Source organism: Erinaceus europaeus, chromosome 3 (assembly GCF_950295315.1).
Source record: "Erinaceus europaeus chromosome 3, mEriEur2.1, whole genome shotgun sequence".
NCBI lineage: Eukaryota > Metazoa > Chordata > Mammalia > Eulipotyphla > Erinaceidae > Erinaceus > Erinaceus europaeus.
The window spans coordinates 135,184,743-135,328,921 of record NC_080164.1 but is presented as its reverse complement, the minus strand read 5'-3'; the positions used below and the strand labels follow the sequence as shown (position 1 = coordinate 135,328,921).

The following is a 144,179-nucleotide window of genomic DNA, read 5'->3' as shown; positions in this document are numbered from 1 at the left end:
CTAGGAAAAGGGGGTGGAGAAAGGAAAAAGGCATGCTGGGAGCTTCCTTAGCAACTGTTGCAATGGTTTTAACTTGTGGGATTAATGTTACCCTGCAGGCAGGGTGGGTCTCAGGTAGAAAGAAGATAGATCAAAGGAATGGGTGGGGTATCTTTCAGGCAAAACAATGATTATGTAAATAGGCCATAGTGTCAACAATGGAGGAAGGAGCAGAGCAGGGGGTGGGGGGGCTGGCTTAATGCCTAACAATATGTGAAAATATGATTATTGATTACATCTCATGGCTTTAGTCATACTTTTTAAATATAGATAAATATATTTATGTTGATTATTAAATATCGAATGGCAAACACTAGAAGAAGAAGAAAATATTGAATTACAAAATTATGAGATAACAGGAGTACAATTCCACACAGATCCCACCACCAGAGAGTTCTGTGCCTCCCTTCCCTCCCTTGATATGGGATGACTATTATTTCTGTAACTATTATTATATTACTTTGCACATTTTTCTATAGTCCTTCTTTCCTTCCCTTTCTAAGTCATATCTATACCTGTTATTACTTTCATATATCCTTCCTTTTTTTTCTTCTCTCTTTGAGTCTGGTTAGAGTAGAAGTTCAGAGCCATATGGTCATCTTCCCCTTTGGGGGTATGGACAAAAATTCTTCATGGGGTGCAGAGGTAGGGGTTCTGGCTTCTGTAATTGCTTCTCCACTGGACATGAGCATTGGCAGGTGGATTCATACCCCCACTCTGTTTCTATCTTTTCCAAGTGGGGCAGGGCTCTGGAGAGGTGAGGTTCTGGGACACACTGGTGAGGTTGTCTGCTTGGGGAAGTCAGGATGGCTTCATGGTAACATTTACAACTTGGTGGCTGAGAGGCAGTAAGATATAAAGCATAGTTTTCACTTTGGTGCCCTACTCGCCATTTAGTCAGACCCTGCTTTTAGTTTCCCTTTCTGTTCTTCTTTCTCAACTTCTGTTGATGAGTGGGATCATCCCATACTCATCTTTATCTTTGACTTAACTCACTTAACATAATTCCTTCTAGCTCCATTCAAGATGGGTCAGAGAAGGTGGGTTCATTGTTCTAAATAGCTGCATACTATTCCATTGTGTATATACACCACAGCTTTCTCAGCCACTCATCTATTGTTGGGCATCTGGGTTGCTCCCAGGTTTTAGCTATTATAGATTGTGCTGCTATGAACATAGGTGTACACATATCTTTTTGATTGGGCATTATGGAGTCCTTGGGGTATAACCCCAGGAGAGGAATTACTGGATCATATGGAAGGTCCATGTCTAGCCTTCTGAGAGTTTTCCAGACTGTTCTCCACAGAGGCTGGACCAATTTACATTCCTACCAGCAGTGCATAAGTGTTCTTCTGTCCCCACAGCCTCTCCAGCATTTGTTGCTGCTATCCTTTTTGATGTATGCCATTCTCAAAGGAGTGAGGTGGTATCTCAATGTTGTGTTTATTTGCATTTCTCTGACAATCAGCGACCTGGAACAATTTTTCATGTTTGTTAGTCTTTTGGATCTCCTCTGAAGTGAATGTTTTGTTCATATCCTCTGTCCATTTTTGGATTCTGCAACCCACAACGACCCTGGGTTCACACTCCCAGAAGGATAGAGAATGGGAAAGCTATCAGGAGGCGGGGGGGAATGGGATATGGAGATGGGGTGGTATGAGTTGTGTGGAATTGTACCCCTCCTATCCTATGGTTTTGTTAATGTCTTCTTTCTTAAATAATTAAATAATATAAAAGATATATAAAGTAGAACAAAATAATATAATAAACAGGAACCAAAACTAAGCTCCAAATGGATCAAGAATTTAGATATTAGGCCAGAAACCACCAAATACGTAGAGAAAACCAGTGGCAGAACTCTTTTCAATGTAAATAATCTTCAATGACTCAAGTTCTACTGCAAAGAAAACAAAACCAAAAATAAACCAATGGGAGTACATCAAACTGAGAAACTTCTTCACCACAAAAGATATCATTGCTAAAAGATACTTCTTAAAGAATACAAAATATCTTTACATGCCACACATCACATAAAGGACTAATAATAAAAATACATAACTCACCATATAGCAATAAATACAACCACCCTACTGAAAAGTTATGAGACAAAATGTGCAAAATTTTCACCAAAGAAAAGTCCAAAGAGCCAATAGTCATGAAAAATTTCTCAAAATAACTGTTGATCAGAGAAATGTAAATCACAACAATAATCTATCATATTATACCTGTGAGAATGTCATACATTGAAAATGAACAGAAACACCAACTTTTAGAGCAGCTGTTGGGGAAAAGGAACTCTTTTTACGTTGTTGACGGGAATGTGATTTGGTCCATATTCTGAAGAAAATAGTCTGGAAACTCATAAGAATGCTAGGTGGAGATATATCCTTTGACCTGGCAATTCCTCTCCTGGTGATATACCCAAAGGAAGCAAAGATGCCTTTCTAAACAGACCTGTGTACATCTATTGGCATAGTAACATAACTCATAATAGTTTAAATTTGGAAGCAACTCAGATACCCAACAACAGGTGAATGGCTAAAAAAATTATGGTATGTATACACAACGAAATACAAAGCAACTTTTAGAAATGATGAAATGATCTCCTTTGCCAAGTCTTGGATGGAACTTGGAGGTATTATTCTAACTGAGATAATCTAGAAAGAGAAGAATGATTACCAAATGATCTCACTCATAGGAGAAACATAACAAAATAAATAAATAAATAAAAATAATAAAACAGTAAGTGAAAACACAGTGAAACCTTGGAGCGAGTGTGACATATTACAACAAAGCACAGGATTGTATGGAAGGAGAGAAAGGTATGGAATGGAAGGGCATTAGGGTCCTTGATCATGATAAGTGGAGAAGGACCCAGGTTGGGGAAGAGAGTGATTTGTAGATACCTATCAGTGGGATATGAAAAGTTGTAATCATGTGTCAAGAACTGAGCTGTGAACCATTAACCCCAAAATAAAGTGGAAATAAAAGAGAGAAGGGTAATGAATGGAATTCACAAAATAAGTACAAAGAGTGAGACAGGAACTTTTTATGCTCATTTCTGGAGGATGAGGAGTTGGAGAGAGAATCAGAATATGACTATGGCACATGCAATGCCAGAAATTTAATTTGGGATCTAATGTCTATGCCGGACACTTTACTAAGCATGTCACCTTTGGGGTTGCCTCCCAAACATTTCTGACTAACTTTTATATCTACTGACAATGACTTTGTCATACATAAAAGCATTTTACATACTTCTCTTTTATAATACTCTCTTTTATAACTTCTCTTTGCATACTCTCTTATTGCTTTTTGTTTTTCCTCCAGGATACTGGTTCTCTTTGATATTAATAAATATTGGTTACTTTTCCCCTGACTCACTACCGTATGTTCTAGAGATAAGGAATGAACATTCTTTACTCCTCATTCTACTTTCGCATTAGGGGAGAAATAATACAAGTAATTTAAATTACATAAATTTAGAGTATGATTGTAATGTAGAAAATAACAATTGTATATCTGATGTCAATTACTATTACACAAAATCAGTAACAGAATAACTCATATATGATCAAATGCTAATTTTTTCTTAGCAGAAATTCCTAAATATAATAACTAAGATTATTATATGAATATTCTCTACTATGTCTATATCTGTCTACAAAGTCTATTGGATGAAAATTGTTCATAAATTCTATTTGCTTCCTTTATGGAGTCAAGGATTGTTTTTGAAATTAATCATTATGTAGTATAATAAGGTTTTTTCTATGGATAATAAAAATGTTTGAATGACCTGGTGCTTCACCAGAAATGTCATGGAATTTGAAGTTGTCATTTTATGGTCTAAATATTCAAAGGTCTTCAACAAGGAACCAATTTAAAATGTGTAGGCCTCTTGAAAATTTTAGTAGCAAGTTTCATAAAGTACAGAATGTGAATTGTGAATTGAAAAAGCAAATAAGATTTATGTGCCTGTAAAGCTCATTATAGAAATATAGTTGCAGTGTTCCATTAAGAAACAACACCTGCATTTGTTTAAGTTCTGGTTTGCAAGAGAGTAAATTTAATCTCTTGAGCAACTAATCCAGTAACATGCATTTGTATGAAATATAATACATAAAAAGCAATTATGGAAAATGTTGACTCTGAAATATGCATGCCTTCTTAAAGCTTTGTATTTCATTTTGAAACTAATATCTTCTTGGTACAATGCTTATCAGAAAACATGATTTTATACTTAAAAGAAGCTTTATAGCTACTATCTTTTATCATTTTTCTTTTGGAAAGTCTTTCTAGAAATGATGTGATATTTTCTGAAGAAAATTTAAAGGAGTGTGCACTATTCTAAAAACAGAGCCAAGGATTACTCAATAAAGTAACTTGACTTTCTGGATAGTTCCTGAATAATAACAAGCTTTTCTAACCACCTAAAAATAACTTTTAGACATGACCCAACCCTATGGAGAAATCTGAGTCCTTAAAATAGAGAAGTGCAGGCCACTCTGGGTTCCTTACCCCCCTGGTCACAAGGGACAAGGGTCAGAGTAGCTCTCCAGGGGGTAACTCTGCTTGTAGGGGGCAATGTGCATGGAGAGAATCTCAGACTCATTTAACTCCAGGAGCAACCCATTTATAGAAAGAAAAAGTGGGAAGATATATCCCTAACTTGGGGGCAAGGTTGAGGTAACCATTAACCCAAACACAGAGCAACACAATGCATAGTCACATTTTGACCAACAGATTGATCATAAGTAAAAAGTTACTATACGAGGTTTGGTCACAAGCTTTACAATGTTCAAATAGATTGCAGGCACTTTAGGGCAGCAGGGGGAAAAATAAGGCAGCTGAGCAATCAGAATGTTTGCTGGCAGTTTTAAGGATAACCACACACGTAATCCATGGCTTTTAATTAAAGAAGGAAGAAAGGAGGTGACATCTGTAGAAAGGTGCCCATGTCCTAGGGTTCAGCCATCATAAATTCCAGAGATGGGGGGGACCTGCCTTGTCTCCACATGAAGGAAGAGTTGGGGGTCAACCCACTTGGACCTCATGGGAACAATGGCCTGGGCTTTCCCTGACTGTAGGCCCATTCCCCAACAGAGAAGCATGGTAACTGATGACATTTTGAGAACTAAACATGATACACTGTTTAAGTGAATATATTAATTGATTATATTTTGATTAAATATAAGATATTTGTGTGACTTGGGACATTTTTAGATGTTAAATCATTTTTTGCTCTATATCCTGTATTTCAAGTTCAGTAAGGTTGCATTCTCTCTTCTACTGCTCTGTTGGGTCAGGAATCTTGCTGTTAAGGCTCTACAAAGCAGAGGTAGAATTTCTAAAGTCTGTGGGTACTTCTGCCCCAATACATAACTTTTAGTGGAAGCCATCTGTCTTCTCTAAAAGTAAGAGCTGGGAGTCGGGCAGTAGTGCAGCAGTGGGTTAAGCTCAAGTGGCACAAAGCGTAAGGGCCAGCATAAGGATCCTGTTTGAATCCCTGGCTTCCCACCTGCAGGGTAGTCACTTCACAGGCAGTGAAGCGGGTTTGCAGGTATCTATCTTCTCTCCCCGTCTCTGTCTTCCCCTCCTCTGTCTTCCCCTCTTCTCTCCATTTATCTCTGTCCTATCTAACAACAATGACATCAGTAACAATAACAATAATAGCAACAACAATATAAAACAAGGGCAACATTAATGAATGTACTTCTGTTTTCTTCTACTCTCTCTGGGTCCTGATGAAGTTAGAATTTAGCGCCCCCTGGTCATTTTCCCCTATCATTTCTACCCTGCTGGGAATATGGACCAAAATTATTTGGGTGTGAAGAAGGTAGGAATTCTGGCTTCTGTAATTGCTTCTCTGCTGGACATAGGGGTTGGGATGTCAATCTATCCCCCCTAGACTCTTTCTATCTTTCCCTAGTGGGTTAGGGCTCTGGAGAGGGAAGGTTCTAGGGCACATTGATGAGGTTTGCCCAGGGAAGTCAGGATGGAATCAGGATAACGTCTGCAACTTGGTATCTGAAAGGTAGAAGGATATAAAGCAGGACAAAATGATTAATGAACAGGAACCAAAAAAAGTAGAAATAGAAGAGAGAATGGAGTTCTTAGGGTGGAAAGAAGCTGGGAAGTGTATTTTAGATATGTTCCTAGGGGCCCAAGACTTACATAGGTTTTGCTTGCATTTGATAGCTAATAGAAAGGTAGACAAGAAATGTTGTCTGGGAAGATGACTTCAGAGTTGAGAATATATTGAGAAAGCTAGATTAGGGAAGAGTAGTTGCCAAACTTGAAGAAAATCTATGAATAAAATGAATTGTTTACCCCATCAACCTGACCCAGTGCCCATCTATACTTTCTTAAACATATCACTCATTATGGGGTCAGGGGACATAAAAATAAGTAAGAAAATATCCCTGTTTTTGAATGGCTTAGAAGCAATAAGGATATTCAGACATTGGTATTTCTAATGAAATATAATATAGAAAGTGAAAAATAGAAAAATGGCTTAACATTGTGATGGATTTAGGCTTGTGTTGCATCAATGAGCAATTAATTTAATTGAACCAAGTAGGATAACACTATGTGGCTTCTTATTATTCCCTAAATATCTCTCCTGAGCCAGAAAATCTCATTTAATAATATAAATATGCATGTGAAGGGACAATTTTCTCTGTCCAGTGCCATGTTTCTTAATATAGAACTTTCAAATAAATATGAGGTATGACAGAATATTGCAGAGCACAGATAAAAAGTGATTGATTGACAGTCACTGAATTTTAATGCAAATATTTTATTTTCAATCATCTGAAATTTCATCAAAAGCTTAAGCTGATGTATGCACTAAAACACTAATGCTTGAAACCTACTCCAAATATTAGACAGACATGGTTTAACCTGTCATTAATATAGGTTCTTGAGTAAAATATTTGTTTAAAATGTAAATGTAAGATTTTGATAATATTTTGGAGACACCAGAAAACTGGAGAACTAAGAAGCTGCAATGTTGAGAAAATATTCTGAGAACAACAAATACTAAATGAATTGTTAGTATAGTAATCATTTTACTATTCACATACATCATCTCTAATATTTAATAAGATCTTTTGAGTCAGGGTTAATCAGTTCATTTGTAGATAACAAAATCTAAGGTTTAGAAGGTTTATATTATTGTCTAAGTGGGAAGTAGGAGCTCTGCCTTAAACTCTGTCTCTTCCATAGTATATTCACTAAAATACTATGCCTTGGCTCAGGAAAAATAACTCAACCTTAAGTATAAGATGGATAGTTTGGAAGAAGAAGGAATAGGAGGACTTACATAAAAGGAAAATACTGGGTTTGGCAGTTGCACATCTGGTTAAGCATGTATGTTACCATGCACAGGGACCTGAGTTTGGCAATTCTGCTTTCCACCTGCTGGAGGGAAGCTTCAAAAGTGGTGAAGCAAGTACTGCAGAGATCTCTGTCTCTCTTCCTCTTTATCTTACCCTCTTCTCTCAATTTCTCTCAGTCCTGTTAAATAAGTAGATGAATAATGAATGGATGAAAAATACTGAGTGCTCTCTTCCATATGAGATATATAAAGACAAAGTGGGCCAGTAAGATAGCTCACTATCTATACCCAACAACATAAATGGATAATGCACTTGATTTATCACAGGCACAACCCAGGTTCTAGCCCAGCCTCCACTTAATTGAAGCAAGCCGTGGTGCTGTGGTGTCTTTATCTATTTTTCCCTGTTGGTTGATGATATGAAAATAAATCTTAAAACCAGGGAATAAAAACTTTGCAACAAAAGAACTTGACTGAAGTTCTATTTTTTTAAATTTTTTTAAATATTTATTTATTCCCTTTTGTTGTCCTTGTAGTTTTTATTGTTGTTGTTATTGATGCCATTGTTATTAGATAGGACAGAGGGGGAGAGAAAGACAGACACCCGCAGACCTGCTTCACCACCTGTGAAGCGACTCTCTGCAAGTGGGGAGCCAGAACCAGAATCCTTATGCTGGTCCTTGCGCTTTGCGCCATATGCGCTTAACCCACTGCACTACCACCCGACTCCCTGAAGTTCTATTTTTATGGAACAAATCCTATTATTGAGCATCTTGGCTTAAGGCAGTTACAAATAAAATATCACTACCTTCTTAAGACAGAAAAAATTATAAAACTTAATTATTTTTCTACATGAAAACTTTTTTTTTCTACCAGACCACTACTCAGCTTTGGTTTACAGTGATGCAGTGATGCAGGGGATTGAACCTGGTATTTTGGAACTTCAGGCATGAGAGTCTCTCTGCATGTCTGTTAAGCTACCTACCTCTGCCTTCTACATGAAAACTTGATACAAGTAGATAAAATAAATTACTTCTTCATTAGATTTTAATGGCCAGCCATCATTATCTTAACTGCAAATTTTAAATGAAGCACATTTAATGTATGCAAAAAGAAAAATAAACAGACTTGGTAAGGAAATGTGCGTGCACTGTGACTCCCATGCTACATTCTTTTACTATCTAAATTTAAGCAGCAATAGAAACTTTTAAGAAATTGAAAGTACTTAATATTGTGGCAGAGGAAGTGGATCAACAGGTAGAGAATAAGACTTCTGTGCCTAAAATACTGATTCAGTACCAGATGGTGCATGTACAAGAGTAATGCTCTGGCTTGTCTCTTTCTCATGTGAAAGATTCATACTTAAAAAACTGAAGTAAATATTTAAATAAACAAAGCTTTGTTAATATTTAAAGTATAAAAAAATCTTACTTAGCAATAGTCTATTTCATTAAAAATAATACCCTTTATTTCCATTTATGTTGTTGCAAGTATTATATATATATCTAGAAATATATATATATATATATATATATATATATATATGTCTATACACATATTCTTTAAATTAAAAAAATCAGACTATAAGAGTAAGATTTCAGAAGAGAAAGAAGAAGATAGAATTGTAATTCAAGTAAAAATGCCAGTGTCTGGTGAAGAATGGAATTGGAGATTTGCTTACCAGTAAAACAATGTATTACATGCATGTCGATTTTTTTTTAATTTTTATTTGTAAAAAGGAAACACTGACAAATACCATAGGAAAGAGGGGGTACAACTCCAGATAATTCCTACCACTAGAAACCTATATCCCATCCCCTCCCCTGATAACTTTCCTATTCTTATCTCCTAGGGGTATGGACCAAGGGACTTTATGGGGTACAGAAGTTGAAAGGTCTGGATTCTATAATAATTTCCTCTCTGAACATGGGTGTTTACAGGTCAAGCCATACTCCCAGTCTGTTTCTCTCTTTCCCTAGTGGGGCGGGTTCTAGGGAAGTAGGATTCCAGGACACATTGGTGGGGTCATTGCCCAGGGAAGTCAGGTTGGCATAATGGTAGAATCTGGAACCTGGTGGCTGAAAGAAGAGTTAACATATTAAGCCAAACAAATTGTTGACTAATCATGAACCTAAAGGCTAGAATATTGCAGATGAAGATTTGGTGGTCTCCATTTTGTAGATAGTTAGTAGGCCTATTTTAGATATTCCAAAGGGCCCATGATTATACTAGTTTTATTTATTTTTTCTTCCTGAGCCTGCCATCTGATATGCAGGTGGATTCAATTTATTGTCTGGGGAGATGGTGTTGTGGCTGAAATAAGCACAGAAAGCTGAATAAGGGAAGAGAGTAGCTTCCTAATATAAGAAAGGTGTATAAATATTGTTGACTGTAAACCCCATCAATTTGATCTGATCTGGGGCCCATATTTAGCTTAGGAGCATATGTGACCTCTGCATCCCTGTAGATGTGAGCTCACATTCTGTGGTCATGAGTAGGAATGTTCCAAACTGTCCCAATTTCAGGACTCATCTTCCTCAGGTGGAAGATAGAGTATGTTGTCCAGCCTCCCTTCAGAGGATGGAACATACTCTACCATTGTTGATCCAAGTTAAGGGCAAGGTCCAATGGGGGCCAATGTTGTTCCTGATAGAGATGACCTGTAACAATGGAAAGAATGATTTATTTGAGGTCTAGGACCATATCATGTCTGTTTGGGAATCTCAGGACACCCCAGCTGATGGGGTGGCCTGATAATGACTAAAGATTCATCATTAAAGTATGCCAATCTCTTGACCTTATTCAGCTTTTGTAGTCCTTACTTTGATAAGATTATCTTTGGAGTGACTGAGGAAAGTGTAATAGGAAGTAGGTGAAGAGGGTATCTAAGACTAAGTAGACACTATTTCATTAGGAACTTTATGGTGTCTTTCAGGTGTTTCTACTTGCTTGCTGCATATACAAACTCAATGGAGACTATTGTGTACTTTTACTTTTAGGTATATATTTTGCTCTAATTTATTGATACATGTGAACATATGCCCTATCTCATGGGACCTGGTCTATATCTAGGTTTTGGGATTTTGTTAGGAAGTGGACCACCTGAAGAGGAATTAAAGAATCCTATGAAAGGAAAGGTCTCATACGAGTAATGAGGCTGAAGGGTTGACATTCCATGCCTGATGATTCTGGTCACAGTCTGAAGTAAAGCATGTCAAGGTAGTACTCATTGCATTGATTAGGTTAGGATCAGGAGATGCATTATCATTTCATATGAATTGAGAGAAGCATGCAGGAAAGTGAGACCCACCCTAGTGGTTCCAGGACTGGGGGAAATATAGGCTCTACAGAGGAAGCAGGAGGTTCTTGCTGTCCTAGGGTTTAAGAAGGCAATAGATAATTATTGCCATAAACAAATTATTTGGCAATTGGGTTAACTTTGAAAATCCCATTGTTAAGATTTGCTGTATCACACACAACATCACAATAATTTATGTCCTTTGACATTATTTATATATAGCTGTGTCTTATAAAGCCAGCAGTCTTTTCTCCCTGGTCTGAGCTTTTAGAAGAGTTAACATTTCAAAACCTAAGCCTATGGTCTATGCACTAAAAAGTTTGAGACATTCAATCAATTTTTCTCCTCTCATATTAATTAAACAGTGATTTCTATGACTATAAGTTAATAACAGTGTACATAAACAGCATTCCCACTACCAGAAGACCATGCACCCCCCACCATGAAGCCAAATATCTACCCTCACCCTCAACCCAGGATTTTTACTTTGGTGCCCTATTACTTGGTGCCAAATTTAGTTAAATCCTGTTTTGAGTTTCCCTTTCTGTTCTTCTTCCTCAACTTCTGTTTATGAGTGGGATCATCCCATACTCTATCTTTTTGACTTAGCTCACTTAACATAATTCCTTCTAGCTCTATCCAAGATGAGTCAGAGAAGGTGGGTTCATTGTTCTTCATAGCTGTGTAGTCGTCCATTATGTATACCACAGCTTTCTCAGTCATTCATCTTTTCTTGGGTACCTGGGTTACTTCCAGGTTTTAGCTATTGTGAATTGTGCTGCTATGAAGATAGGTGTGCACTTGTATTTTTTGTTGGGTGTTATGGAGTTCTTGGGGTACATCCCTCGGAGAAGAATTACTGGGTAATATGGAGGTCTATTTCTAGCTTTATGAGAGTTCTCCAGGATGCTCTCCACAGAGGTTGGACAAATTTACATTCCCATCAGCAGTGCAGAAGTGTTCTTCTGTCCCCAAAGCCTCTCCAGCATTTGTTGCTGCTGTCCTTTTTTGTATGCCATTCTCATAGGGTGAGGTGGTATTTCAATGTTGTCTTTATTTGCATTTTTCTGACAATCAGTGACCTGGAACAATTTTTAACTTGTTTGTTAGCCTTTTGAATATCTTCTAGGACTATGAAGAGAAGAAAGGAAAGTAGAAAAGATAGAGAGAAAGCTACACACACAGAGAGAAAATCCACTCCAAGTCAGATTTCTTCCACAAAATAATTCACAAAGCAGTGTTAGTGAATTCAGAAAACAAAATAAGGAAAAAGGAAGAAAAGAAAAGAAGAAGAGAAAATAAAAAGAGCAGTGAAGGGAAAGAGATTTTTTTATTTTTTAATCAGCTAGGAGGAGAGAAAAAGGAGGGTGGAGGGAAGAGGGAGAAACAAGTTCCTCCCACAATGGATAGCATACCCAGTCACCTATCAATGGAAAAAGCAACAACAGTTAATTTTGGTCAACCTAAAGAGGAGGGGAAAGGGATGTCCATATATAATAATATTAATAACAAAAAAAAAAAAAAATAGAGTAAAAAAATCCTAACAGTCAGTCTGCAGCTTGGACCTCTCCATATTGGCTGCTCACAGCCTGGTCCCCTTCCTAAACCAAAGACAATCAGTTATAAGAAGTATGTATAAAAACATTCTCCAGTTAGTCTTTCCCAGGCAGGGCTGAAGCCCTGATTGGTCATGTATTCTGTCACTCCAATAGAGCTCCAGCTCCCTTCAAAAAGAAAAGAGAGGGGGAAAAAAAAAGCTTGGAATGACACCCCTGCTTAGCCAGAATTTTGGTAAAGAAAATAGCTCCACAGGAAGCCTGCTTGGAGCAGCTGGCCAGCCTGTGGGGACTGGTTATGGGATTAAGGGGAAGGGTGAGTCAGAAATAGTCAAGCCAAAGACTTTCTTTTCTTTTTTCCTTTTGGCCTCTGTTAGCCAGCCCAAGCTTGTGTTATAGTGTTGTTAAAATTCGGAAGCTCCAGCTGGCCGGGCTAGCTTCACGGGCGGGTAACAGAGACGACCAGAGACATACGGCTGGGCAGGGAAGCTGTATTTCTTTATTCAGGAGCTCACACAGGGTATTGTCTCCAAGTTACCATCTTGGCTCCGCTTCACATGTTGATTTTCAATGATGCACATCTAAAACCTACATAGTATAAAACTTAGATAATATTAAAGTGTGATGTGACTTCAATAAAAACAACTGGACAAAATTTTATAAGCCTAATCTATAGAGGCATGTAAATTATATATTTATAATTGATAAAAAGGCATGCATTCAATAATATATATTTATATGATGGTGAAAATGAGATTTTATCCTTATTTTCAGATTTACAAAGCCATACTGATTTTACTGTAAACTAGAACATGATAGATTCACATTTTCCAAGGATATGACTTTAGTTAATGTTATTTGTTTAGTTTGCTATTAGTACTTTGTAATTGCAAAGGTTTCTGTTACTTTAAAAACAAATAGCATCATTTATTTATTTCTATTACCTTAAAATCTACTATCCAAGGATATTAATGAAAAAAGGATATAAAACAAAAATGACTTATAACTTGTATTAATATTGTATTCAAGCATATATTCAAGCATGAAGAATAGTAGATGAGAAGGAAAAGTCATAAAGTTCCATCACTGAGAAAGAACACAATAAAAAAAAAAATCCTCCTTATCTATTCATAAATAATGTCGAAGCTGTTGTATTCTAAGTTCCTGATAAAGGAGAGGTCATTTTTGTACATGTTTTCTGACAGAATGAGGACGCTCATGTTATCCCTGATTAGTTGAATAATGTCCTATGGCATTTTCTTCATTGATGTAACTTAGCAATGACAGCCTCATTTGCTGTTCATCCTGACCTTCCTTTTTTCCTTTTACTATGCTTCTTTATTTTAACAAACAGACTTATCACTATGTTCCAAGATCTAAAAATAAATATCCTTTTTTTTCTGACTTAATGAAAAAATGAGAGCATTCTCATTAATAGTCCCACTTATATATTGCTTTAAAAAAAAAACATGCTTTCTATCAGGAAAAGTTAATTTTCCCTAAAGAGTAATTAGTTAAGTAAGATTTTTTAATATAATCTATTTGAATTTTAGCTACTTTTTTAGATTAAATTTTGTATATCTGAACTGCATCTCTATTATTTGTATTCTGTTTATATTTACTCAACCTTTAAACAAGATAGGGAAGGGGAGGATGGCCATTAGGCTTCCTGGCAGGGCAGGGTGGTAGGGGAACAGGGGTGGGTGGTGGGGATGGGACACAGTCTTATGGTGGTGGGAATGGTTTTTATGTAATATATATATATATATATATATATATATATATATATATATATATATGTTTTTAAATACATCTTTAAGAAAAGGTTATGAAATTAAGTTATCATTTTCATATCAGTAAGCTAAATAACCTACCACATTGCTATGTACTATCCTCTAGATCAAAAATTCTTTTATATACTGGAAAATCGATAAAATTGGATAATATGGATGTAATTAATGTAGTATAATGCACTTTCCAATTCATATTCTATGGTGCCTCTGATGTATTGGATATTTTAAATATGGAACCACAGGTTGTTTTTATTTATTTGTCAGTGTAATGAGTACCACACAAAATGAATGTTTAGTGGTCCAGTGGATAAGCACTGGACTCTCAAACATGAGGTCCTTAGTTCAATACCCAGTAGCACCTGGGGACCGGGAGCTTGAACCTGGGTACTTGTGCACTGTAACGTGCACTCAAAAAAAAAAAAAAAAAAACCTTATTCCACTGGGAATAAGTTTTATAAACACAAATACACAAGTCTTAGAGACAGTTTGCTTGCTTTTGTTTTCAAGTTCATATGTATTAAATATCTGTATTTCATATTATACACGAGTCTCTTCACATAACTATTATGCTATCTATCTTCCCCTCTCTGCCATCCTACTACACTACTTCCTTCTTTTTTTTTATTCTTCTTTTTTTGCAAAGTTCTACTCAGCTCTAGTTTATGGTGGTGCTTGGGATTGAATTTGCTACCTCAGACACTCTGGCTTAAGTCTTTTTGCATAATCACTGTGCTATCTCCCTGTCCCATATTTCATAACTTAATCTGTGCAATAGTTAAAATATTTTTCCAAACAAGATCAGAAAAGAAAACACAAGTAGAACCTGAACTGGAATTGGTGTATTGCACCAAAGTAAAATACTCTGGGGTGGGTGGGTGGGGAGAATACAGATCCAAGAAGGATGACAGAAGACCTAGTGGGGGTTGTATTGTTATATGGAAAACTGGGAAATGTTATGCATGGACAAATATTGTATTTACTGTTGAATGTAAAACATTAATTCCCCAATAAAGAAATTAAAAATAAAATAAAATATTTCCACTGTAAAGATTTATTAAATTCCAGATAAATACAAATTAAAACCACGTTAAGGTAACACCTTACACCTATTAGAATGGCCTTCATCAACAAAACAGAAGAAGTTAATTGTTGGAAAGGATATGGAGTGAGAGTAACTCTATAACAGTGCTGGTGTGAATGTAAACTGGTACAACCACTATGGAGAACAGTATGGAGAATCTTTAGACAAATACAAATGGAAATACCTTATTATCCAGCAATTACACACCTTGGCATTTATCCAAAGGAGATAATGAAACTAATTTGAAGGGGTATATTCATTCATCCCTATGTTTACAGCTCCATTATTCATCATAGCCAAAATATGGAAGCAAGCAAAGTGCCCTTCAACAGATGACTGGATAAAAAAGTTATGGGACATTTACTTAATGGAGTATTATTTTGTAATAAAAATGGATGATATTGTGTCCTTTGAGATAAAATAGATGGAACTCAAGAAGATAGTGCTTAGTGAAGTAAGTAAGGAGGTAATGCACAACTACAGTATGGTTTCATTCATTTGTGGAATCTAGAGAACTAAACACATGAACATGATATAGACGGAAAGCCAATCTATAGTCATCTTATAGAATACTATAGTGATTACCTGTGAGGGCAGGGGAGGCACCATCCTTTGGGGTGGGAAAGGTGTGAAATTATAATCCAAAAAATCACTATTAATGTATCATGTCAAAGGGGAAACAGATTTAATACTTCAAGTTCTTTAAGTGCCTAAACCACAGCTCTAAGTATAATTTTTTTCTTTAGCCTAAATATTTAAGGTATCAGATTAATCTAACTCTGACACTGGTCTCAAATTGTTCAAGATACTCTAAAAATCTACCTGTATATATAGTTTTTTTTAATTTCTTAATTGGGGGATTAATAGTTTATAGTCAACAGTAAAATAAAATACAATAGTTTGTACATGTGTAACATTTCTTAGTTTTCCACATAACAGTTGAAAATCCACTCTGTCTTCCAGGACCTGAACTCTCCTCCACCCCAGAGTCTTTTACTTTGGTGCAGTACACCAACTCCAGTGCAAGTTCTTCTTTGTATTTTTCCTTATGTTCTTATTTTTCAACTTCTGCCTATAAGTCAGATCATCCCATATTCTTTCTTCTCATTCTGGCTGATCTCAATCAATGATTCATTTATGTTCCATCCAAGATGGGGTGATGAAGGTGAATTTATCATTTTTAATAGCTGAGTAGTATTCCGTTGTGTATATATACCACAACAAACTCAAATACTCATCTGTTGTTGGACACCTGGATTGCTTCCAGGTTCTGGCTATTACAAATTGTGCTGCTATGAACATAAGTATACACATGTCTTCTTGGATGGTTGTGTTTGGTTCGTTGGGATATATCCCTAGGAGAGTAATTGCAGGGTCATAGGAAAGGTCAATGTATAGCCTTCTGAGAATTCTCCAGATATCTCTCCACAGGGTTTGGACCAATTTACATTCCCACCAGCAGTGCAGGAGGGTTCCTTTCTCCCCACAGTCTCTGCAGCATTTGTTGCTGCTACCCTTTCTGATGCATGACAATCTCACAAGAGTGAAGTGGTATCTCATTGTTGTCTTTATTTGGATTTTTCTGACAATCAATGACTTGGAGCATTTTCTCATATGTTTCTTGGCCTTTTGGATCTCTTCTTTGGTGAATATTCTTTTCATATCTTCTCCCCGTTTTGAAGAGGGTCATTTGATTTTATTTGTTGCTGAGTTTGATGAGTTCTTTATATACTTTGGTTTTTAGCCTCTTGTCTGATGGATGACATACAAAGAGATTCTCCCATTCTTTAATGGGTCTCTTTGGATAGTGGTTTCTTTTGCTGTGCAGAAGCTTTTTAATTTGATATAGTTACATTACTTAATTTTTGTTTTAGTCTTCTTTGTAATTGGATTTGTATCATTGAAGACACCTTAAAATCTATAAAGAAGAATTCTGCCAATATTTTCCTATAAGTATTTGATATTTTTTAATACTTTAAAGCTAACTACAACTTTTAAATTAACTAAAACTTTAGGATAGATAGATCAAAAACATTTGACCTTGTAAATATCTAAGATATACTGACTTCCAGACACCGCTAAAGGGCACAGTGAGGTCAAATATACTACTGTAGATGATAACCATTATATTTTCATAGAAACTAACCCCCCCTACTAACTTTGTTATAATAATAATTTACCATTGCTATTTTAAACTTTTTCTAAGACTATAAGAAACCTTTCTCTTCAAGATTCTTATTTCTCCTAGTCCTGGAATCTCTAGGACTATACCCATATTTCTTGATATTTCTTCTCTCTGATTCCTTATCATCATACTACTTCTGTTTAACTCAACCAAATCAATGCTACTATGTTATGCTGCTATGAATTCTTACTTCAGACTGTAGCCAGATATACTGAGCCTGGGATGTCAACCTCACAACTCCTCAAATCTAGTGAGATCTTTCCTAACACATGAGACTACATACTTCCATGTTATATGGCACAACATCTGACAAAGTTACAGATACTAGATATAGGCAAAATTTTAGGGTACTGAGTACAGGTGTACAGTTATCCATAGGCAAAGGACAATTATATAACTCAAAGTCAAAGTGCTTAGTCAAAGTCAATAATCTTTGGTGATTACATTTAGACATAATAAACCTGGAATCCCAGTAGAAGTAACTAAAGAGGCATCATAAATTTTCTAATCAATGCAACTTTGACAAAATTATCTTGGAAGTCTAGAAAGGTCCAAAAAAGACATATTCTAACAGCCTAACTCTGACTGGATAAACAAATGACACTCAATGCTTAAACAGCTAGGAGAAGGCCTAAAGTTGTCAGATAAAGAGAGGATATAAGAGTTGGATAAGAGCAAGAGACTGGCTCACTTAATAATTGCCTTTTTGATAAATATCATAGCATCTCATCATCTGAGACCCTATCCAGGGAATTCCCACACAAATATGATGGGCCTAGACCTCTAGTGGATCCCTTTATACACCACCAATACTCACTTTCATCAGAAACATCATCATAAGCTCTCTTGAGGGCCTTCCCAGGACCTTGTCCTCACCATAAAGCAGTGTTGATAGGGACTGCTCCAGTCTTCAAATGGAGGCTAGGATCCTGCCCGCCACTCAAGGAAGACTGGTTTTGAAATGAGGGAAGTCTGCAATGTTCCCAGCTGTGACTATGAACCCTGAACTCAGACCAACAGAGAATCAGAGGTTACACAGGCTTCTGTGCTATATATATATTCCTGAGTTGGGTGGATGGAGTAAACAGTTAATTTTTTTCATAGATTTTTTTTCTTTCTTTTTTTAAATTTATTTAAGAAAGGATAAATTAATAAAACCGTAAGGTAGGAGGGGTACAACTCCACACAATTCCCACCACCCAATCTTCATATACCATCCACTCCCCTGATAGCTTCCCTTCTCTCTATCCCTCTGGGAGCATGGACCCAGGGTCATTGTGGGTTGTAGAAGGTTAAAGGTCTGGCTTCTGTAATTACTTCCCCGCTGAACATGGGCATTGACTGGTTGGTCCATACTCCCAGTCTGCCTCTCTCTTTCCCTAGTAGGGTGGGTCTCTGGGGAAGCAGAGCTCCAGGACACATGGGTGGGGTCTTCAGTCCAGGGAAGCCTGGCCGGCATCTTGATGGCATCTGGAACCTGGTGGCTGAAAAGAGAGTTAATATATAAAACCAAACAAATTGTTGAGTAATCATGGACCCAAAGGTTGGAATAGTGGACAGGAAGTGTTGGGGGGATACTTACTGCAAACACTAGTGTACTTCTGCTTTCAGATATATATTTTGCAGTAGTTTATGGATATGTGTGAACAAATGCTCTCTCTCACAGAAACTGGTGTATATCTATGTTTTGGGACTTTGTTAGAAACTGAACCACCGGAGATGGAATTAGAGTATACTATGAAAGGAAAATCTCACCGGAGTAATGAAGCTGAAGGGTTGTCATTCCACACGTGATGTCTCTGGACACAGTCTCAAGTGAAGCATGTTGAGGTGGCAATCGTGTTAATTAGGTTGCAATCGGCAGATGCAATATTATTTGATATGGATTGGGAGAGGCATATGGGAAAGTGGGCCCTATCCAATGGTTCCAGAACTGGGGGAAGTAGAGGCTCTATAGTGGAGATGTGAGGTCCCTGCTGGCTTAGGGTTCAAAAAGACAATCAATAGTTAATGTTATCATCACATTATTTGTTAATTGGGTTAACTTTGAAAAGTCCTTTTGTTAGAGTTTGCTGTACAGTACCCAGTATCTTGTATATAGCTGTGCTATTGATTGAGTCTGATCTACTTGGTCTAGGCTTTTGAGAGAGTCTGCATATCAATTACACAGCCTATATATTGAAAAGATTCAGTTTGTGTTTTGAAAAACTTCGAGACATACAATTAATTTTACCCCTCTCATATTAATTAGTGATTTATATGATTACATTTTACTAAGAGTGTACATAAACACCATTCCCACCACCAAAAGACTGTGACCCATCCCTCCCACCCACTCCCACCACCCACTGGCCCAGGTAGCTACATGTCTACCCCTCACCACAGGGTTTTTAATTTGGTGCCCTACTTACAATTTGGTCAGGTCCTGCTTTTAGTTTCCCTTTCAGATCTACTTACTCAACTTCTGTTGATGAGTGGGATCATCCCATAGTCATCTTTATCTTTCTGACTTAGCTCACTTAACATAATTCCTTCTAGCTCTGTCCAAGATGGGTCAGAGAAGGTGGGTTCATTGTTCTTCACTGATAGCTGCAAAGTATTCCATTGTGTATATATACCACAGCTTTCTCAGCCACACATCTGGTGTTGGGCACCTGGGTTGCTTCCAGGTTTTGGCTATTATGAATTGTGCTGCTATGAACATAGGAGTACATACCTCTTTTTGGTTGGGTGTTATGGAGTCCTTGGGGTATAATCCCAGGAGAGGAATTATTGGATCATATGGAAGATCCATGTCTAGCCTTCTGAGATTTTTTCAGACTGCTCTCCACAGAGACTGTACCAATTTACATTCCCACCAGCAATATAAAAGAATGTAAAAGGGTTCCTCTGTCCCCACAACCTCTCCAGCATTTGTTGCTGCTGTCCTTTTTGATGTATGCCATTCTTACAGGAGTGAGGTGGTATCTTAGTGTTGTCTTAATTTGCATTTCTCTGGCAATCAGTGACCTAGAGCAGTTTTTCATATGTTTGTTAGCCTTTTGGATCTCCTCTGTAGTAAATGTTTTGTTCATATCCTCTGCCCATTTTTTGATGGGGTCATTTGTTTTTTTGGTGCTAAGTTTGCTGAGCTCTTTATATATGTTGGTGATTAGTTTTTTGTCTGATGTATGGCATGTGAAGATCTTCTCCCATTCTGTGAGGGGTCTCTTTGTTTGTTTAATAGTTTCTTTGGATGTACAGAAGCTTTTCAATTTGATGTAGTCCCATTGGTTTGTTTCTCTTTTAGTCTTCCTTGCAATTGGGTTTGATTCATCAAAGATGTCCTTGAGGTGTAGGTGGGAAAGTTAGTGGGAGACTTTAATACCCCATTCTCACACTTAGACAGATCAAAAGCAGAGAACCAACAAAGATACAAGAGAACTGAATGAAGAGATTGACAGACTAGACCTCTTGGACATTTTTAGAGTCCTTCACCCCCCAAAACTGGAATATGCCTTCTTTTCAAATCCTCATAACACATACTCAAGGATAGACCACATGTTAGGCCACAAAGACAGCATCAATAAATTCAAGAGCATCGAAATCATCCCAAGTATCTTCTCAGAACACAGTGGAGTAAAACTAACATTTAACAACAAACAGAAAATTATTAAAAGTCACAGAATTTGGAAACTAAACAACATACTTCTTAAGAACCACTAGGTCAGAGATTCACTCAAGCAGGAAATTCAAATGTTCCTGGAAACAAATGAAAATGAAGACACAACCTATCAAAATATTTGGGACACAGCTGAAGCAGTACTGAGAGGGAAAATTATAGCCATACAATCACATATTAAACACCAAGAAGAAGCTCAAATGAATGACCTTACTGCACACCTCGAGGACTTAGAGGAAGAGGAACAAAGGAACCCTAAAGCAACCAGAAGGACAGAAATCACTAAAGTTAGAGCAGAAATAAACAACTTCGAAAATAAAAGAACCATACAAAAGATCAATGAAGCCAAATGTTGGTTCTTTGAAAGATTAAACAAAATTGACAAACCCCTAGCCAGACTCACCAAACAAAAAAGAGAGAAGACTCAAATTAATAGAATTGTAAACGATGGAGGAGATATGATAACTGACACCACAGAAATCCAGAGAATCATGCGAAACTTCTATGAAGAACTATACACCACCAAGCTAGAGAATCTGGGAGAAATGGAACAATTCCTAGAAGCATATGCCATTCCAAAACTGAACCAAGGAGAACTACAAAATCTAAATGCACCAATCACAGACAAAGAAATTGAAAACATTATTAAGAATCTCCCCAACAACAAAAGTCCTGGACCAGATGGCTTCACAAACGAATTCTACAAAACTTTCAGGAAACAGTACCCATACTTCTTAAGCTTTTCCATAAGGTTGAAGAAACAGGAATACTCCCTTAAAGCTTCTATTAAGCTCACATCACCCTGATACCAAAAGCTGATAGGGACAGAACAAAAAAGGAAAACTATAGACCAATATCTCTGATGAACATAGATGCCAAAATATTAAACAAGATCTTGGCCAACTGGATACAGCAGCATATCAAAAAGATTGTTCATCATGACCAAGTGGGATCATCCCAGGAATGCAAGGCTGGTTCAATATCCGTAAGTTAATCAGTGTCATTCACCACATTAATAAAAGCAAAGTCATAGATTTTTTTTTAAAGAATATGATCTATTCTCTGCCCTAATCCAACTTTCTTGCCCTTTTCTGTACTCTGACACCATCTTTTCAGACAGTATTTTTATCCAGCTATCAAACTCAAGCAAAAACAATGATATTCATAGGCCTCTAGGAATATGCCTAAAACAGACTTCCTAACTTCCTTCCACCTAAGATCCCCATTCTCATCTATTGTTTCTACTTTTTGGTTCCTGTTCACTAAACACTTTCTCCTGCTTTATATCTTGCCACTTTTCAGCCACCAAGTTTTAGATGCTATCATGATTCCATCCTAACTTATCTGGGAAGGTGACCTCACCAATGTGTCTTGGAAGCTCACATCTCCAGATCACTACCCCACTAGGGAAACATAATAATAAGACAGGGGTATAGATTGACCTGTCAATGCTCATGTCCAGCAGAGAAGCAATTACAGAAGCTATAACTCCTGCCTTCTGTACCCCTCAAAAAGTCTGATCCATACTCCCAGTGGGGGAGAAGTGATAGGGGAAAATGTTTAGAAGTCTCAGAACTCCAACTTCATCAGGACCCAGAGAGTGAAGAGGAAATAGAAAAGGACATTTGGATGTAGTAATACGTTTGTGTGTGATTTGAAATGGAGGAGAAGATGGACCTTAAAAAGGAGGGTGAGGGAATTATATACAAATACAGACAGATAGTTGTAAGAGTAATAGTTAACCCATGTCTTCAACATTTGGAGAACTATTGTGTCCTGCAATGTAGGGACTGGGGACTCAGAACTCTGGGTGGGAATGGTGTGGAGATTCATTGAATGTATACTAATGTTCTATTCAATTTTCTATCACTATGTAGTGCCTAAATTGTTCACTTAAAAATAAATTCATGAGATATAAATTTATCAGAATTTAAGTAAAACAACTTGATATAAATTTAGTAGAATACAATGAAGACTGTGAGGCAGTATAATGGGTATGTAGATGGAAAATAGATGATACCGTTTTTGCAGTGCTAAGGATTGATCACCATTTTTTATGGTAATCAGATATCAGAGACAAGTCTGTTTTCCATCTACACCATGCCTCGGCCTCGCGTGAGCTTAATGTGCAACTTGACAATACGAGAATCCGGCATGAAGCCCAGCCAGTCTATCTTGGCGTTACTCTCAATTGCACTCTGTCATTTCACAAACATCTCATAAAAACTGCAGCAAAGGTGGGCACGAGGAATAACATCATTGCAAGACTGGCCAGCTCCTCATGGGGTGCGAGCGCTTCCACACTACGATCATCATCTCTGGCAATATGCTATTCCACTGCAGATTATTGTGCCCCAGTATGGTTCCGTAGCCCTCATGTCCACTTGGTCGATTCCTAATTATATTCCTCCATGAGGATAATTTCTGGAACTATCCATTCCACCCCGGTTCCATGGCTGCCAGTTCTTAGCAACATCGGCCCGCCAGATATTCGTCGGGATGCGGCATCATCTAAGTTCATTTCCCACGTCTACGCTCGACCGGACCTGCCAATATACGCGGATATCTCGCCCACCCTGTCCAATGCTTGACGTCTAGTCATCCAACTTCTCAATTTCCTATAAAATACTCTCATTCCTAGGTCTCCTCCAACATTGTGCCCCAGGACCTGAATGGCCCTCAGAGTACTTTACTTTGGTGCAATACACCAGATCCAGTCCCAAGTTCTATTTTATATTTCCCCTTCCTGTTCTTGTTTCTTAAATTCTGCCCATATTCATCTCTCTTTTTCTGACTTATCTCATTTACCATGATTCTCTCTAACTCTATCCAAGATGAGGTGAAGATGAATTTATCATTCCTAATAGTAGTAGTCTATTCTATTCCTAGTAGTAGTGTTCCACAGCTTTCTTACCACTCATCTGCTATGAGACACCTATGTTGCTTCCAGGCTCTGGCTATTACAAATTGTGTTTCTCTGAATATAAACACGTGCAAAAGAATTTTATGAGTTATCATTTAAAAGAGGTACTTTCACAGCAAAAATAAAGAACTTAAATACAGCAAACTTGGTGATTTGTTTTTGTTGAAGGACACAATGGAGTTAATGAACAGATTGAAAGACAATGATAATGTATGAAAATGACAAGGTGTATGATAATAACAAGTGACATGAAGACAACACAATGAAGTCAAATACATAATGGATCTGAAGCATTTACAAAACAAAGTAAATAAGAAAGTTAAAAATAATCTGAATCCATACTGAAACTAATTATTAAGAAAAATGTGAGAATGAGATCACTTATCACACGGAAAAAAAAAATGAAAGGGCAATTAATGCCAACTGAGAACATGCAGTACAAATTACATTTCTTATAGCAGTTTCTAAAGGTGCATTTTATAAATAAGGAATACAATTTCTTAAAGATAATTTACAAAGTAAAAAGCAATAAAGAAAAATTAAACAGCATACATATAAATTTATTTCAATGATACACTGCATATAAAGTTACTAGGAAATTTTTCAGATTGTGAGTTTTAAGAAATGAACTATTGGGGAGATGTAAAACTGTACCCATGTCACAATGACATTTTCTCAATAAAATATTTTAAGGGGGTCAAATAACAAGAGGAAAGGGGGAAAATATGTTTCAAGGATATTGAAGTATTCACAACAGGAATTAATTGATATTTATGTTGATATTATTTATTTCTAAAACACCAGGTAATATTTTTCTTGTCTAGACTCTTTTTTTTTTTAATGAAAAGGTAACAATGAAAAAACCATAGGATAAGAGGGGTACAACTCCACACAATTCCCATCACCAGAACTCCATATCCCATCCCCTCTCTGATAGCTTTCCTATTCTTTTTTTTTAATTTTATTTATTTATTCCCTTTTGTTGCCCTTGTTGTTTTATTGTTGTAGTTATTATTGTTGTTGTAGTTGTTGGATAGGACAGAGAGAAATGGAGAGAGTTGGGGAAAATAGAGAGAAAGATAGACACCTGCAGACCTGTTTCACCGCTTGTGAAGCAACTCCCCTGCAGGTGGGAGTCAGGGCTTGAACCAGGATCCTTATGCTGGTCCTTGTGCTTTGCGCCACCTGCGCTTAACCTGCTGTGCTACAACCTGAATCCCTAGCTTTCCTATTCTTTAACCCTCTGGGAGTATGGACCCAAGGTCATTGTGGGATGCAGAAGGTGGAAGGTCTGGCTTCTGTAATTGCTTCCCCACTGAACGTAGGTATTGACAGGTCGATCCATACTCCCAGACTGCCTCTCTCTTTCCCTAGTGGGGTGGGGCTCTGGGGAAGTGGACTTTCTAGCTTCTTCCCACACTAAGACCCCCTAGTTTCGTCTGTTCTATTCCTACCTTTAGGTTCCTATTTATTAAATAATTTGTCCTGTTTATATCTTACTGCCTTTCAGCCACCAAGTTGCAGATGTTACCATGATGCCATCCTGACTTCTTGGAGCAGATGACCTCACCAATGTGTCCTAGAACCTCACCTATATAGAACCCTACCCCACTAGGGAATGATGGAAACAGGTTAGGGGTACGGATTGACCTACCAATGACCATGTTCAGCAGAAAAGCAATTACAGAAGCCAGACCTCTCACCTTCTGCACCCTATAAAGATCTTTGGTCCATACTCTCAGAGGGGTAGAGAATAGGGTAGCTTCCAATGGAGGGGATGGGATGTGGAACTCTAGTGGTGGGAACTGTGAGGTATTGTACCCATCATCTTACAATCTTGTTAATCAATATTAAATAACTAATAAAAATTAAATATCATGTTCAACAATTTGTTTGGCTTTGTATATTAACTCTTTTCAGCCACCAGGTTCCAGATGCCAGCATGACTCCGACCAGACTTCCCTGGACTGACGAACCCACCAGTGTGTCCTGGAGCCCTGCTTACCCAGAGACCCAACCGAAAGAGAGAGGTAGACTGGGAGTATGGATAGACTAGTCAACGCCCATGATCAGTGGGGAAGCAATTACAGAAGCCAGACCTTCTACCTTCTGCAACCCACAACGACCCTGGGTTCATACACCCAGAGAGATAGAGAATGGGAAAGCTATCAGGGGAAGGAGTGGGATATGGAGATCGTGTGGTTGGAATTGTGTGGAGTTGTGCCTCTCCTATCCTACGGTTTTGTTAATGTCTCCTTTCTTAAATAAGTAATAATAAAAAATTAAATAACAACCTTAAACAGGCAGTGAGATATGCTTTTCTTTCCTTATTTTTTGCAGATGTACTTTTAGATGATATTATCTCCTGGTCTTCAAGCAACAAATGAAAATACCATGTGGAACAGAGAATACTCTTTGGTGCTTTTTCATTTATAAATTCTGGGTTCACAAAATTCTTAATGGTTTCACTTTGATAACCATATAATAATAACTTGTAGGAACTGTTCAAATTTGCACAAAAACTCCAATGATGCAAGTATTTTCTTTCACCAGACACTAATTTTTATAGTAAATATTTGGCCCTGTAAAATTTTTACTAGCTCTGTTCCAACTTAATTCTAATTCATACTGCTAGGAACTTACAACTTAGTATATTCAATTTTATGACAAGTCTAAACTTGTTTTAGTTCTTTATTTTATATCAGATGTTACATTATTAGGTAAGAGGTCTTTAATATGAGAAATATGCAGGCTAAGCAACATAGTGTTAGCCTTCTATGATTCTCATATATCTAAAATAGGCTTAAAAAGTCAGATAATAAATATTTTAGAATTTATGGTAAGCTTGATAGTCTCTGTTACAAGTATTCAGTTGTGCAGATGCAGAGCTAAATCAACCTAGACGAAACATTAATAAATGATAATGAGGGGGCTGGGTTAAGCGCACATAGTAGGAAGTACGCGGAACTGCTCAGGGATCCCAGTTTGAGCCACTGGTTCACTACATTTGGGGGTTCTCTTCACTAGTGAAGAAGCAGGTCTGAAAGTGTTTATTTTTCTCCCTCTCTAGCTTCCCTTCCCCTCTCAATTTCTCTTTGCTTTATCCAATAAAATGGAAAGAATGACTGCCAGGAGTAGTGAATTTGTTGTGCTGGCGCCAAGCCCCAGCGATAACCCTGGAGGCAATAAAAGTAAAAATAAAATGATAAAGACTGTGTACCAATAATGCTTTCACAACTACAAAAATACCTGTTTGTAGACTACAATTTCTCTAGGGACCATATTTTGCTGAACCATGGTCTTCAAGACTCATATTGAAACAAATGAAAAGGCAAGAACTTGAGAATCTGTTCCACTTAGTTTCTAATCAATTTTAAATTAGAAAACTACTATGTATAAAATGCTTTATTAAATATTGCCTTAATCATTTACTACTTCCTAATTTCTATTGTACATACATTTTCCTTATGACACACTAAGTAACTCAGATATTACACTTATGCTTTTGAAATGGTCCCATTTCTAATTAAAGTCTAATTCCATATATCAGTAGACAAATTACTATGACTTAAGTTCTCACAATCTCCTGAGCATCAACTCATTATATGCTCCAAATATCCTCCCATATTTGTATGGAAACTTGGTAAATATGTGAGATCCCCTTTTGGTAAAATGTCAAGGGAAATAATGGTACATGAAATTCAAATTGATGAGGCCTCACAGTACTGAACTTTAGCTTGTCAAACAAACGGGAGGATTTATTCCCTCTGCTCAGTGCTAATAATATGGCACTTAAGAAGTGAAAAGTAGAACGAATAAATGAAACCAGTGTTTAAAGTGCCTGAAGAATTTCTTAACATTCACATCTGTGGACTTTACCTCTTTTAGGCAATGAAATCTAAGATTTATTTGGTTACTCTTAGAATAAAACAAATCACCATGCCATTCCTGAGACATTTGTAATTCTATCCACAGGCAGCTTTAGAACCTCTCCTTCATTAAGACTGCACTTTGTAGCTGCTGTTGTCAGTTAAAGTCACAGTTAACACTGCTGACAACCAGCTGTTCATTTCTTAGACCATAACCACAACCACTTGAAGTGCAACATTAGTTGGTTTAAACTCATACACTTTATTTGTGCCTCTCAAACAATAAAAATATTCATCTTAGCATAGTTCTAATTTGATTTTTGAGTAATATGACATACTTCTCTGAAAGAAAAATTACATTTCAAGTTACAAATTCCATTCTTAATTATGCATAAGAGTTAAAATACTATAGAATATCTCTTTGACTTTGATTAGATAGTTAAGAGGATTTGTTGCTTCTTCCTTGTGATATGACATTATTAAATATTTTAAAGTACTATCAGTCAACTACAGCTGTTGATTGTTCAGTTACACTGGGCTTAAATATTCAATATTTAAAGAGAATATCATCCATCTTTCTAAATAGAGATTTTAATTTTGAGTTTAGTTCCGATAGATATTTTTAATCTAAATTTTACTGGATATATGGAGAAATTTTAGTAGCCTTACATCCACTAGAGTTGTATGTACAGGTTTGTTGTTGTTTTACTAGAAAAGGAAGTCTGGGTGTTGGCTGGTCGATCTATACCCCCAGCCTGTTTCTAATGCCCATGTCTAGCAGAGAAGCAGTTATAGAAGCCAGACATCCTACCTTCTGCACCCTGTGAAGATCTTTGGTCCATACTCCCAGCAGGATAAAAAATAGGGAACCTTTCAGTGGAGGGGATGGGATACAGAATAGTGCTCTTATCCTAAAATGTAGTTAAAATTATTAAATCACTAATAAAACATACTGAAAGAAAAAAAATAACGTTGTCAATATGCTGTTATACCATAAAGTTTCCATGACTTTACTATGTAATTTATATTTAAGCCAAAAAGCCACTTGAGCCTGAAGAATTTCCTAGACGAGCATGCTTTTTAATTTTTCCTTTTAAACGGTCTGAAAATATCTGTAAACCTTGCTCAATAATTATCCAGGTCTCTATAAGAGACATTTCTTTTCAAAACTTTATGTGATTCATATGTGACTCTCTGGAATTTAAAAATTGACGTTTCTAAGGAAGTCAGGCAGTAGTGCAGCAGGTTAAGTGCACATGGCACAAAGCACAAGGACCGGTGTAAGCATCCTGGTTTGAAACCCCGACTTCCCACCTGCAGGGGAGCTGCTTCACAAGCGGTGAAGCAGGTCTGCAAGTGTCTATCTAGAAAGAGGGAGAACCCTCCATCTGTCTTACCCTCCTCTCTCCATTTCTCTCTGTCCTATCCAAAAACAATGACATCAATAACAACAACAATAATAACTACAACAATAAAACAACTAGGCCAACAAAAAGGAATAAATAATATATAAATAAAATAAAGATTAAAAATTGAGTGTTCTGATTACCAGAGAAATGCAAATAAAAACAATGATGAGATATCACTCTAAAAAGAAAAAAGTAAAGCAAGTCCATTGGTATAAGTAGAGTAAAAAGTGAAGAATATGGTGGCTAGAAGGTGGTGCAGTGGACAAAGCATTGGACTCTCAAGCACAAAGTCCCGACTTCAGCCCCTAGCATCTCATATGCCAAAGTGATGTTCTAGTTCCTTCTATCTTTCTCATAAAGAAGCTTTTTAAAAATGAGATGTTTGTCAAAATTAGTATTGGTAAAGAAACTATAACTGTAATTAGTACTATAGGATGACACTTGTTCCAGTGGTCTTCAAATAATGAGACACTTGGAGGTCAGGCGGTAGCACAGCTGGTTAAGCATACGTGGCACGAAGCCCAAGGACTGGCAAGGATCCTGGTTCTAGCCTCCGGCTCCTCACCTGCAGGGAAGTCGCTTCACAAGCGGTGAAGCAGGTCTACAATTGTCTATCTTTCTCTTCCCTTCTCTGTCTTCCCCTTCTCTCTCCATTTCTTTCTGTCCTATCCAACAATGACGGCATCAATAACAGCAAAAATAATAACTACAACAACAATAAAAAACAAGAGCAACAATAGGGAAAATAAATTTAACAAATAAAATAATAATAAAAAACTAGAGGGGACTGAGCAGTAGCACATCTGGTTAAGCAACCACACTATCATTCATTCGCAAGGTCCCATGTTCAGTCCCCCTTCCCACCTGTAGGGGGGATGCTTTAGTAGCTGTGAAACATATATGTAGGTGCCTATCTGTCTCTCTCCCTCTCTATCTCACCTTTCTCTCTCTATTTCTGTCTGTCTTATCCATTAAGATTGCGAAGGTAGAAATAAAGGAAAAAAAATGGCTGACAGGAGTGGAGCAATGGATTTATACTACCAGTACAGAGTCTCAGTGAGAAAACTGGTGGCAAAAGTAATGATAAATATATTTTTAAAATGTATATCCTAAAGAATTCTGTCTCTTGACTAACAGTTTTTAAAGGATTTAAATGTATAAAGACATTTTATGTTATGTACAGAAAGCTATTAAATACCATTTAAAATAAATGTCAGACAAGTAATTCTTTTTTGCTGAAATAAATACCACTAAAGGATAAATAATATATTGTAAACCAAAATTACTGTCCTTTTTTTTTTTTGCCTCCAGGGTTATTTCTGGGGCTTGGTGCCTGCACCACAAATCCATTGCTCCTGGAGGCATATATATCTTTTTCTCTTTTGTTGTCCTGATTTTTATCATTGTTGTAGTTATTGTTGTTATTGATGTTGTTGTTGTTGGATAGGACAGAAAGAAATGGAGAGAGGAAGGGAAGACAGAGAGGGAGATAGAAAGACACCTGCAGAACTACTTCACTGCCTGTGAAGCGAACCCCTTTGCAGGTGGGGAGCTGGGGGCTTGAGCCCAGATTCTGATGCCAGTCCTTGCACTTTGCACCATGTGCACTTAAGCTGTTGTGCTACCACCCAACCCCCTGTCTTTTTTTTTTTTTTTGAAGAAGGATCTTGATTTACAATAATTGATTAAGGGGCATTTCTGAGGCTCTTAGGAGTGCAGGGCCCACTACTTGTCCAGGGGACCATGGCTGGGTATATATTTGACTCCACAGCTGTCTGGGATAAGGTGCTTTTCAGCCACTATGTCTTCAGATTCATCTGCAGTAAACTTGGTGAAGCCCCCATTCTTGGAGATGTGGATCTTTTGGCATCCAGGGAACCTGAACTTGGCCCGGACTAGGACTTCGATCACATGCTCCTTGTTCTGCAGCTTATTGCGATTATACAGGATGACCTGGGAGATGTGGACCCTGGCCACAGTGCCCTAAGGCTTCCCAAAGGTACCCCCACATCCCTGTCTGGAGCCCAAGATTAGGTACAGAAGAGGGTCAGGCATAAAATGAATACAGAGAAGGAAGGGCTGTCTCCAGAATCCCTTAGGGCAGCCTGTACAAGAAACAGGCTGTATACACTACCCAGGAGGCTGCTGTTTACCACCATTGCAAACCTGGTGTCACGGGGAGGGCAGCACAGTCAGCTTAATTGGCTGCAGAAAATTATTGTCTTTCTTTCTTTTTTCCTTCTCTTTATGCTTTTAGCAGATATCATAAGACACCTGTAAGACCTTTTCAGAGTTGTGATGTAATGAAGCTTTCAAAGGCCTACCATGTACCAGCTTATTTTCCTTCCCTCTTCATACTTTCTCTCTCTCTCTCTCTCTCCCCTCTCCCTTCTCTTTTCCCTCCCCTTTCCTTCCTTCTTTCCTTCCTTCCTTCCTTCCTTCCTTTCTCTCTCCTTTTCCTCTTTACAGTATACCATTAGTAAAAACCCATACAAGATTTTGTTGACTCCTTCATTGACTTGATTTTTTGTTTGTTTCTTTTTTATTTTATTTTATTAGCTATTTAATATTGATTTAAAAGATTGTAAGATATCAGGAGTGCTCCAGCCTGTTTCTGTCTTTCACTAATGGGATTGGGCTCTGAAAAGGTGGAATTCCAGGACACATTTGGTGGGGTCATCTTCCCAGGGAAGTCAAGTTGGCATCATGGCAACACATGCAATTTGGTGGATAAAAAGCATTAAGAAATAAGACAGAAAAAATTATTTAATAATCAGGAACCTGAAGGTAAGAATATAGCAGATAGATTCAGGGCTTTCATGTAGTAAGTGGCAAGAAAATCTATTTTAGGTGTAGGCCAAAGGGCCATGACTTCAGTAATTTTCCTGAGCCCGATAGCTAGCATGCAGGTGGGCTAAAAGTATTGTCTGGGAAGATGGTGTCAGAGTTGGGAATAGGACTATAAAGCTGGATTAGAGAAGAGAGTGGCTCCCAAATATGAGGAAAGTATATAAATATCATTAACTATAAACCCCATCCATCTGACTTTGGGCCCATGTCTGCTCCCGCTCAGCACAGTAGCCAGTGAAACCTCTATATCCCTGTCAGTCTGAGCTCACATTCCATAGTCATAGTTAGGAACATTCTAGGCTGCACTCATTTCAGGACCAGTCTTTCTCGAGTGGCAGAATATGTTGACCCAGCCTCCCTTCAAAGAGTGGCACAGTTTCTACCATTGTTGTTCTATATTGAAGGCAAAGTCCTGTAGAAGCCCATAAGAGGGTTTATGATGTTGTTCCTGATGAAGATGATCTTTGATGGTGGAAAGAGGGATCTGTTAGAGATATAGACCCATCATATCTATGTGGCTACTTAGATGGCATTCTCCTTCAATGTATTTAAAACTGCAAAGCAGAGGGTGGAGCCAAGATGACGACTTGGAGGCAGCTGCTGGCATGAGCTCCCACAACAACTGCTGGAAAGGGTAGGATATCTGGCCATCAGCAGAACGGTGAATAAGGGGTCCTAGGTGTGACACCAAGGAGGTGACTATAGCTCAATTTGAGTTAGAAAACAGAGAAAAAAGAAAGGAAATTTTGTGATTATTTCTGAAGCACACTACTCTCCTCTACCCTATAACCAGACCCTGGGGTGCTGGAAAGCTGCTACTAGCAGGATCCTCACTGAGCTTTTTTCTTTACCAAGATTCCTGGCTCACCAGGGGTGTGATTCCAATCTTTTTCCTTTCTGATTCCCTCTGCTCTTTTTTTTTTTTTTTTTTTCCTTCTAAGTGGTTTTAGCTCAATTGGAATGACAAATATCTGACCAATCAGAGCCTCACCCTGCCTGGGAAAGACTACCTTGAGGGTTTTTTTTTTTCTTTTTTTGAAAATACTACTGACTTTTATTTTTGTGCAATAAAAATAGCTAAGTAAGCAGTTCTTGCATTTGTTTTCAGCCTTCACAACAGAATTTCTGTTGCTTCCTAAAGTGATGTTCAAAATGGGCAGTACAGCATAAATATTTCCAAGAGCAACACCTTTCCCATCAGACAGCTAATTACGATGGTCATTATTTGAGCGTCTGTGCCCAGAGTTGATGCTTTGCTACTGCTGCTGTTGCTGCTGCTACTTCCGCTGCTGCCGCCACCAGAGACAGCTTGTGCTGGTAGACTGAAGGGCCTGGATTCTGCCTGAACACCACTTTCCAGTATAAATTCAATCTTAAAGTTTTTTCCTGTTCTAAGAAAAGTGAGGTCAGTGTAGTTGGCCCAACAGCTGCTAAATGTAATGGTTGTATTTCCACCAAGACCACTGATTTGGTTATTACTGGGGTCATTTAATATGGCTTTCAAAGTCAATGAAGTAACACCAACTGATACACAATTACCGTCAGAATCTACTGCCTTTACTGAAGGCTGATGAGAAAATGGCTGTCCTAGCTGTGCTGCTACTGGCTGGGTGATCACAGAGAGCGAGGACACAAGGGCCACGTGATGAACAGGAAATGCAGACCTTTCAACAGGTTGGGAAGTCTCCTTAATCCAGCCAGAATCACTTGGGTGGGGGAATAGGATTAGTAATAGACATTGAAGAGATATTAAATCCAAAGATACTACTAGATTTTCCTAGAATTACAGCTTGTCCAAGAGAGCCAGCAATTTCTTGGAGTTCAGATATCTTCATCTGACCTGCAGTGTCATTGCTTCGGAACTGAGGCGGAGGGTCACTGATCTCCAGTTCAACCAGGAGTCCCAGGGATCTCTTCCTCCGCAGATTTTTCCTCTGCATTATTTTGCTGATGCGGATTTTTTCAGTAGGTGTTTGATGTATTTAGATGGTCCCTCATTGGGTGCATAGAAGTTAATAAATGTTAAGCCTTCTTGGCTGATTGACACCAATACACATCATAGTTACAATGAAAAGAAGTTAGGTAAATAAAGGATCTTAAAGGTTGCAAGAGAAAAACAAAAAGTCATATACAGGGGGAAACCCATAATACTATCAGCAGACTTCCCCACTCAAACTCCGAAAGCCAGAAGAGAATGGCAAGATATTTATCAATCCCTGAATGAAAAAGGGTTTTAATCAAGGATAATATATCCTGCTAGACTTTCATTCAAACTAGATGGAGGGATCAAAGACTTCTCAGACAGACAACAGTTAAAGGAGGCAACCATCATCAAGCCTTCCCTGAAAGAGGTTCTAAAAGACCTCTGGTAAATAAAAACATCACTATAATTCTTGCAATATATCAGAGCAAATAAATATTATTGAATAATGGAATTACAATACATTAAATCCATAATATCAATAGATGTAAATGGTTTAAACTCACCCATCAAAAGGCACAGACTGTGAGGATGGATCAGAAAACATAACTCAGCCATATGTTGCTTGCAAGAATCCCATCTGACCCAAAAAGATAAACACAGATTTAAAGTGAAAGGAGGGAAAACTATCAGACAGACTAATGGACCACAAAAAAAGGCAGGGACAGCCATGCTCATCTCCAACACAATAGATTTTAAATTAAATAAAGTGATAAAAGATAGGCAAAGCCATTACATAATAATTAGAGGATAAATCAGCCAAGAAGGCTTAACATTTATTAACTTCTATGCACCCAATGAGGGACCATCTAAATACATCAAACACCTACTAAAAGAACTACAAAAATACATCAATAGTAATACAATAACAGTGGGAGACACCTCACTATCACACATAGACAGATCAACAAAGCAGAGAATCAACAAAGAAACAAGAGAATTAAATGAAGAGATGGACAGACTAGATCTCCTGGACATTTTCAGAGTTCTTCACCCCAAAAAACTTGAATACATGTTCTTTTCAAACCCACAAAACACATACTCAAGGATAGACCACATGTTAAGCCATAAAGACAGCATCAACAAATTCAAGAGCATTGAAATCATCCCAAGTATCTTCTCAGACCATAGTGGAGTAAAGCTAACATAGAACAACAAACAGAAAATAACTAAAAAATACAGAATTTGGAAACTAAACAGCATACTGCTTAAGAACCACTGGGTCAGAGAGACACTCAAGCAAGAAAGGTTATGGAGATGGGGTGGTGGGAATTGTGTAGAGTTCTACCCCTCCTATGCTATGGTTTTGTTAATGTCTACTTTTTTATATGAAAAAAAAAAAAACTGCAAAGCAAATATTGGACCATGGTCATCTAACAAATAGGTGGAAGAGAACTAATAGGGAAAATTTCTAATTAACAACATAATATTCAATTTGCAAGTGAAATTTAATTCAGTTTCAGAAGTTTATATCAAATAAGATACTTAATCCTTCTTTCTATATTATTCTTGTGAAATAAAGTTTATTGAATTGACCTTATTTTGAATTATAATTCTGGACTAATCCATTTGTCATTGCCATTAAATAAGAGGAAAATTGACATGCATGAATTTTCTGAATTGAAATAAATATGTGAATGCTTTCAATACTTGGTTTACTAAAAAAAAATAACTAAAAAAATACAACTTTACTTTTGAATAACTTGACCATGTATTTAATATTGAAATGTGTGGGTTTTTGGTTATGAAAGTTCATTTTTCTTTTGTTAACATGCTTCATATCAGAAATCCCACTCCTCCATTTTGGTGAAATGATACAACTGTTTGCTCATATTTAGAAGCATAATATGTGACTATAATCATCAACATTTATTTTGCCTCCAGAGCTATTTATGGGTCTCCTGGTGTCCATTGTTCTTTTTTCATTTTATTGGGATATGACAGAGAGAAATTGAGAGGAGAGGGGCAGATAGATAGGGGGAGATAAGTAAAGATATCTGCAGACTTTCTTCATCACTTGTGAAGCAACTACCTGCTGGTGGGGAACTGGGGGATTGAAGCAGGACCCTTGCACAGGTCCTTGTGCTTGGTACTATGTGTGCTTAATTAATCCCCATAATTGTCAACATTTTTTAAACTAAGGTTAAGGGCATTATTGAAATTCCCCTTGATGTTGTTCATTAAGTTCTTATATGGGGGGTCAGGTGGTAGCACTCCAGGTTGAGTGCACATGTTAACTATGTACAAGGACACAGGGTCGAGTCCCCAGTCCTCACAAGCAGAAAGAAAGCTTTGTGAGCGGTGAAACTGTGCTGCCTGTGTCTCTCTGTCTCTTTCCCTTTCTATGAACCCCTTCCCTCTTGATTTCTGACTATCCCTATCCAAAAAATAAAGATAAAAAAATTTCTCTTGTGGTGGCAGGTTTTTTCTTTCTTTTTTATATAATATATATATATATTAGAGACCACAGACCCAAAGCTTCCTTCAGTGCAGTGAGGATGTGCTAGAACTTGATTTGGACATGTGGCAAAGCAGCTCACTATCCAAGAGAACTCTTGATATTCCTTTGCTGGAGTTTCTTTTTATATATATATAATTTTTTTGTATTTATTTATTCCTTTTTTTGCCCTTGTTTTTGTTATTGTGTCATCATTGTTGGATCTGACAGAGAGAAATGGAAAGAGGAGGGGAAGACAGAGAGAGGGAGAGAAAGATAGATGCCTGTGAAGTAACTCCCCTGCAGGTGGGGAGCTGGGGGCTTGAACCAGGATCCTTATGCTGGTCCTTGTGCTTCACACCATGTGGGCTTAACCCTCTGCACTACCTCCTGACTCCCTGCTGGAGTTTCTAACTCAGGTCTTCTAGCATGGTAAAGTATGCTGTCTACCAGGTGAGTGCTCTCCCAGAACTTTCCAAGTTTTTTATCTGCCAACAGAATTTTTTAACTGTTTGCAAAATATATGTTTAATACTACAGATACAAAGATGATTAAGGTTTGATTCTTACCTCCAAGCAATGTACAGATAGGAGATTTTCACATGAGGTAGATAGATGGAAAGGGAGAGACAGAGAGAGAGAGAGAGAGAGAGGACACACCATCTTAGTAAGTGCAAGACATGGTTCAGACTGGAAGTCATAGGTAAGAAAATCTTGTCTTCTACTAGCTGAGCTATAGCTCTACCAAAATCATGCATTTTTTATTTTAGTAGAAATTTGAGGTATGTATAAATAAATACATGGAAAGCCTTTGCAAAAACAAAACAAAAGAATATTCTATTAAGGCAAGAAGAAAAGTACACATTAGAGCATATATGGTATACAAGTTACTCTAGTACTATATCTAAATACATTAGAGTAAGATAATTATAGTGAGAGCTCAAGATTAACAATAAGTAAATCTGGCAGAAGAAAAGAAAGAAATGTTTAGACTATAGAAAGTGCAGTTAAAAAAAAGAAAGAAAGAAAGTCCAGTAGGTCGGGCCAGGTGGTGGAACACCTAGTTAAACTCAGATGTTACAGTGCCAAAGGACCCAGGTTCAAGCTCCCGTCCCCATCTATACGGGAGGAAAACTTCATGAGTGGTGAAAAAGTGCTGCAGGTGTCTCTCTGTCTCTCTCTCCACCTATATCACCCCTTCATTCTCAATTTCTGGCTGTGTCTATCCAATAAATAAATAAAGGTAATAATTTTTTTTTTTTTTAATGAAAGTCCAGGAGGTGCCAGTGAGATAACTCAGCTATGAAGGTGTCTGCATTGCTATGCAGGTGACCTAGGTCAGAGCAACCATATGGGGTTGCTAGACATTGTAAGAAACTTGGCAATAGTCTGTGCTGTAGTGTCTCTCCCTCTTTTTTTTTTTAAATTGGTCTATGACTTTTCGCAAAGTTAAAAAAAATAATTTAATATGAAAATTTAATTTAGTATATCCTTCATGTTTTCAAATGATTTTTTTTTTTTTGCTTCCAGGGTTATTGCTGGGGCTCAGTGCCTGCACCAAGAATCCACTGCTCCCAGAGACTATTTTTTCCCCTTTTTGTTGCCCTTTTTTTTTTATTGTTGTTGTGGCTGTTATTATCATTGTTGTTATTGATGTCATTGTTGTTGGATAGGATAGAGAGAAATGGAGAGAGGATGGGAAGACAGAAAGAGGGAGAGAAAGATATATACCTGCAGACCTGCTTCACTGCTTGTGAAGTCATCCCCCTGCGGGTGGGGAACCAGGGGCTTGAGCTGGGATCCTTATGCTGGTATGCTGGTCCTTGTGCATCAAGCCATGTGTGCTTAACCCACTGTGCTACCACCTGACCCCTGATTTCATATTTTTATGACTGTCATTTTGAATAAATACAGAGGTGATTTATTAAAGGTATTTCAGGACCTGAATCCCTTCTCTCCAGAGGAACATGATGATGGTGGAGGAGGACCTAGGTGAGGGATTAGAGTGTTATACAGAAAACTGAGAAATATAACAAATATATCAATTATTATATTTTACTATAACTCACACCCCAATAAAATAAAAAGAACTTATCCAAAAAGGCAAAAAAGGATTAATAATGATGACTACTGGACAGTCAAATTAAACATAATTTTATGAAAGTTTTTGTCATTATTAGTATTTATTTATTTATTTACCACAGAACCACTTAGCTCTGGTCATTGGTGGTACAGAAGATAGAACCTTGTACATCTTTCATGTAAATTCCGTGTACTACTGCTATGCCAGAACTGGACATTTAACTTGGTCTTGTATTGTTTTGTTCTGTTCTCTCAGAGACTAGTCTGCCAGAAGGCAGAACATTATTTTCACTTACATTTAAATTGACCTTAATTCCACATGTTAATTGAGCTGTAGGTGCTTAATAAATAGTGGCAGGTAATTATAATCAGGGTCTTAACATTTAAAAGGATGCATGTGCCTATTTGGATTAATTAATCACAGGTGTAGAGATTCAGTTTCCATGAGGAAAGTTATTTAAAACAAAATAAGTAAAATAACTCAAATGATAATTTGCTTTTATTCTTATTTATTGTATGGTGACACTTTGTTGGATAGTAATAAAGTTGCTTCAGAGAAACTTTGTATTTCTTAAATGCTGAAAATGACAAACAAATAATTCTATAAACAGATTTTCTGGGTTTTCAGAGGAGTCGCTAGTGAGAAATACAGAAATGTTTTCCTAAGGTGTGCAGAGAAGATATATATCAAAAGATGCTGCTATCGTAGAATCACTTCAGATAATGATTTCTCAGGCTCCATTCCAGAAAAGAAACAAAATCATTTTGGTTTCGTATCCTTTAAAAATACAGAAAGCAATCTGAGAATATTATAGATTATACATATGTTTATTTATAGAATGAGAAGTCAAAGTGTAATTGCACAGTGATACCAGAATAAAATCTTCTTTGCCCTGAATACTCATAATATGCTTATTGAGTATTTTTAAAAGATTTTTAAAAAACATTTATTTATTTTCCCTTTTGTTGTCCTTGTTTTATTGTTGTTATTGATATCGTCGTTGTTGGATAAGACAGAGAAAAATGGAGAGAAGAGGGGAAGACAGAGCGGGGAGAGAAAGGTAGACACCTGCAGACCTGCTTCACCACTTGTGAAGTGACTCCCATGCAGGTGGGGAGCTGGGGGCTGGAACTAGGATACTAACGGGGGTCCTTGCTCTTTGTGGCACCTGTGCTTAACGCGCTGCACTACCGCCTGACTCCCTGTTGAGGATTTTTATTTATGATGTCCATTGAGAAGTGTTTCCAGAAGAAAAGATAATGGATATCCCTATAAGAATTTTTTGGGGGGACTGGGCTTTGATGTACCTAGTAGCATGCAGATGTTACAGTGTGCAAGAATCTGGGAAGTTTCTAGTCCCCACCTGCAGTGGGAAGCTTTACAGTAACCAGTGCCGCAAGTCTCTTTCTCTTTCTCTCGCCTCTCCCTCCGTCTCTATCAAAAATAAAATAAAATAAAATAAAATAAAATAAAATAAAATAAATATTCATTTAGAGCTGGTGAGATAGCTCACCTAAGAGTTGCTGGATGGGGGTCAGCTGGTAGTTCAGAGGGTTAAGTGCACATGGCGCAAGCGAAAGGACCTGCATAGGATCTTGGTTGAGTCCCTGGCTCCCCACCTGTGGGTTGCTTCACAAGCGGTGAAGCAGGTCTGCAGGTGTCTTTCTCTCCTCATCTCTGTCTTCCCTTCCTCTCTCTAGTTCTCACTGTCCTATCCAACAATGATGACATCAATAACAACAACAATAATAACCACAACAACGATAAAAAACAAAAGGACAACAAAAAGGAGGGGGGTGTCTCTGGGAGTATTGGATTCATGGTGCAGGCATCTAACCCCAGCATCTAACCCCAGCAATAACCTTGGAGGCAAAAAAAAAAAAAAAAAAAAAAAAAAACCACTTGGGGCAAACAGAACAGGTTAAGTGCACATAGCACCAAGTGCAAGGATCGGCATAAAGATCCCAGTTCAAGCCTCTGGCTCCCCACCTGCAGGGTGGTAGCCTCACAAGCTTTGTAGCAGATCTGCAGATCTTTCTCTCTCCCTCTCTGTCGCCCCCTCCTCTCCTGATTTCTCTCTGTCCTATTCAACAACAACAATGGCAACAAAATAGGAGTGGAGGGGAATGGCTTCCAGGAACAGTGGATTCCTAGCGCAGGCACCAAGCCCCAGCCATAAAACTGGAGGGAAAAAAAAAAAAAGAATTGCAGGATTTGATATGTGTTTTATGCAGGTTCGAGATCAGTCCCCAAAATAGGGGAATGCTTTGGTGCTGAGGTATCTTTCCATCTCCCTCTTTATCTCTGCTGCCTTTTGCTAAAAAAAAGTTAGTTCTGAGTGATGAAGTCCATGTTTGACAAAAAAATAATAAATTTATTTATTTTTAAAATGCATTTTGTTTTACTTTAATGAGAGACACAAAGAGAAAGACACACACTATACATACATACATACATACATACATACATATATAAGTATATATAGAGAGAGAGACATGTAGAAAGAGAGACCGAGACAAGACTATTACTCAAGTATGGCTTATGGTAGTACAGGGAATTTAACCTGGAACTTCAAAGCCTTAGCCTAAAAATCTTTTTGTTTAACCAGTATGCTGTCTCTCTCACCCTTTAATTTATTTTTAATATATAATTAAAATTATATGTCATATAGTTGGATAATACATAATTTATGAATATGCAAAATGTAGAAATAAAATATAGATACTTTATTGGAAGATTAATGATGTATAGTAAATTTCTTGACACATAGGTAGAACCCCTCATTTCCGCATGATAGGTGTCTAGGTGTCCTTTATGAAGATTTCTTTATTTTTGTGAGAGAAATAGCAGGGCACATCTCATCTCTGGTTTATGGTTGTGTCACAGATTGAACCTGGAATCTCTGGAGCCTCTGCAGCCTCAAGCATGAAAATATTACTAATTGCTTAGACTTGTCCCTCACCACACTGAGTTCTAACCCTGGAGGTCCCCACCTGCAGCGGGGGGTGGAAGGGTGCTTCACAAGCAGTGTCTCTCTTTCTCTCTCCAACTCCCTCTCGTCTCTCAGTTCCTCTCTATCCTATCTAGTAAAATGAAAACCAATTAATAATAGCAAATGGCCTCCAAGAGCAGTGGATTTGTGTTGCCAGAAAGTAGCCCCAGCAATAACTATAGAAGAAAATTAAAAGAAAACAAAAAAAGATAAAATAAAGAAAATCTGGTGTACTACAGTTGTGTTATATCCCTGGTCCTTTTTAAAACATTAAACATATTTTTATTTGATTTTGCATTACTAATAAATCCTTACAGAAAATATGTTTAAATAAGTAATGCTCAGGGCCAGGCGGTGGCACACCTGGTTAAGCGCATACATTACAGTACACAAGAACCCAGGTTCAAGCCCCTGGTCCATGTCTTCATGAGTGAAGCAGGGCTGTATCTCTATCTCTCCCCCTCTCTATTTCCCCCTACCCTCTCACTTTTCTCTGCCTCTATCCAATAATAAATTAGTAAATGTAAAAAAAAAAGTAATGATCACTTTTTTTCTTATATCATCTATACCTAATAACAATAGTTAAAAACAATTTATTGGTTTACAATTTCTAAATTATCTCCATAATGTTTAAAAGAAGTAATATAATATTTAGTGCTAACTTAATCTCCTTTACTATATATTTTACTATTCATATCTACATTAGCAATAGTCTCTGTAATATATAGTATACACCCATTTCTGTATATTAAAACATATCATAAGGTCTATAAAACAATAATGGAATAAAATTTTAAAGTAAACAAGGCTAATTTTTGCAGAAGAAAAAAATTAAGTTCTACACAGGCAGATTAATTTGCACTTGGAAAAATGTTGAATAGAAATAGGTAACCTATTATTTTGATTCTAGAAAATTGTTTCTATCGCTGAGTTATGTTCTCTATTTAGTTCTCACTTGGGCTAAATTTAAAGATGTCTTTACAAAAGTTATTTTGTCTGCTATTATTTGCTTCTCCCTTGCTGTGGCAATTAATTCTGATGTGCATACAAAGAGAACTATAACCTATAATTGTTTTCAGCCTTTGTGCAGAAAGATAATAATGTTAGAAAAATTACATATTTTTTATATATATAATTATAATTATATATATCACCTGTATATTTACCTACATATTTGTTTAGTTTGGTGGTTAATTACAAATAATATTTACAACAACTGGTGTCAAACTTGATGTTATATGATATTAAATATCAGTGTTGGTGTAATAGCCATAAAACATTAAATTCTAACAATAATCTTTAACTAGTGGTATGAAGTACATAATTACATGTGAAACAAGAATATTGAAAATGTAACTATAAGGGCCAGGTGGTGAACCATCTTGTTAAGTTCACACATTACAGTGCACAAGGACCCAGGTTCAAGCCCCTGGTCCCCACCTACAGGGGGAAAGCTTGACCATCAGTGAAGCAGGGCAACAGGTATTTCTCTCTCCATCTCTCTGTCCTCTCAATTTATCTTTCTCTATCATATATATATAAAGAAAATGTAACTATACATTATTATTTATTCCTGCCATCCAGAAAAGTAGGTATTTTTATTATTTCTTCATTACATTTGAGAAATATGCCTCTACTCAATTAATTTATGTCTTCAAATACGTAGTATTTTATACTACTTTCCTTTTGAGTCTGAAATCGTTGTCATCGACTTAAAGAATTATTATTATTGTTATTACTTTTTATTAATATTGTTATTATGTATCTATTTAACCTCCAGGGTTATCACTGGGGCTCAGTACCGGCACTACAAATCCACTGCTCCTAGAGGCCATTTTTTCCATTTTATTGGATAGGACAGAGAAATTGAGAGGGGTGGAAAGATAGGGAAAGAGTAAGATAAATACCTGTTGTATAGCTTGTGAAGCCTAAATTTATCAAGTCCTTCATTTCATTACATGGACACATTAACACATTATACATCTTAAACTCACATAGCTATGAAACAGTGGTGAACATGCAGAGGAAAACACGAAACCTCCGGGAGTGCTTCGGAGAGACAGTTCGTTTATTGAGTGTACAGTTGAGCAGATATATCCTTAAGCATGGGTGTGGGCTGAGGCCTCTAACCAATCCTAAACAAATATGCCAGGTGGCGAGTCCAGTGCAGGCTCGAGAGGGCACCATATAAGGTATGGCCATGAGTGTATCAATGGGGCGAGTGAAAGGTCATGGCTTCTAACCCTATGTGATGGGGCAGCGACAGAAGTTGGGGAAGAATCGTTAGCTTGGAAATCCTTGGGGGCACTTTAGGTCCAAGGGCAGAGAGAGGACTCATCTACCGCCCATAGAGGAGGGGGTTCGGGGTTGACTCCCTCAGACCATCAGGGAGCCCAGTGGGTCGGTTCCTTACAGACCATGGTGTCTCTCTCTCTCTCTCTCTCTAGAGAGAGAGAGGGAATAGATAGATAGATAGATAGATAGATAGATAGATAGATAGATAAATAGATATCACTACAGTTCACGTTTTCAAAACTCATTATCTAAAGCAATACTATGGGAATTGATTTTGGAAAATATCAAATGAAAATATGTAGTTCTTGTGATTTTTTCTTTTTTTGCCTCCAGGGTTATTGCTGGGGCTCAGTACCTGTACCATGAATCCACTGATCCTGGAGGCCTTTTTTTCTTTTCTTGCCCTTGTTGTTGTAGCTTTGTTGTGGTTACTGTTGTTGTTGTTGACGTCGTTCATTGTTGGATAGGACAGAGAGAAATCTAGAGAGGAGGGGAAGACAAAGAGGGGAAGAGGACAGACACCTGCAGACCTGCTGCTTCACCGCCTGTGAAGCAATTCCTCTGCAGGTGGGGAGCCGGGGGCTCGAACTGGGATCCTTAAGCCAGTTCTTGGGCTTTGTGCCCTGTGCACTTAACCCGCTGTGCTACTGCCCGACCCCTGTAGTTCTTGATTTTTATAAAGCATTCATTTTACTTTGTTACAGTATATGCCAATGTATAGAGCTTTCTCTTTGTGATGTATATATGAAATAAGGAAATAAATGCACCAATAAAAATATGACTATTTTCTTTTTTATTATGCTCATTTTCTATAGATTATTTGTTTTGTTTTTTTCCCCTCCAGGGTTATCACTGGGGGCTTGGTGCCTTCGAATCGAATCCACTGCTCCTGGAGGCCATTTTTTCTATTATTTGGATAGGACCTCTAGAAACTAAGGAGGGAAAGGTAGGGAGAGAGAAAAATAGGCACCTTCAGACCTGCTTCAGCACTGCAGGTGGGCATCTGGGGAATCAAACCTGGATCCTTGCTAAGGTCCTTGCGATGCATACTATGTACACTTAACCCAGTGTACCACTGACCATCCCCCTTTTTGTTTTCTCTGAAAAATAACAGAAATTTCACTGTCTTAGTACCATACATATGAATATGTATGGTACATATGTATGGTCTAAATCTGAACATGTAAACAGCTTTAGTCTATGTAATATTTTAAGATATTAGTAATAGAATTAAGCAGTAATTCCTAAATCATCTGTTTTTAAATTCTGTACATTAGCTGTTAAGGTGAATGTATGACAAATGGTGGATCATAAACCAAGAAAAGTAAATTCTAAGTAAAACTGACCAAAGACATAACATCATTTTCATCTCAAAAGAGATAATTTCTGAGTAATTTAAATATTTCATGTAAATAATAAAATTGGGGGGGGCACCACTTTTAGGGAATTTATCAAATAGTTCTCTAGCACAAAAATGTTTCTGATTTACTTATTTAAAAGTGAATTTGAGATGATACTAGAATTTGTGTTAAAGCTATTTAGGACTATTTTTTTCTTATGTTTAAGCATCATTATCAAACTAGTTAAAAGACAAAATTCCATTTCAGGAGAGGAATTAATGTTTCTGGAAATACTTTTGTACATTTCCACAACCATACCTACTCAGAAGGAAGGCAAATTATAGGCTTCAACATGCACCTGGGTGAAAATTAACTTTTAAACAGCCTTTAAAATAAATCCTTTTTAATTATTATCATTATGGTAAAAGCTGCATAAATGCCTTTAACTGTTCTTATAACATTTGCTATAATCACCTCTAATATCCAGAAGCAACCACAAGATTTTTCCTTTTATTTAAAGTAAAGGAAGAAAATATTTAAAAATCTTCATTATTAATTCCAAATAATTCTTTTATGATCACAGAGTTAATGTACATAAATTGCTAAAATTTAGCATGCACCAAGTGTTACTTAAAATGAAACTTTTAAAAGTTTGAAAATATATTTATTACCGGAAGAATAGTCTTCAAGATAAGTGTACAAAATATTCAACTATAGTTATGAATTTTATATGTGATTGGCCTTCAATAATGGATAACATTTCTAAAGGAAGACAAGGTTGAATATGTACATTTATAAAATAAAAATATTTTATTTATTTAAAAAGTATTTGATGCTACCATATTTTAATTGTTTAAGAATGACCTTAAAGTCTTTATAAATATTTGTTTAAAATTGTATTTGTGTCTATTTCTAGGTATAAGAAGAAGAATAAGTTCTTTCCATAGGACTTTTGTTAAAAGGCAGGTCTATTTATATTCAAATTTATCCAAAATAATTTAAAAAAACATGCAAACAAACTGAAAACACCTTTAAAGTAGCAGCTTGAGGTAGAAATGATGATGGAGTGGAGAAGAGAGACAGTTTGATGTGATAATGGAGGTGGCAAGGCAGCTGATTCAACATTTTGTTGTTCTTATGCTTTGGGGCTTATCCTCAGCTACTTTTTCAAAAGTATGCAAGAGATGAAGATGTGGTTTTGAGCAGCCTTGTTTGTTGTTAAATTATTTTGGGTAGATTTTTGCATTTGCAGAAGCATCATATGTATCTTTAAAAAGACTTTAGGAATAAAAAACGTTACTGCTAAACTGTGGATTCATTTAGAATTATTATTATTATTTTTTTTAATTTATTTTTATTTAAGAAAGGATAAGTTAACAAAACCATAGGATATGAGGGGTACAACTCCACACAATTCCTACCACCCAATCTCCATATCCCATCCCTTCTCCTGATAGCTTTCCCATTCTCTATCCCTCTGGGAGCATGGACCCAGGGTCATTGTGGGTTGCAGAAGGTGGAAGGTCTGGCTTCTGTAATTGCTTCCCCGCTGAACATGGACGTTGACTGGTCGGTCCATACTCCCAGTCTGCCTCTCTCTTTCCCTAGTAGGGTGGGTCTCTGGGGAAGCAGAGCTCCAGGACACATTGGTGGGGTTTTCAGTCCAGGGAAGCCTGGCTTGCATCCTGATGGCATCTGGAACCTGGTGGCTGAAAAGAGAGTTAACATACAATGCCAAACAAATTGTTGAGCAATCATGGACCCAAAGGTTGGAATCGTGGAGAGGAAGTGTTAGGAGGGTACTCACTGCAAACTCTAGTGTACTCTTGCTTTCAGGTATATATTTTCCACTAGTTTATGGATATGTGTGAACATATGCTCTCTTTCACAGAACCTGGTCTACATCTAGATTTTGGGACTTTGTTAGAAAGTGAACCATCTGAGATGGAATTAGAGAATACTATGAAAGGAAAGGTCTCACCCGAGTAATGAAGCTGAAGGGTTGTCATTCCACACGTGAAGTCTCTGGACACAGTCTGAGCTGAAGCATGTTGAGGTGGCAATCGTTGCGTTGATTAGGTTGCGATCAGCAGATGCAATATTATTTGATATGGATTGGGAGAAGCATGCGGGAAAGTGGGCCCTATACTAAGGTTCCAGGACTGGGGGAAGTAGAGGCTCTATAGTGGAGATGTGAGGTTCCTGCTGTCTTAGGGTTCAAAAAGACAATGGACAATTAATGTTATCATCACATTATTTGGTAATTGGGTTAACTTTGAAAAGTCCTTTTGTTAGGGTTTGCTGTATAGTACCCAGTATCTTGTATGTAGCTGTGCTATTGGTTGCTTCTGATCTACTTGGTCTAGGCTTTTGAGAGAGTCTGCATATCAAATACACAGCCTATATATTAAAAAGACTCAGTCTGTGTTTTAAAAACTTTGAGAATTATTATTTATATTGTCTTTTAAGAACAATTCTGAGCCTGCTATGAAACTGTAGAATAATAAATAAGGAAGCATAGGTTTTAGATCTTTAAACTTGCTGCATGCTAATAGGTTCTTACAGTAAAAATAATTTTATTTAGTTGATGCAGATCTGATAAGTGGGATGTCCTCATATTATTGAGTGCACAGCTATTTTAAGCATATTCATTCACATTGCTTTTATTTTGTTATACATTTTTGTTATTGTTTCAGAAAACTCAACCAACCACCAAAATATCCAGAGAATGCATATAGACCTAACTGGATTAAGTTTATCATATATATATTATATATAATATATATATATTCAAGAATACTGAGTATGTATAACATATTTGTGCATATATTTATGTACACATACACATGAATGACACACACATATGGTATTAGGCATACATATATGAGTTGGAAATAATCTAGAAATTAACCTAACCTAAGAACCTACTTTTAAAATGAAGAAATTGAGGGGCCAGGAGGTGGCAAACCTGGTTAAGCACACATGTTTCAATGTTGAAGGACCCAGATTCAAGGCCAGGTCCCCACCTGCATGGGGAAAACTTTGTAAGAGTTGAAGCAGGGTTGCAGGTATCTCTTTTTATCTCTCCCTCTCTATCTTCCCCTATCCACTCTATTTCTGAAGGTCTCTACACAATCAATGAAGATAGTAAAAAAGAAATTGAGAAATTTTGGAAAAATAAGTATTTAAGAATTACTGTCAACAAGTTTAGGGTTTCTTTATTTTATTATATTTTATTATTAGAGACAGAGAGAAATCAAGAGGGGAAGGGAAGATAGAAAGGGAGAGCAACAGAGAGACGCCTGCAGCCTTGCTTCACCACTCCTGAAGCTTTCCCCCTGCAGGTGGAGACCAGGGGTTTGAACTTGGGTCCTTATGCACTGTAATGTGTACTCTTAACCAGGTGCACCACTGCCTGGCCCCTTAAGTTTAGGGATTCTAAATTCTTTATTCTCTCGGAGCTTACAGTTAACTAATTTAGGTACTCACTCCATGTAATTCTTGTAGTATCAACCATATGTGTGTATATGTATACATATATATTCATATTCATAGATTCTACACAGATTTTAAGAAACAATTTTGAAATATAAAAATAAACTGTGGGGGGTTTAGCATACTGATTAGCCAAAAAAAAAAAAAATTTCTGCCTTAGACTCCAAAGTCTCAGGTTCAGTCCCCCACACCACCATAAGCCTAAGGTGAGCAGTATTGTAGGAAGAAAAAAATAAAGTGAAGACTATTAATCTAATTGGAAAAATATGAAGCCAGACCTCCCATCTTCTGCAACCCACAAGGACCCTGGATCCATACTCCCAGAGGGATAGAGAATGGGAAAGCTACTGGGGAGGGGATGGGATATGGAGATTGGGTGGTGGGAATTGTGTGGAGTTGTACCTCCCCATCCTATGATTTTGTTAATGTCTCCTTTCTGAAAGAAAGAAAGAGAGAAAGAAAGAAAGAAAGAAAGGAAGAAAGAAATGTAATATACATAATCTTCATCATCATATATAATCTACTTAAATTATATATGTAAATGTTAAATTATATTTAAAGATTAAAATCTATGTAAAACAAAGTAACATAATCTCTGAAATATTTTGTTCTAATATTTAAATGAACACAAGCATTATAAATAACTGAAATACATAGATAATTTCAAATATTTGTCTTTAATGCAGGTTATTATTTTAAGAAAAAATCAAACTTAAAATATTTTATACTTCTCAGTAGTACATTGAAACAAAAAATTAAATTAAATTAATAAAACATGCAAAGTTAGGCAACTTAAGTGATACAACTTTCAAAAATACTTTAGTTCTGATATTTTCATTATTTAGATAATTTTATTATATTAACTGAAATAATAAAATATTTAAATATCAATTTCTTACAAATATGTTGAATGCTATTTTTTCATGAGTCATATCCACAACTTTTTCCGAGTGATTGCTCTAAATTTAGCTAGTCTCTGACACTTACATTTTCACTTAGTAATTACGTTTGTTAGTTTTGGAAGATAGAAGCCAACCATCTCTGACTAAGTCATCTTTTATTAATTTATATGTTGATTTTATGTATATGAAATTAAAATCATTTAATTTTTATAATATGAATGGAATCATTGCTGATTTCCTATACATATAAGAATTGAATTTCTTCAGATAAATTTTATGTTTCTTCTGTGCCCACAAAGACATCTGGATACTCATCAGAAGTGTAAAAATCCCAACTAGAAAAAAAATAAGAAATAGTTTTCTTTTTGAATTATTTATCTGGCAGATACAATAATGTACAATAGAAAAATAGCAACACATATAACCTCGAATATTTCTTAAATGTTTCAGAGCCTTTGCTAATTTTCTTTATTCATATACATTGACTGGCACAATGTACAAACAATATAGATTGCATGGTAAAACAAATATAGAAATTAAATAGCCAGCTAAAACTAAGAAACTATGTTTTGATATCTCATTGCCAGGAAATACTACAAAACAAGAAACTTCTTATCAGTAAATTTCTCAATTATAATTTTCTATATGCAAATAGTAGACATCTATATAATGACAGTAGCATGATTCAACATTTTAAATAGTTAAAGAATGAATGGCATTCCGTCTAGTACATGGAGTATGTTGCAGTTCATTTTTTGTATTAAAATTCCAGTTTTCAAGATTCCAAGCTTTGCTTTATAAATATTCATAAGTGAAAGCACAGTAGATGTACATTTGTGCAAATACCTAAGTGATACAAGTGAATATAAGCATTGTTTTTAATAAACCTACATTGTTTACTAGAGTACCTTTCCATGTTTGGATTGATTTACATACACATGTAATTACATATTAGAAGTGCTGCAATATATATGTCTTAACATTGCTAGAAATACAAAATAAGGGGACAGGCAGCAGCACATCTGGTTAGGTGCTCACATAACAGTGTGCAAGGACCCAGGTTCAAGTTTCTGGTCTCCACCTGCAGGAGGAAATCTTCACAAGTGATGAAGTGGGGCTTCAGTTATCTCTCTGTCTCTCTCCCTCTTTATCTTTTCCTCCCCTCTCAATTTCTCTCTGTCTCTATTCAATAAAAAAACAGAAAAACATGAGATCATTTTGCAAATATACCATCTTTAGTACTATAACAAGCTATTCTCAGTAATTTGCATTTGTTTCAATTAATCATCAATATATTGTGGTCTTACCTGGTAGCGTTTGTGTCATGACTGTGAAGCTAATCCATGATCCAATCTATTAGATGCAAACATAAATTAACAAGTATCTATGATTAACCTAGCATTTATTTGTTCATTTGCATTATTAAGTTCATAACTTGAAAGCTTAAATTATAGCGAAAATTATAAGTAGACATTGTAAAAAGTGAAATTCTTTCATTTTCACCATACTCAATATAAAAAAGAATTTATATACAGAGGTAAGACTATCAGGCTTCCAAGAGGAAGCTGACAGCTTAAATAGGCCAATCTCTAATATTAAAATTGAATCAGTACTAATAAAAAAAATCCCCCCCCAAACAGAAGTCTAGGTCCAGGTGGGTTTACCAAGAAATTCTACAAGACTTTCCAAAGGAGAACTAATACAGATTCTTAAACTCTTCCAGAAAATTGAAGAGAGGGAACCATCCCCAAATACATTCTCTGAGGCTGACTAATGTTGCATTGATCCCTGAAGCAGGAAAAGTCTCTACCAAGAATGAAAACTATAGACTTATATCCTTTATGAACATTGATGCAAAGTTTCCCAACAAAATATTGGCAAATTGGACCAGGTGGTGGCACAGCTGGTTGAGCACAGGTTGTAATGCGCAATGATCTGAGTTTGAACCACTTGTCCCCACCTGCAAGGGAAAAGATTTGCAAGTGGTGAAGTAGTGTTGCAGGTATCTCTCTGTCTCCCTCTCTAGCTCCTCCTCCCCTTTTGATTTCTGGCTGAGTCTCTATCCAATATATAAATAAGGGTAATTAAAAAATTTAAAGTAGCAAATCGAATACAACTACGTAACAATAGAATAATTCAGTAAAACCAAGTGAAGTTCATCCCTGGGAAACAAGGGTGGTTCAACATTTGAAACTCAAGCAATGTAATCTACCATATCAACAAAAAGAAAGGTAAAAGAAAAACATGATTATATCAACTGATGCAGAAAAGCATTTGACACGATTCAATGTACATACATGATGGGGACCCACAAGAAATTAGGAATAGAAAAACAATTTCCCGGCATAATAAAATTTGTATATAATAAGCCCACAGCTAACATGGGGAAAAAAACTGAAAGATTTCTTACTAAATTCTGGAATCAGACAAGGATGTTCACTATCTACACTATTATTTAATATAGTCTTTAAGGTCCTCACCACTTCAGTCAAACAAGAAAGACATATCAAAGGTATATAGATTGGAAGGGAATAAATAAAACTATTTGCTGATGACATGATAATATATAGAGAGAACCCCAGAGACTATACTATTATTATTGAACATAATTCCTGGAAGTCCTCAACCATTAACATCTGCAATTATTTAAATATTTAAATATATCACATCTATAATAATATTATTTATAATTTATATATATTATAACATCAAATGAAGTTCAATTATTCACATGCATAAATAGCATACCTCATAAGTATAGTTAGGGCATGAAACCAGGAAAAACATCCAAGTGAAGGGGTTATAATTTGGACTAGGAAAACAGGCATTATTTCCTTATAGAAAGAAAGGAGAATAAAATATTAATGATGTTATATATTATAAATGGTTTCTGTATGATTCTAAATTTCCTAGAACAACTCTAGATATATTCAAATATATATATATTACAATTCATTCAACAACTCTCTATATATTCATATAACTTATAGAAATTTATTTCATAAACTACTTATAAAAAGCCAGTGTTAAATGCTATGACCTTTTCCATTTAGATTATCTGTCATTTTCTGACCATTTGTAGCTAAATTGCTTTAAAATTATGCAAAATACCTTGATAATAAATTAGTTAAGAGCTTAAATAAATATATAAGCATTAATTAGCATGCTACAGCAATTGCAGCAGTGTTGTAAACTGAATGATAAAACAAATTCAACAAGTTCATGTCTTTAATTCTCCTTCATGTAAAAGACTACAGAGTTGGTTGAAATTATTAAATACTTCAAACCTCTCTATGCATTATATTAGTGAAAATACAAATGGGATTTTATGAGAATGTCATTTATACCAGAAAAGTGTGAAAATCCCTTATAAGAAGATTGCATTAATATCACTATGTTAATATTCATAAATACCACATAAATTATTTCTTCCCAGAAAACAACTCAACTGTTATTTATAGCTCTCATACTTAGCATATTGTCACTTGATTCTTGTTAGTTTTTACCTTTGAAATTTTTTCATGAAGCATTTTAGTTATAAAACTTATAATGATTTCAAATTGAACTTTGAGCTGTGACATTTGTAAAGATAAAATGAATTTATAAAACTGTTTATTCTCCACAGCTAGATTTAATGAGAGAACACATCAACTAATCTCTTTTTGTTGTATTTCTAATGTCATAACGAAATGTCAGTATGTTGTTTTCAAAATTATAACTGTTGTTGAAGTATCAAAGTAAAATTATATTTGGTGCTGTGTAGATTTCTTGCACTGATCATAAAAACATAATGATAAATATATGACATTTAGTAATACTGATCATCTGCACTTGTAAGAGATACTAATTAAGACTTTAAAAAGAAAGAGAAACAATAAATGTGAAAGTCAAATCTGTAGTCATACCTGGGTTATAGGAACTAACCTACTTGCAATTTCAACCTCTACAAAAATGAAATTTAATTTTTCTCTTTTTTATGACTGATTAATTTATTTTTAAATGTTTTTTAAAAATATCTTTATTTATTGGATAGAGACAGCCAGAAATTGAAAAGATAGGGGTGAGATAGAGAGGGAGAGAAAAAGAAACTCCTGCAACCCTGCTTAACCACTTGCAAATCTTTAATCTTTCTCCCCAGCAGGTGGGGGGGCTTCAACTCCCATCCTTACATGTCGTAGCATATACACTCAATCAGGTGTGCCACCACTGGCCCCCAAAAACAATATTTAATTTTAAAAACTGTTTTACAGAGAGAGAGGAGAGGGAGAGAGAGAGAGAAAGAGAGAGAGGGAGCACTTCTATCCATTTGTATGCAGTACTGGGAGTTGAAAAATGCTAGGCCTGTGTTCTAACACTAAGCCTCCTTCTGCACAACTAGAAGTGGAATTTTAAGTCTAGAGTTTCCTTATCAGCACTAGTGACGCTTTGTGAGAGTTTTAGTTTTGGTTTACATGGCCCATGTTCAAGCCTGGTCCCAGCCACATTGGGGAAAATCTTATAACTGTAGTGTCATCCCTCTTCATATTTCTCTCTTCCCTGTGTCTACTGCTTTCAAAAAAAAGTGTCAGACTGCTCAAGGAGGATACTTTTTGAAACCTTGAAAGAGTTGTGTCCCCAGTTTGATAGCTGGTACTGTATCACAATAGAGTGGTATTCTGACCTTTCTTTGACTCTGCATTTCCCTTTAGCATAAAACAATTAAATAAACATTGAGGAAATTTCAGGTAATTGTTAAAAGACAGATGAAATGAGCATACTTTTTTTTAAGATAAAAAAATTTATTTATTCCCTTGTATTGCCCTTGTTTTATTGTTGTAGTTATTATTGTTGTTGTTACTGACTGTTGGATAGGACAGAGAGAAATGGAAAGAAGAGGGAAAGACAGAGAGGGGGAGAGAAAGATAGACACCTGCAGACCTGCCTCACCACTTGAGAAGTGACTCCTCTGCAGGTGGGGAGCCAGGGGCTGAAACTGGGATCTTTACTCTGGTCCTTGTGATTTGTGCCACCTGCGCTTAACCCATTGCGGTACCGCCCGACTCTTGAGCATACGTTTTTATTCTTAGATAAACAGATAATACAAAGTCAAAATGCTGAACAGTGTTATCTGAAATTATAACAAATTATGAATCGTATAAACATAATTGTGAATCTCTTTCTTTAAATAAATGTGAAGAAAATGATTGTTTCAAAAAATACATTTAAAAATCTATATTTATCTTTAAATATAGATACCAATTATTTTTCAAATATTTGCAGATAACTACTGAATTCAAAAAAATGTTCTCCTAAGAATTGCCATATCAATAACATTTGCCAAAAATTAATTTTGATAAAAAAATTTTAAAGAAACAACTTGAAAACTAGTGAAGCATCAGTTACTGTGCAAACTAGACAATGTTTGAGAATTAAACTAAGTTCCCTGTATTCTAAAATTTCATAATGCTCAACCATTTGTTTATTTTTTCACATATTTAAATATACTAGTTATTTTTATTTTTAAAAATATTTATTTATTTATTTAAGGGGAGGGGTTGTTAATGCAGAACTAGGGATCAGACTCAGGACTCAAAACATCCAAGCTCTGTACTCTGCCACTGAACCACCTCATTTGTCATTCTTTTTGGTGTGTGTGTGTGTACATTGCATTTAATTTTAGAAAATGATTTTTAAAGAATATGACTATTTCATTGGTGTATTGCACCAAAATAAAAGACTGGAGTGAGTGGGGAGGAAGTTCAGGAGCTGAAATATGATGGCAAAGGAGGACTTAGTGGGGGTTGTATTGTTATGTGGAAATGTTATCCATGTACAAACTACTGTATTTTACTGTTGACTGTAAACCATTAATTCCCCACTAAAGAAATTTAAAAAAAGAATATGACTAGTTTAAATATTAAGAAAACATACATAAATACCAGGTATCTGGACACACTGTCTTAAATATTTTCAATTAATATTGCTTTCCTATCAAAAACGGTCAATTTAAAATTTTTAGAAATAACACTTATCTAGAGAAGTTTTTTTAATATTTATTTATTTATTCCCTTTTGATGCCCTTGTTGTTTTATTGTTGTAGTTATTGATGTCGTTGTTGGATAGGACAGAGAAAAATGGAGAGGGGTGGGGAAGACATGGGGGGGAGAGAAAGATAGACACCTGCGGATCTACTTGATCACTTGTGAATTGCCCCCCTGCAGGTGGGGAGCCAGGGCTCAAATCTGGATCCTTCTGCCGGCCCTTGCCTTTGTGCCACATGTGCTTAACCTGCTGTCCTACTGCCCAACTCCCAGAAGATTTTTTTTTTTAATAGGTAAAACTAACCTGTGTGGTTGGGATGTGACAATATCACATTGATGAAGTGATTTCCAGCTTCACAAATCTGCAAAACATTTAGAAATATTTAATGTGATAAGTATGTGCTTCCTGAAGGTTATATATATTCAAATAATACTTTAATTCCAAAGTTTCAAAAAATAATAGTAGGACCAAAACTATAAGAAGACATTTTGTATATATAACAAGGAAAGAAATTGATTGATCAAAGATAGGTATAAAATTGAAGAAGAAGTATTGAAGATTTTTACAATTCTTGATTACTGGGTTGAGATAGCCTTGTTAATTGAATTATGCTAGCTATTATCTTTATTGTTAGTTTGTTTTGTTTTGTTTTGTTTTACCAGAGCCTGCTCACCTTTGGTTTTGGTAATACTGGAGTTGAAGATGGCGTCTTCTGTGCCTCAGGTATGAAAGTAATTTTGCTTAATAATTTAACTTTTTATAAAAGGCAGCTTTCAGTTTCAAGATGATACAATTATATTGCTGAAGACTGACTTATTATGGATTTATATTTAGTAATAGCAGGCAACATTTCCCAAAATACATATTGCTTAATCATTATTTTTTTACCGTAATATATCTTATAAGTTGAACTTTTTTTTAATTTACTACCTTTAAGTAAACTAATCTCTTGAAATATATTTAATTTTATTATTTTTCTGGTAACAATTTCTATACACAATTTATAGACTTATTAATTTATTACTGATAAGAAAGAGTGTGAAAACCAGAGTATACTGGCACATGCCATACTGGGGATTGAATTAAGGACCTAATGCTTCAGTTTTCAACACTATACACTGGACTATATCCTAAATTGCATCAGATTGATTTTTTTCACACACTACTTTAAACTTAAATTTCTAAATGACTTTATATAGACTGCAAGCATATATGTCAAATGTTATTTTATTATTTTATTTTATTGCCCCCAGGATTATCACTGGGTTTGCTATCTTCAAGGCAAGATGAATCCACTGCTCCTGGCAGCCTCTTTTTTTTCTCTTCTCTTCGCTTCTTTACTTTTTTTCTTCTTTTCTTTTCATTTCTCATCATGTGAAACTGTTATGCTAAATAATTCACTTATGCTAGTCAAATCCAATAGAATAATTCTCCACATTATATTATCAAATATATCATATGTATCATAATACTAATCAAAGTGTCAGACAACTATAAAGTGTTTACTGAAATTTTTGCCTAAAATAATTGTAAAAAGATTTCCGGATAGGAATTAAAAGTGGTGAATAATATTTTCATCTTGCTGTTTTCTGATGAAATACATACCTACAGTTTGAGAAAAGTGAGGAAAAATCAACCATACATACAGTTTAGAGACACTCTATCATAGAATTAGCAATTCCTTAGTGATTTAAAAAACTATATTATTTATCTTCCCTTTTGTTGCCCTTGTTTTTTATTGTTGTTGTAGTTATTATTGTTGTTGCCATTGATGTCGTCGTCAGGTAGGGCAGACAGAAATACAAAGAGGAGGGGAAGACAGAGAGGGGGAGAGAAAGACACCTGAAGACCTGCTTCACAACTTGTGAAGCGACTCCCCTGCAGGTGAGGAACTGGGATCTTTACGCCCGGTCCTTGTGCTTTGGGCCACTTGCGCTTAACCCGCTGTGCTACCGCCCGACTCGCTCCTTAGTGATTTTTATAAAGCAATTTTCACCAAAAACACTGAATTTAAAGCCTTGGCACTGAATCCAATACAAACTGAAATATTAAAGCCTTGGCACTGAATCCAATACAAACTGAAATATTAACGGATAGAAGAAAGTGGTTGATAGAATTTTCTCTTGGGTCATGGATAAGATTAGACATTCAATAAATAAACTCAAATGTCAACAGATAATTCCATCACTGATACAGAATTTCACAGTAAATATGAAACACTAAATCTGAGCTGAGAACTGAGGATAAAAGCACTAGACTGTGGGGTACTTCTTCCTTTATTCATCTCATCCACAGTTGTCAAAAACTTGTAAATTGTTTCCTGGTACTTCTGTGGGTATCACAGCAGGGTTAACTCTCTTATATCATTATAAAAGATTTTTTATGTTGTTCCCAGCATCTTCTTCCCAAGTCAAAAATTATTTGATCTCTGCCTGAAGTTCTTTTCAGCTCAACATTACAAGAGAAGTTGTAAGATCTTGATAAGGATATAATTAATTATTTCTGCAAGAATATTAGCATCTTAATAAAATCTTAAGTTTTCAGAAAGTAATTTTAATTACTTTGCAAACAGCGACTCATATGATATTATCTATTCTTTACATTTCCCACATTGTTGAAAACAGTAAGAAATTCCAAAAAGAGTACCCATAGTTGGTGAAATGTTCAATGTCCAGAGAATTTCAGGTCATATTGCTTCTGAAAACTAAAAATACAGCTGAGAGAAGTAAACAAAGATAATTAAATTTTTATTTGTAAAATAAATTTAGTTTTGAAATTTAATTTTGACATTTATGGAACTGTATTCAAGAGGTAAAAAAAAAAGGGGGTAGTGGTAATCTGAAGGTACTGGATTAAAGTGTATCTTCATAAGATTAACAATAGAAAATAAAGTGACACCTAAAAGTTGTAGAGGAAGAAATCTTGATAAAGTTTTCTTTACTTGATTCTACTTGTCTGATATTTTCCTCATAGACTAGATAATTCAAAAAATATTTGAAGTTGTCCTGAAAGTAGGAAATGATGTATGCAAAGAGAGAAGTGATAAAATGCTTTTAACTATGTAGTAGAAAACATGGTAAATCTCACCAAAGTCACAGATTTCCACTAGGAATTATTACCTCCTTTTGTATTGCACTAATACACATTGTAATGTATGTTGCTTTCTTTGCAATACATTTTGTTTAATATATCAGTAAACAGAGTAGTAATAGAAAAAAGAAAGAACAAAAACTTGTTAATGATCCACAAGATAGACTCATCCCAAGGGAATAATTAAAAATTAACATTATAATTACTCAACATGATTCTAATATATTACCTCCTTGGTAGGCAATCTTGTGAATCTGAATAACAACACAAGAAAAAAAACATATCAATGAATCATGTGTTTTCCTTGTGCCTTATCAATAAATTTCCTCATATCAATAAATAGTAGAACAGAAACTTTTGTGAAGATAGCAATTTATTAGCAGAAAAACTAGCTTTTGTCATTAGCTGGCTGAGCTTATATTATATAAAATTAACCCATGAATTTATACTTTTTCTTGTGTATCATAATTAATCATGCTAAATTTTGACAATTTTAATATAATCTAATTTAGTATACATTAGTTTTAAGAACGGCTCTCATCTTTTTCTAAACTACATGCACAGATATCATTTGTGTAACATAAATTGCAAGCACACACATGTATTGAGTTCTTATGATTGGAGAGATTACTCTTTAGCTATAGCATGCCATGCTTGCAATAATGATAGTTATATGATGATGGTAAGTATATAGTAGATATCTTCAGCTGAGTTGATAGGGTGCATACTCAACCAGCTTGTTTTTATATCTTCTGTTAGAATAAATTTCCTAAAACTTACCATAATTTCATATTTTATTTGTGAGGATGTGTGTCTTACATCAACACTATTAAGAAAATCTAGGGTTGGGAGATAGCTCAGCTGGTAGAGTGCACACTTTACCACGGGTGAAGTCCTGAATTTGAGCACCCCAACCATTACAAGGGAGCACAGAGCAAATGGAAAGTTTCATAAATAATGCAGCAGTGCTGTGGCATCTATTCTCCTCTCAGTGTCTCTCCCTCTCTCTATCTCTCTCTTACAGCCTATATCTGAATAAAACAAAATAGTTTGCTGTGATTGGAGGAACTATGTAGGCATGAAGCTCCAGTGAGGTCTTAGTGGCAAGGAGAAAAGGAGAAAAAATTCCAAGGTCAGTAGGACTTTTAAGCTTGGCATCATATTTTAACTTTAGAGATATACAATTACCCTTTGATCTTATTTACAAGTTTCCATATGCAATGAGATGCAATTAATTACATTCAGATTTTTGACGTTTATATAAGGTTTTTCACATACTCAATACCATCTATAAATAAAAGCTTACATTATTTTTAGCTTATAATTATTGGACAATGCCTGTTATTACTTAGAAACTTACCTATGTGTGCACTGGACATAGTCTGTACTATTATCTATCTAGTTTAAAGTCATGTTTTTATGTGACAGAAACTGTAAGGAAGTTTAACTACTTTTAAAAATCTTTTCACTATTATCACTGTATTTCCCATTATAGAATTATAAAGATGCACTGCTTAATAAATATATGTATGAAGAAGAAGCACTGATAATTTATTCAGGATACAGAGTTGAGGAAAAATTATAGCAAACACTCAGATTATCACTAGAAAATTACTAATTTTCAAAAATATTTCTTCAGTTTTTAAGTAAAATATTGATATTATGATAAATAATGTTTTTATAAAGCTATGTGTTACTAAAAATAAATTGTAATAGCACTATGGATGCATAACATTCCACATTTTTACAAAAGGAAGAAGGTAAGACTGTTGCATGAATGGAAACTTAATTTTGGTCCTTACTAGGGCTTCACCACTCTAGGCTGGCTGACTTTTTCAGATATAAAAGAGAGAGAGAGAGAGGGAGAAGGAGAGAGAGGAGAGAGAGAGAGAGAGAGGGAGGGGGAGAGAGAGAGAGAGAGAGGGATACAGAGGGATACAGAGGGAAGATGGGAGGGAGGGAGATGGAGATAGACATGAAAGAGAGGGAGAGGGAGAGAGATACAGAGGGAGGATGGGAGGGAGGGAGATGGAGATAGACATGAAAGAGAGAGAGAGATTGCAGTATAAAATCTTTCTTTGGTGCAGTGGGGGCTCAGCTTCAACCTGGGTTATGCCTATGGCAAAGCAAGCAAACAACACAACTGAGGTATTTTGCTGGCCTGGAAATAGGAGTTGTTACAAAAGTTCCACAGAAGTACATAACAGGAACCATTTGCATAAAAAAATAAAGGTGGATAATATCAAAAAGGCAAGAAAATTAAACTATCATAAACATATTTAAATATAGGTTGAATATGCAATTATTGTTTTTCTTTTTCTTTATTCTTTTAATTACATAGGACAGAGAAAAATCAAAAGGGAAGAGGGAATAGAGAGGGATAAAGATACCTAGCCTGCAGGTGGAGATGACAGACTTGAACCCTGTTCCTTGTGCTCAACTGGGTACACCACTGCCAAGTAGCCCTATTACTTTATTTGTTCAATAATTCATCCTGCTCTGTGACTAGTTAGTATGTAAATAATATTGTATTTGGTACAGTGTAAGTTAGCATCAAAAAAACATCAAATAAATTAACTGTTGGATCCCTGTCTTTGAACAATATGCACATATAGAAAATTAAAAGAATTATGACCTATTTACAAATATTTACTTAAGGATTTCTGAGTAAAAATAATTTCAGTAAAGGTCTCCTACTATATGAAAAATAAAGCATTAAATCTATGAAAGTACAGGATCCCTTCCCAGACATCAAAGTAGAAAATGTTATTACCTAAACTTATTAGCATGATACATACATACATACATGAGAGTTTTCATTATTTTTTAAGTATGGTGTATAGTTGTTCTTTGTATTGAACTGTGGGGTATAAGTAGTTCAGTACTAATTTTATAAAGATTATGGAGTTGTGTATGTATCCAGCTAGTAACAATGGGAAATAAGCCATCAAAAAGAAGAATGAGAGAAGATAAACAAAGAATAAAAAATTGTGGAATTATATTGTGTGTGAAACTTAATATTCATCTAATGGAAATGACTTTCAGAAAATTTATTGTCAGTTTGCTTTATACGGAATTCAGCAAAATAGTTTAAAGAATTCAACTGAGAACAATAAAGACATGACTGTCATTGAAAAAGCATACTGATTTTTTTTCCAGATTTTGCTAAATCAACAATTATACCAAAGTGTTTTTGTGTTAATCTATTACTCTCATATATATAACTTTTTTGCTTAGGATATTGTACCTTGATAAATGTGTAAATAGTTAGAATTACTGAATATAATTCTCTTTTTCAGATTTTACTGTAGTTCAAACAATCTTCTTAACATTATTTACATATTAGTAGAATATTTTGATAAAAAAGAAGTGAAGAACTAATGACTGTTTATAGAAAGTTATTTGATTTACCTCATTTAATATCACTACATACGTATGATACAAAATAGACCATATTTTAATATATGGAAAATTCTCAAACACAAATTCTTTTCCTTCTTAATAATATAATTAGAGCTTAAATAGCAAAGAAAATAAATGTTACAGGGAGTCAGGTGGTAGTACAACGGATTAAGCGCAAGGACCAGCAAAAAGATCCCAGTTTGAGCCACAGGCTCCCCACCTGTAGGGGAGTCGCTTCACAAGTTGTGAAGCAGGTCTGCAGGTGTCTATCTTTCTCTCCCCCTCTCTGCCTTCCCCTTTCGATTTCTCTCTATCCTATCCAACAATGACATCAATAATCACTACAACTATAAAACACCAAGCGCAACTAATAAACAAATGAAAAAAAAAAGAAATGTTACATACCAGAAAACTGATAGCAGATACTGTAATTTGTCTGTTCCCAAAAGCTAGAAAGCAGAAAATGAAGTTAAACACTCACACATTGGATTGTAACACTATCAAAATAATTCAGGAGATATTTATTGGATATTTTATATTCATCAAAAGTTCTATGTGGAATATGGTTGATTAATTGGGGTGTTACATTTCCATTATAAGAGATGAAAATGTTTCTAAACGTATCTCTCTCTCTTTTTTTAAATTAGAGCACTGCTCAACTCTGGCTTATGGTGGTGGTAAGGGAGATTAAACCTCGGACCTTGGAACCTGAGGCATGAGAGTTTGTCTGCATAACCATTATGCTATCTCCCCCACCCCATGCATTCTTCTATCTCCTTTTTTCTTTTAACCAGAATACTATTCAGATCTGGTTAATTGTGTTAATTCTGGGTAACTGAACTTCGGACTTTGGAATTTCAGGCATAAAAGTCTTTTTGCATAGCTACTATGTATTGCTTTTCTTGTAGTAACCTAATATTAAGAATGCACATGGAATTTATATTCACTTTATAAAAATAAACTACTTGAAGGCAGAATTTTCTTTTCTCTTTTTCTACTACTTCTCCTTCCTCTCCCTCCTCCCCCCTTTCCCCCTCCTCCTCCTTCTTTTTAATTTTTGTACCAGGATGAATTTTTCAGATAGAGACAGAGACATGGAAACAGAGAGTAAAAGAGAATGAAAGAGATCACAGCACCAACGTTTCATTTAATGCTGTGGGAGCCAGGCTTGAAGATGAGCCATACATATGGGAGCAGTTCACTATCCAGGTGAGGTAATTTGCCAGCCCTTGAAGTCAAATTAACATAATTCATGTTTCTTTCTTTTTTAAAAAAATATTTTTAACTTTATTTATTTAGGACAGAGAAAAGGAAGGGATATATATATATATATATATATATAGAGAGAGAGAGAGAGAGAGAGAGAGAGAGAGAGACCTGCAGCACTGCTTCACCACTTGTGAAACTTTCCCCTGCAGGTGGGGACCAAGTGCTTGAGCCCAGGTCCTTGTGCAATGTAATGCTGGCGCCATCACCCAACCCCTTCATCTTCCTTCCTTCCTTCCTTTCCTCCCTCCCTCCTTCCCTTCTTTCTTTCTTTCTTTCTTTCTTTCTTTCTTTCTTTCTTTCTTTCTTTCTTTCTTTCTCTTTATCCCTTTCTTCCCTCCTTTCTTTTTTTCTTTCCTTCTTTTTCTTTTCTCTTTCTTTCTTTTATTTGTTTTTCTTTCAGCTCCAAGGGTAGCACTGGAGTTCTTTGCCAGCCCTTCAAATCCACAGCTCCTGGAGGCCATTTTTTCCAATCAATTTTCTGTATAAAACATTCACAGAAGTTTTTTCTCAGTGTGTTAGGAATTTCAAAGTATAATATAGATAAATGCTATGAAAGTATGCATAGGTTATATAGATGAGGTACTTATGTGAATCATGTACATATGTGCAAAGTTTTGCTTTTTACACAATTACATATATAATTATAAAGTATAGCTTGACATCTTCCCTTCCAATCTGTATTCCTTTGATTTCTTAGATTCCAAACAGACACGATGGGCCTAGACCTCAAATAAATCTCTCTTGTCTTGTTACCGGTCATTTCTATCAGGAACAATAAAATAGACCCCTTTGTGGCCCCCCATTGGACCTTGGTCTCAACCTGTATCAACAATGGTAGAGAATGTTCCATCCTCCAAAGGAAAGATTGACAACATACTCTGTGCTACATCTAAGGAAGATGGGTCGATATTGGGGCAGCTTGGAACATTACTACTCAGGACCACAGAATGTGAGCTGAGAGCTACAGGGATGTGGTGGTCACATAAGCTCCTAAGCTGAATATGGGCCACAGACCAAATCAAATAGATGGGGGTTACAGTCAACAATATCTATAGCCCATACCCATATTAGGGAGCTATATATTAGGGAGTGAATTCTTTAGCCTATCCAGCTTTCTGATCCTTTTCCAGCCGTGACATCATCTCCAGACAATAACTTGGATACACCTGTATATCAGATATAAGGCTCAGGGAAAAAAAAAAAAAACTAGTATAGCCACAGGCCCTTTGGAATCTAACTAAATATGCCTACTAGCTATCTACAAGGTAAAGTACCCCCAAGTTCAAGATTGATCAACGATTTGTTTGGCCTTGTATGTTAACACTCTTTTCAGCTACAAGGTTTCAGATGCTAGCAGGATGCAACCAGACTTCCCTAGACAGACAAGCCCACCAATGTGTCCTGGAGCTTCACTTCCCCAGAGCCCCTACTAGGGAAAGAGAGAGACACAGGCTGGGAGTATGGATCTACCTGTCAAGTTCATGTTCAGTGGGGAAGCAATTACAGAAGCCATGCCTTCCACCTTCTGCATCCCACAAGGACCTTGGGTCCATACTCCCAGAGGGTTAAAGAATAGGAAAGCTATCAGGGGAGGAGATGAGATATGGAGTTCTGGTGGTGGGAATTGTATGAAGTTGTACCCCTCTTATCCTATGGTTTAGTCAATGTTTCCTTTTTATAAATAAATAAAAATAATTATTATTATTATAAATTAGTATATACTACTGGAGAAAAACTGGGAAACGTAGGAAAGTATAGAGGGAAATAAATGCATTAAAAAATTCCACCTCCCATGAAAACAATACAAATTCAGATCTTACATTGTGGAAATAAGCATACATCTTTTCATGGCTTTTGATAGAACAATCTTATACTAGTTTATTTATTTATTAGTAAATGATACAATTTTGCAATATGGTTAAACAGTCCTTCGAAATTATAATGATTCAGACTCAATGGAAAACTATTCAGTTCTAAGCAGGGATAGGATCTTGCTGTCTGCTGCAGCATAAATAGAAATGGAGGGCATCTTATCAAGGGAAATAAAAAGATTAAAAAGGTTGAATATCTCACTCCTTTGATGGATACGAAATAAAAAAATTAAACACTGAATGGTAAAGCCAGATGAGAACAAACCCTAAGATTCTGAAGCAGAACTGAGACTTCTGAAGGATGAGGGTGTAAAGGAAACACTGGGTGGAACTCAGCTGATTGTGTGGTAGAAATAAATCACTAGTTAATTAATATGAGAGGGGGGAAAACTAATTGTATGTCTCCAAGTTTTTCAAAACACAAACTGAATCTTTTTAATATATAGGCTGTGTAATTGATATGCAGACTCTCTCAAAATCCTAGACCAAGTATATCAGAAGCAACCAATAGCACAGCTACATACAAGATACTGGGTACTATACAGCAAACCCTAACAAAAGGACTTTTCAAAGTTAACCCAATTACCAAATAATGTGATGATAACATTAACTATCAATTGTCTTTTTGAACCCTAAGACAGCAAGAACCTCACATCTCCACTATAGAGCTTCTACTTCCCCCAGTCCTGGAACCATTGGATAGGGCCCACTTTCCCGTATGCCTCTCCCAATCCATATCAAATAATATTGCATCTGCCGATTACAACCTAACCAACGCAACGATTGCTACCTCAACATGCTCCACTTCAGACTGTGTCCAGAGACTTCACGTGTGGAATGACAACCCTTCAGCTTCATTACTCGGGTGAGACCTTTCCTTTCATAGTATACTCTAATTCCATCTCAGGTGGTTCACTCCTAACAAAGTCCCAAAACCTAGATATACACCAGTTTCTGTGAGAGAGAGTATATGTTCACATGTATCTGTAAACTAATGCAAAATATATACCTGAAAGCAGAAATACACTAGAGTTTGCAGTGAGTACCTCCTTAACACTTCCTCTCCACTATTCCAAGCTTTGGGTCCATGATTGCTCAACAATTTGTTTGGCTTTTTATGTTAACTCTCTTTTCAGTCACCAGGTTCCAGATGTCATCAGGATGCCGGCCAGGCTTCCCTGGACTGAAGACCCCACCAATGTGTCCTGGAGCTCCGCTTCCCCAGAGACCCACCCTACTAGGGAAAGAGAGAGGCAGACTGGGAGTATGGGCCGACCAGTCAACGCCCATGTTCAGTGGGCAAGCAATTACAGAAGCCAGGCCTTCTACCTTCTGCAACCCACAATTGTCAGGCTGAGCTTCACTGACGGGAGACAGACGACCAGGGACTCATGGTTGAGCTGTACACAGTATCTCTTTATTCATGCAGGACACAGCACAATATATACCAAGCTAGACTAAACTAACAACTACAAACAATTTTGTCCTTATAAATATACTAGCCCAGTAGGGTGGGAACAGGATGCGACGCAGAGAGGGTGGAGAGAAAAGTGACTGGTGAAAATCAGGGTATGACAAGGAGAGGGGGCGGAGCAGGCGAGAATTCTATCACTGAACCACCAATGCCCTGGAGGGAGGGTGGTGCTTGTTAACAGCGGTTATGTAAATAGAATGAAGTGGTTATGTAAAAAGAATAGTGTTAAGCAGGGGGGATTAAACCAAATGAAACAGAAGGGGTTTTTAAAAGCATACCAACAATTCCCCCTTTCTTTTTAACTAATGGCCATAGTATCAGGATTGTGGGGTGAACAGAAACCTATATCGGACAGGCGTTTTCAAAAGAACTGGCATAAGACATGGAAAACAAAATAGGCGAGCAGCAATAACCAGTGTGATGCCAAGGGGAATGTTTCTTACCTCAAAGGGCAAGGCCTAGCAGACAAAAGGGCATTTCTTGCCTCTGGGAGTGCTTCATGCCTCTGGGGGCATCTCTTGCCTCAAAGGGCGTTTCCTGCCTCTGTGGACATCTCTTGCTTCTTGGGGCGCTTCATGCCTCTGTGGGCATAACCTAATAAGGAGGGGGAGTTTTCTACCTCTGGAAACAGAGTCTGCAGGCAAGGGGACATGGCCTATAAAGTCCCAAGGCTCTGGCTGAAGTTAGTCTTTGAGAAACACAGCAAGGTGTACCAGTAAGTCCAATGGAAGTATCAGTTCAAAGTAGATGACCATGAAAGAAAATGCCAAGGGATGAAACGCTGCATGTCTGTCTCTATGGGGAATGTTGGCCACCAGAATTCTGCTTTTCTGTAGAGAGTGAGCTTTGGAGTCTGTGAATCTATTTCTTCAGGTCATGCCAGGTCACATCATTGGTTTCCAGGGGTGCGTTGTAGTCATTCCATCTTGTAGGCGATGTCAGAGAACAGGGGTCCAAATGCATTTCCAGAAATTTTCATTTGAGTAGATGCTTTTTCATGTGAAGACTTGACAGCTGAAATTCACTTACTTGTCAAACAAAACTTGTAGCAGATTAGAAGTTTACTGTAATTGATAACTCCATTATAATTGGAAGTCCTTTCTAGTATGATTTTAAGGTTGTTTAAACAGTTTAAACTCAATAAAATGTGGAAAGGTAAACAGAAGAACCACGGTAGAAGCCTTAGGCATGAGAATAATTAACATAATCATTGCACTATCTGCCCCACCCATAACTCATAGAGTTTTCAGGATTAAACATTTCAGATTCATGTCAAGATGTAAAAGAGAAATAAAAGGAGGGAAAAAACAATTTTTTGGATTGTTTCTGGATGTCTCTAGAAATCATGGCTCCGTCCAGCATTTTTTTTTTTTAAGTCAATGTCAAACAAAGATTCAGTCATTCAAATCACTCTCTTACAAAACAGATCTCACCATGTAGCATCAAGAGTCCCCGGAGGGCGTCCTAGTCCAAAAGCTCCTCGAAATTCCATTTAGGGTGCTTCTGACTGTTCCTGCTGGATTGTTTCAGGCACCCATTTTTAAAAGTGTCTTCCCATTGAAGATAGAATCCAATCAGGAGAGTAGAACTAACCACGTGTCTCCATTCTTGGGGACTGCCACGGTACTGGAGAATGCTCCTCAAATTAGAGTAGTCTTTCTCCATGGGAAACATGCGAGAAGAAGTCCAGAGAGTCCCAGTGGAAATCTCCGTGCATATCCCAAGGTCTATGATCACAGTCATAAAGAACCAAATTGTGGCCTGGAGCAAAATGTAGTCCTTTTCCTCAGGAAACATGAGAGAGGGAATCCAGAAAGTCCAAGGAGAAATCTCCGTGCATCTCCCAAGCTCTATGATCCTGGTCATAAGAAACCAAAGTTCCTGGTCGGGGAACCGAAGTGTGGCCCAGAGTAAAACGTTCCAGAGAAAAAGAAACTGTCTCATAATGAAACAGTAGAGGCTTTGGCAAACCTCTTCATAAGTAGAAAGGCAACCCATGGTGGATGGGTAACCAAGTTTACTTATCTGGGCGATGGGTGGGTTAGGTCCCATGTTGATGCCGGTCCATGTTTCAGGGCTTATTTCAGTCCCTGTTCAGGCTCCATATGTCGGGCTGAGCTTCACTGATGGGAGATAGACGACCAGGGACTCATGGTTGAGCTGTACGCAGTATCTCTTTATTCATGCAGGACACAGTGCAATCTATACCAAGCTAGACTAAACTAACAACTACAAACAATTTTGTCCTTATAAATATACTAGCCCAGTAGGGTGGGAACAGGATGCGACGCAGAGAGGGTGGAGAGAAAAGTGACTGGTGAAAATCAGGGTATGACAAGGAGAGGGGGCAGAGCAGGCGAGAATTCTATCACTGAACCACCAATGCCCTGGAGGGAGGGTGGTGCTTGTTAACAGAGGCTATGTAAATAGAATGAAGTGGTTATGTAAAAAGAATAGTGTTAAGCAGGGGGGATTAAACCAAATGAAACAGAAGGGGTTTTTAAAAGCATACCAACACACAATGACCCTGGGTCCATGCTCCCAGAGGGATAGAGAATGGGAAAGCTATCAGGGGAGGGGGTGTGATATGGAGATTGGGTGGTGGGAATTGTGTGGAGTTGTACCCCTCCTACCCTATGGTTTTGTTAATTAATCCTTTCTTAAATAAAAAAGAAAAAAAAAGAAATGAACAGCTTGATTGGGTATGTTATGGCAACACAACATGACAATTAATGAAATGTTTTGTCTAGGGCATATACAGCCTTAAAGACTAACATTACCTCAGAAAATAAATTTTTGTACTTTGTACAATAGTTCACATTTATATTGGTAAAAAAAAAAAAAACTATCAATGGGGAGATTTTTCTAATTTTCTGTTGAAACTAAGTATGTGCTAATTTTTGGAATGTACACATGCCTGATAGAGGTTAATAAAATAACATAAAAATATCCTTCCCTGGGCTGGATGGTAGTGCACCTGGTTGAGCACAGGTGTTATAATGCTCAAGGACATGGGTTCAAGATGCTGGTCTCCGTCTGCAGGGGGAAGTTTTGTGAATGGTGAAGCAGTGCTACAGGTTTTTAATAGTATTGAAGAAATGAGGAAAATAACTTTTTTCCTTTGAAACATTTAGTGACTTTATTAGCTTTGTCTTTAAATGGAACAACAACAACAAAAACTGCTTTTGCACATTTGTAAAAACAAAGCCTGAAACTAAAGCTCTTGGATAAATTTTAAAATAAACGTGAGCACAGTTATTTAAATACTATTATGTGTGAGTGGCACAATGCATGGAAATTATTAATCCTTAATTATGTGGCAATCTAAAGATCTTTAATTAGAAGTCCAGTGGTTTTTTTCAGCAAGTATATACACTACTCTTATTACAGTCATTGGAGAAAAGCTATAAATCATGCTGCCACTTACTTCAGCCAACTACTACATTTTCTCCAAACTTTTTGAAAAAAATTTTTTAAAAAGTTCATAAAACAGCACTCCCCCACTTTTTTTTTTTTTCCTCTTTATCCCAGGTTAAATTTCCCCTCTCTTCAGTGATCTCTGGCTAATGGCATCATTAACTTGGTTACATACGCACTGGGCAGGGAAACAGGTGGGCTGCACTAAGGTAATATGCTAGAAAGAAGAGAACAGCAAAAAGAATATTGTTCAAAGGCTCTTGATGATTAAACAATTACTCTCTTTGTAGTTCATATTTTAGAGTAGGTAGCATTACCCCTAGACTGCATTTTATTTTTCGTCTCAGAAACTTGTCTGCCACTGCCAGCTGTGTGCTGACTCCCACCCTCCCAGATGAAATTTCATCTCTCCAGGAACTCTTTTGTGAGCAGAAGTGGCTGATCTCTGAAATTAGACTTGATGCAGGACAAGGAGCAGGAAGTGCAGGAAAATGACTTTCTTAATGGTATATGTGTGGGAACTATATACTATTGTTTCTTCATATACATAAATTTCATTATTTTAGGTGCTTGTTTTGTTTTGTTTGCCACCAGAGTTATCACTGGAGCTCAGTGCCTGTAACACTTCATATTTTGTCACAGATATTTTCTTTCTTTCTTTCTTCCTTTATTTCTTCCTTATAGATAATGAAAAACAGATATAGATAGAGAAGGAAAGATGGACACAGAGAAAAGTAGAGGCACTGTAGCACTGCTCCACTGCTCATAAAGCTTCCCACTGAAGGCATTCTCATGTAGTAACTTGAGGCTTGAACCTGCATTCTATTGCATAGCAATGTGTACATTCTACTAGTCCACAAACTGGTTCCTAGTAAAACTTGTGTAGTTGTTTGATTTTATAGAGTCAACTCTATTGGGAATAAGTCTTTGACATGGTGAAAATAATTACTATGAAGGTACAAAAAAGAGACAAAAAATGAGGTATTTGGGTGGTAGTGCAGCAGGTTAAGCGCACGTGGCACAAAGCGCAATGACCAGCGGAAGGATCCCGGCTTGAACCTCCACCTCCCCACCTGGAGGGGAGTCACTCCACAGGTGGTGAAGCAGGTCTCCAGGTGTCTATCTTTCTCTCACCTTCTCTATCTCCCCCTCCTCTCTCCATTTCTCTCTGTCCTATCAAACAATGACTACATCAATAGCAACAATACCTACAATAATCATTTTTAAAAAAGACAAAAATGAATTTTGTAAAGGGCAAAGAACAACAGTGTAAACTATGTAGGTAAAAAAGGGGGGTAATCATAGCTAGAGTATAAGAAAGATTATTTTGAATTAGACTTGGATAGTTAAGGTCAAAATCATATATAAAGTGAGATCACAGAAAAATTTTATAAGAATATCGATGGCATACAAAATACTATTAGTGCTTATTTCTTCTAATTAGAGGGTAAAATTCAAGAAAATTCTATTGAAAACATGCAGACTAAGGAAATGCTCATGCACCAAAGTAAAAGACTCTGAGGTGGGTGGGTGGGGAGAATACAGATCCAAGAAAGATGACAGAGAACCTAGTGGGGGTTGTATTGTTATGTGGAAAACAGGGAAATTTTATGCATGTACAAACTATTGTATTTACTGTTGAATATAAAACATTGATTCCCCAATAGAGAAATTAAAAAAAAAAGAAATTCTCAAGGGAAACAATATAAAACGTGGCACATTGTCTTTTCTGCAACTTCATACATGAATTTAATGCAACATCTTATATGATAAGTACAGTCTAATTTTTCAAAAAACTTGAATTTAGAATTTAATTACTGGGCTTGTTTCATTTTTCTTAAAGATTATTATAATATAAGATGTAGCTTGCAAATGAGGTCCTGAGTTCAATTCTTGACATTACATGTGTCAGAATGATGCTCAGATTTCTCTATATCTTTAAAGAAATAAAATATTTAAAATAATATTCAGTCTACTAATTCTAGTCAGTGATATAAAAGAAGAAAATATTTTTTAGAGAAAGTTCTTGGGGGCCAGACGGTGGTACACCTGGTTAAGCATACACATTACAGTGAGCAAGGTGCCAGGTTCCAGCCCCTGGTCCCCACCTACAATGGGAAAATTTCACCAGTGGTGAAGCAGAGCTGCAGGTGATTTGCTGTCTCTCTCCTCTCTACCCCTATCCCTCTCAATTCTCTCTGTCTCTATCCAATAGTAAATAAATAAATAAATAAATAAGTTATAAGTATAGTACTGAAGGTAGCATGCTGATACTCAGTGATGCACAACTGAAGCTTTTATTTTATAATGCTGTATTATTCACAAAAAATATAATAAAGAGGTCTAAGGTAGCTCAGTGATAGAGGGCAATTCTTACAAATATGAAGTTCTGAATTACATCCCTAGCATTTCATATGACAGTGATGCTTTGGTTTTCTTGTTCACTCTCTTGATTATGCAAAGAGACACATGCCTGGGCCTCTTAAGTCCCAAGTTCAATCCTCTACACCATCATAAGCCAGAGTTGATCAGAGCTCTGATAGAAAGTAGGAAAGAAAATATAAATCTCTTAAAAATAAAAATTTAAGATGATGTACCAAATAGAAAGACAATCTTTTTGTAGCATAACTGCTGGAAAAAGGAGTGATTCAAATTAAATTGATTCATTATTTCCTTACTGCTCCAAGTGTTCTCTTTTTTTAATCAGGTCTATTTAAGTATATTAAAAGTATAGGATTCGTTAAGAAATCTTACTTACACGGTGGTGTATATCGTGGGTGGTTAATATAATAAGCAATCCAAGAAGTGAATCCCCAGTAAAAGGCACAGCCCTATGAATAACAAAATAAAAGTTAGGGAATATATATATATATATATATCACATCACTTGAAGACACCTCATACATTTACATGAAAAACTGAAGAAAACTGAATAAACTTTCTAAGCTAAGTAGATGAAATCTCACCAATAATGTAACATTTTAAAAATATGGAGCTTAGAAAATTTAGAAATGCATATCCTTATTGCAACTTTATTTATATAATTAGATGTACCAAATGTAGGGCCATTATAAGAATATATTTTAAATATATTTCTTCAAAAATTTTAGTCTATGTTTGTATATATGGATTTATTTAGAACAGAGACAGAAATTGAGAAAAATGGAAGAAATACAGAGAGATTAAGAGACAACATCAGCCTTACTTCATGACTTGTGAAGCATCCTCCTTGCTTCACATGAACTAATAGAAATAATAAATATCTATTACAAGAATAGTAATAATCATTAAACAACATTCAATTAGTAAAATACTGATAAACATTGTCAATAATACATTTTGACTGAAAAATGAAATATTCTAGTTTTAGGAGTACTAATCTACAGCACCAAACAAGCATTGATATGCTGTAACATGCTCTGGCAACAGAGAAATTGTCTTATTCTTCACGTCCTTAAGAGTTCTAGAGGCTATTTAATTCTATGGCAACCAAGTGACTGTCTTGTTGAAATTTATAGAAAACAGATACTCGCCCAAAACTAGGAATATAGAGCAGAGGACTTGAATGCCTGGAATCCCAGGTTCAGTTAATAGCCACAACCATATACCAGAACTAAACAGTGCTCTGATCTTTCTCCCTGATAAGAATTCGTATTTTTTCATATATATATATATTACTCAACTATTAAGAATAATGAGTCCACCATCTTGGATGAGCTGAAGGAATAATGTTGTGAGATAAGCTAGAGAGAGACTAATGTGGGGCTATCCCAATCATAAACTGAATTTGAGAAAGAAGAACAGAAAAGGAAATGCAAAGCATTATTTGATTGAGTTTGGAGCAGTTCACCAAAGTATAAAACTAGGTGGAGAGGGTAGATTTTTCAGCTCCATTATAGGGGAGCAGGGGTAGGAACACAGACTTTTGGTGGCAGGAATGGTGTTAATATATACTTCTATTAACATAAGTCTTATAAATCACTATTAATCAACATGAGAGGAAAAATAGATTGACTATCTCAAGCTTTTTAATGCATAACTTCAGTTCTGAGTACATACTGCTTTTATCTAAGCATTTAAGGTTTCAGATTAGTAAACTGGTTGAATTTTTAACAGTAGCCTTAAATTGTTAATGCGTTTTAATAATAACTATTTTTTGAAATATCAAATCACCCATAATCTTAGACCAGGGAGACTATAAGCAATTGGTTTTGTTAGTATATAAGACAGAGTTATTTGTTATTAAATGACATAAATCATGGTAAGGTCTGTATGGTACAGTAAATCCTAACCATGGGATTTTCAAAGTAAACCAAGTTCCCAAATAACTTGGTTCGAACTATAATTATCTGTCATTTTCTTAAACTCTAAGACAGCAAGGAAACTGCCTCCTTCTCAATAAAACCCATATTTCTCCTAGTCCTAGAACTTCAGGGGCTTTGCTCATTTTCCTTCATGCTTCTTTTGATCCATTGCATTTGATACTGCATCTGCTGATCTCAACCAGATGAATCCACCTCGACATGTTTCACTTCAGACTATGCCCAGAGAAGCTAAGCCTGGAATGTCAACCCTCCAGCTCCAATACTCTGGTGATGGATACCCTTCCTAGCTCATAGTACTCCTTAATTCCATTTTGGGCTGGGCACCTACTAACAAAGTCACAGAACCAAAATATAGACCAGGGATCTTGATAGGGCACATGGACACATGTATCTGATGTATCTGTAAGTTTGAGAAAATAAATACCTTAAAGTAAAAGTGCACAGTAGTGTGCAGTGACTCAAGAAGTGCCATAAGCAAGTAGAATGACCTAAAAAAAAAAAAGACACTATAAAGTATTTAATCAAATAGTTTCTACTTAGACATGGATACTCACCTCACCTAATTCCTATTTCACTTCCATCAGTCACTCTAAGTCTAACACTGTCAGACAAAGTAAAGACTACAAAAGCTGGATAAGGGTAAGAAACTGATATACTTTAATGATGGTTCTTTCTGTCACTACCAAGCTACCCCATCATTCTGGGCCCTAGTCAGGGAATCCTGGGATTCCCACATAGATATGATGGGCCTACACCTCTAAAAGATCCCTTTCTCTACTATCACTGGTCATCTCCACCAGGGACGATTATCATAAACCCTTTTGTGGGCTTCTACAGGACCTTGTCCTCAATATGGAACAACAATGGTAGAGACTGCCCCACTCTCCAAAGGGAGAGTGGGTCAACATACTCTGATATTACAGGAAGACTGGTCCTGAAATAAGTGCATCCTAGAATGTTCCAAGCTATGACCATAGACTATGAGCTCAGACCAACAGGGAAACAAAGGTTTCACTAGCTACTGTGCTGAATATAAATAGACATAGGCCTTAAGTCAGATTAATCGAGTTTACAGTTAATGATATTTATATACTTTTCACATATTTGGGAGCTACTCTCTGCCCTGATCCAGCTTTCTCATCCTATTCCCAACTCTGATGCCATCTACCCAGACCAAACTTTTAGCCCATCTGCATGCTAGCTGCCAGGTTCAGGCAAAATTTAGTAAAATCATGGGCTCTGTTGAATATACCTAAAATAGCCCTATCAGCTTCTTCCAACATGAAGACCTCATATCTCATCTGCTATATTCTCACCTTTAAGTTCCTTACTATTAAACAATTTGTTCTGCTTTATATCTTAGTGCTTTATATCCACCAAATTGCAGATGCTACCATGACACCAACCTGACTTCCTTGGTCAGAGACCTCTCCAATGTGTCCTGGACTCCACATCCCTAGAGCCCTACCCTAATCAGGCTAGGGGTATGGAATCAGGCTAGAGGCATGGAATAACCTGCTAATGCCCATGTCCAGCAGAGAAGCCATTGCAGGAGCTAGATTTCCCAATTATGCGCCCCATAAAGATCTTGGTCCATGCTCCAAGAGAGATAAAGAATAGGGAAGCTTCCAGTGGAAGAGATGGGATATAAAACTCTGGTGTGGAAACTGTAAAGAGTTGTACCCCTCTTATCCCACAGTCTTGTCGATCATTATACAACCACAAATAATAAAAAATAAAATGTGTGAAATCTTCTCCAATAAAGTAAAAGATCAAAATAATTATAAATTGAATTTAACTAAATAAATTTAATTTAATAAAATTAAATTTTTAGTTAATTTAAATTTTATATTTAGATTCAATGTAACTTGTTTAATTTGACTTAAAATTTGAAACACACCAATTGCTTAATGTAAATCACCACCCCTGTATGACAGAAATGTTACACTTTCATGATAGTTATTTGATGGCCTAGAGCCTTAGTGATTACCTCTTTTTTCTTTCCTTAGTGATTACCTCTTTTTTCTTTCCTTTTTTTTTTTAACAGAGCTCTGCTCTGAACCTTGGACTTTATAGCCTCAGGCATGAGAACATTTTTACATAACAATTATGCTCTTGTCCCTGCCCAGTACTTACCATCTCTTTAAAGGTAAAAAACACTGTTATAGGGGTCAGGCAGTAGCACAGCAGGTTAAGACCAGGTGGCACAAAGCACAAGGACCAGCATAAGGATACTGGTTCTAGCCCCTGGCTCCCCACCTGCAGGGGAGTTGGTGAAGAAGTTCTGCAGGTGTCTATCTTTCTCTCCCCTTCTCTGTCTTCCCCTCCCCTCTTCATTTCTCTCTGTCCTATCCAACAACAATGACATCAATAACAATAATGGCATCAATAATAACTACAACAATAAAAAGACACTTATAAACTGACAACGATCATAAATATGGATAATCTGATCATGATTTTATTAATATAGATGTGAATTTATAACAGGGTTTATTTTACTCCATGTGCGCTTAACCCACTGTGCTACCGCCCGGCCCCAACAGGGTTTACTTTATATAAATATAATTATATATTAATCTCATACGTGAAATCCTTCGTCTTCAAATTGAACCTAAGAATGTAAAGTCAATATTACTTTCTAAATTAAAAAGCCACTAAGCATATGCAGTTTCCAACAAAAATATCATTACAAATATTTCTGTGTAAGTTTTTAATTAATTTTATTATTATATATTTTTTAATAAGTGAGTAGCACAGGGAATAAGGTGGTAGCACAGCGGGTTAGGCACAGGTGGAGGGCAAGGACTGGTATAAAGACCCCGGCTCCCCATCTGCAGGGGCGTCACTTCACAGGCAGTGAAGCAGGTCTGCAGGTGTCTATCTTTCTCTCCCCTTCTCTGTCTTCCTTTCCTCTCCTCATTTCTCTCTGTCCTATCCAACAACAATTACATCAATAACAATAATAACTACTACAAGGGCAACAAAAGGAATAAATAAATATTTAATAAATAAATATTTAAAATAAATAAATATTAAAAAAGAAGTGACTGGTACAGAGAGAAAGATAAATAGATAGATGACAGATAGACAGACAGACCAGAGTGATGCTTGGCTCTGGTTTATGATGATTCTGGAGATTTAACCTGGATCCTCAGAACCTCTGGCAGGAGGAAATTCTTTTGCATTATCTCTTCAAGCCTTTTTTTTTTTTTTTTTAGTGAGTGGAAGGGAAGGAGAGAGAGAGAAAGAGAGAGAGAGAGAGAGCAAAGCTTCTTCTAATGCAGTGCAGGCTGGGCTTGAACTTGTACAATCCAAGTAGCTATTTTGCTGACCCTCTGTATAACAGGGTTATTGCTTGCTGGCAACACCAATGAAATTTGTCACCCAAGAACTGACATTAGTGGAGCAAAGTTTATAAGACATGCTAATACAATTAAACAATAAAAAAACAGACGACAGAAAATACAATATTTTTCAGATAATCTAATATGCAATATTTTCAATAATTAAAATAAAGTGTAAAATTAAAATAATCTTCACCTTTATCAAATTTTTCAAAGGTGTATGTCCTGAAGACACTTTGTGAACAAATACGGTTTCCAAAATATAACGAATATAGTGTAGACAATGACAGAAACAGGCCAAGCTAGAGAGAAAAAAATAAAACAGACTTATTAAAGTCATTTCTAAAACTCAGTATAGTCTTATGTAAAAGATTATTTATTGGGGCCCTGGAGGTGGTGCACCCATTCAAGCACACACAGTATCTATCTCCCCCTCTCATTTTCTTTATGTCCTATCAAATGAAATAAATAAAGGGAATCCAATGGTTGATAGGAACTGTCCCGGCACTGAACTCAAGTGAAAAGCCCTAGAGGCAAAAAAAAAAAAAGATTATTTATCTTATTTTTAATTTACTATAAAATTTGATTTGTTAGGAAATATCGTTTCTAGTAGGCCAATAATATGGTACTTATATGTTTATCTTAAATTTTTCTAAATTTATCTAATAATCAAAGTACTGATGTTTTATTATTAAAAGTCTTTACATAGTTACTTTTGTTGATACTAGAAATATTTTATATTAATCATAAGTTGTATGCTCATACCTGCTCCAAGAATGTGCATAAATATAGTAACTGCAAATGTGCTTATAGCAAAATACCTTAATACTGAAGCAGACAACTAACAAACTTAAAAAATGTTCTAAACCTACTTAGAATGTTTTATAATATTAAAACTATTTTTTTATTGTATACTTGTTCTTTAGCAAATATCATAGATTTAAAAACTTTAAAATTCATTTTTATGGAGACAATATTGCTTTTTTTTTTCAGTTTGTTTGATGCTGGGTTTGTGCCTATCTAACATTGGCATATTGCATTTGCCTGTCTGTGTGTTTGTTTTTGTTAATGTTGTTACATGTTACCACCTCCTCTTGTAATTTTAATAGCTACTAATTTAGAAGAAATGTCAAGTATTTAGAGAAGTGTGTTTTTCTGAAAATAATTTTCCATGAAAATCTGTTTTAAATAAAAAATTATATCTTTCAGTTTGATTAAAATGTAGTATTAAGTAGTTAAATTGTACATTTGTGACGACCCAACTGTGAGGGGGAGGAAGAAGGGAAGAGAGTAAAAGATACATAAAAATTTAAAAATTAGCCTGATATTCAAGAGCAAGAGGCATCCAAGATATCATGGGTAAAGCAGTGAAACTTGTACATAAAATAAACATGTAATTTACTCTAAAATAAAGCATTGACTTTCCACAGGGAGTTTACTTTAACAAAAATGATTATTGATTTCTGGTACTAATAGCCAGTTTAGAGAAAACAAAATATTGGTCAACACTAAACGAACACAACCAAGTCATTCATTAAGTTTCCGTTATTTATTAACTGACACAATCTATTGTAGGGGACCAGGTGTTGGTACCCTAGACTGAGTGCACATGGTACTATTCCCAAGCCCCTTGTTTCAGGAGCTATGAAACAAGCATGCCTTTCTCCCTCTTTTCCTTCCCTTTACTTCTCAAGTTTTCTCTGTCTCTATCCAAAATAAATAAATAAAATATTTCAAAAATATGTAAGTCTGTGTCTATTCTGTTAGAGACATGTTCTATAGAACACGTGTATCAATGGACAACATTTTTTGAAAATGAGAATATACTACGGATATCTGGGGGAAGAACTTTCTAGACAGCAAAACAAGCAAAAGCATTTCTTCATATAAGAGGCTGCCTTGCAGACTCAGAAATTGTCAGTGAATTTGTATTTATCCTAATGTGTTGACTCTTGCACCAGAACTTATATAAATAGATAACTAGTAAGACTCATCATCATTTTATAAGAAACCAGATAATTATATTATGATCAGCCTCAAATAAGAAATTTTAGTTCAAGCTACACCTCAATTGTTCTATTTTTCAAGTTTTATACTAGAGAACATTGACCAGGTACAAATATGACTAAATATTTGGGAAAATGCCACATTTTTACATCATTTATAAGTTACTCATCAACTTTAATTTCATTCTAAAATATTCTTGGTCTATTTAATTTTACTTGACATCTATGAAAACATCAATTCTTCCTCTGGACAGTACAAAGTAAATGAATATCTTTTAAAAGACTGATTCACTTTCTTTTTTCTTTCTTTTTTTTTGTATTTATAACACTGGAAATTGCTTATCTTTTGTCAGACAAGTTTCAAAATATAGAACAATGAAAGAAAATATAGTCTTTTTTTATAGATGTTATAGTGCATTAGAGGAATACAGTATACAAGGTTTTTTCTGAACAGGTTATAAGCAATTTTATGAAAGAAATGTGAAAATATGTGATTTTTACTGATCAGGAACAGTGAACCTCAGAGTGAACTAGAGGGACTCAAGAGGTTGGAGAAAACTGATGGAAAGAAAAAATTCGAATAGTTTAGAAATCATTAAAAGAGAGTGTAAGAGGTAAGAGAGAATTGGAAAATGTGGGATTAGTGGTGTTGTGACCTCAACAGGATAAAGTATACAAGTATCTAAAGTAACACTTACATTCAAGGCAAATGGTTAAATTGTGTGTGCTGAGTACAGGAAAGATTTCTGTGACACCTTTTCCAACCCTGACCATACTGTGGTTACATGACCCAAGATGTTTGTGGTTTTAGTCACAGTGTAGCTAGGTCACTATCCTGCTGGGAGGACTATGTTACTTTTGAGTATATGACTTCTTTCTTAACTACCAAATAATTTAAAAAAAAAAACTGCCTTATACTTTTTCACTACTTGGTGTAGATAGAAATCTTTCAGGAGAGTAAACTTTAATCATTGTGTATAGACATGTCTGTGACATTTGAAGAATTTGTAATACTTGAATCACAAGTAAGTCTGAACCTAAATGAAGAATGCTTTCAACCATGTGATATAAAGCAATTTTGGAGAATTAGCATAGTGATGTGTGAAAACTAGACATGACATTCTAAAAATTGATTTTTTAACTTGATAAATGGTAGCATCCATCATGAAAATGTTGCCTTAGAGCTTTACAATTATTTAATAAATTATACTAGATGTTTAAACTTCAAATATAAATTGTGTTTTTGTGTTATATGTTGAAAGTAGTTCATATAAACTTAACATGATTGTTATTCTGAAATAATGTGGTTCATATACATTTATCCTGAGGTGTTATAAAACATGCTTTGTTTGTGTTTAAGAACAGTAATAATCTGTCAGTCAATTCCTTTGAGAATGCTATTAGGATAAACAGTGAATTTTTAATGATGTGATATATATTGTCTGGTATAAGTTAGGGTTAGGGTTATCTTATTTATTTATTGGATAGAGGCAGAAATTGAGAAGGGATGTGGAGGAAGTGAGGGAGAATGTGTGTGTGTGTGTGTGTGTGTGTGTGTGTGTGTGTGTGTGTGTGTGTGTGTGAGAGAGAGAGAGAGAGAGAGAGAGAGAAAAAAAGAGAGTTGCAGCACTATTTCACCACTATATGAAACTACCTCCCCACATAGATGGAGACTGGGGAAGGGGAGCATTTGAACTCAGGTCTTTTTGCATAGTAACCAGGTCTTTGTGTGATCAACCAGCTGTGCCATGATCTGGGTCTAATGCAATTGCATTCTTCATCTCAACTTTCCATTTAGACTCTTTCTAAATTAATTAATTAGACAGTCCTTTCACTCAAGGAAGACATCGTATGTCTGTCTGTTGTCTCTTTTCTTTCTGAAATAAAATGAAGACTCATTCTGGGTGCAGGGAACTCATCATATGTGTGTAAACTGTCTATACAGTTCCAAAAGAGAAACATCTCAGAACTCATGCACACTGATTCTATCTGATAATGTAAAGGAAATTATATAAAATAAGTATGAATTAAATTGGCCCACATGAAAAATATTTTCATACTTACTATAAATCTAGTAATATTTTAAGGGCAAATCTAAACTAGAAATTAGTGTATGCCCACTATAGATAACACATAAGAAAATGTATAAGCAACTGTTTATGTATAAACTCTAAAATAGAAAATTGTATAAAGAGAAATCACCTTAGTAGAAACTGTGTCATGAAAGGAGTAGAAATAGCTAAGCATAACTGAACCTCTAAGTGTAATTCTAGTAGAATTAGAAGTGTTGTGAGAATGGAGGAAAATAAATGGTAAGTACATATGCCCTTGTGTAAAAAGTCATGCTGCAAATTTCAAGATACGAAAAATGTCTTGCATAGGTGGAATTAGAAAAATTTTGAGTTCAATCCAAATGCTTTTGTATCTTTTAATTTTTATTATAACATAGCATTGCTCTGCTCTGGCTTAGGGTGATGCTAGCTGGGGACTGAACCTGAGACCTTTGCTGCCTCAGGTGTGAGTGGCCTTTTGCATAACCATTATCCTATATCCCCAGATGGCTTTTTTATCTTTTAATTCAGTCTCCATGATTTGAATCTTTCTTCTTCATTTACTTAGAGTTTAGTCATTTAATCATATTTTTAAAGAATTTGTTAATCATGGGTTTCCATATATATATTCTTTTATATTTTATTCTTTTTTTCTTTTTCTTTTTCCTCTCTTCTTTTGCAGAGTTGAGATGCATGATTTTTATCACTCTTGGACTGATTTTTTTTTTTCATTCATATAGAGAGACAGACAGAGAAAGTGAGAAACCATAGCATCAGAGTTTACTCCAGTGACATGGGAAAGTCAAATGAAGCTGGAATTTGAACCATGCCAGCATGTATGGCAAGGTACCTACCCTGCTGATTAGTTGTGTTTCTAGTTAGTCAATGTGTATCTTGAATAGTTTTATCTTTTTCTGAGAGATAATCTTTCCACAATATGTTAATTACAAGAAATATTCTGCTTTGACAACTGTCCTAGTCTCCCCACACTAACTTCAATGTAAATTTAGTTATATTTTTCTAAAAATTGTGATTATTAAATTATCTCTTTTTCTAAAGTATAATGAATAATTCTGTTTACAAATTTGCAATCTAGTTTGTAAACATTATTTATGGTTACCTAAACTATATTTCTTGAAAATTCATCCCCTTGGTTTCAATAGAGTATTACTGATAAGAAAGTTTACTAGTTGATTTGTTTAATATATCTGTACTATATGCATTACTCACTGTACCACTGGATGTCGCATTCTTCTAGAGCTCTCTTTCATGTCATATATATATGGAGGCCTCAAATAGAAGAGGAGATATATTAACAAAGGTCCTGTATATTCAGTCAAAAATACCTGAAACGAAAAAGGTGTTTTGCATTAAGCAATAATTTTTTTAGATATTATTGTTATTACAATTTATGTATGATCAAAAGAATGTCGACATAGTTAATGTATAACACACACTGGTGAAACAGTTGAGCATATATTTGTTCCAAAAGAATTAGATAAGATGCTACTACAGAAGTCAGGAAGTCTCCTTAGAATAACTACGCAAACATTAATGACGACACTTCCATACAAAAATAAAATAAAAGTCAATGTGGAGACCAATATACTGATTTAAAATTTAGTATAGGGAATATTTGACTGGTTAAACCATTACATATTTTCATATTTCCCTAGCCCAACACAGCTTTGTCTTCTAAGTGAGCAGACTCTGTCATAAAATAGGTCACAATTCCTGTCTAGTAGTGGAAGTAGTAGGAGTGTAGCAGCAGCAGCAATAGTAGTAGTAATATTATTAAAGTTAGCATTAGTTTTATTTCTTTAATTTCATGACCATGTCATCTAACTTTAATTGATTTGCTAATATTTAACAATAAACAGTTTATTTATTATTTATATTATCTTTATTTATATATTGGATAGTGAGAATCAGAAATTGAGAAGAGGGTGATAGAGAGAGAGAGAGAGATAGACAGCTGCAGCATTGCTTTACCACTCGTGAAGCATTTCCCCTCACACTGCAAGTGGGGACTGAGGGCTTGAACCCTGGTCTTTATACATTGTAACATGAGCACTCAACAAGGTGTGCCACCACACAGCCCCTAATAAGCATATTATCTCTTTAGGAAATTTTATAATTTAGTTATAGTGTGTCTGAATAGATAGTTAAAATTATTTTCTTTTAAATTCTACTTCTGTGGGGTAACTATTTATGAGGAGAAAGATATGTAGTCTACAAATAATCAAAAGACATGAAAAGATAATTGGAAATGAGAATCTTTACCACTACAAAGATTGTCTAGCTTGACTATCTTTCTAAAAGTTTGCTAAATTTACCGGCTGTCCATTATTTGGTTTTATTTCAGTGTTAAAAACAAGTTAAACTGGGGCTAGGTGGTGACACACCTGTTTGAGCACACGTTACAATACCCAAGGACCAAGGTTTGAGTTCCTGGTCCCCAACTGCAGGAGGAAAGCTTCATGAATGGTGAAGCAGGGCTGCAGGCATCTCTGTCTCTCTCCCTCTCTGTCTCCTCCTCCTCCCCTCTCAATTTCTGTCTATATCCAATAATAAATAAAAAATACTAAAAAAAGAAAAGAGGATAGATAATTATGACAGTGGTAAATTCAACTGTCATTACTACTTCCTTGAAGATGAGCATACTTTATTCAAATATGAAAGTGTACTCATTGACTTAAATAGTTTCCTATCTCCAGTGAGAATTTTGTAGTTATATAATTAAAAACATGATTTTATATAGTATATATGTCTGTGAAAATTCCTATGTATATGTATATGTATATATATATATATATATATATATATATATACAATTGTACATATATAAATGTGTACACATTAAATATCTACTTATGGATATATATTTATCCAACTAAAAATCACATTTAAACAATATGTATTATCTTATAAGCCAACAAAGACTTGTATGTGAAAATAAAACAAAACAGCTACTGATTAATTAAGTATAAAATCAATAATTTTTCAGTCAACAGGTGGCAAATGAGGTCCTGATTTAAATTCTGTGCATCCTACATTTGAGAATAATGATTTCATTCTTTATCATTTTTCTCATAAACAAATAAATTGAAAACTAGTTGTTGATCGCATAAAACATTTCTAGCTTTATAGACAGAAAGGGAACTATTTGCATTGCCTGATATCAGAATCCAGCTAATAATCTTGAATACTTAGGAGAGTGGTTATTATTACTATTACAACAACACATTTAAAATGTTTATTTCAATGTGATCTTATCAAAATGTGTGAAATTTGAACAAATTCTCTCATTATACATAGGAAATGAAAAATGTTGTTTGCAACAGTTAACCTGGACAAAATACTACTCTTATATTAAATTTATAAAAGTAATGCCACTATATGAAGCTTCTTTATATCAGAGGAAATTAAATTACAGTCTTATATCCATCATCTAAAATTAAATCAGGAGAGCTTGGTAGCTTACATTAATATGTTGTAGGAGGCCAATATTTTACTATAAATATTGTTCTTTCTGAAATATGGTGGATAAAACTGTACCAAAATAGAGCAATATATCCTAATCTGAAAATGCTTGTGAATAATAAACAAATTTTGTACAGTGCAAGTGTTAAAAAAAAAAGTCTGTAGATATAAGTAGAAGAAAGAAAGAGAGATGTTTCATTAGATTTAAAATGAGATCAGTAGTTGCAGGGGAAAAATAGTGCCGGATACACAAATATTAATAAGACAGGTTTCTGGAGGGGGGCTGCTCTTCTACTATAAAGAAAAAATAGCTAAATCCAAAATCAAAATATTCAGTCAAATGAATAGATCAGGCTCAAAACCACACAAGCTAGGTAAATTTACAAAGAATTCAATTATAACCCCAAAAAATGTAATAGCAATTCTATATTCAACATAAGGAGATACACTTTCTGTTTTACTTTGAAGATATATGTACTACTACTAAGGACTGATTTATTTTCGATATCAATTTGCTTTTACCTTGTATTAAACTACTACAGTGAATTGATTTAAATGTAAAATTCACTATTTTGGCTAGACAAGCAAATGTTTTGGGATATCTATGTAATATTCAACTTGGCATACTATATATAAATTGAAAAGGGAATGCAACAATAGGCTATTTTAGTCTTTGTAAATTGAAAGTTATGGCTATAATTGTGAAGTGATTAAGACACCTGTGCCTAACATTTGCTTAATTCATTCTTTCCTTCTAATAGAAAAAAAATAATTATACCATTGTGCTTTTGAAGATAACCTTTTGTATACATATATTTTTTATTTATTCACTTTTTTATAATTGGTTAGAGACAGAGAAATTTAAAAGAGTTGGGGAGATAGAGAGAGAAAGAGAGAGAGAGAGAGAGAGAGAGAGAGAGACCTGCTGCCCTGCTTCACCACTCATGAAGCTTTCCCTGTGCAGGTGGAGACCAGAGGCTTGTCCTTGTGCACAGTAATGTGTGTGCTTAACCTTGTGCTCCAGCACCTGGACTCTGATTCTATCATTATTAAGATGGTGCTGGTTTTACTTGTCATCTGAAATCGCAACTGACATTTGTAACAAAATAAACTGCCTATTCCACCACTGCTGAAAATTAATGATGAGAAGAAATAGTGCCAAGTTTAATTGTTAAAGACAGGAAAGCTACTAAGTAAAGCCATGAGAGCACTTCCAATAGCAATAACATTTTGTACTCAATGAATTCTATTGAAGCTAATTCCATGAAGATTTTCACCTTCACTTTATATAATTAAATATAATCGAGAATTTGATTTCAGTTTATTCAAGCAAGTCATCGTAATGATTTCTGTAAGGAAAACTGATTAAAATGTTTTTTAAGCTTTAGAGAACTACTGAGTCACTGAAGAATCAAAGGTCAAGATTCTAAGAAGGGATACAGAGTGGGAATCAAATGTGGGCTATGAAGCATAATGAGCATCTCAAAGAAGATTAAATCTTGAGAGTTCCTGAGACTGAAAGGACAAAAAAGGTGACTTGGCATCATTGAAAGATAAATGTTGTTTATAAAAAAATAACATCCAGGATTGGTGTTGGGAGATGGCATGTGGAAATAAGTGCAGTATCACCAAGCACAAGGAGGCAAGGATCCCAGTTTGAGCTCCACACACACCCACCCACCCCCCAGGTCCCTACTTGCAGGGGGCTTATTTCACAAGCAGTGAAGCAAGTCTGTAGGTGTCTTTCTCATCCCCTCCCCTCTCAGTTTCTCTCTGTCCTATCTAATAACAACAGTTAAAAACAAAAATAGGCCCCAGGAGGAGTGGCTTATCAGTGCAGACACGGAGCCACAGTGATAACCTTGGATGAAAAAAAAAAAAAAAATCCAAGATATGAGTTAGGACATAAAATAGTGTTGATATTTTAGGAAGTTATGATATTGTACCCTTGATACAATATTTGTCTTGAAAAACATATTTCCATAATCAAATATAAAATTACAAAAATAGTGTTATAAATCTAGCAGTTATGATGAAACAAAAATAGTTCTGTGTTCATAAATATTGTATAACATCCTGAAGTTATTTCAGCAATCAATTAGATTAAGAAAACCTGGACACTATCATGTCCTCAACCCGTTAACAGGATGCTAATTTAATCTTGAAAGTGCAATAGTCTTTTGATTATCTTTAAATGTTTTCAAATACATATGCAGGCATATATAAGGAGTAAATTTACTGTCATCAATATCAGAAGAGACAGCAAACATTTAAAATAGAAGAGCTGAAGATTCTCAAAAATAATGATCAAAGACAAAAATTCTGTCAGCTTTTGAGCCCCTGGCTCCCCACCTGCAGGGGAGTCACTTCACAGGCAGTGAAGCAGGTCTGCAGGTGTCTATCTTATCAAAACTTCCTGGTACGGGGATCAAAATAGACACACAGACAAGTGGAATAAAATTGAAGATCCAAAAATAAGCCCCCACACCTATGGTCAACTAATTTAGAAGGGGGCTCAAACCATTAAGTGGTGAAAGAAGAATCCCTTTAACAAAATGGTACTGGAAAAAATGGACCTGAGTTCAAGTCCCAGAACTCCAACTGTAGAGAGTTAGCTTCATGAGCAGTGAAGCAGTAAGGCAGGTATCTCTCTTTCTCCTTCTCTATAATCCCTCCCCCTCTCAATTTATCTTTGTCCTGTCAAATGAAAGAAAACAAGAAAAAGAGAAAAAGAAAGAAAGAAAGAAAGAAAGAAAGAAAGAAAGAAAGAAAGAAAGAAAGAAAGAAAGAAAGAAAGAAAGAAAGAAATGATGGAAGGAAGCTCTAGAGATAGCACAGTGGACTTTCATGCCTGAGGCTTTGCAGTCACAGTCAATCCTAGCACCACCATAAGCTAGAGCTGCGAAGTGTTCTCCCATTGTATCCTTCTCACTATAACTCTTTCATTAAGATAAATGCATAAACTCTAAAAAAATGAATGAAAAGAACAGTTGAAAACTGAAAATAATTGCAAGACAGATATATGAAAAAGGATTTGCATATAGCATATATAAACAATTTCCAAAACTGCTTGATTCTATGTGCACATCATATGTTCTAAGATAAAGACAGTGATGAAAAACAGATTAGTACCTTCTTGGGAATAAATCTTAAAAAGCAAGTGAATATAGAGGGACTGCATGAGGGAATTTATTCACAGGAATGGAATGGTTATGTTCCATATTTTGTTGGTAAATACATGAATCTCTGAAAGAAATGAATTGTATAGAATTGTAAATCCTCATATGACTAGATGTGAAAACCAATATAAGGTCTTTTGTTAATAAGATTCACATAACAAGAGTTAATATATTATTACATTTGTTCTCTATCTTTACTCTTGCAATAAATTCAGTAAGGAGAGTGTTTTTATCAATATTTTATGACAACACATTATAAAAAACTGGAGTTTAATTTTAATTTTGACCTTGTTAAACTTTATCATTAATAAAAACAAAACAAAAACATAATAACCGAAAAAACAAACCAACAACAAAACAAGACAAGCTATTGTCGTAAATTGTAATATTTCAATAATGTATACTAACTATATGTGGGAACATATTACTTTGTTACATAACTTATTTGGTATTATGTGGGTGTAGCTGCAATGTTTTATGTGTATTTTTATCTTCTAATAGGACTGACTCATTTTTGAGCGAATGAGTGTGTGAACAATAGAATTGGTTTAAAAATATCCAGTCTATTTTCAGGGTTCTCTTTGTCACCTAAGTGACTTTCTTCTCAAGCAAACTGTAATTTTCTAGTACAATTGTTATAGAATTTCACCTTAGCAAAATTTCTCTTCAGTGCTTATCCAGATGATGCAGGTGGAATTTCTAATAAGCATACATTTATGTTGTTTGACCCAACACAAGTTCCACAAACAGGATTCCCTATTCCCTATAAATGTGGACAAAAACTCTGGATATTTTAACCTTTAAAGATTAAAATCAGATTGTCTAAAATCTCTTTTAGCAAGGTTTACATATGTCACACTTTACTACTAAACTCTTTTACAAAAAGTGTGCATTGCTTTGCAACAAACAAGGTCTAATTTTTCAAATAAAATGCTCACAAGAATACTCTGTCCTAAACTTAGTTTTCAGTGCAACAAATTTGTAGTCTAATGGTGATCTGGGGACAAAGGATAGCTGACCCAGTAGAATTTATACCGTACCAACCAAAACCTTCTGGGTTTGAGCTTCTGCGCCAAATGTGAGGAACATACCATCATGGATGGCACTGGGGGTAGTTTCATAAATGGTAGAATGGTGTGGTGTCTTTCCTTCTCTTTCTGTCACTTTCTCTCTCTCCCTATCTACAAGAAAAAAAAAGTGAAAAATTCTTCCCAGGAGTAGTAGAATCATGCACATACACTTTTATTTTATTTTATTTTATTAATTAATTAATTAGTTGCCTCCAGGGTTTATGCTGGGGCTGGGTGCCCGCACTACGAATCCACTGCTCCTGGAGTATATTTTTACCATTTTGTTGCTCATTGTTATTATTATTGTTGTCATAGTTGTTGGATAGGACAGAGAGAATAGAGAGGAGGGGGAGACACAGAGGGGAGAGAAAGATAGACACTTGCAGACCTGCTTCACGGCTTGTAAAGCAACTCCCCTGCAGATGGGGAGCCAGAGGCTCAAACCGGTATCCTTACACGGGTCCTTGAGCTTGGTGCCACCTGCGCTTAACCCGCTGTGCTACCGCCCAACTCCCGTTTCAAACGATTTGTAAAAATGATTCTTAAACTGTAAAGGGAAAACTCAGAAAGCCATATGCATTTAATGTTGATAATTAACTCTGGATTAAAAAATATTAAAAGTACAATTATGTCATAAATATAAAGGAGGAGTTCAAGAATACTTTAAAAATTTAATTAGCTTAAATACAATAAATTTAATTATACTAAAAAGTAGAATCTTGTCTTTTTGTTTGTGAACCAGTATCAATTTTTTTTTGCCTCTAGTGTTAAATTATACTAATTCCTTTTTCTATTCCACCTATTTAATTGCTCGTTTATTTTTCAATATTTGTTAACAACTGTCAGATATCTTCTCTGTCTCTTAGTTGGCTATATCTTTTAAAAAATACTTGGTTAAACCCACCTGCAGGGGAGTCTCTTCACAGGCGGTGAAGCAGGTCTGTAGGTGTCTTTCTCTCCCCCTATCTTCCCCTCCTTTTGCCATTTCTCTCTGTCCTATCTGACAATGACAAAGTGAATAACAATAATAACTACAACAATAAAACAACAAGCAACAAAAAGGGAATAAATAAATATTTTAAAAAATCTTTAAAAAAATTATTGGTTGACCCCACAATGATCCTGGGTCCATGGTCCCAGAGAGATAAAGAATAGGAAAGCTTTCCATGCAGGGGATGAGATATGGAACTCTGGTGATGGGAAATGTGTGGGATTTTACAGTCCTTATCCTGTGGTTTTGTTGATATTTTCTATTTTTATTTTATAAATAAATTTTAAAAATTAAAAAAAAATACTTTGCTGAATATTCATTTGTTCATTTTATGAGAGAGGAAAGAGAAGGAAAACGCTAGAGAACACAAGGCCAGGAACTAAATTCAGTGTGCTCCAAATGTACCACTCATTGGGTCTTAAACTCTGTAGTGTGTGTGTGTGTGTGTGTGTGTGTGTGTGTGTGTGTGTGTGTGTTTGTGTGTGTGATACTGAATTCACTTAGCCTCAATATATATTACGTAAGTGAAGTAATATGATGCTTGCTTTTCTTCATGGAATTTATTTCATGATGCATAGTTCCTTCTAAGTCCTTGCTGTTATAAATGGAAAGATTTCACCTTTTTAGCTCAACAGTACTCATTGCAATGTCAAAGCTTTATGCTGTCACTTGTCAGTTAGAAATTTTGTTGATTCCAACTCTCCATTATTGTAAATTATGCTGGGGGTGGTGGTGGATGTGCCTCTTCAAATTATAGTTAGTAAGAATGTGGGAGTAAGTGGAGGCAGGCTCAACCCTAGGTCACATGTATGCAAAACCTGCACCCTCCAGGATAGCTTTGTTATTAACTCTTAGGTTTTTTTTCTTTCAACTATTTATATACATTAATCCAATTCTTGAATGGAATTTGACCACTGTTCATAGTATGACTGGAAAATTTTAAATTCAAGTAAGGACAATGCCATTTCGTCAACAAATTATCCCCATCAAAATGTATACATTTAAAAGGCATTTCAAATCAATACTTACTGTAGTCCAGTTGACCTGTGGACCTAGGTCTGTAAAATACAGTGTGACAATGGAGGAAGCTGCAACACTTTGGATGGTTATGTAGTCCTTCAAAAAGGGCCCACCTTAAATAATAACAAAATACTTAATGTAATTTCAAGGTTTGATGACGAATTTTTTAATGTGAAACTAGTAAAGTGAAGGATGAGTTTAAGGTAGAAATTGTAAATGACAGGGGCTGGGCAGTGGCACACCAAGTTGAGCATACACATTACCATTCAAAAAAACCCAAATTTAAGCCCCTGGTCTCCACCTGTGGGGGAGGGGGGAACTACTTGGGTGTTGAAGCAGTGCTGCAGGTATTTCTCTCTCTCATCCTTTCCTCTCCATTTCTATTTCTAGAATTAAAGAAATAAAAATAAAAGCTTACCTACTGGAATATGCACCTTACAATAAGCTAGATCCAGCCTTGAATGCTGCTGGCACCACATGAAAACACCACAGCATTATGGGAAGCTCTCACAATGAGGGGAGCCAAGCTGTGCTGTAGTGTCTAAAACACACACACACACACACACAAACACACACACACACACACACACACACACACACACACGCTGGTACACTCAGCTGGCTAAATTAATATAAGGGAAAAATAAAAAGCCCAAATGAACAAAAAAAAATTCCGTTAATAGATTTTCTTATAGCATTCTTCAACTTGAAGTTAAATTTATTTTACTTTGATGCTTGCACATTCTCGACATTTTTTCTATTATTTTCTATTTAGAATCACAAAAGAGTGCAAAATTCATGAAAATATCATCGATATGCATTGTACGAAAGAAGATTGAGGGGATGAGACAGTAAAAGCTTTAGAAACAGAGAAGCTAGTCTAGATTCTGCCTTCTATAAACCCAGACATTCAGTGTACAAAATACATTGGATTGGCGAAAAAATTATGACTTTTTTTTTCTATGTTTTTGTATCCAAAAAATGTGCCATGACTTTTTTTTGACAGTCCAATATTTCTTTAAATATTTTTTTATTTTATATATTTTGGATAGAGAAATTGAGAGGGAAGGGGGAGATAGAGAAGTGGAGATAGAGATAGGGAGAGACAGATAGACACACAGATAGAGAGAGACACAGAGAGAGAGATACCTACAGAGACCTGTTTCACCACTTAACCCATGCAGGTGGGGACTTGGGGCTTGGACCTAGGTCTTTGCACGCTGTAACATGTTCACACAACCAGATGCATCACTGCCTGGCCAAGTCCAATATTTATTTCAGAATAAGATTACTTATCCATAAAATTAGAGTACTAGATTATTGGAAAGATCAAATATGATAATATTTTTGAGCGGTTATTGTGTCAGCCATCTTGTAAGTGATGAATGAATTTCTACTGGTGACAGAAAAGGGTCTCCAAATAACAAATAATTATCTAATAATAAGTTCTTACCACACTCTAGCTGCAGTCCAATGCAGGAAGGCTGCCACTTTGGACCTATTTAATGAGAAACAGTAACATTTGTCATCACAAGTATATATACATTTTTAAACCTAGTAGTCTCCACTTGAAGGTAGAATAGATTTTAGGGAAGTAAATTAGAAAAGTTTGCACACAGTCAGAATTCAGAATTAAAGCTAGTGGTTACCCTTGGCAGGATTAAGACTACCAATTTTTCCCTTCCTTCCTCCCTTCCTTCCTCCCTCGCTTCCTTCCTTCCTTCCTTCCTTCCTTCCTTCCTTCCTTCCTTCCTTATTTCTTTTATATCAGATAACTATTTTGTGGGCTTATTCATTTTGTGGGCATTTGCCAAGATAGATGACCTATGAAGCTTGAAGTTCTTCATATAAAACTGAAGAACTTTAATCTAATTTAACATCCCTAATATTGACACCTAAATGAAGTTATTTTATCTTGCAAGAGTAAGGGAGTTGATCAAAATAATGTATATTTACTTTCAATACTATACATATATTGATTATAGCAGAAACATCAATTCAGCATCTTCCAGAACGTTATTGTTAGGAATAGACATTACTAAAGAATTCTTTCTAGACTGGAAATAAAAATATCTTTTGTTTTACTCTGATATAAGAAAAAAATAAAATAAACTTCTTTCCTAATGAATAGGATAGAATTACTTTTCTATAAAATGAATTCTGTGTTTTGACATTAGTGTCTTTATGCAAAACTTAGTCACTATATTTAAGGGCCACTTTTAAGAAAATTAACCTGATATATAATAAATCTGTAACTTGACACAAAATAAATTAGCATATTGCTTTCAAAATGTTGCTTCTTATGATAGCGAGAATAATGTGACATAACTGAACTATTAGAAATTGTCTTCTCTCTGAATTTACCGCAAAAAGGCAATCTACAATGCATGTTCCCATGAATAAATAACATATAAGTCAAGAATTGCATGCATAGATTTAAGACTATATAGAATCATATATGGTTTAGTCATAGCACAATGTATTTGAAACCACAAACCCTAAAGTATAAATTTGATTTTTTAAAATTAGAATCTGTACATGTAGTGACAGTTTATTTTTGTATTTATTAATATGATTTTCATTATTTATGTAGTCATGTTATTCAGAATATATGCTAACATTGTTTAAAAATATCTTCCTCTTATTACACATAATAAAAATCTGCTGCCAAAGAAGACATGACACAAATGAGCACAAGAGAACCCTCTACAATTTGAATTAGGTACTTAACTCTGGGTGTTGAAGAAAACACAAAACTTTTGAGAAGCCATTCATATTTGACAAATAGCCATTGAACACTTATGATGCTTATGCATAAACTGTCAAGTTCTTACTAATAATAATTTAGTAATCTGTAGATTTGCTATTTATAGAATTTAAGAACATTACTTAAGTAAAGCATCACTTTGTATAGCACTTTTTTAATGCCTCTAATGGTTAAAAGACCAAGGCTAAATTATAATTCTAAGCAAATAAATCTACTATGAATAAGAAAAAAGTAGTTTGTATTCACAAAAATGAGTTGTGGTGTTAAATGGTTAAAACTGTAAGGAAAAGAGAAACCCATGTCATTCAAAACTCTTTCAAGGTGGATAAACCATAAATCTACTTGGAATTTATAAACTGTGACCTTTGAATGCAGTTTTCCAGTGAAAGAAAATATTACTCATCTATATATGCCTTTAGTTTTAGTTACCTTAAAAAAAAAAAAACATTTTCTGAAGAGTTCTATGTTTGTTGGGGTGAGATGAAATAGGCTGGGAAAATGTAAAAAAAAAAAAAAAAAAAAGAATAGTTTATAGAGGATAAGTGACACATATAAGAATTTTTGGAATGTATGGAGATTATGCTGAATATAGTTCACAAATGGATTTTGATTATCTCAGAGACCTAAACTACCAATATCCTAACTGATTCAAGATTTTGAGCTATATTTATGTAACTACATATTTTAACCATTACCTCGAATTTACCTGATAGTTAGAACTGTTCATATCACTAAGCTTGAAATTCTAAATAAGTAATGTAATCATAAGGTTAAAATATACTAAATTTTATACAATAATATTTTTGTTAGTTGTGACACACTAATAGGTGGTACTATATTCAGTACTGTATAAAAGTACAGACTAGATCACTTCAGTCTAGGTTAGAAATTGATTGTTCTGGTTGATAGTAATAAATTGAAATAAACTGACAGATTAAATAGTATTTATTGAAGTTCTGTTTCAATAGTTTAAATTATCTGATTGGCTGCACATGTTACTGTGAGTAAGGGTCCAAGTTCAATCCCTTGGCCCCCACCTGCAAGGAGGAGGGAGGGGGCTTTATGAATGGTGAAACATAGTTAAAGCTGTCACTCACTGTTATTATTATTGTTGTTATTGTTATTGTTATTATCTTTATTTTTTTATTGGCTAGAGACAGCAAGGAATTAAAAGGGAAGGGGGAGATAGAGTGAAAGAGACAGAGAAATACCTGCATCTCTGCTTCACCACTCCTGAAGCTTTTCTCCTGAAGCGGGGATGGAGGAGGTGAGGGGGGCTCAAACCCAGGAACTTCAACACTGTAACATCTGCACTCAACTGTAACTACCACTGGCCCCCTTCCCTTTTTCACTGTATCTCCCTTTCCCCTCTCACTTTCTCTCTGACTTATCAAAATAAATGGGGGAAAAAATGGAAAAACTGGCCACCAAGATAATGAATTCAGGTATCGAGCCCCAACAACAACAATAAAAAATAATAAGAATACAAATTTCTAATTCTGAAATAGTAAAAACTGGTTGAAATATATTAGTCTAACAGATATTTAATTTCCCAAAATGATTTATGATAAAGCCAGTAGTCAATTAATGGATTTTGACTGGCAAATTTTTGAACAAATATGTACTTCACAACTTGAGACAGGTTTTTTGTTTTCATTTTTTTACAAAACGAAATATTGCAAACTGTGTATGTAATAAAATAAACACAAGAGACCATCAAAATCTGAAAGAAATATATTTTTAAAAATCACTTAAATTCATGAGATTATTTTATTTACTATGAAATAGCTTTTTTTTTTTTTTTTTTTTTTACCAGAGCACTGCTCAGCTCTGGTTTATGGTGGTGCAAGGGATTGAACCTGGGACTTTGGAGCCTCAGGAATGAGAGTCTCTTTGCATAACCATTATGCTATGTACCTCTGCCCTGAAATAGCTTCTAAACTCAAACTTGTTGCAGCTAAAATTGAAAAAAATATTTTTATACTGATAATTGTTAAGTTCATTTCAATGGTGTTCCATTTCAAGATAATCTTGTAAAGTAAGCAAATAAATCAGGAGTGTTTGTGAATTAGAGTAACTACAAACTTGAGGCAAAAGAAATCAGTTTTCCAGATAAAGAAAGTAGGAGAGCCTCAGTGTGCTTAAAAGTAATGAAGAAAGATCCAAGTTTTTACACATTCTAAATTCAACACTGAGGAGAAAAATTAACATGAAAGCTAGCATTTTGGGAAATAATCAAAAGTGAAGAACAGTTTTTAATTGTTGTCTTTATGAGGTGATTTTGAAATTATGTGCATATATCAACAATAGCAACAACAACAAATTTTAAGGAAAGATAAAAGAAAAAAGGAGAGATAAAAATCAATTATAAATGGGTGACGGAGATAGCATAATGGTTATGCAAAGAGACTCTCATGCCTGAGGCTCTAAAGTCCCAGTTTCAATCCTCCCACATCAAAACTGATCAGTGCTCTGGTTTAAAAAAAAAAAAAAATCAGCTATAAATAATGGAAAAATTTGGACTAAAATCAAGGACTGTTCAAAAGAAGAGCCATGAGGTTAATTTAAATAAAGTGTTAATGTCAGGTATGAATTTCATTTAAATACTAGTAAATGATCATTTATTTCTCTCAAGTATTTCTGTGATATTCATTTTATTTTTTGCCACACAGGCTGTCTCTGGGGCTCTGTGCCTGCATGATTCCGCTAGTGCTGTTGGCCTATTTTTTTTCTTTTTGATAGACAGTGAGAGGTAGAGAGGCATCAAAAGTGGGAGGAAAAGGAGGAGGAGCAGAAAGAAAAACATCTGCAAGATGTGCCACAACTCATTAAATATCCTTCCTGCAGCTGGACACCTAAGGTTTGAACCTGGGTCCTTGCTCATGGTAATTTGTGTGCTCTACCCTATAAACCACATCCTTCCCCCTTATATGAATAACTAAAAGGAGTGTGCCTGAGTGAGTTTCTACTTATTATTCCTCCCTGCAAAAAGAGTTCTAACACACTCACTGTTCCTGTAAGCAGTTTATGAAAAACAGTAAATAAAAGAGTTATTGTCTTGTCTAACCCAATATATCCATATTGGATAGCCTTATCTTTTAGGGCTCTGTCAGATATCCTTATCTCTTTAGGTTTCAGTCAATTCAATGAAGAAAAATGATTGAGACAATAAGTATAAACAATTATATATACCAGGATACTTGTTCATCATAGATTATTCATCCTTTGAAACATAGCTACTATTAACTACATTTTTAGTAAGAAACATGAGACGAAGAATGATGAAATTATTTGACTAAATTAATTCATTTTAATGATTGATGTCAAACAAACTATTAATGAATGTGTGGGGAAAAAATAATTCTTATACACTGCTGAAAGGAATGTCAATTGGTACACCTTAATGAAAAATAGTATGGAAAGGTTTTAAAGTTAAAATCAGAAGTTCCATATAACCTATTAATAACAAAGCTTATGTTAAGTTAGTAATGTTTTAATTAAAAATAAATAAAACTAACTGCAGTTCCAAAATGTTCAAAAAAGAATGACAGTGCTGTAGCACTGTATAATCAAAGGTAGCAAAGCACACATTCTATGGAAAAATAAACACAGCTCTAAGAATGGAAAAAAAATTAAATCTGCATAAACAAACACCAGAAGTATAAAGAATATGAGGACAAAAAGCATAAAGTAGCAAGTCAATTTCACCGTAAAATGTAAGGTACAAAGACAAGGGGCAGTGTGGGTGGAGAGGAAGGAGAATATACACAGTTTAACCAAACTATTTCAATGTACCACCTCCTGGGCTGTAATTATCATAATACTGAAGTGTTGGTATGCATCTAGTTCTGCTTCTGGGATCTAGCTCTGCTTCTGTTACATTGCTTGACATTGTGGTCTATTTACATGGTCTTTTCTGTTACATTAACCTCCTGGAGATTTGGTTTAGCCCTTGCTAGTTTCAAGCTTCTTCCTTCTCCCGGCCCCCTACCCTATGTACTTCCTGAGTTCCTGGCTGCCACCTGAGGAGAAAGACGAAGGAGCACATTTTGCGGTGATTAGGTGTTGGACTGTTTGCCCACTCATGAATAAAGATTAAACTGCATTCTCAGCTCAGCCACGAGTTTCTGGTCATCTGTTACCTGCCCGTGAAGCCAGCCCGGCAAAAACGACACTGAAGCCCAAGAGCCTGGTGCCAGGGTAAAGGAGAGAATCAAGGAGAAGGAAGTGGGCTCAAAGCAGCAGGTTTTAGGTGGGGAGTAGGGTGGGGAGGAGAGGCCCTAACAGAAAGCAACTAAGGGGCCAGGTGGTGGCACACTTGGTTGAATGTACACATTAACATGCACAAGGACAAGGCTTCACAAGTGGCTAAATAGTGTTACAAGCCTCTCTCTCTCTCTCTCTCTCTCTTCCCTTCCCCTCTCAATTTCTTTACTTCTATCCTAAGTAAATAAATAAAATGTATATAAAAAAAGAAGTAAGCCCCTGAGCTGAATAATATTTATTTTGATTAAAAGGAAGAAAGAAATGAATTTCTTTTAAATCTTCTGGGCCCATGGTCCTTAGTTTAGATAGTCAACATACCAGAAGAAAAGCCTCTTCTGAAGAACTTCAGAGGCCAAAAACTTTGTAAAACATGTTCATGATAGTAGCTGATAACTATAATTTGTTAGAAAGAGATACAAAGTTCTTAGTACGTTTACTCATTAACAATTTACAAAGGAATATGGCATTTCCCTGCCTGGTTTAATTTAATTTAAACAAAATTAATAAGTACTTTCAAGTATACAAAGTGAAGTAAATGCAGTTATCAATAAAATAAAATAATTTAAATATATTACAGGAGAAATTCTTATGTGAAAGAAAGTATAAAGGCATAAAGGATTTAGACAATGTTTGCCTAATTCTAAATATGCTTTTGAACGACTTATTCATCCATTCGTTTGTTCATTTGTTTATGTATTTATTTAGGACAAGGAAGTGGAAAAGAATCAGAGCATCACTATGATGCATATGATGCTAGAGATCTAACTCTGGAATTCATGCTCACATATCTAGCACTCTGTTTATAGCAGTGCATTTCTCTTTTCTGGCTTATTGTACTACTGGGATTAAATTTAGACCTCTGGTGCCTCAGGTTTAAAAGTCTGTTGTGCTACTACTGTTGCTATCTCCCTGGCCCTCTAAGTACAAGTGTGTTCTATTGATTAATCCTTTGATATATATGCAGTGTCCTGTTGGAATAGAAGTGGAGAAATATTAATTTCAACACTTTTTTTTTGCCTCCAGGGTTATCGCTTTTCTGTTGTTGTTGGATGAGATAGAAATTGAGAGAGGTGGGGAAGATAGAGAGGGAGAGAAAGCAGCTTCACCATGACCCCCCTCCCAGCAAGTGAGGAGTCAGGGGCTGGAACCCAGATCCTTGTGCTTTGCACTATGAGTTCTTAACCAGGTGCGCTACCACTCAGAATCATGAAGACAATCTCTTAAAAGAGACTATAAGATTTGGAGCTATTGAATCATCAGTTAAAAATTTAGATACCAAAATGTTCATTGTCAAGATTCATTTAACGTATTGTTTCTAAGTATCACAGAAATGTGGTCAGTATTGTGTGAAAATACTGTTATCCTTTAGTCTTGTCAATGTTTCCATTTTATAAATAAAAAATAAACTTACATGCTTTGTGAAATTTTTGTTTAACATCATGAATAGTAGATGTTTGTGCCACCTGAAAAAGAAAAATATAAGTTATTATAAGATAAAACATTTTCCTACAATATGTATTCATTTATGCAGAAAACACTATATGTTTAAGGTGTAAAACTATTACAAAATAGCCAGTTTATCTTTTTATTGTTGTAGTTATTATTGTTGTTGTTATTGATGTCGTCTTTGTTAGGGCAGAGAGAAAAAGATGGAGAGAGGAGGGAAAGACAGAGATGGGGAGAGAAAGATAAGACACCTGCAGACCTGCTTTACTGCCTGCAAAGCAACTCCCCTGCAGGTGAGGAGCCTGGGGCTCCAACAGGGATCCTTATGCGGGTCCTTGAGCCTTGCGCCACTTGCGCTTAACCCACTGCGCTACCACCCGACTCCCTACCAGTTTATTTTATTTAGTACTTTATTAACTACTGCTTTAACAACTTTACAAAATACACCATTATTTTTCAAATATCATATACTTGTACATATTAGCAATGCTACTAAGTTAATATCATCTAACTTTTATATAATTTAATAGACTTTGTGAGATGAATTAATTCTATTATTATCATGATTCAAGTGGTCTTTATGGGGGGTGTTGTTGTGTTGTTTGTTTTTTGTTGCAAGATGTTTTGCAGCAATAGCCGTCAAGAAAATTTAATATAAATGGTTTATAACTTACGAATTTAAATAGTGGAAGTCAGATGGAACACTTAGGGTAAAAAAGTAAATTATCAGTGTGAGAGAAGCATCCACTCAGTGCAGTGAGAAGGAATACACAGGTGTGGGATTCTGAGTTTATTGAGATTGGGTAGGTATCTAGGGTTAAATGGATTCATTCTGTCCTTTTATTTTTTCAATGCAATTGAATTTATCCATGTCTTATGATGAATGGTCATTATTTTAGTTAGAGAGAGAGAGAGAGAGAGAGAGAGGAAAAAGTACTCTCATAGGAATGCAAAGGAGCAAACCCAGGACCTGCCCCATCTGAGATATGCACTCTGTTCCCTGCTCCATCATAGGCTTAATCTAAATTAGTGGCAGGAATGGTGTTAATATACACTTCTATTAATGTATAGTCTTATAAATTAAAGATAGAAGCAGGCTGGGAGTATGGATTGAACTGGCAATGCCCTGGTCCAGTGGAGAAGCAATTATAGAACCCAGACCTTCTACCTTCTGCAACCCATAAGGACCCTGGGTCCATGTTCCCAGGGGGATAAAGAATAGGAAAGATTCCAATGGAGGGGATGAGATGCAAAACTCTGGTGGTGAAATTTTGTGTAATTATGCCATTCTTACCCTATGGTCTTGTCTATCAATGACAAAAGGGAAAAGGAAGAAAGAAAGGAAGACCAAAAAATATAAGCCCACATACTTTTAATTATAGCAGGATATTTTCCTATGAATAGTTAGTATGAAAATTGGTATATTAGTAAAAAAAAGTATTTACATAGTTGAACTGTGACATACATGAACCATTAGCTTAAATTATAGAGATTCTATTCACCAACAAAAATCTAAGGGATCATTATGCCTATACAATGTCAGAAAAGCTTATTAAAAATAAGGGCAATTAAGTAATTTATGTGTCTACTTTTCTATAATTATAAAAAATATGTTATTTTCTTCTTCCCACCTTTAGAGTGGATTTTATTTTAGTAATTAACAGTTCTGAATATGTGACTCTTCTAGCTTTTTATATTATTTTATCATGTTAATAGTTCTTAAACCTACATAAAACTATCTTAAAGGTACCTTCTCAGAAACTTTAAAGTGATATTTAAGCATGTTTTCCCATATTATAAAAAAGAAAGACCATGTAATCCTAGTAATTACCTCCTGATTCTGTTAAGGTCCTCATTAAATTAAGTTCAGATTTTAGCAGGATTTTATTACATAAAATTTATGAGAACCAGATAATAAATCTATATTCAATCACACACTAAGCAGCAATGACTAATAAAGGGCTCAGATAGACAGTAATTCATCAAATACTTTGCAGAAATAAACTACTAGTTACTTTCCATTTTGAATTTTAAAAAATCAAATAACCAATAATAATAAACTCAGAAATGCCCAAACATGAAATAATATTAAATGTTTACCTTAGAACTAACATAATGAGTAAACTTAAACTGCAATAAGAGCAAGTGGTGGGTAATAATTAATTCACTCTTTTTACAAATTCTATTAGAATGATGAGTTTATAAGAAGGCAGAAGTATAGCATCCTTTGATTTAAGGGTAAAATCAATTCTCAATGAAATATCTGTTATCTAGATGTAGTCAGCTGCTGCAAATAAATCTGTCTAAAAAGATGAACTTCTTGTAGGAAAATAAATGAGTATGATATTCATAGGATTTATGTGGTGACTGGTTTGTAGACTGAGGTCACTCAGTTGGGTCCCAGTAGATCAACAAGGGCAGATAATGACTGTCATTAAAAAAAAAAAATTCTGCTAATGAAATATGACATACTAACGGGATGGAGGCTGAAAAGTTTGCACGTATGAAACTTAAATGAAGATGGAAATTATCTTTACCTCTTTCCTAGATTCTCTAGTGGTACCTTTATAATGATAGGCCTTAAGTTAAGGCTTGAAATGTGGAGGATGCAAAGCATTTAAAAGAGATATATTTTTTTTTTTATTTAAGACAGGATTAATTAACAAAACATAGGGTAGGAGGGGTACAACTCCACACAATTCCCACTACCCGATCTCCATATCCCACCCCCTTCCCTGATAGCTTTCCCATTCTCTATCCCTCTGGGAGCATGGACCCAGGGTCATTGAGGGTGGCAGAAGGTAGAAGGTCTGGCTTCTGTAATTGCTTCCCCGCTGAACATGGGCGTTGACCGGTCAGTCCATACTCCCAGTCTACCTCTCTCTTTCCCTAGTAGAGTGTGTCTCTGGGGAAGCTGAGCTCCAGGACACATTGGTGGGGTCTTCAATCCAGGGAAGCCTGGCCAGCATCCTGATGGCATCTGGAACCTGGTGACTGAAAAGAGAGTTAACATACAAAGCCAAACAAATTGTTGAGCAATCATGGACCCAAAGTTTGGAATAGTGGAGAGGAAGTGTTAGGGAGGTACTCACTGCAAACTCTAGTGTACTTCTGCTTTCAGGTATATATTTTGCAGTATTTTATGGATACGTGTGCACATAAGCTCTCTCTCACAGAAACTGGTTTATATCTAGGTTTTGGGACTTTGTTAGAAAGTGAACCACCTGAGATGAAATTAGAGTGTACTATAAAAGGAAAGGTTTCACCCGAGTAATGAAGCTGAAGGGTTCTCATTCCACACGTGAAGTCTCTGGACACAGTCTGAGCTGAAGCATGTTGAGGTGGCAATCGTTGCGTTGGTTAGGTTGTGATAGGCAGATGCAATATTATTTGATATGGATTGGGAGAGGCATACGGGAAAGTGGGCCCTATCCAAGGGTTCCAGGACTGGGGGAAGTAGGGGCTCTATAGTGGAGATGTGAGGTTCCTACTGTCTTAGAGTTCAAAAAGAAAATCGATAGTTAATGTTATCACATTATTTTGTAATTGGGTTAACTTTGAAAAGTCCTTTTGTTAGGGTTTGCTGTACAGTACCCAGTATCTCGTATATAGCTGTGCTATTGGATGCTTCTAATCTACTTGTTCTAGGCTTTTGAGAAGTCTGCATATCAATTACACAGCCTATATATTAAAAAGATTCAATTTGTGTTTTGAAAAACTTAGAGACATACAATTGATTTTTCCCCTCTCATATTAATTAACTAGTGATTTATATGTCTACATTTTGCTAGGAGTGTACACAAACACCATTCCCACCACCAAAAGACTGTGACCCATCCCTCCCACCCACTCCCACCCCCAAAGGTCCAGGAAGATACATGTCTACCCCTCACCACAGGGTTTTTACTTTGGTACTCTACTTACAATTTGGTCAGGTCATGCTTTTAGTTTTCCTTTCAGATCTTCTTAGTCAACTTCTGTTGATGAGTGGGATCATCCCATACTCATCTTTATCTTTCTGACTTAGCTCACTTAACATAATTCCTTCTAGCTCTGTCCAAGATGGGTCAGAGAAGGTGGGTTCATTGTTCTTGATAGCTGAATAGTATTCCATTGTGTATACATACCACAGCTTTCTCAGCCACTCATCTGTTGTTGGGCACCTGGGTTGCTTCCAGGTTTTAACTGTTATGAATTGTGCTGCTATGAACATAGGAGTACACACCTCTTTTTGGTTGGGTGTTATGGAGTCCTTGGGGTATAACCCCAGGAGAGGAATTACTGGATCATATGGAAGGTCCATGTCTAGCCTTCTGAGAGTTTTCCAGACTGCTCTCCACAGAGGCTGTACCAATTTACATTCCCACCAGCAATGTAAAAGGGTTCCTCTGTCCCCACAACCTCTCCAGCATTTGTTGCTGCTGTCCTTTTTGATGTATGCCATTCTTACAGGAGTGAGGTGGTATCTTAGTGTTTCTTAGTTTGCATTTCTCTGATAATCAGTGACCTAGAGCAGTTTTTCATATGTTTGTTAGCCTTTTGGAAATCCTCTGAGGTGAATGTTTTGTTCATATCCTCTGCCCATTTTTGGATGGGATCATTTGTTTTTGTGGTGCTAAGTTTGCTGAGCTCTTTATATATTTTGGTGATTAGTTTCTTGTCTGATGTATGACATGTGAAGATCTTCTCCCATTCTGTGAGGGGTCTCTCTGTTTGTTTAATAGTTTCTTTGGATGTGCAGAAGCTTTTCAATTTGATGTAGTCCCATTGGTTTGTTTCTGCTTTAGTCTTCCTTGCAATTGGCTTTGATTAATCAAAGATGTCCTTGAGGTGTAGGTGGGAAAGTGTTTTCCCAATGTTTTCCTCTAAGTATTTGATTGTTTCTGGTCTGACATCTAGGTCTTTGATCCATTTGGAGTAGATTTTTGTTTCTGGTGAGATAAAGTGGTTTCATTTCATTCTTCTGCATGTTACAACACAGTTTTCCCAGCACCATTTATTGAAGAGAGCCTCCATTTTCCACTTAATCCTTTGGGCCCCCTTATCAAATATTAGATCTCCATAGGTGTGGGGATTAATATCTGGGCTTTCAATTCTGTTCCACTGGTCTGTGTGCCTATTTTTGCTCCTAAACCATGCTGTTTTGATGATGATGGCTTTATAATATAGTTTAAGGTCTGGGAGTGTGATACCTCCATTTCTGTTTCTTTTCCTCAAGATGGTTTTGGCAATTCTAGGTGTTTTCATGTTCCAGATAAATAACTGTAGTGTTTGTTCTATTCTCTTAAAGAGGCTTGGTGGAACTTTGACAGGTATTGCATTAAATTTGTATATGGCTCTGGGGAGAATATTCATTTTGATGATATTTATTCTTCCAATCCATGAGCATGGGATATCTTTCCATTTCTTGTTATCAGTTTCTATTTCCTTGAGTAGCGACTCATAGTTTTCAGCATGCAAGTCTTTCACTTCTTTGGTCAACTTTATTCTTAGGTATTTGATTGATTTTGCTGAAACAGTAAATGGGAGTGATTTCTGGATGTCTTCTTCTTCAGATTTAGTGTTTGCATAAAGAAATGCCACTGATTTTTGTACATTGATTTTGTAGCCTGATACCTTGCTATATTGCCTAATAACTTCCAGTAATTTTCTGCTGGATTCTTTAGGTCTTACTATGTATACTATCATATCATCTGCAAATAGTGAGAGCTTGACTTCTTCCCTTCCAATCTGTATTCCTTTGATTTCTTTCTTTTGCCTGATTGCTATGGCAAGAACTTCCAATACTATGTTGAAGAGTAACGGTGACAGTGGACAGCCCAGTCTAGTCCCCGATCTGAGGGGGAATGCTTTCAGCTTCTGTCCATTGAATATGATGTTGGCTGTAGGTTTGCTATATATAGATTCCACTATCTTGAGGAATTTCCCATCTATTCCCATTTTTTGTAGAGTTTTGAGCATGAATGGGTGTTGGATTTTGTCAAAGGCTTTCTCTGCATCTATTGAGATAATCATGTGGTTTTTGGCTTTGCTTTTATTGATGTGGTGAATGACATTGATTGACTTACGGATGTTGAACCAGCCTTGCATTCCTGGGATGAATTCCACTTGGTCGTGATGAACAATCTTTTTGATATGTTGCTGTATCCGGTTGGCAAAGATCTTGTTTAATATTTTGGCATCTATGTTCATCAGAGATATTGGTCTGTAGTTTTCCTTTTTTGTTGTGTCCCTATCAGCTTTTGGTATCAGGGTGATGTTGGCTTCATATAAGGTGGAAGGGAGTATTCCTGTTTCGTCAAACTTATGGAAAAACTTCAGAAGTATGGGTACTGACTGTTTCCTGAATGTTTTGTAGAATTCGTTTGTGAAGCCATCTGGTCCAGGACTTTTGTTATTGGGGAGATTCCTAATAATGGTTTCAATTTCTTTGTGTGTGATTGGTGCATTTAGATTTTGTAGTTCTTCTTGGTTCAGTTTTGGAAGGGCATATTCTTCTAGGAATTATTCCATTTCTTCCAGATTCTGTAGCTTGGTGGCATATAGTTCTTTATAGAAGTTTTGCAGGATACTCTGGATTTCTGTGGTGTCAGTTGTGATATTTCCTCCATCATTTACAATTCTATTAATTTGAGTCCTCTCTTTTTTGTTTGGTGAGTCTGGCTAGGGGGTTGTCAATTTTATTTAATCTTTCAAGGAACCAGCATTTGGCTTCATTGATCTTTTGTATGGTTCTTTTATTTTCGATGTTGTTTATTTCTGCTCTAATTTTAGTGATTTCTGTCCTTCTGGTTGCTTTAGGGTTCCTTTGTTCCTCTTCCTCTAAGTCCTTGAGGTGTGCAGTAAGGTCGTTCATTTGAGCTTCTTCTTGGTGTTTAATATGTGATTGTATGGCTATAAGTTTCCCTCTCAGTACTGCTTTAGCTGTGTCCCAAATATTTTGATAGGTTGTGCCTTCATTTTCATTTGTTTCCAGGAACATTTGAATTTCCTGCTTTAGTGAGTCTCTGACCCAGTGGTTCTTAAGGAGTATGTTGTTTAGTTTCCAAATTCTGTGACTTTTAATAATATTCTATCTGTTGTTAAATGTTAGTTTTACTCCACTGTGGTCTGAGAAGATACTTGGGATGATTTCAATGCTCTTGAACTTATTGATGCTGTCTTTGTGGCATAACATGTGGTCTTTCCTGAGTATGTGTTATGTGGATTTGAAAAGAAGGTGTATTCCAGTTTTTTGGGGTGAAGGACTCTGAAAATGTCCAAGAGGTCTAGTCTGTCGATCTCTTCATTCAGTTCTCTTGTATCTTTGTTGGTTCTCTGCTTTGTTGATCTGTCTAAGTGTGAGAGTGGGGTATTGAAGTCTCCCACTATTATTGTATTACTATTGGTGTATTTTTGAAATTCTTTCAGTAGCTGCTTAATGTATTTAGATGGTCCCTCAATGGGTGCATAGATGTTAATAATTGTTAAGTCTTCTTGGATGATTGATCCTCTAATCATTATGTAATGTCCTTGCCTATCTTTTATTACTTTATTTAATTTAAAATCTATCGTGTCTGAGATAAGAATGGCTGTTCCTGCCCTTTTTTTGTGGTCCGTTAGCCTGTATGATAGTTTCCCATCCTTTCACTTTAAGTCTGTGTTTATCTTGTTGTGTCAGGTGGGATTCTTGCAAGCAGCATATAGTTGGGTTATGTTTTCTGATCCATCCCCCCACCCTTTGCCTTTTGATGGGTGAGTTTAAGCCATTGACATTTATTGATATTATGGATTTAATGTATTGTAATGCCATTGTTCAAAAAAAAATTTTTTTGTTTGCTCTCATATATTCTGATATATTGCAAGTATTATAGTGATGTTCTTGTTTATAAGAGGTCTTTTAGAACCTTTTTCAGGGCCGGCTTGGTGATGGTTGCCTCTTTTAACTGTTGTTTGTCTAAGAAGGTTTTGAACTCTCCATCTAGTTTGAATGAAAGTCTAGCAGGATATATTATCCTTGGTTGAAACCCTTTTTCATTCAGGGCTCGATAGATATCTTGCCATTCCATTCTGGCTTTTAGAGTTTGAGTGAGAAGTCTGCAGATAATCTTATGGGTTTTCCCTTGTATGTCACTTTTTGTTTCTCTCTTGCAGCCTTTATGATCCTTTCTTTATCCTTACTTCTTCTCATTGTGACTGTGATGTGACTTGGTGTCTTTAGGTCTGGGTTGATTCTGTTTGGTACTCTCTGGGCCTCTTGAATCTTGATGTCCTTTCTGTTATTCAGGTCTGGTAGGTTTTCTTCTATTATTTCTTCTAGAATGTTTGCTGCCCCTTCCTCTCTTTCTTCCTCTGACAGGCCAATTATACGAATGTTACTTCTTTTGATATCATCCCATATGTCTCTGTTGTTGTTTTCAGTGTCTCTCAATCTCTTTCTAAGCTCTTTCACCTCTTTCTTCGTTTTCTCTAACTCATCCTCTGTCTGACTGATTCTGTTTTCTGCTTCTGTTAGCCTGCTTTCCCTTGCCTCAGCTTCTTTCTTCATTACAGCTATTTCAGCTTTCAGTTCTCTAATTGCCTCAAGATAATCAGTATTTTCCTTGGTGGGTCTCAACTGTTGTTTCCCTAATACTGCCATTCCTTTCCTCCAATGTTGTTTTCATTTCTGTGATTAATAAGTTTATTATTGCTTGCATACTTTTCTTATCTATGGTTACTTCTGGCTGATTTGTAGTTTCTTCTGGGCTCTTGTCTTCATTCATTGGAGTAGCAGTTTTGTTTTTGATCTACCCATTTTTTCGATTTATGTGTTTCTTTTTTTTAATGCTCTGTTGTTCCTCAGTTGTTGTGTCTTGAGTACAAGTAACACTGTACTAAATACCTTTATGACAATTGCACTCACCAACCTCAGGAATTACAGTAGCAACTGAAGCAAGTATTGAAGCAGTTTAATCGTTACCAGTTAGCTAAACAATTTCTCCAGTCCGTGAATAAATAGTAACCAAATCCCAATGAAGAAGAAAGAGAAAAGAAAGGATAGCAAGAATAGACAGTTATGCAAATCTACTATCCACTGTATATTCTAGTGGAAACAAGAGGGGAAAGGGAACTAGAGCAGAGATACACACATAGAGTCCACTCTGAGTCAGATTTCTTCCCCAAAATAATTCACAAATTCAGAAAGGCAAAGAAGAAGGAAGAAGTGTATGACAAGATAAAAAAAAGAAAAGATAAAAAAAGAGAGACAAGAGAGAGAAAAGGAAAAGATAAGAAAAAGAGCTGTAATTAAAGAGCAGTGAAAGGAAATTCCCAAATGTGTATCAGTGAATTCAAAAAAGCACACTGTTTACTGGTGTGGGGGCTGGGGGCTGTGACGTTGGAACCTGTAGGATTAAGGAAGAAAGGATGACAAGAATGAGAAAAAGAAAAAAAAAAGAGTGAGAGAGAGAGAAAAGAAAAAGATAAGAAAAAGAACAGTCATAAAAGGGCAGTGAAAGGAAAGGGTTTTTTTTAATGTATTTATTTTTAATTATTTAATTAGCTATGTGGGGTGAGGTGGGGGGGGTTTGGCTACTTAGAAAGAAAAAAGGCCAGAGGTTTCAGAAGGGTATAGACTTAGAATTAATGATACTCCCTGGTGGGACAGGAATTTGGTAAAGAAAAGGAGCTCCTAGCAGGGGATTCTGCTAGGAGCTGGTCCCCAGGGACTGGTTATGGGGGGTGGGGTGGGTAAGGAGGTATGCTTAAAAATTAAAAGGAAGAAAAAAAATTTTTCCCCTTTTTTCCTACTCTAATTCTTAACCCAAATTAAGTTATAGTCACCTCCTTGGTGTCACCGCTAGGACCCCTTATTGGCTGGCCTACTAAAGGCAGAAAATCCTACCATTTCCAGATGTGGTCAGAGCTCAGCCACTAGCAGCTTCTCAGTCCGCCATCTTCCGGGAAACCCCCTCAAATACAGTTCTACTCTTGGGTTCCTCAGGAGAACGAGGCAGCCCAGCTCCCACTTCTCTTTCTGGCCTGTTGGCCACCAGGAGACAGGTGGAGAGCGGGGAATCGTGGGCCGGCAGAGGCCAGGGAGAGCTCGCTGAGGAGTCTTCCAGTGTGTAGAAGAGATAATTTTTAACAAATTATTCTTTCTTGTTAGAGATATCCCATGATTATTCTTCAGTGTTATTTGACTTTTATAACTAGAAGAGATTTTTAAATTCATTCTCAATTTCATTCATAGATAAGAAAAACTATCAATATTCAGACAGTACCTTGTTTATATCTCTATTTTTGCTTGTGTTAAAATATCTTGTGTTGCAAACTTTACATGTACTTAACCATCATATTACTGTGAAAATATTTGTGAGATATATATATATATATATATGTATATGTATATGTATATATATATATATCTTTCTAAACATACATGTCTAGCTACTGACTTCCTTCTTTCAATATTTATTATCTATTTTTTTGATAAAGATGAAGAGAAATGAAAAGGGTTAGATGAGATAGAGGAGGGAGGGTGGAGAGAGAGAAAGAGGGAGAGAAGAAAGAGACAGGAAACTATAGCATTGCTTCACCACTTATGAAGCCCCCTGCTGCTTTTAGGAAATCTTAAGTTATTCACAAAGGAGATGTCATCTCAGCTGAACTATTAGAATAAATGTGAATTGAACATATTTGGACAGAACACTCCAGTCAGAGGAATCAAATTTGACCCAAAACTCAAAGAATGGAATTATTAGGGGTGTTTTGGGGTTGGTAAATAGTATAGATTTTTAGAAAATGGAATGATAGAGATACAACAACTTGTCAAATTGAACAATAAGCCCTATGGTGGAGGAGGATGACAGTTCATGAGTTAGTTAAGTGTGGTGACACCCATCTTAGGAAGATGTGGAACAGTATCTCCTTATATCCATAGTGGGATGCATTGGATCGACCTTCCCGTGGTGCATCCCATGAGTACCCATTCATTGGGGAAACTGACGATCCTTCCTAGCCAGGCAAACGCTAGTAGTAGTAGTAGTATATCCGTAGTCTCAATTAGTATTCTATGAATTAGCCTGCTTGCTTAAAAAAATTATACGCAAAAGTTGAGGAGTATGTGCATGTGTTTTAAGGTAGGACAAAGTCTACTATAATTTTTATGTATTCTTAAAAGTGGTTTTTATATGCCCCAAACCACAAGACAAATATTGTCCTATTAAACCCAAAAGATTGAACTAAGGAAGCCCTGTTATCTTTCCTTCTAGCTAGCAACAATCTCCCAGCCTTCTTCAGAAGCTTCCTAGAATGAATAATAAGTTGCTAAAAAATAAAGACATTGTATGGCCCTCCCTGGACTAATGGTGTCTTTGATGAAGACACAGCAATTTACCTAAGAGAACTAATCATGTTGGACTGCAGAAATTGGAGCTCTCAACATCCCAGGATAGCTCAATTTGGCAGATATGTAACCCAAATCTATCAAAAATGGTTACAATTTAAAAAATACATCTACTATGTTTTTTCTATCTCTTTGGAACAGGTTTTTTTTTATCTTCCTCTCATTTAAAACCTTAACAGATGTGAATCTGTCAAATTGATATATTTGCTTCTGTTTTTCTTCTTAGATATCACAATCCCTCCCTTTCCTCCAATCTAGTTTTTATAGTTTGATGGCCAAAAGAATGACTAAGATGTTTCTGACTCCTAAACCAATTTATTTAACCATGGGGTACCCAACACACTTAACTGGTATTATATTATTCATATAGTTACTGGCTGTCTCTATCTGGATCTCTGAAAAAAATCTCCAATTTAAATTGACTACTTGATCCCTCTTTGCCTCTCCATTTGTCTGCACTAAAAATAAGAAAGTCAACCATCTAGCAAATAACACACAAGTTATATCATCATCAGAATCTGCAGTTGTTCAAACAGAAATTCAATATCTTACTTGTATCTCTTCAGTCCCTCATCCTTGACAACAAAACAAATGTCCTATTTCTACTGCCTGAGAGTCTACATATCCTCATATATCTCCTCATTCTAATCACTATCTAAGCCACATTTAACATTATTTCTTTTGGGACATTTTCCAGTTCCATATATGAAGTCATCTCAACTCTTTAACTATAAAACTGCCTTCCCTCTTTGTCACTATGTAGGATTCTTTGCACTTAAAATGACTTTCATAGTTTTTCACTTATTTAAGAAAGAATAAAATCTTTGAGAATTGGACTTTCATTAATTTACAGGTATGAATTATCTTAACTAATGGAATACTAGGTACACATATCAACCAGTGTCTACTGAATTAATCACATCTGCTTGCTAGACCTACAAGATACATCACTTAGGAGGGTATCTGCTTTGTCATGTGTGAGATCTGTGTTTGAGAAATCTTCCTCCCACCACAGTGGAGGAAGATTTGATGCTGTGGTATATTTTTGCTTTCCACTGTCTCTGTTTCTATTTCCATCTGAAAAAAGTGGCAACCAGAAGTTTTGAAGCTATGGAAATGACAAAAATATATAGATATATCTGGTAGTCGAGTGTAAGCACATCTGGTTAACCTCAGGTGGCACAAAATGCAAGGACTGGCTTAAGTACCCTGGTTCTAGCCCCTGGCTCCCCACCTGCAAAGGAGTCACTTCACAAGTGTTGAAGCAGGTCTTCAGGTGTCTATCTTTATCCCCCCCCTCTGCCTTCCCCTCCTCTCTCCATTTCTCTCTGTCCTATCCAACAATGACAACAACAATAATAACTACACCATAAAACAACAAGGGCAACGAAAGGGAATAAATATTAAAAAAATATTTGATTGCAATATTCAAAATCCATGTATGTGTCTATATTTATATTTATGCTGAAATCTATATATCTGTATATATATATGTATATATATATTGCATCTATATCTATATAGGCTTACATGTGTTCTAATTTCATCTCGTATATTAGGACACACAGCATACATGTATAAATATAGTATTTGTAAATTGGTGTACCAATTAAAACATAAGAATATTATGTAGTGCGGAAGAGCCAAGATGGGGACTTGGAACAAGCAGCTGGTGTGAGCTCTAAAAAGCAGCAGCTTGGACCTGGGATTCTCTGGATAGGGTAGGATACTGGGCCGTCAGCAGGAGGTTGAATAAGGGGTCCTCAGGGTGACACCAAGTCCTATAACCTACTTTTAGGTTGGAAAACAAAGACCAGGGGGACAAGAAAGGAAAAATTTTTTTTATTATTTCTGAGCTTACCCCTCACCCCCTCACCCCAGAGCCAGCCCCCAGGGACTGGACAACAGCTACTAGCAGGATTGTCATTGAGTTATTTTCTTTACCAAGATTCCTGGCTCACCAGGGGTGTCTTTACAAGCTTTTTCCTTTTTGCTTTCCTTCTCTCTCTCTCTCTCTCTCTCTTTTTTTTAGTGGCTGAATCTCTATTTGAGTGAAAAAATACCTGACCAATCAGAGCCTCATACCTGGCTGGGAAAGACTACCTGGCAGTTATTTTATTTTATTTTATTTTATTTTATTTTATTTTATTTTATTTTGATAGTTCTTACAATTGGCTGTCTTTGCTCAGGCTGCCTACAACCAATCTAGAGTGGTCCAAGCTACAAACTAATTGTTAGGGTTTTTTTACCCTATTTTACCCTAGTTAATTTTATTATTACTATTATTATATATGCATGTCCCTTCCCCCCCTTCTTCAGATTGACCAAAATTAACTGTTGTTGTATTTTCCAATGCTAGGTGACTGGGTGTCCTATCCATTGTGAGAGGAATTGTTTCTCTCTACCTCTTCTCTCAACTCTACTTTTTCCCTCCTCCTAGCTAATTAAAAAAAAAAAATATATATATATATATATATATATATATATATATATATATATATATATCTTTCCTGTTGTTATTCCTTTTTCTTTTCTTCCTTTCTTCATCCTTCTTTCACTTTCTGAATTCACTGATACTCATTTGTGAATTATTTTGGGGAAGAAGTCTGACTCAGAGTGGACACTCTCTGTGTGTGTCTTTCTCTTCTGTACTTCCCTTTCTTCTCTTGATATTCCTAGAATTTCCAGTGGATACTAGATTTGCATAACTGTCTATTCATGATTTCCCTTTTTTCCTTTCTCTTTATTTTTCTGTTAGATTTTGTTGCTATTTTTTGTTGGACTGGAGGTGTTGTTTGGCTAACTGGTATTGGTTGAACTGCAACAATCCTTGCTTCAGTTACAATTGTTGTAATTTCTGAGTCAGTGACTGCATTTGTCATAAAGGTATTTAGTATAGCCTGGCTTGTACTCAAAACATAACACCTTAAGAATGAAAGAAGAATTACAGAATCCAGACCTTCCACCTTCTCCATCCCACAATGACCTTCTGTCCATACTCCCAGAGGGTTAAATAATAGGAAAACTATCAAGGGAGGAGATGGGATACTGAGAACTGGTGGTGGGAATTGTGTGGAGTTGTACCCCTCTTATCCTATGGTTTTGACAATGTCTCTTTTTCTTTTTGAAAAGAAAAAGACTCAGCCTATGTATTAAAAAGATTCTGTCTGTACTATAAAAAGTTCAAGAAATACAATCATTTTTCCCCTCTCATATTAATTAAATAGTGATTTATATGACTACAATTTAATAGGAGGGTACATAAACACTGTTGTTTCCATGGGATGGCTTCATGGGCTGGAGACAGAGATGGCCAGAGACTCATGGCTGAGCTGAGAGCTGTATTTCTTTATTCACAAGAGAGCGGGTATAGGGTTCAAAAAACTAATCTAATCTAATCACAACCCCATTCTGTCTGGCATCCTTCTCCTCCCGCGGCAGCATCAGGAACAACGGAAATACATACATAGGGGGCAGAGAGAAGGAAAGAGCGCGAACAAGCAAGGACTAAACCAAAATCTCCCAGAGACAGGGGGAGCAAGACCAAACCAATGTAACAGAATGACTATGTAAATAGACTACAACATCAAGCAATGTAACAGAAGGGGTCCCAGAAGCAGAACTAGAAGCATACCAACAAAACACATTTCCCACTACCAAAACACTGTGTCTCATCCAACCCCCTCCCCAGCCCCTGCAACCCTGGAAAGCCAAACATCCACCATCACCCTCATCCCAGGGATTTTACTTTGGTGCCCTACTCCAGATTCAGTCAAATCCTGCTTCTAGTTTCCCTTTCTGTTCTTTTTTCTCAACTACTGTTTATGATTGGGATCATCCCATACTCATCTTTATCTTTCTGACTTAGATCACTTAATATAATTCCTTCTAGCTCCATCCAAGATGGGTCAGAGAAGGTGGTTTCATTGTTCTTAACAGCTGCATAGTATTCCATTGTGTATATATACCACAGCTTTCACAGCCACTCATCTGTTGTTGGGCACCTAGTTTGCTTCCAGGTTTTAACTATTACAAATTGTGCTCCTATGCACATAGGTGTACACATATCTATTTGGTTTGGTATTATAGAGTCCTTGGGGTATATCCATAGGAAAGGAATTACTGGGTCATGTGGAAGGCCCATGGCTACCCTTGTGAGAGTTCTCCTGAGCTCTACCCTACTAGGGAAAGAGAGATGCAGGCTGGGAGTATGGATCAACCTGTCAATGCCCATGTTCATCGGGGAAGCAATTACAGAAGTCAGACCTTACATCTTCTGCATCCCACAAGGACCTTAGGTCCATACTCCCAGAGGGTTAAAGAATAGGAAGGCTATCAGCGGAGGGATGGGATACGGAGATCTGGTGATGGAAATTGTGTGTTGTACCCCTCTTATCCTATGGTTCTGTCAATGTTTCCTTTTTATAAAACTAATTAACTAACTAACTAAATAAATAAATAAAATTGTTGAATAATGACATTGTAATACATTAAATTCATAATATCAATAAATGTCAGACTCACCCATTAAAAGGCACAGAGTGGGAGGATGGATCAGAAAACACAACCCAACTATATGCTGCTTGCAAAAATCCCATCTGATCCAACATGATAAGCACAGACTTAAAGTAAAAGGGTGGAAAACTATCATACAGTCTAATGGACCACACAAAAAAGACAGGAACAGCCATTCTCATCTCTGACACAACAGATTTTAAATTACATAAAGTAATAAAAGATAGACAAGGCAATTGCATAAAGATTAGAGGATCAATCAACCAAGAAGATTTAACAATTATTAACATCTATGCACTGAGTGAGGGACAATCTAGATACATCAAGCACCTACTAAAAGAACTACAAAAATACATCAATAGTAAGACAATAATAGTGGGAGACATCAACACCCCACTCTCACACTTAGATCAACGAAGCAGAGAATCAATAAAGAAACAAGAGAATTAAATGAAGAGATGGGCAAACTAGACCTCCTGGAAATTTTCAGAGTTCTTCACCCCCAAAAACTGGAATACACATTCTTTTCAAATTCACAAAGCACATCCTCAAGGACAGATCACATGTTAGGCCACAAAGACAGCATCAATAAATTCAAGAGCATTGAAATCATCCCAAGTATCTTCTCAGACCACAGTGGAGTACAGATAACATTCAAAAACAAACAGAAAATTACTGAAAGTCACAGAATTTGAAAACTCTATAATATACTACTTAAGAACCACTGGGTCAGAAAGACACACAAGCAAGAAATTCAAATGATCCTCGAAACAAATGAAAACGAAGACACAAGTTATGAAAATATTTGGGACACAGCTAAAGCATTACTGAGAGGGAAACTCATAGCCATACAATCACACATTAGACGACAAGAAAAAGCTCAAATAAATGACCTTACTGCATGCCTTAAGGACTTAGAGGAATAGGAACAAAGGAACTCTAAAGCAACAAGAAGGACAGAAATCACTAAAAATAGAGCAGAAATAAATAACATCATAAATAAGAGAATCATATAAAAGATCAATGAAACCAAATGCTGGTTCTTTGAAAAATTAAACAAGATTTGAAAAACCCTTAGCCAGACTCACTAAACAAAAAAGGGAGAAGATGAAAATTAATACAATTGTAAATGATAGAGGAGATATCACAACTAACACCACAGAAAACCAGAAAATCCTGTGAAACTTCTATGAAGAACTATATGCCACCAAGCTAGAGAATCTGGAAGAAATGGAAGAATTCCTAGAAACATATGCCCTTCCAAAACTGAATCAAGAAGAACTACAAAACCTAAATACACTATCACAGACAAAGAGAACAAAACAGTAATTAAGAGTCTTCCCAACAAAAAAAAGTCATGAACCAGATGGCTTCAAAAACGAGTTCTACAAAACTTTCAGGAGACAGTTAATACTTACACTTATAAAGCTTTTCCAAAGATCGAAGAAACAGGAACCATCCCTTCCACCATCTATGAAGCCATTACCCTGTTAACAAAAGCAGATAGGGACAGAAAAGAAAAGGAAAGCTACAGACCAGTATCTCTGATGAACATTGATGCCAAAATATTAAACAAGATCCTGGCCAATCAGATACAACAATATATCAAAAAGATTGTTCATCACAACCAAGTGGGATTTATCCCAGGAATGCAAGGCTGGTTCAACATCTGTAAGTCAATCAATGTCATTCACCACATCAATAAAAGCAAACCCCAAAACTACATGATTACCTCAATAGTTGTAGCAAAAGCCTTTGACAAAACCCAACGCCCATTCATGATCAAAACACTACAAAAAAGGGAAATAGATGGGAAATTCCTCAAGATAGTGGAATCCATATATAGCAAACCTACAGCCAACATCATACTCAATGGACAGGAAACTGAATGTATTTCTCCTCAGATCAGGGACTAGAGAGGGCTGTCCATTATCACAATTACTCTTCAACATAGTATTGGAAGTTCTTGCCATGGCAATCAGGCAAGAGAAAGAAATCAAAGGAATACAGATTAGAAGGGAAGAAGTCAAGCTCTCACTATTTGCAGATGATATGATAGCATACATAGAAAAACCTATAGAATCCAGCAGGAAACTACTGGAAGTTATTAGGCAATATAGCAAGGTGTCAGGTTACAAAATAAATCTACAAAAATCAGTGGCATTTCTTTATGCAAACACTAAATCTGAAGAAGAAAGACATCCAGAAATCACTGCTATTCACTGTTGCAGCAAAATCAATAAAATACCTAGGAGTAAAGCAGACCAAAGAAGTGAAAGACTTGTATACTGAAAACTATGAGTCATTATTCAAGGAAATAGAAGCTGATACCAAGAAATGGAAAGACATTCCATGCTCATGGACTGGAAGAATAAATATCATCAAAATGAATATTCTTGCCAGAGACATATACAAATTTAATGTGATACTCATGAAAGTTCCACCAAACTTCTTTAAGAAAATAGAACAAAAACTATAATCATTTATCTGGAACCAAAAAACACCTAGAATTGTCAAAACAATTTTCAGGAAATGAAACAGAATTGGAGACATTACAGCCCTATATCTCAAACTATATTATAAGGTCATCATCATCAAAAAAGCCTGGTACTGGAACAAAAATAGGCACACAGTCCAGTAGAAAAGAACTGAAATCCCAGAACTAAACCTCCACACCTATGGATATCTATTATTTTATACTTGAGGCCAAAGTATTAAATGGAGGAAGAAGGCTCTCTTCAATAAATTGTGCTGGGAAAACTGGGTCAAAACATGTAGAAGAATGAAACTGAACCACTTTATCTCACCAGAAACAAAAATCAATTACAAATGGATGAAGGACCAGGATGTTAGACCAGAAACTATCAAATACTTATGGGAAAACATTTGTGGAACACTTTCCCATGTAAACCTCAAGGACATCTTGGATGATATAAACCCAATTGCAAGGAAGACTAAAGCTGAAACAATCCAATGGGTCTACATCAATTGGAAAAGCTTCTGCACATTCGAAGAAACTATCACACAAACACAGAGACCCCTCACAGAATGGAAGAAGATCTTCACATGTCATATATTGGACAAAAGACTTATAACCAAAATATACAAAGAGCTCAGCAAACTTAACAACAAAAAAGCAAATGACCCCATCCAAAAAATGGGCAGAGGATATGAATAGAACATTCACTACAGAAAAGATCCAAAAGGCTAACAAACACATGGAAAATTTTTCCAGGTCACTGATTGTCAAAGAAATGCAAATAAAGACAACATTGATATATCACCTCACCCCTGTGAGAATGGCATACATCAAAAAGGACAGCAGCAACAAATACTGGAGAAGTTGTGGGGACAGAGGAACCTTTCTGCATTGCTATTGGTAATGTAAATTAGTCAAATCTCTGTGGAGAGCAGTCTGGAGAACTCTCACAAGGCTAGACATGGACCTACCATATGACCCAGTAATTCTTCTCTTGGGTATATACCCCAAGAACTCCATAACACCCAACCAAAAGGATATTTGTACACCTATGTTCATAGCAGCACAATTTGTAATAGCTAAAACCTGGAAGCAACCCAGGTGACCAACAAAAGATGAGTGGCTGAGAAATTGTGGTAAATATATACAATGGAATACTATGCAGCTATGAAGAATACTGAACTTACTTTCTCTGACCCATGTTCCCATGTTGGATGGATTGGGGTGGGGCGGATGGGATGGGTCACAGTCTTTTGGTGGTGGGAATGGTGTTTATGTGCACTCCTATTAATTTGTAGTTATATAAATCACTATTTAATTAATATGAGAGGGGAAAATTGATTGAATGTCTCAAAATTTTTAAAGCACAGACTGAGTCTTTTTGATAGGCTGAGTCTTTGATATGTTGACTCTCTTAAGCTTAGACCAGGGAGAACAGAAGCAACCGGTAGCACAGCTATATACAAATAATGTCAAAGTACGTAAATTATGGTGATGTGTCTGATGCAGCAAATCCTAACAAAGGGATATTTCAAAGTTAACACAATTGCTAAATAATGTGATTACAGCAAAAACTATCAATTGCAAAAGCTGAATAAGGGAAAGAGACTCACATATTTTAACGATGACTCTTTAGGCACTATCAGGCCAACCCATCAGCTGGGACCCTAATCAAGGAGTCCTGAGATTTCCAAAAAGACGTGATGGGCCTAGACCTTGAATAAATCCCTCTCTCTATTTTTACTGGTCATTTCTATCAGGAACAACACAATAGACCCCTTTGTGGGCCCCCATAGGACCTTGCCTTCAACTTGGATCAACAATGGTAGAGAATGTTCCATCCTCAGAAAGGAGGATGGACAACATACTCTGTGCTACACCTGAGGAAGATGGGTCCATATTGGGGCAGCTTGAAATGTTCCTACTCTTGACCACAGTATGTGGGCTCATATCTACAGGGATACAGAGGTCATATAGGCTCTAAGCTGAATATAGGCCCCAGATCACATCAAATCTATGGAGTTTACAGTCAACAATATTTATAGCTCTTTCCCATATTAGGGAGCTATTCTCTTCACTGATCCAGCTTTCTGGTCCTTTCTCCAGCCATGACACCATCTCTACATGCAATAACTTGGATCCACCTGCATATCAGATTTCAGGCTCCATGGCGGGGGGGCTAGTATATCCACAGGCCCTTTGGAATCTAACTAAATATGCCTACTAGCTATCTACAAAATGGAGGACCCCCTCAACTCTTCATCTGCACTATTCCAGCCTTTAGGTCCATGATTGGTCAACAATTTGTTTGGCTTTGTATGTTAACTCTCTTTTCAACCACCAAGTTCTAAATGCTAGCATGATGCCAGCCAAGCTTCCCTGGACAGATAACTCCACCAACGTATCCTGGAGCTCCATTTCCCCAGAGCCCTTCCCCACTAGGGAAAGAGAGTGAAAGGCTGGGAATATGGATTGACTCGTCGATGCCCATGTTTATCGGGGAAGCAACTACAGAAGCCAGACCTTCCACCTTCTGCATCCCACAATGACCTTGGGTCCATACTCCCAGAGGGTTAAGAATAGGAAAGCTATCAGGAGAGGGGATGGGATATGGAGTTCTGGTGGTGGGAACTGTGTGGAGATGTACCCTCTTATCCTATGGTTTAGTCTATGTTTCCTTTTTATAAATAAATAATTTTAAAAAGAATATTATGTAGCAGTATATTTCATATGTGGTCTCCATTTTGCCATTCTTGATGTTAATGTTATTTTAATCACTAATGAGAAATAATAAAGTTAAATAAACATTGCCTTCTTCATTAAAAGCTAGTGTTTGTAGTGAGAATTTGTTTGTTATGAATGATGGGTTGGTTGAGAGTTATGTACTGATACCTATCTTAGGGAAATGTAGAAATGTGCCTTTGTGATAGTAATCTTGTAAATCAACAATTATTCAATGGAGTGATATAAATTTGGAGAAAAAGGATGTTTGTAGTAAATCATACATCAATATAACGTACATTCTATGTATCTGTGTTAGTGGAAATGGAGGGAGATGGATAAATTTTATACCCCTCTACCCCAAAACTATCACTCTTAAGCATAAGTGAATTGCCGAGTCTACATAACTCTTTAACAGGAATTACTTCATTCACAATATTGGTTAAATATTTTGTATTAAGACCTATTCTAAATATTAAGAATCTTATAAAACAAGCGTACTATATGATTAGAGAAGAATAAAGAAGGAAAATAAATAGTATCTTAGATGGCAATAAACACCAGTAGGAAATAGAATAGGGAAGGTTACCAGAGAACACTTATAGATTGTGAACTTTTAAGTAGGTGTTCATGAAAGGTCCCAGGATAAAAGTGTTACATAAAAACTTAAAGGAAGATAGAACTTTATTTTGAGTAGTGAATACTATCTGACACCATTTAACAGACAGGTTCTGGTTTCTATAAAGAGAATACTTTGAAGATACTGTGGACAGAAACAGAAGAAAGATTTACAAGTGCCAACAGCAGAGGTGTTGAAAATTTATCAGTGTCTGGATAGATCTGAAGGCACATTACAAAGATGGATTGTACGTGGAGTATAAGATTAATGTAAAGTATACAATTAAGAAATCAGTCACTTGAGTTATTTGAAGAATGGATTTTCCACTGACTGATTTGAAAATTTCCATGGAAAAATTGTAGGAGAAGATCAGTTTTATACTAGGTTGGGATATCATATTCAGAAAGATGAACAGAAACACAGAGTGGAGAAGTGTATTTGCAGCTTAGAGAGAAAGGAAAAGCTACAGTCATGTGATCATACTCAATATTAGGCTCACTAAAATAAATTATCAAAAATAAGTCTGATGAATGAATTGGTGACAGTTTATACCCAACAAGTCAGAAGATGAAGGAAGAAAGGGAAGGAGACAGTGAAGTCTATTTTTTAATGTTTGTATGATTTTAGAACTCAAATAGAAAATTGATTTTTAAATTTTAAGTCACTATGCTTTGTCATAGTAAATGTTTATGATATATTGAATAAAACAATGCAGAGAATCGACTCTTGGAGTTATTGAGAAATTGATACAAACTCACTGGATAGCTCAGCAAGTCCATATTCTAAGAAGTGATAGAGTTAGGTTTAATATAAAATGAAGGGAAGAGAAGGTAGGCAGAAGATTTTGCTGAAAGTAATGAGATAAAAATAAACAGAAGCTAGAGAAGATAGTAAAGGAATTAATTATAGATATTTTGCTGTGTGTCTGTGTGTGCATGATTAAATGTATTTTTCTCTAATCTTAGCATTTCTCTCAATGCTTTTGTAACTACATGATACATATTAAATATACTACTAAAATGTGTATTCAAGATATTTGAAAATGTATATCTAACTTATTTTAAAAATCATGCCTCAATGAAATATTATAAGAAATTATTCCAAAGGGTAATTATCAAGAAGTCAAACTTAAATTCTATGCAAAATCTTTGGTGTTGGGAGTGATGTGGAACTTTAATCTTATGAACTTTTAAATACCTACTAAACCACTAATTAAACAAAAATAAATTCTGTTAGTATCACAAGGCATATAATTTCTTTTTTCTTGGATTTTTACACATAATACATTAATCTTTACAAAGGATTTTTAAAATAAAATAAAAGTTAGTATTATGCTCAAGTGGCCACTAATATAAGCATGGTACACATGTTATTCTTTCTATATGCTTACAAAAAAGATTTTATTAAGCTTCATATTAACAGGAGTCCTGAATATCAGCAATTATAGTTTGAAGTATTAGCTGATTTGATTGATGTATTAGAGTTTTAGTCCAATGTTGTTTAATTCCTCAGTATATGGTGTTTAACTTTTAAAAAAAATTTAAATATTTATTTATTTCCTTTTGTTGCCCTTGTTTAACTGTTGTAGTTATTAATGTTGTTGTTGTTGGATAAGACAGCAAGAAATGGAGAAAGAAGGGGAAGCCAGAGGGTGGAGAGAAAGATAGACACCTGTAGACCTTTTTCACTGCTTGTGAAGCGACCTGCCTGCAAGTGGGGAGCCGGGGGCTTGAACCATGAATCTTAATGCTGGTCCTTGCGCTTTGTGCCACCTGAACTAAACCTGCTTCTCTACCGCCCAACTCCTGATCTTTAACTTTTAAGACTTTATAGCACAATACTTATTGAAAGACATTTCATAAGCAATAGTCCATTTGCATACTGCATACAGCCAACACAAGGGAGTCACAAGTCTTTACTATAGCACTGTTAATTTGTCTAAGTAAATCAGTCTTTCTCATACTTATATATGCTATTAGAAATTTCGAACAAATGCAAATTAATCCAGTTTTTTTTCTTTTAAATGCCTTACATTATTATTGTATAATTTACCGAATTATACAACCAAAGCATAAACTGATCTGCACAAATGTGCATCTGGTAAACTGCAAATAATCTGGTGTTAATTTCATAATAAAGGATGGTGAGAAATCCTCAATTAATCCCCATCTTGCCTATTGAATTTCCCTAGAGGTTTGCCACTTGCGACACAAATACCAGAACTCTTGAAGTTCACTGTTGATATTCCTGGGTGAAATGTCTAGCTTTAAAGAACACTGACTTTCTGATGTGTTTAATTTTTTGAACTTTAGTTAGTACTAGAGATATTCAACTCCATGTTTTGCTTCAAATATATACTCAACATCAAAAATTTAAATATCAGAGGCAATTAATTCTGAGACCACTACTTTAACAATGATATTGTATTAGAGTTTAGACATATTGGAAATGAAACAACAACGAGTTTATTTGTGGAGTCATGTTCTTTGAAAAATTTTAATCAGTTTCACATATATCCATTTACTCTCCTGTTTTCACTAATTTAATTGCATTTTCTTACATTTTTGAATTTTTATAGTGTGGTGTTTGTTACAAATATCACTACTTAACTGATAGCTTAATTTTCATATCTTATAAGAAATCTACAAACACCTCAAAAATACTAATAATAAAACAGAAATAAATTATAAGATGTATTAGATTCATATAATATATTTATTACTTATGTAACTCCTTATGGTAAAAAATAAAAAGAACATCATGTTCCTTTTATTTTTATTTCAACTGCATAGAAATTATTTTAGTTGTATTCACTTGTAACTCATATGAACTTGTGCAATTTTCAATTTGTAAAGAAGTCAATATCACACAACTAACAGACTGATCATAGTGCTACATTCCCAAATTATGACCTGTGAAATTAAACAGTGAATAATCCATTATTTTCTTCTTTCTCTAGCTAGTTTTATAACCAAGGATGTACACATTTTGTCTTTTCCTAGTGAAATATCTGTGATATAAACATAGATGGGGAAATACTAAACAAAACTTTTTAGGCATTCGAATGTCAAAAGATATGTCATTTCTCAAAACAAATGAATACTAGATAAGTTATTAATGATTCTAATGACTAGATCTGCATAGATATATATAGTTTTAGTAGCTTTAGTGGCTATTGTATCTTTTTTCTACAAGTATTATGAAATCTCTATGATAATTTAAATATGCAAAAAATTCATGAAGGATAAAACAAAAAAATTGTAGTGCAGATTGAGATGGAGAACATTAGAAACTTTACAACTTGACAATGGTCAGTGTTAGCAGGAAAACCGGAGCTAATAAGTACTTATTAGCTACTATGACTATTGTATAAATTGTGCATGAGAGATGCATGAGCAATTATAAGGTAGCTGACTCGTGGTAAAATTAACTTTAAAGGTCAAGAATATATGTTAGGAAAGAAACTCATTAGCATTTGATTAGTATTTAACAAAGCAACTGATAATCTTGGTGACAGATGAAATTTTAATTAGAAAATAAAACTTACCTTATCCACAATACAAATCTGCTTTCTTGTTTGAGCATCAAGTATTTCAATCTCAAAGTGAGTAGTTTTTGAATGTTTAACAGCTGGATTTGATTTTAGAGGGCCTACTGAGAGTACAAAGCGTGACAAAGAGTGGAAATTTTTCATATCATTCTTCACCATAGTTCGAGTAGTTCCTTGAGAAAGCAATACTTTCTTGCATTCTGAAGCAAGGGACTTTTCCTTTTTGAACATCCTGCAAACTACAAGGGGACTCTGTCATGTCAACAGGAGGCACTTGCTAGTGTCATCTTTTTGCACCAGTTAAATACTATTGGTGGAATACAGGTCAAGTGGCATGCCATTCCAAGAGTTAAGTTTTATTTAGCAGGCTGAAAACAATGACTGATCTTCCTTCTATATATAGCACACCATGGTGAATTGCCACAATATGGATGACTACATTACTAGCATAACTCCTTTATCTCTATTTCTTAATATGACAGCTAGTATTTTATTTCCAAAAAAGGAAAAGAATAAGTTTTGTTATTTTTTTGAATTTTGAATTGACTAATCTCTAAACATACATATTGTTACACACAGTCACATAATAATGCACTTAAAAATTAGCCTACTGTTATCTTATAGTTAAATTTAAATACACATAGTGCATTTATAAAATAATTGTTTTATAAAACGGTGCCTAAAATAAATATTTGTGGAATGTCTTACAAATAAGTACACATATATTAAATACAAACTACATTTATTAAAACATTTGTTATAAAATAGATATATTCTTCACTCCCTACTTGACACAGGAAAGTATAAAGTCATCCATGGGATTAAAATATGAAGATAATAATTTTATAATTTTAGAAAATATAGACCTTATGTACAAGTATCTATACATTTTATATATTGAAAGATCACTGAATTTATATGCAAAATCAAACTAAACATTAAACTTACTATAATAGTAACTTGGTTAAATCCATATAGTATAGAAAAAGGAAATATATGACAAAAAACTCCAAGTGCTCTGAAGTCTATAATGTAAGCTTGATAAAATATATATATATATATATATATATATATATATATATATATATATATTATCCCTTATTCAAAGCAACATTAAACTAAAATGTTCTAGAAAGTTATTTACAATAAAAGTACTAAAAGGAAAATAACTAAAATTATAGAGGGGAAACTGATACACCTGTATGAATATTTTTATAAATTAAGCAATAGTTTAACATTTATTATCATTTTGGTTATTATAATACACTAAAGGTTCACATGCACAGAAAGAAAGCTATATATATACTTTGTTTAGTTATGATTTTCTTGTATTAACATCACTGTGCTCTTTAGTTAATACTTAAAAAAGGGCTAAAGAAATAATTCAGTGAATAGGGTGCCCGCATTTAGATGAGCAATTCATCTAACTATAATGATACCAATGTTCTATGAAATGGGCTCTAAGTCAATGGGTTAAACACAGATAGTAAGGGATTCAAAAATAAATTATATTTATGTAAGTGCTCCCCCCACCACTTCCAGACACTGCTCACTTCTGGCTTCTGGCTTTGGGGTTTAAGGCATAAGTGTCTCTCTGCATAACTGTTATGCTATCTCCCCCCTCTGCCCTCTTATTGTGTTTTAAGGGGACTCTTTACCTGACTTTGTGTAGTTTGCAATGTCTTGAGATTGTGTCCTACTAATGTTGGTGATGTTATTAGTAAATCAGACTTCAGTGGAAATTTTGTGTCAAGACTGACTAAATTAACAGTTACATCAATTGGATCAAGATTAATTTTTGAATTATTTATTTATTTATATTTGCCACAGGGTTTGTTGCTTGGATTTTTTTTTAGAGAAAATTATGGAATTACAGTATGTATAATGCCACATTTCATAAAATGAAAATAAAGGAAGAAACAAACTTTCCTTCATATTCAATTTAAATTAGATCATAAATTTACACTTGCCTTGTCTTTATTTTCCTTAATTTTGACTAGAATATTGGCTAGTGCTTTCTTTGGACTACTTATACTAATTATAAAGTCACCACAAACTATTCAATCCTAGTCTTTAACTCTGATCTGTTTCCACTATTTTTCATAATTGCATGCTGTGCTTTTATTAGGGTACTTGGCTGTGTGTTCTCTGAATCCTCCCTAGAGAGTTTCCAGATCGTTTAGTTCTGCCCTTCCCAAGAGTCTGTCTTGCAATTGCAGTTGTTTTCTAATGTGTGTTGGCATATGCTGCCATTTATTTTGGGAGCTGAAGCCATGGCCATTTCTCACCTTTCGGGGTTTTCTTAGAATGATAAAGTTCCTTTACCAATGTTTAAAGAACTTAAAAATAACCCACTGCAGGAATCTGTGTATCAAAAACAAAATTAAATACTTCCTGGGAAGTTTAATCTCTAGTTTGGTAAATTGTAGGGAAATCATGATGAAGCAAATAATTAAGATGTGCAAATGCTTTCGTCACTGTGGTGAGGGATTTGAAGTCAGTATATTATTTGGCTTCCTGGCTTTCCAAGAAAAGTTAAAATAGACCAGAGAGATACAAATAAGGCAGTACTAACATACTGAGGGAAATCTGGACCAGCAAAATAGCTTACCTGGATAAGACACCTGTTTTGTCATAGGTGTGGCCTAAGCTCAAGTCTACCCCTTCTACCCCTACTACATCGAAGGGATATTTGGTGCTATGGTTCTCTCCCTCTCTTCCTTTCTCTCTTTCACATGAGAAAAAGTCATCCCAGAGCGGTGAAGACTCAGTCATGACAAAAAAAAGAATGTCTAGAATTTGAACATATTCACAAACTTTACAGAAAATTTTGTACAACATACTGTCTTTAAGAATTATCATTTCTCATTTTGCATATGATGAATTTTTTCCAAACACCTACTCCTTGTCTTAATCTTTTCATTTAGAAAACAAATCTCCACATTAACCAAATTGCTCCTACTATCTTTTTAAGAAATGAAGACAAAGGTGATGTCATGTATGGCATAATTTTGTTTTCTAAAGTCTTGCTCTCCTGTTGTCCTTCCCCACGTACTCATTTTGCTTTATCACTCAGCATAGCTGTTTCTAGAAAACACAAGTGCAATTTCATTTTACCTTCATTTTACCTAAAGTGCACTTATTCAGAGGTTGGCAAGGCCAATAATAAAACCTTCCTTTCCTAAGTACCGTTACTTCAAAGGGCACTTCATCTCTATTGGATCTGGGACTATGTTATTCTTTACCTCTTAGTGCAGAGCAATATCTATTTGCTATATCAAACATTATTTTTTGTCTATATCTAGCTTTCTCATACCTCCACATCTTCAACATCAATAATTATTTCCAGGCACATGGTAAGTATATGAGGATGTATTATTGACTATTGAATGAATAAACTGTGAAGCACTGCAATCAGTTTATATGTGGTATAGATGACTACAGCTTAAAATGGACTTAGATTTTTTTGAAACTCTAAGAATCAAATAGACAAAAAAGCACACAGTATATATATATATGTATATATATATATAGTAACATTAGAAATATAATAGAAAATATGTATTTTTATTTACATCAAGAAAAATACTAGACCAGACAATATTTCCTTCATACTTTTTTTTAAGGATTTATTTCACTTATATGAGAGAGAGAGAGAGAGGTAGAATTTGGCATAAGACACAGATAAAGGAAGATAAACCAGAAAATCACTCTGATATAGGTGATACCCGGGATTGCTTGGGACCTCAGGCATTCAAATCCCACATTTTAGTATTTGAGTCTTTTCTCTAGTTGCACTTTTCATGCTTCTTAAAAAAAATTTTTTTAAGTTTTTTTTTCTTGTTTTGAGATATAACCATGTCATGGAAGATAATAATACCAAACTTATATTTCTTTACTGCCAATCTAACATATTTCTTGATTTCTCCACATAAGTGGCCCTAGGAGGAACAACACAGAATTTACAAGAACTAAAGCCTTTTTTTTTTTTTTACCAGAACACTGCTCAGCTCTGGTTTATGGTGGTACAGGGGATTGAACCTGGAACTTCGGAGCCTCAGGCATGAGAGACTATTTGCATAACCATTATGCTATCTACCCCTGCTCACTAAAGCCTTTTATGCAGTCCCTGCAGCCACATATGCCAGAGTAATGCTTGTGTTCTCTCCACCCCCGCTTTCTCCCTTATTCTCTCTCTTTCTGTTTCTCTCAAATAAGATGAGGCAAAATGGGGCCAGGTGGTGGCGCACCTGGTTAAGCGCACACACTACAGTATGCAAGGACTCAGGTTCAAGCCCCTGGTCCCCACCTGCAGGGGTGAAGCTTCACAAGTGGTGAAGCAGGGCTGCAGGTGTCTCTCTGTCTCCTTCTCTCTCTGTCTCCCCTCTCCTTTCAATTTCTCTCTCTCTATCTATTTATAATAAATAAATAAATAAATAAATTTTTAAAAAAAGATGAGACAAAATATGGATATAGATAATGTCAGTTTTGAGAATAAACACTAAAGCATTTGGCAGAAATTTAAATTGTTTAAAAATATTCACATGTCACAATTTGAAAAATTTTAATAATTATTAAATGCTTCTCCCAGCTAAAGCTTGTATATTTTACTCATGAACTATCTCACAGTTTCTCATTTTTCCCTAAATCACACATAATTACACAGAGTAACTTCCATCAGATTTCTAAATGGAAAAAAAATTGTTCATTTCATAATATATAAGAAGTTTTTGTACTAATTATAAAATAGTTCTTTAAACTAAATTGTGTTTAATTTAATTGTATTTTTAATTGTATTTTTAATTTATAAAATTTTTACTTAATGCTCAATATCTCAACCTCTTGGATTTTCCTTCCTCTAACTCATCATTATAAAGCAGTGCTTTCATCAAATTTCTAAATAGTTACTTTCTCTTATAAAAAGAAAACCAACCTCTGTGAGTTGTCATTATTTCATAACCTCCACACTGATAGTTTTGAATTAGCAGTGTTAAATGATCTCCTAATCCAGTTACTCTGAGAAGGATTAACACTGAGTCAAATACTGAGATGAAAATAGGGCAAAAACTAGTACTGATGACTTACCTAATCAGAAAACAAAGACTCAGAGTATTCTCTTTAAAATTGCTTTCCTGTGTCCTTTTTGTTTTTGCACTATTTCTATGGTATATATTGGCATTATGCTATATAAAGTGCTAACGTTTTACGTTAGTAACACAGAATGCCCAGCATACATGTGAAGTTCTTGACTGTATGTATTAATTCCGTATTAGTTCTCAATCCAATTTAATGTTATCTGACTAATTCTGAAGATATGTTCTTTAACTAGTAGAGTAATTATAGCAATTTATATTACTTGTCATAAATTAAGTCCATGCCTGCAAAGATTTAGCAAAGATCACTCATAGTTACAGAATCTTATTCTGTTTCATTTTATTAGGACTCAATTCCTACAAGTATTGTTTAATCATCTTACTCAATTATATATTCTATTTTGCTGAATAATTAAAAATGCACTTTTTTTTCTAATAGTTTACTCAAAAACTACGTATTTTAACTGACCATCCAATATCAGCATGAAACACAGATTGGCATTTTTAATGAATTATTTGGTACTATCATTAGTAGTAACCTAAACTGTTTGTGGCAGGTCATTATGCACTGTTTTTGTGATTATTTTTTTGTTGTTGCTACTGGAACTCCCCTTTGCCAGATCAACTTTTTCATATAGAGAAACAAAGAAAAAGAGAGAGGAGGAGGAGGAGGAAGGGAAGCAGAGAGAGGGAGAGAGAGATAGAGAAAAGAGAGAGATAGCAACAAAGAAGATTCCTTCAGTATACTGGGATAAAGTTGAGTCCTGTTCATGATAAAACAAGTACACTATCCAAGTGAGCTATATTTCCAGTCTTATTAAACTTTTGAAACCTATACTCAATGCTAGTAAATTTATAACACAAAGACAATAATGTAACATTATTTAATTTTTATTTGCTAACAGCTAATATATGCCCACTTTCCTCTTAAACTGAGCTTTGGTAGTTTGCTTTAATAGTATTGTCTTCATCCCATCAAAATATGATATGCGGACTCTCTCAAAAGCCTAGACCAAGTAGATTAGAAGCTTCCAATAGCACAGCTATATACAAGATACTGAGTACTGTACAGCAAACCATAACAAAGGGACTTTTCAAAGTTAACCCAATTAACAAATAATGTGATGATAATATTAACTATTGAGTGTCTTTTTGAACCCTAAGACAGCAGGAACCTCACATCTTCACTATAGAGCCCCTACTTCCCCCAGTCCTGGAACCCTTGGATAGGGCCCACTTTCCCGTATGCATTTCCCAATACAAACCAAATAATATTGTATCCGCCGATCACAACCTAACCAAAGCAACGATTGCCATCTCAACATGCTTCACCTCAGACTGTATCCAGAGACTTCACGTGTGGAATGACAACCCTTCAGCTTCATTACTCGGGTGAGACCTTTCCTTTTACAGTACACTCTAATTTCATCTCAGGTAGTTCACTTTCCAACAAAGTCCCATAACCTAGATATACACCAGTTTCTGTGAGAGAGAGCTTATGTGCACACGTATCCATAAACTACTGCAAAATATATACCTGAAAGCAGAAGTACACTAGAGTTTGCAGTGAGTACCTCCCTAACACTTCCTCTCCACTATTCCAAGGTTGGGATCCATGATTGCTCAACAAATTGTTTGGCTTCATATGTTAACTCTCTTTTCAATCACCAGGTTCCAGATGCCACCAGGATGCTGGCTAGGCTTCCCTGGATTGAAGACCCCACCAATGTGTCCTGGAGCTCAGCTTCCCCAGAGACACACCCTACTAGGGAAAGAGAGAGGCAAATTGGGGGTATGGACCGACTAGTCAATGCCCATGTTCAGCGGGGAAGCAATTACAGAAGCCAGACCTTCTACCTTCTGCAACCCTCAACGACCCGGGGTCCATGCTCCCAGAGGGATAGAGAATGGGAAAGCTACCATGGGAGGGGTTGGGTTATGGGGATTGGGTGGTGGGAATTGTGTGGAGTTGTACCCCTCCTACCTTATGCTTTTGTTCACTAATCCTTTCTTAAATAAAAAATTAAAAAAAAAATTTGATGATTTTCTTTGTCCTTTTTGTAAATCACCATGATGACTGTAATGAAATTAAAATTATGTATGTGTATATACTTACATTGATATACACATATACTTTAATTCTGATTTCAATAGAACATTAAAATATTTGTTTTAATCAGTAATGATTCTTCTATGTATCTGAATGGGTGACATTTGATTGATTTATCTCAAAGATATACAATGTGTATTTAGTTTACAATAAGCCTGAAATAAATTCGTCATTTCTAAAGTTATATTTTTTACCAAAAGAAAACTGGTAGGTAGTTTTACAGCAAAACTGGTTTTCAAAAGACATCTGCATGATTTTGCTCACATGTTCATGGCTTATCTGATAGAAAACATTGTTAGAATTTTCCAACTATCTTTCAGTATGATTAAATTGCTGCTTTAATTACTGAATGATATAATAGTGTTCTCTGCCTTAGAAAGAGTGTTTTCTCAATTACTCTGAAAATAAAGAACATAAACATATCATATGACTGTTCCCAACATTCTAGTCACTCCTTAGAAATAATAAGCCCTGAGGGTAGATAGCATAATGGTTATGCAAAGAGACTGTCATGCCTGAGGCTCCAAAGTCCCAGGTTCAATCCTCTACATCACCATAAACCAGAGTTGAGCAGTGCTCTGGTAAAAAGAAAGGAGAAAAAAAAAAAGAAATAATAAGTCCCATCTAGAAGACAGAATATGGCTTGCAAAATAGCTCACTTGAATAGTGTGGTGCTTTGCCATGCTACCGCCTGACCCTCCTGTGTTTTGAAGTAAGTTTCAGTCCTGTGGTTCTCTCTCTCTCTCTCTCTCTCTCTCTCTCTCTCTCTCCTCTCCTCTCCTCTCCTCTTCTCTTCTCTCTCTCTCTCCCCCCTCTCTTTCTCTCTCCCCCCGCCTCTTTCTCTACCTTTCTGTCCAGGAAAAATACAAGAAAAGTGAATAAGATTTTTATCCAGAGTTGTTTAACTAGGAATAATTCAATGAATTAAATGTGAGTAAACAATCTTTTTTATATTTTAATCTATACAAAAGTACTACACTATATCAGACAAAAAAAATAAAACAGTGTTGGGGACATGGAATCTTATGATTCATTTCATTTTGATTGATTAATAGAATTCTCATATTTACCAGGAGATAGTTGTGAAATTGCAATTTATGTGAATAATTAATTGAATAGTCCTGTTATTTTTCTATCTAAAAGCAATGAAAAAGTAACACCCAAGTTTAGGTGGAATAAATAAACTTATTTTTATCATCTTGCTAACGTTTTCCACTACCTTTTCAATTAATATGCAAATGAAAGTAGCCTTCTTAGTGTTGCAAAACAGACTTAATACCAAAAGAGAAAGAGATTTAACACATTTTAGAAATGCATGAAATACATTGTAAATTTTACAGCTTAGATAAAATAAAGGTGGTATTACATGTTTCCCCACTTGATACTAAGGCCTATAAAAATGATAAATAAAATCAGCTTATGTTAGATTAATTTAAAAATGTTATGCAGAAATGTTCTATTGTCTTTCACTAAAGAGACTTATACAGAGCATTTTGATCCACAATATTTTCCTGAAAACTTTATTTATAAAATTTTAATAGAAAGTTGCTGCTAAAATATGCAACAATTTAATGTATTTCTAAAAAGGGTACTTAAAAAAAAAACAACTATCAAAAGGCTTCAAAGAAAATTTATTAGCTATGACCTGGTCAATTCCAAATCAACGCTTTTTCTATTAGGATTAATTTGGGGTCTTTGTATACATTCTTTATAAATGTTTTTTCTTCTCCTATATACAATTATATTATTGGGTGTATAATATACAATATACATGCTTACATATTACACGTTTAATGTTAAATTGTTAGTATTCTAGGAATACTGTGTCTATACTCAGATGAAAATCATCAGAAATTTTAAAATAACACTATTAATTTATTTTAATGTAATAGAGACTTATGATGGTTCCAGGGATTGAACCTGATACCTTGGAGCCTCAGGCATGAAAGTGTGCTAAACGTGGTACTATCTCCCTAGCCTCATCTGTAAAAATTAAGGTGTGTCTCAAGCTGGTGGATAGTTCACTGGGGAATTCTGGGAATGGTTGAAAAGTGAAGTGATACTTCTCTATTGTTTTCCTCACTGCATCTCTCTATTCTGCTCCTTGTTTCTCTTTCATATTTTTAAATGAAAAGAATCAGCCAGAAGATCCCTCTTAGCTCTGGCATCACATATGTTCATTATCTGGTGCTAAAAAAAATAAGATGAGCTTTAATAGAGTCACTAAAACACTACAGCTAATTAAATATACCCAATACACAAAAGCAAAAGCTTATATTGTTTAATGATATTTAGATAGAATCTGAAATAATTTTACTTTTTCTTTTAAAAAATATTTTATTTATTTTAATGAGAAAGAGACAATGAAATACACACACACACATATATACACACACACCGTCTTTCTCACAGAGAGAGAGAGAGAAAGAGAGAGAGAGGTGCCAAAGCACTGTCCAGCTCTGGATTTTGGTGGTGCTGAGGATTAAATATGGGACATCAGAGCCTCAGGAATGAAGGTCTTTTTATATAACCATTATTTTATGGCTCATTTTCTGGGTCCATGATATTTACATGAGATAGGCATAAAATTACAGTACAACTGTATGCTATATTAAGAAAAACAAAATTAATAACTATTTATTTTTAAACAAATAATTATAAGAGGACCTCTGAACAAAATATCAGAACAAATAGAAGTCACAAATATAGCAATGGATATTCTGAGACTGGAGTTCTATATTAAATGGAATTTGGATTTACTTCACACAAGGAGAACATTACCAGATAATAGGCTCTCAATAAATCTATTTTGAAAGCCTGTGCAAGTGAATAGGTGGGAAATTACACATTTATTTTCTGATCTATTAATGTGGAATAAAATGTAAAAACTATAACATTATATATATATATATATGATACTTTTTTCTTTTTTACTGTTAGTTGGGGAATCAAATTATATATATATTAACATATATACAGTTATATATATACATATATATATATATATATATGCACACACATATATGTTACATTTGTAAATGTTGTAAACTAGATTTTATCCATCTGGAGTTCATAGTCAATGCCTGTAATATGCTATATTTTGAATTTATTTTCTTTGTCTTTAGAAATAGAAACATTTTTAAAGATATAAAAAGAGATGGCAGAGAAACAGAGAGCATCTGTGGAAAAGACCACAGATAGAAGCTTTCTTCAGTGAGGTAGGGTTTGAACTTAGACCTGGATAATGCCCATGCAAAGCAGTGAGCTATTTCCTTCCCAAGAGAGCTATTTTGCCAAAACAAGTTTACAAATATCATGAAGTTACTTTTAATGTAGTTTTAAAATTTGATTCTACTACTTTAACAGTTATATCATCATTAAAATTAGCATTAACACTTGTCGTGTGGAAATTCATTCTATCAATAAATGAAGAAGCATCTAAAAGAAGAAACAGAGTTTCTTTGAATTGCCACCTATCTGAACATAATTTATTCTTCATTTTGCCATACCTAATTTCAAGTTTACAGATTCATAGTATTGCCTACTCAGCAAGAAAGTGACAATACATCTTCATAGAGGTAGTATCACTTTTTCTTTTCCAATGCCAGCTGACATATTGGGAAGAGGTGTTCTCAGTCTTGCACTAATCTCTGTGATAACACTCTGAAGAGAATGCTAGCACTAAGACAAAATCAACAAAAGACAGTTGCCATAACATGCTAAAAAAAAAACAAAAAATAAAAACCAAGTTCCATCCAAGATGAGACAAAAATGACTTCATCTTTTTTTAACAGCTGAGTAGTATTTCATTATGTCTATATACCACAATATTTTTTTAGTCATTTGTCTGTGTTGGACATCAGGGTTGCTTCCAAGATTGGTCTATTACAAATTGTGCTGCTATGAACGTAGGCATACATAAGTCTCTTCTGGCATGTATTTTTGTTTCCTTTGGGTAAATCCTTAAGAGAGAGGTTGCTGAGACATAAGATATATCATTTCTAGTGTTCTAAGAAATCTCTAGACTGTTGTCCACAAGGGATGGGCCAATTTACATTTCCAAGAGGAGTACAGAAATGTCTCTCCCCACAACATCTCCAACATTCTCACAGATGTAAAATGGTATTATACTGTTGCTTTTATTTGCATTTCTCTGATAATCAGTGACTTTCAGTGCTTTATCTATGTCTATTGGCTTCCTGAATCTCTTCCTCAGTGAAGTTTCTATGCATGCTCCTACCCCATTTTCAAATGGGGTTATTTATTTATTTAGATAGTTAGTTAGTTACTGGTTGCAGATTTGGTGCTAAATAAAGGTTCAGAACTCATCTAAAGTGTAGTAGCTAGTATTTCATGCTTTTATTACATTTACTATTTTGACTCTTTAAAACTATATTGGATGCATCATTTTTACAAAATTTCATTTAAAATAATCTCTTTTACATCTAAAAAAATGAATTGAAAGAAATCTTTGAATCGATCTGAAAATAGTTGTCAGAGTATATATATCAATTGAAATTTGCAAGACATCAAACTTACAAAAAAATCAAAGGAACATTGACTGTGAATTTTTTTTTTTTAATTTTTTATTTAAGAAAGGATTAGTGAACAAAAGCATAAGGTAGGAGGGGTACAACTCCACAAAATTCCCACCACCCAATCCCCATAACCCACCCCCTCCCCTGATAGCTTTCCCATTCTCTATCCCTCTGGGAGCATGGACCCAGGGTCGTTGAGGGATGCAGAAGGTAGAAGGTCTGGCTTCTGTAATTGCTTCCCCGCTGAACATGGGCGTTGACTGGTCGGTCCATACCCCCAGTCTGCCTCTCTCTTTCCATAGTAGGGTGTGACTCTGGGGAAGCTGAGGTGGGGTCTTCAATCCAGGGAAGCCTAGCCAGCATCCTGGTGGCATCTGGAACCTGGTGATTGAAAAGAGAGTTAACATATGAAGCCAAACAATTTGTTGAGCAATCATGGATCCCAAGCTTGGAATAGTGGAGAGGAAGTGTTACGGAGGTACTCACTGCAAACTCTAGTGTAGTCCTGCTTTCAGGTATATATTTTGCAGTAGTTTATGGATACGTGTGCACATAAGCTCTCTCTCACAGAAACTGGTGTATATCTAGGTTATGGGACTTTGTTAGAAAGTGAACTACCTGAGATGAAATTAGAGTGTACTATTAAAGGAAAGGTCTCACCCGAGTAATGAAGCTGAAGGGTTGTCATTCCACACGTGAAGTCTCTGGATACAATCTGAGGTGAAGCATGTTGAGGTAGCAATCGTTGCTTTGGTTAGGTTGTGATCGGCAGATGCAATGTTATTTGGTTTGGCTTGGGAGATGCATACGGGAAAGTGGGCCCTATCCAAGGGTTCCAGGACTGGGGGAAGTAGGGGCTCTATAGTGAAGATGTGAGGTTCCTGATGTCTTAGGGTTCAAAAAGACACTCAATAGTTAATATTATCATCACATTATTTGTTAATTGGGTTAACTTTGAAAAGTCCCTTTGTTATGGTTTGCTGGACAGTACCCAGTATCTTGTATATAGCTGTGCTATTGGAAGCTTCTAATCTACATCAAATTGAAAAGCTTCTGCACATCCAAAGAAACTATTAAACAAACAGAGAGACCCCTCACAGAATGGGAGAAGATCTTCACATGCCAGACATCAGACAAGAAACTAATCACCAAAATATATAAAGAGCTCAGCAAACTTAGCACCAAAAAAGCAAATGACCCCATCCAAAAATGGGCAGAGGAAATGAACAAAACATTCACCACAGAGGAGATACAAAAGGCTAACAAACATATGAAAAACTGCTCTAGGTCACTGATTATCAGAGAAATGCATATCAAGATAACACTAAGATACCACCTCACTCCTTTAAGAATGGCATACATCAAAAAGGACAGCAGCAACAAATGCTGGAGAAGATGTGGGGACAGAGGAACCCTTTTACATTGCTGGTGGGAATGTAAATTGGTACAGCCTCTGTGGAGAGCAGTCTGGAAAACTCTCAGAAGGCTAGACATGGACCTTCCATATGACCCAATAATTCCTCTCCTGGGGTTATACCCCAAGGACTCCATAACACCCAACCAAAAAGAGGTGTGTACTCCTATGTTCATAGCAGCACAATTCATAATAGCTAAAACCTGGAAGCAACCCAGGTGCCCAACAACAGATGAGTGGCTGAGAAAGCTGTGGTATATATACACAATGGAATACTATGCAGCTATCAAGAACAATGAACCCACCTTCTCTGACCCATCTTGGACAGAGCTAGAAGGAATTATGTTAAGTGAACTAAGTCAGAAAGATAAAGATGAGTATGGGATGATCCCACTCATCAACAGAAGCTGACTAAGAAGATCTGAAAGGGAAACTAAAAGCAGGACCTGATCAAATTGTAAGTAGGGCACCAAAGTAAAAACCCAGTGGTGAGGGGTAGGCATGTAGCTTCCTGGGCCAGTGGGGGGTGGGAGTGGGCGGGAGGGATGGGTCACAGTCCTTTGGTGGTGGGAATGGTGTTTATGTACACTCCTAGCAAAATGTAGACATATAAATCAGTAGCTAATTAATATGAGAGGGGGAAATCAATTGTATGTCTCAAAGTTTCTCAAAAGACAAACTGCATCTTTTTAATATATAGGCTATGTATTTGATATGTGGACTTTCTCAAAAGCCTAGAATTTCTTTTTTTTAATGTTTTATTTTCATGAGAACGATACAGAGAGAGACCAGAAAACTGCTTATCTTTGGTTTGTGGTGGTGCCAGGGATTAAATAAAGGAACTTGGAGCCTCAGATATAGAAGTCTTTTGCATGACCATTATGTTTTCTCCCTTGCCCTGAATTTCTTTGCAAAAATCAAATATATTTGAAAATTATTTGGCATTTTAAAACATATCTATGTGTGAGTGGAATCTGGACCAGAATTCAATATATTCAGCCTTAGTGGAAGTAGAAAGTAAGATGTTCTCTCAAAGAACAAGAAAACAAATATACAAATAGCATCAGATTATCACTGGAGAATGTGCAAGTTAACTCTTGTATCTACATCAATTTTTTTTTAATTTAAGAAAGTATTAATTAACAAAACTATAGGGTAGGAAGGGTACAATTCCACACAATTCCCACCACCCAATCTCCATATCCCACCCCCTCCGCTGATAGCTTTCCCATTCTCTATCCCTCTGGGAGCATGGACCCAGGGTCATTATGGGTTGCAGAAGGTAGAAGGTCTGGCTTCTGTAATTGCTTCCCCGTTGAATATGGGCGTTGACTGGTTTGTCCATACTCCCAGACTGCCTCTCTCTTTCCCTAGTAGGGTGGGGCTCTGGGGAAGTGGAGCTCCAGGACACACTGGTGGGGTCTTCAGTCTAGGGAAGCCTGGCCAGCATCCTGATGACATCTGGAACCTGTTGAATGAAAAGAGAGTTAACATACGAAGCCAAACAAATTGTTGAGCAATCATGGACCCAAAGCTTGGAATAGTGGAGAGGAAGTTTTAGGGGGGTAGTCACTGCAAACTAGTGTACTTCTGCTTTCAGGTATATATTTTGCAGTAGTTTACGGATACGTGTGAACATATGCTCTCTGTCACAGAAACTGGTGTATATCTAGGTTTTGGGACTTGGTTAGAAAGTGAACCACCTGAGATGGAATTAGAGTATACTATGAAAGGAAAGGTCTCACCAGAGTAATGAAGCTGAAGGGTTGTCATTCCACACGTGAAGTCTCTGGACACAGTCTCAAGTGAAGCATGTTGAGGTAGCAATTGTTGTGTTGGTTAGGTTGTGATCAGCAGATGCAATATTATTTGATATGGATTGGGAGAGGCATATGGGAAAGTGGCCCCTATCCAATGGTTCCAGGACTGGGGGAAATAGAAGCTCTATAGTGGAGATATGAGGTTCCTCCTGTCTTAGGGTTCAAAAAGACAATCGATAGTTAATGTTATCATCACATTATTTGGTAATTGGGTTAACTTTGAAAAGTCCTTTTGTTAGGGTTTGCTATACAGTATCCAGTATCTTGTATATAGCTGTGCTATTGGATGCTTCTGATCTACTTGGTCTAGGCTTTTGAGAAAATCTGCATATCAAATACACAGCCTATATATTGAAAAGATTCAGTTTGTGTTTTGAAAAACTTTGAGACATACAATTAATTTTCCCCCTCTTGTATTAATTAACTAGTGATTTATATGACTACATTTTACTCACTTAACATAGTTCCTTCTAGCTCTGTAAAGATGGGTCAGAGAAGGTGGGTTCATTGTTCTTGATAGATGCATAGTATTCCATTGTGTATATATACCACAGCTTTCTCAGCCACTCTTCTGTTATTGGGCACCTGGGTTGCTTCCAGGTTTTAGCTATTATGAATTGTGCTGTTATGAACATAGGAGTACACACCTCTTTTTGGTTGGATACTATGGAGTCCTTGGGGTATAACCCTAGGAGAGGAATTACTGGATCATATAGAAGATCCATGTCAAAACCTTCTTAGACAAACAACAGTTAAAGGAGGCAACCATCACCAAACAATTTTTTTTGAACAATGGCACTACAATCTATTAAATCCATAATATCAATAAATGTCAAGGCTTAAACTCACCCATCAAAAGGCACAGAGTGGGGGGATGGATCAGAAAACATAGCCCAACCATATGCTGCTTGCAAGAATCCCATCTGTCACAACAAGATAAACACAGACTTAAAGTGAAAGGATGGGAAACTATCATACAGGCTAACAGACCACAAAAATGGGCAGGAACAGCCATTCTCATCTCAGACATAATAGATTTTAAATTAAATAAAGTAATACAAGATAGGCAAGGACATTAAATAATGATTAGAGGATCAATAAACCAAGAAGACTTAACAATTATTAACATCTATGCTCCCAATGAGGGGCCATCTAAATCCGTCAAGCACTTATTGAAAGAATTTCAAAAATACATCAAGAGTAATACAATAATAGTGGGACTTCAATACCCCACTCTCACACTTAGACAGAACAACAAAGCAGAGAACCAACAAAGATACAAGAGAACTGAATGAAGAGATTGACAGACTAGACCCCTTGGACATTTTCAGAGTCCTTCACCCCAAAAAACTGGAATACACCTTCTTTTCAAATCCACATAACACTTACTCAAGGATAGACCACATGTTAGGCCACAAAGACAGCATCAATAAATTCAAGAGCATTGAAATCATCCCAAGTATCTTCTCAGACCACAGTGGAGTAAAACTAACATTTAACAACAAACAGAAAATTATTAAAAGTCACAGAATTTGGAAACTAAACAACATACTCCTTTAAGAACCTCTGGGTCAGAGAGTCACTCAAACAGGAAATTCAAATGTTCCTGGAAACAAATGAAAATGAAGACACAACCTATCAAAATATTTGGGACACAGCTAAAGCAGTACAGAGAGGGAAACTTATAGCCATACAATCACATATTAAACACCAAGAAAAAGCTCAAATGAACCACCTTACTGCACACCTCAAAGACTTAGAGGAAAAGGAACAAAGGAACCCTAAATCAACCAGAAGGACAGAAATCACTAAAATTAGAGCAAAAATAAACAACATAAAAAATAAAAGAACCATACAAAAGATCAATGAAGCCAAACGTTGGTTCTTTGAAAGATTAAACAAAATTGACAAACCCCTAACCAGACTAACCAAACAAAAAAGAGAGGACTCAAATTAATAGAATTGTGAACGATGGAGGAGATATGAGAACTGACACCAGAGAAATCCAGAGAATCATGCGAAAATTCTATAAAGAACTGTACGCCACCAAGCTAGAGAATCTGGAAGAAATGGAACAATTCCTAGAAGCATATGCCCTTCCAAAACTGAACCAAGAAGAACTACAAAATCTAAATGCACCAATCACAGACAAAGAAATTGAACCCTTTATTAAGAATCTCCCAAACAACAAAAGTCCTGGAACAGATTGCATCACAAACAAATTCTACAAAACTTTCAGGAAACAGTTAGTACCCATACTTCTTAAGCTTTTCCATAAGATTGACGAAACAGGAATACTCCCTTCCACCTTCTATGAAGCCAACATCACCCTGATACCAAAAGCTGATAGGGACAGAACAAAAAAGGAAAACTACAGACCAATATCTCTGATGAACATAGATGCCAAAATATTAAACAAGATCTTGGCCAACCAGATACAGCAACATATCAAAAAATTGTTCATCACGACCAAGTGGGATTCATCCCAGGAATGCAAGGCTGGTTCAACATCCGTAAGTCAATCAATGTCATTCACCACATCAATAAAAGCAAAGCCAAAAACCACATGGTTATCTCAATAGATGCAGAGAAAGCCTTTGACAAAATCCAACACCCGTTCATGCTCAAAACTCTACAAAAAATGGGAATAGATGGGAAATTCCTCAAGATAGTGGAGTCCATATATAGCAAACCTTCAGCCAACATCATACTCAATGGACAGAAGCTGAAATCATTCCCCCTCAGATCGGGGACTAGACAGGGCTGTCCACTGTCACCGTTAATCTTCAACATAGTATTGGAAGTTGTTGCCATAGCAATCAGGCAAGAGAAAGGAATAAAAGGAATACAGATTGAAAGGGAGGAAGTCAAGCTCTCACTATTTGCAGATGATATGATAGTATACATAGGAAAACCTAAAGAATCCAGCAGAAAACTACTGGACGTTATTAGGCAATATAGCAAGGTATCCGGCTACAAAATCAATGTACAAAAATCAGTGGCATTTTTTTCTTTTATTTAAGGAAGGATTAATTAACAAAACCATAGGGTAGGAGGGCTACAACTCCACACAATTCCCACCACCCAATCTCCATATCCCACCCCCTCCCCTGATAGTTTTCCCACTCTCTATCCCTCTGGGAGCATGGACCCAGGGTCATTGTGGGTTGCAGAAGGTAGAAGGTCTGGCTTCTGTAATTGCTTCCCTGCTGAACATGGGCGTTGACTGGTCCATCCATACTCCCAGTCTGCCTCTCTCTTTCCCTAGTAGGGTGGGTCTCTGGGGAAGCAGAGCTCCTGGACACATTGGTAGGGTCTTCAGTCCAGGGAAGCCTGGCCAGCATCCTGATGACATCTGGAACCTGGTGACTGAAAAGAGAGTTAACATACAAAGCCAAACAATTTGTTGAGCAATCATGGAACTAAAACTTGGAGTAGTGGAGAGGAAGTGTTAGGGGTGTACTCACTGCATACTCTAGTGTACTTCTGCATTCAGGTACATATTTTGCAGTAGTTTATGGATACATGCGAATATATGCTCTCTCACACAGAACCTGGTCTATACCTAGGTTCTGGGACTTTGTTAGACAGTGAACCACCTGGGATGGAATTAGAGTATACTATGAAAGGAAAGGTCTCACCCGAGTAATGAAGCTGAAGGGTTGTCATTCCACACATGAAGTCTCTGGACACAGTCTCAAGTGAAGCATGTTGAGGTGGCAATCATTGTGTTGATTATGTTGTGATTGACAGATGCAATATTATTTGATATGGATTGGGAGAGGCATATGGGAAAGTGGGCCCTATCTAAGAGTTCCAGGACTGGGGGAAGTAGAGGCTCTATAGAGTAGAGATGTGAGGTTCCTGCTGTCTTAGGGTTCAAAAAGACAATCAATAGTTAATTTTATCATTTTTTAAAAACAGATTGAG

The 144,179-nt window shown here is 35.8% G+C and overlaps 1 protein-coding gene and 1 non-coding gene across 2 annotated transcripts; both read right to left on the bottom strand.

Moving 5' to 3' along the window:
- Positions 1-31,230: 31,230 nt before the first annotated feature.
- On the bottom strand, positions 31,231-31,364 carry LOC132537919 (small nucleolar RNA SNORA70). The gene has a single exon (XR_009549329.1). It is a non-coding gene; the product is annotated as a small nucleolar RNA SNORA70 (small nucleolar RNA).
- Positions 31,365-49,665: 18,301 nt separating this feature from the next.
- On the bottom strand, positions 49,666-125,614 carry TECRL (trans-2,3-enoyl-CoA reductase like). Its single transcript, XM_007528178.2, has 12 exons — positions 125,272-125,614; positions 99,988-100,039; positions 92,997-93,041; positions 91,553-91,656; positions 83,031-83,146; positions 77,940-78,045; positions 72,830-72,902; positions 62,446-62,489; positions 55,852-55,909; positions 52,276-52,361; positions 50,835-50,880; positions 49,666-49,862 (listed from the first exon to the last, which is right to left on the bottom strand). Exons 1-12 carry the CDS (start codon positions 125,503-125,505, stop codon positions 49,735-49,737), a joined length of 1,092 nt encoding a protein of 363 aa, XP_007528240.1. The 5' UTR covers positions 125,506-125,614; the 3' UTR covers positions 49,666-49,734.
- Between the last annotated feature and the right edge of the window lie 18,565 nt (positions 125,615-144,179).

Excerpts from the sequence above, each read along its gene's own strand:
- TECRL (XM_007528178.2), bottom strand. The coding sequence starts at position 125,505 with ATGTTCAAAAAGGAAAAGTCCCTTGCTTCAGAATGCAAGAAAGTATTG. Across the intron at positions 91,657-92,996 it reads TGGACTGCAGCTAGAGTGTG|GTGGGCCCTTTTTGAAGGAC; the intron begins GTAAGAACTTAT and ends TTATTATTTAAG. Across the intron at positions 55,910-62,445 it reads TATCTGCTATCAGTTTTCTG|ATTTGTGAAGCTGGAAATCA; the intron begins GTATGTAACATT and ends AATGTTTTGCAG.